At 40.5% G+C, this 143,648-nt stretch overlaps 5 protein-coding genes across 6 annotated transcripts; 3 read left to right on the top strand and 2 right to left on the bottom strand.

Annotated features, from left to right (window-relative positions):
- Window positions 1-8,366: 8,366 nt before the first annotated feature.
- On the top strand, window positions 8,367-35,990 carry TNKS2 (tankyrase 2). The gene is made up of 27 exons (XM_009897785.2): window positions 8,367-8,658; window positions 13,842-14,066; window positions 14,960-15,055; window positions 15,368-15,404; window positions 15,710-15,785; window positions 16,833-16,927; window positions 18,038-18,104; window positions 19,093-19,279; window positions 20,164-20,285; window positions 20,809-20,900; window positions 20,992-21,070; window positions 21,841-22,012; window positions 22,665-22,744; window positions 23,179-23,324; window positions 23,737-23,902; window positions 24,204-24,423; window positions 24,834-24,943; window positions 25,629-25,817; window positions 26,371-26,623; window positions 27,233-27,315; window positions 27,873-27,993; window positions 28,437-28,534; window positions 29,101-29,175; window positions 30,734-30,839; window positions 33,109-33,295; window positions 34,892-35,048; window positions 35,352-35,990. The coding sequence occupies exons 1-27, from the start codon at window positions 8,457-8,459 to the stop codon at window positions 35,412-35,414; spliced, it is 3,504 nt and encodes a 1,167-aa protein (XP_009896087.2). The 5' UTR covers window positions 8,367-8,456; the 3' UTR covers window positions 35,415-35,990.
- A 17,259-nt stretch (window positions 35,991-53,249) lies between these two features.
- Window positions 53,250-53,765, bottom strand: FGFBP3 (fibroblast growth factor binding protein 3). The gene has a single exon (XM_054163983.1). The coding sequence runs from the start codon at window positions 53,763-53,765 to the stop codon at window positions 53,250-53,252; it is 516 nt and encodes a 171-aa protein (XP_054019958.1).
- A 12,622-nt stretch (window positions 53,766-66,387) lies between these two features.
- On the bottom strand, window positions 66,388-68,271 carry LOC104297789 (D(1)-like dopamine receptor). Its single transcript, XM_009897786.2, has one exon. The coding sequence runs from the start codon at window positions 68,269-68,271 to the stop codon at window positions 66,898-66,900; it is 1,374 nt and encodes a 457-aa protein (XP_009896088.2). The 3' UTR covers window positions 66,388-66,897.
- A 13,889-nt stretch (window positions 68,272-82,160) lies between these two features.
- TBC1D12 (TBC1 domain family member 12) lies at window positions 82,161-124,055 on the top strand. Of its 2 annotated transcripts, XM_009897787.2 has the most exons (14): window positions 82,161-83,163; window positions 96,774-96,897; window positions 103,914-103,970; window positions 110,319-110,434; window positions 111,955-112,037; window positions 113,901-114,018; window positions 115,315-115,421; window positions 116,046-116,126; window positions 118,043-118,137; window positions 118,884-118,955; window positions 120,844-120,972; window positions 121,280-121,389; window positions 123,105-123,363; window positions 123,588-124,055. In XM_009897787.2, exons 1-14 carry the CDS (start codon window positions 82,337-82,339, stop codon window positions 123,654-123,656), a joined length of 2,247 nt encoding a protein of 748 aa, XP_009896089.2. In that variant the 5' UTR covers window positions 82,161-82,336; the 3' UTR covers window positions 123,657-124,055. The 2 variants fall into 2 exon arrangements, with proteins under 2 accessions (XP_009896089.2, XP_054019424.1); XM_054163449.1 differs by lacking the exon at window positions 103,914-103,970.
- Window positions 124,056-127,779: 3,724 nt separating this feature from the next.
- Window positions 127,780-143,287, top strand: NOC3L (NOC3 like DNA replication regulator). The gene is made up of 19 exons (XM_009897788.2): window positions 127,780-127,900; window positions 130,218-130,375; window positions 130,482-130,538; window positions 131,542-131,672; window positions 133,319-133,480; window positions 134,286-134,379; window positions 134,582-134,757; window positions 134,964-135,092; window positions 135,532-135,663; window positions 136,009-136,089; window positions 137,168-137,268; window positions 137,728-137,800; window positions 137,878-137,941; window positions 138,148-138,219; window positions 139,475-139,656; window positions 139,883-140,011; window positions 140,641-140,738; window positions 141,178-141,262; window positions 142,773-143,287. The coding sequence occupies exons 1-19, from the start codon at window positions 127,821-127,823 to the stop codon at window positions 142,902-142,904; spliced, it is 2,136 nt and encodes a 711-aa protein (XP_009896090.2). The 5' UTR covers window positions 127,780-127,820; the 3' UTR covers window positions 142,905-143,287.
- The last annotated feature ends 361 nt before the right edge of the window (window positions 143,288-143,648 follow it).

Here is a 143,648-nt window from a genome sequence, read left to right as displayed (position 1 = left end):
AGTTGAGGATCCATGTCTCAGATGCTTTGCTCTGCCTCTGAGCAGCATCCCAAAATGGGTACTTACATGGCATTTTGCTATGGTGTCCTACACTGTCCTCAAAGGGGAACAAGAAGAAAGCATTGCCAGTTCACATTGGTCATTTTCTCCCATCACACATATCATAATCTAAATATAACATGTGCCAAGAAAGAACTAAGCAAAAATCTTTTTATTTGGATAGGCTGACTAAATATGAAGGGAAATTTTTTATTCTTCTTAAATTTTGTATTTTCACTGCAGTTAAGTGTTTTGTAGGCACATTTGATTTCAACCAAATATCACTGCTCTGGCAGAAATTCCCACATGGTTTTTATTTTAAAATATCCTTCCAGTGTCCTTGAGCATTGCTAAGCACAAAGGTCCTAATGAAGAGGTGATGTTGGCCACTGCCCTTCATTTACTCTGTTTCCTTTGCTTTCAGCCTCAAGTGATGCAACATAAATGTTAGTAAAAAGTGACAACTAAAATGGTGTATGACATTTCCAGAGGCACATTTTCCTGCCATCCAATTCCTCCTCTTACTGCAGTTAAAGAAGATGTGCCAGTCCCAAGCTTGTCTAGCTGTTGCATGTACCAGCCTCAGGGTTAGGTTCATGCTTCCACACAACAAACTCCACAGTGTCATCATTGAACTCAGGCAAGGCAGGTTGCTGGAGGGAATGCAACAGGAGACTCCAACTGCTGTCCTTGTCTTGAGGACATGATCTCTCCTTGTCTCCTCTCAATCTGTAACTAACAGAAGACAGCCAAGAATTGATTCGGTGAGTCCTTCTAATTCATTTTAGATCATTTCAAAGAGGTTTGATGAAGCCACAGCAGGACTTCCTTGCCCTGAAAAATGACTAAGAGCAGTCATGTTCTCAGATACAGCTGAAATGCAGCTTAAAATGTTCACAGCCTGTCATCTCCAAAGTGGTGCCACACTGTAACTGTGCTATTAGACTTACCATATGCTAACATGTCAGATGTAAAAACAAGGTTTGCATGTCAGGGGGTCTGCTGCGAATGAACTCAAATTCAGCATCCCAAATGAACAACCATGAACATATCTTTTCAAGGTTTAGATAACATTCAGAAGCAGTTTAAAAATAGGAGAGTTAGTTTTGCATAGATAAATGTGGAAGAGTGATACCATAGAATCATAGAATGGTCTGGGTTGGAAGGGATCTTCAAAGGTCATCTAGTCCAACACCGTCTGTAGTAAGTAGTATTACACTCAACTAGATCAGGTTGCCCAGAGCCCTGTCAAGCCTACCCTTGAATATCTCCAGGGATGGGGCCCCAACCACCTCCCTGGGCAACCAATTACAGTGTTCCACTACCCTCATGGTAAAGAACTATTTCCTAACAACCAATCTAAATCTACTCTTGTCTAGTTTGAAGCCGTTGCCTTTCATCCTATCATTTTGTAAACAGTCTCTCTCCATCCTTCTTATAGGCCCCCTTCAGGTACTGGAAGGTCATTATTAGGTCTCCCCAGAGCCTTCTCTTTCTCCAGGCTGAACAATCCCAGCTCCCTCAGCCTCCCCTCAAAGCAGAGGTTTTCTAACCTCCATTTTCATGACCTTCCTCTGGACCTTTTCCACCAGGTCCATGTCCTTCTTGTATTGAGGGCTTCAGACCTGGACACAGTACTCCAGGCGAGGTCTCACCAGAGCAGAGCAAAGAGGCAGAATCACCTCACTTGATCTGCTGGTCATGCATCTTTTGATGCAGCCCAGGATGTGACTGGCCTTCTGGGCTGCAAGCACACACTGACTGCTCATGTCCAGCTTCTAATCCATCAGCACCCCCAAGTCCTTTTCCACAGGGCTGCTTTCTGTCACCTCATCCCCCAGTCTGTATTGATAGTGAGGATTGTTCCAGCCCAGGTGCAGAACCCTGCACTTGCTCTTGCTGAACCTCATGAGGTTCACCTGGGATCACCTCTCCAGATTGTCCAGGTCCCTCTGGATGACATCCTGTTGCTCTGGTATATTGACAGCAGCACTCAGCTTAGTGGTTAAGGCACACAGCAAAGGAAAAAAAACATGCCTTACAGGTCAGTGTGGCCTTGCTTTTAATTCCTGCTGAATTTAGCCTGCAATGTCAATGCCCATGTCAAGTTGCTGTTGGAACACAGCACAGCACAACCTGCCCAAGCTAAGCTGAAAACATAAAACCCAGTTGCTCTGTCTCTGTTACATTTTTCCTGGTTAAACACTTGATAATTTAAAGTCTCCCAATAACTGATATCAAATTTCCTAATAGAAAAATTGATCATTAATAAGCTGTTCAGAGAGCTCTGAACTGAAAAGCAGAATGTGAAATGCATACCAGCCAAGAGACCGAGAAATTGTGGAATGGCTTTCTCTTCTCTGTGATCAGCCCTTGGAAAAGGTGTTATTGTTTGCTTTTACAAACACACTTTTTCCTGTAAGAGAAGCAAAGTAATTTTTCCTATTAAGCAGCCACAAAGTGCAGATAATTGTCACATCCTGCTGAAAATATTCCCCCATTCTGAGGCCTTTATTTATATACATTCACTGGTTGGGGGAGTTTGGGATTCTTGGTTAATATCTATGCTGGTTTCCATTCATTAGTTTTAAGTGCCCCAGTGTTTTGCAAAAGATCAAGGTACAACATAGCCTATGTGCAGAGTTAAAAGGTAATTTCTTATTTGTATTTCTAAGGCAGTGGCTATCAAAACAGAAGCACTTTTTTGGCCTGAAAAATCAGGATCTTTCACTGATTTAAATTTATGGTTTGAAACTTTTTGAGAAATTATGCACATCATGTTTGTGCTGGTTTCTTTTCACTCAACTTCTTTTTCCCTGAACACTCAGCAGAAGGCAGGGTTTCCAAATGGCGCTGACTGTGTTACAAGATATATCAGCATGCTTGGCATCACATCAGAAGTAAAAATTGCAGCAGATTTTGCCAGTACTCACAATTACCACATATCTAGCTGCTTTACACAACTCCTCCCAAATATAGACACAGAAGTGCTATATCAAGCTTCTACACAATATAAGTTTAGAAGCTCTGTCCAGGGAGTATGAACTCACTTAAGCCTTCACATTTGTGCTGGGATCAGCTGGAGCAGAAGCAAGGGTTTAAAAGAGGACACTGGCACTTTGCCTAAGCAAAAATAACTGCCAGTAATCCTCTGTCTAAAGTATTTGGACAAAGCATAACTTAGAAATTAAAGAAATTGGTAACCAGTCAATTTCACAATACAAAAATTATAAGATCTCAGATTCTACGTTTCTTTGCAAAGAATAAATCTATTTCTGAAATAGTTCAGCAACTAAAAGTCACATCTGGTTCCTTAGGCTTCCCTTTCCTAAAGGATGAGTTTCAGTGCTGTCTGAGCTGACTTCTGTCCATACATACAGATCTCTATCTTGAGTAACACCATGAGCTCAGCCTGTGTGGGAGCATACCTTGGAGTTCATGTGTTTCTGATGCTCAAACCAATAAATAATAGCAAGATTATGATTAGTCCATTCTGCTGATACAACTTGCAGCACATCTGCTTTTACTTCTCTTTCATTTTTAACTCTATTACTGTATTTACAGGTGAACTACCTCCACCAAAACAAACAAACAAAAAAGACAAAATAGCTGTATATATGCTGTTTTGAAAGAGTCCACATAGCAATGCATACTCTGTGTTTTCAATCCACCTTGCTGCCTTACAAGTTCCTTGCAGCCTGCAGCCTCAGAGCTCTCAGGTGCTGAAGTCTCAGCATCATGAGGGACTGGCTCACACTGTCTTTTAGCCTGTGCTTCCAAGCTGGCATTGTTGCTCTAGAGAGTGTCCTCAGAGCAGCCACTTGGGACTTTGCTGGTTGCATCAAACTAGTTCAAATGGCACAAATAATCTTTTGCCTGCAGTTAAGGATCTTTAGTAACCTGCATGCATTCAATTCCCCGCCCCTCCCCACCCCCCAAGGAATATAATTACTCTTGGAACAAATAACCAGTGGGCAGAAGTTGGCTTCATTCATATCTGTTGCACAGGATTTCAGTTTACAAGCTAAAAGGGCCACAAATGGCTGGGTGCTATGTCCTCATGCACACTGCCAGGACTATTCTGGTGGACACTGAAAAGTTTCTGTACGTGGACAGTATCAAAAGAGACAGCAGTAGCAGTATCTCTACTGCATAAGCTGTCCAGACAACAAAGAGGATCATCAGCCAAATTGTTTCTGAAGAAAAACAGTTACTAACCTACTGGGGGGAAAAGCTATTTCACTGTTACATGCCTATGGGACATTTATTTTGTGTGCACATAAATGTGGGCAGAACATTTCAGGCATCTTTAAGATACTAAGATCTTAATCATGCCCACACTTCCATGCCAATCTTATCTTCCATTCTGCTGTTCTGTTCCCAGTTTTGGAATTGTTTGGGCTATGAGATAGATCTGGAAAGTAGAATAGTCTTTCACTGGGCATGTACTGGTAAAGCGAGGTAAGAGACTCCTTCACCTAAGTACATTGAGATCCCATTTTGAAGGCCAGATTGCCTGGTCAGATGAGGCAAAGCAGTGAAAATGAAAGGGAGAAGGATGATCATTCACTTCCCTGGAGGAACTCCAGAGTGATAGAACCTGAGATATATTTAGTTTAACCCCAAGTAACCCAGCTGTTGAAATGGCATCCTGTAAAAGTTGACCTAAATACCAATAGTTATCAGTTATGTAACTGTGTAAAGTAAAAGGAACCTAATTTGTAATTTTATAGAAATGTATTTGGTTGTCCCTAAAATGCAAAAACTTTTAAATATATTTCCCAGATATCTAAAAAGAGCCCATGACATTGGATTATCCTATACCCAAAAATTTTGCCATCTATAGAGGAATTTATCAGGTGTTAGGCACTGGATGTACTAGTAGTCAAGTACACAGCGGGTACATAGTATGCAAAATAATCACAGTCCCAGACAGAAATACAATCAGTACTATTTACTATTTTTAAGTACCTGGATAATATCACTGTGTAGCCATGATCTTGAGAGTGACCACAGGGCATCATTTCAACAATCAAGGTATGTTTGAGACAAGAAAAAAAACAGTAATCTTCCATAATAAATGGAAAAATTCTTTTCCATGGATGAAGAAAGATATAATTGCAGCCTTTCTATAACCTTACAGCATTTAAATTTTTCTCTCTCTTGCTAGAAAATATTTGATAAAGAAAAAGGTTTTCCATGTCCCTAAATTAATGGGACATTGATATTCTTCTCATAGAATCACAGAATCATAGAATGGTAGAGGTTGGAAGGAAACACTGCATATCATTCAGTCCAATCCCTCTGTCAAAGCAGGATCACCTAGGGCAAGTCACACAGGAACATGTCCAGATGGGTCTTGAAAGTCTCTAGAGAAACACTCCACAACCTCTCTGAGCACAATGTTCCAGTGTTCCATCACCCTTAAAGTAGTTCTTCATGTTGAGTTGGAACTGTGTTCCAGTTCGTTACTGTTGCTCTTTTTACAATGCTCATCTCTGACAGCAAGCAACAATACTTAATTTGCTAATACTTTTGGACAATAAATGAAGCCTACCAATACATTTACTTGTCTTTAAACTTAGAAAATGCTTTACATATGGGTTCTGTGTGCATGGTACTGTTGCCCAAGAAATTACACTTTTTAAATGTTTTAAGAGTTATTATTAGTAAGTAGTTGAAAGGCAAACAATTCACCAAACCCTAACCCTAACGGGTTAGAATTTAGGGTTAGAATTAGGCTTGGGTTTTACAGTTTAGGGTTAGGATTAAGGTTAGGGCTGGGGTTCAGATTAGGGTTTAGGGCTAGCATTAGGGTTAGTTCACTGCTTCATAGTGAAACTATAATTACCTCTTGAACCAAGTAAATGTTTTGCTTAGGCTTAAATCAAGCACATAGTTCTCTCTTTTTTTTTTTTCCTTTTCTCCTTTTTTTTTTCTTTTTTTTCCCTTCTTTTTTTTTCTTCCTTCCTTTTATTTTTAAAACATTTTTTTCCATTTTTTCTTTCATTTTTTTTTTCATTCATTTTTTTTTTTTTCCCTTCTTTTTTTTTCTTCCTTCTTTTTTTTTTTTTTTCTTTCCTTCAGTCTATGGAACTAGGTGTTCTAAGAAACCATCATTTTAATTGTTGAGAAATTGCCTCTTCAAGATCTGTCCTGAAAGAACATCTTGCTCACATATGTACAACTAGTTGTAGTAGTACAGTAATACTTTTTAGAAAAGCATTACATCTAGTTACTTTTTTGCTTCCCTTCACACAGCATATTCTGTATGGTAATTATATTATATACTATAGGCAACCAAGTTAGGTGTCTACATTGAAAATATGGCTCCTTACACAAGAGGCAAATTGCTTCACAGGGCAATTGAGAGTTCCTTAGTGAGAAACTTTATTTGGAGGACCTAGATGCTTTTGTTATCTCTCTGGAGATATTCAAAATCCACCTGGCTGCATTCCTGTGTCATGTGGTATAGGTGATCTAATACAGATGATCCTGCTCTGGCAGGGGCATTGGACTAGATGATCTTTTGAGGTTCCTTCCAGCCCCTAACATTCTGTGATTCTGTGTTAAAAGATACAATATTTTGATAACTAAACTGCATACCATCACAGCTTGTCAACAACTCAGAGTGTATCCCCATCTCTTAGAGGAACCACTTAGCTCTATCTTTGTTCCTCTCTGCAACGTTCAGTCTCAGTGTTTCACTGTTTCTAAGTCTCCAAGTCTCCTTTCATTTAATTCTTTTTAAATCCTTTATTACGCCAGGACGTTTTTTTATTTATTTCACTTTACTACCATCTGCTGGTAAAACAAGGCTAGCACATCCAATATGCCACCGATTACTAACTAGTGGCTGGCAGAGAAAAGGAGCTAGCTCCTGCTTGCTTAATATGAGTAGCCAAAGTACTTGATAGATGGGATGAGAAGAACCTTGACTTTCAACTGTAGTATGGGTTTACCCTCAGATAGCTAGTAATTTAAATAACAAAAAAACAAAACCACAAATAAAACAACAGCAAAACACAAAATCACCACCAAATCCTGGGCACAATTTAGACATTAGCATGGAGGAGGGACAGGCAATGTGAATGTAACTACTTTGCTTCAAAGACAGAGATGTTTAACAGAATGGAAGCGAGTAAACCGTGGAAATTAACAGCTTTGTCACTTTCCTAGTTCTTAGGCCATTTAATGCACAACAATAGCCTTCAAGTTCTACTGAGCTGTTCAAGTGAGGCACCTACCTTTCCTGACAATGGAACAGAAAGCTACTGACCCTACTGAACTAACTTTTCCCAAGTGTTTTATTATGTCACAAGTGGAAAAATAAATTTCAAAATTACCAAGTCAGTCCTCTAGTAAGTTCTCTCCGAGCACAAGGTTCCCCATCAAGCTTGTTAGGCTTACAAGAGAGGAAGATGCTTTCTCTTCTCCAAAACCTTGAACTGGTGAAGTCCACCAATAGTACTTTCTAGCATGTTTTCTGAGATTAAGAAAGAAAACTAATTTATATTGTATCCTTTCCATTTCATAGCTCATATGCACTTAACTCCATTTTAGCAGGATGTTTTGCTATGTAAAAATAACTACATAGCTATTTTAAATGATTAGCACCAAAACACAGTTACACGTTTACAGGGCAGGGGGTGAGGGCAGAATAATTCCTTCAACAGTTGTCATCTCCTAAGAGACATTTAATTAACGCAAGCAGCCAAGAGGGGTTTCTATTACTCTGGGACAAATTGCTATCTCGGCATTTGAATTCTTGTGCTGCAAATCTTCCCTTTAAAAGGAGCTGGCAACAGGCTAAAGGCCGAGTATGTGAGCAGTGCCTTTTACCTCACTTCCCCCCCGCCCCTCAGGTTTGAAATGTGTGCTAAAAAACTATTTCGCATTAACAGGTATCCGCTTTCAGATCTTGTCCGCAGCAGTAAAGGCCGTCGAGGGAGACGAAAGGAGAGACAGCACTTGCAAACAAGCGTGCCCTGAAGTTTAAATGGCCGGAAGACCGGGACCTTAGCGGCTCCAGCACACCTTCCACGGCAGTCGGCCGCAGCGATTAGCGCCCGCCCCGACAGTACCTCCCAGGTCGCCCAACATAGCGACCGAGCAGCGCCATGAGATTCACCAACCCTCCAACCCAGCTTAGAGCCTTCCGGAAGTCCCGACGGACCCCTAGGCCAGTAGCAGCAGACAAGCCCACCCCTAACAAGGGGCGCCTGCGTAGTGATAGACGGAGCAGGGCTGCTGCCGCGGTCGCTCCGCCCGGATCCCTTCGCCGCATGCGCCGGGCCCAGCGCCGCGTCCAGCGCTCCGCCCAGCGGTGTGTGCAGATGGCTGACGTCGCGGAGAGCCGCGGCCTGTGAGCGGGGCGGTGGGGTCTGCTCGGCCGTCTCCGGCGGGCCCGCCTCGAGATGGCGGGGCGGCGGTGTGCAGGCGGAGCGGCTGCCTTGGCTGAGATGCCTGGCTGTGGTGTGGCGGCGGAGCCCGCTCGGGAGCTCTTCGAGGCCTGCAGGAACGGTGACGTGGAGCGGGTCAAGCGGCTGGTGCGGCCCGAGAACGTGAACAGCCGCGACACGGCGGGCAGGAAGTCTAGTCCGCTGCACTTCGCCGCAGGTACCGGCCTGAGGCCGCCGTTACTGCCTCTGTGGGGAACCGGGGAGTTCAGCAGTAGCCGTGCTGGACGCCAGGCCCGCTGCTGGGCCGTGTACCTCCGCCTCTTTCTCGACGCGGGCGGGGAAGGGCTAGGCCGGGCCTCGGAGGAGCACTGGGTGCTTGGCCTCTCCGCAAACCCCCCCGCAGGGTGAGGGCTTTGGGACTGTGCGGGCGTGGGAGCGTTTCCCCGGCCCCCGTGTACATCTGGTTCCTGTCCCATGGCCGTGGCCGTGATTAGGTGCTACCCACGCGGTACTGGTAGCTGAATGGTACAGGTGGTGGTTTGTTTCTGTCTTTTGTTTGTTTGTCTGCAAAAATAAACCTCAGCTGCTATTGAGGACACCTGAACAGGGGGATTAGGCTGTTCCTGTTGTGGCATGTGAGCTTTGACAGGTGATATGTGCTCCAGGTACTGTTTCCGTTGATTTCAGCAGGCCTGTTCATTTTTAACGTTTCGCTCATGAAGAATCCTGTCAGATTACACCGTTTCTAGGCTTTCTGCATTCTTATCTTTAACAAATGGACTTTGTTAATTCGGGATTTAAATATACAAACAGCTGACATCACAGAACAACTGCTTTCGCTGGCAGCAGGCCAGAAGATTGTATCCCACCTTTTCAGACAAAGACCTGATTGTGGCTGTTGTTTTCATGTTGTTTGTTTTGATTTGATTACAGCTTTGGTTGTAAGGCCCCAAGGCTGGCAGGCTGCAGAAGACAGCAGCTTCTTTTAGCTAAACTATGCATGTTCTGTTTCTTCACTGAATTGTTTTGGAAAAGGTTTCTACTGAAGGTGCCATTTCCTCCTATTCAGTAGGCTTAATAGGTGTAAGTTCTTGAAAGTCTCTTCAGGACAGCTGCATTTCACAGATGTAAGAAACTTGATCAACAAGAGACCCTAAGAGACAACTTCAAATATCCTGTTAGAAAACAATTTTGCAACTCTTTTTATATTCAGTAGTCCTGCCTGTTCACTAATAAATTCTGAACTTCTAAGCAGATGAGCATATTTTACAGCATTTTGGAGAAGTGAGGGGTTTTCTGGTTTTTTGTGTGTGTGCTGAAAGAGTTTCTCATGTAATTGTTAGACTTCTAATGTTAAACTGATTGCTGTGTAAATAGGAGAAGCCATTGTTCTGCTTACATCTACTTCAGATTTGGTAAAGAGAAATTGCTTCTCTCACAAGATTGTGTAAGATGCCGAAAGTTTCTAGTTAAAATGTGACATAAAGTACTTGTGTCATTTCTTAACACTCTAGCACTGCTTCAAGTAGGACTCTGATTGCCAGCCTACCTGCAATAGGCTTAGTTCGAAATACAGACATAAGTAACTCCTAGATTTAGGGGTTACTGGTTTGATGGAGTTTTGTTTTGCTCTTCCTCTGTTATTCACAGTTGAGGTAATACTAGCTTCTTTTGTTTTCTGTCTTTAAAGGAATTGCATTCCAGGAAGTAAAAGCAGAAATCTGTTGTATTCCTGCTTTGTTTAGCCTGAGTGTCTAGGTGTTGGAGAGTACCTTACAAAACTACTCTGACTGGTTTCATTCAGTTTCCAGACTGTTTTGTGGAAGAGGTGGAGCTAAAAGATGAAGATTGGTTTTGTATTGCGCTTTTTTAGAGACATTCTGGGATGTGAATTTGGAGTCCGTTTTGTAAGTCTTTTCCCAGATCTTGCCTAGCAATTTACAAAATAAACCAAATTCCTCTGTTTTCCATGTGTCATTTTGTAAAGGTGGATTTTACAGGAAATTAAAATATATTTTAGAGATGCTGCAAGTTCTGCCTAGACACGTGTCATCATTGCAAGTAACATACTGGGATCTTGGTGGAAGTTGATCTTTGGATTTTGTAGCACGCAGGAGTGTGTGTGGTTCACAGTGATGAGACGGTTAATTTGCCTCATTGCAAGATAATAATCTGTGCTATCATTTAGCTGGTCTTTTGGTGAAAAGCTCAGAAGCAATGGCAAAGAGGAGCCATTACAATATCACAATATCACCAAGGTTGGAAGAGACCTCAAAGATCATTGAGTCCAACCTGTCACCACAGACCTCATGACTAGACCATGGCTCCAGGTGCCACGTCCAGTCCCCTCTTGAGCACCTCCAGGGATGGTGGCTCCACCACTTCCCTGGGCAGCAGGGTGATCCTCTTTCCACGCTCAGTGAAAAGGAGAGGAAAGAGAGAGACTGTTGTACAGTTTGGCTACCTCCTCTGTACACATACATCCTTTAGAAAAATAATGAGGAAATATTTCTCTTTCCATATATGGTACCCTCTTCTACAGATGCTTCCACGAGGAAGCGAGGAATCCCTGCTGTACGTTCAGTGCTGAAGATAAACTGCAGAAACTGGTGTGACGCAAAGGAGCCCATCTCAACATTAAAATAGCTGCAGGTAGTTTAGAGGCATTGCTATACTTAGAGTATTTTCTAAATGGATTCAGGCTTTGTTGCAAGCTGTGTTGCTTAGGAAATGTCTCGTTGAACCAGTGTACTAAATAGAAGCCAGGTGAATTCTCTATGCCTGTAATGAGGTTTACTGCAGCTGATAGTCAGTTATGCTATTGATTCCTGCTAAGGCTGGCGTTTTATATTCAAAATTGTGGCCATACAGCGAAGCTTTAAGGGGCAGAGACAAGAATAAGTGATGTTTAGATACCAGACATGTAAATTCTGGACAGAGAATTTGTTCAGAGGCTTTTTCTAATGTAACTAAAGCAGTTCTGGAAAAGTATCTTTGGAAGTACAAAGCATTTTGTCATCAAGTACCAACTTTGATGTGTTTGCAGGACTCTGACGTCAGAGTAGATTCTTGAAGAACTTAGCAAATTTTGAATACACAAATTAGAAACAGAAAAAAAAATAAGTTTTGAAGATGTAACAAGAATCTGGACACATTTAAGAAAAGCTTATCATAATTGGTTATTAAAGATACATTATGACTGCATATCATTTTCTGTATAGACAATATGACTGCATGACTATATGTTGTATAGGCACTGATCTTTTTTTGGCAGCAGAAATATTCATGCATGTTCAGTGACTATAGCTCACTGTGCTTGTGCAGATGAATTGTTACTGCTTGGGCCATACACCTGGTCTAGTTCTCATCTCAAGTCCTGAACTCTGTTAGGACAGGCAGCGTGCCTTCTGTTTTAGTTACAAGATGGATAAATACAATGTCGAGTCTCAAAAGTGAGTTTTCTATGCTATGTGGTTCTATTGAAGTCAAGGGACTGGCAAGCTAAGATTTGTATTAATAATGTAATTTGAAGAATTGAAGCACAGCACCAGTATAGTCCTGTGGCTTGGACTTGATGATCTTTGAGGTCTTTTCTAAGGTTGTTAATTCTATGATTCTAAAAACTTTCACCAACTTTTTTTTTTTTTTTTAATAATAATCAGCCTTCAGTGGGGAATGTAAGAGCCTTTGAGGGAAGAGAGAATTCAGCAATGGCTTTTCTGAATAATTTTTCTGGCCTCTTTGGCATGGACAGCTTGTACACAAGATCCCTCAGCAAGTAGGATCCAGTAATTGTTTAATAACAGCAATGTTTGGGTTTTGAGTTCCAAATAACAAAGGCAAAAGTGCTTCTTGCTCCAGGATTTCGGTTGCTGGCTGTCTGGGAAAAGGTTTTCCTAAAAGTAAAGAACATACTATGAAAAAGTTCAGTTGCAATTAAAACTGAAGAGTTCATTTGTAACTAAAATGGTGACACTTCTATGCTTTTGTGACTATGTCACTGGAATGTTCTTTATTTATCACAAACAAACGTAATTTCTAGGTTATGGTTTCAGAGACTTAAACCTCCCTACTAATTTTCCATGGATTTGTAACAAAATATACTTTGCTACAGTCTGAGCATCACTGATTTTGGCAACTGTGTGATGATTCAGTCTGAGGAAAAAGCTCAAGACTTCCTCCCTAACCAGTTTTCAATCTCTTCAGGAGAATGGTTTGCAACTCAGATATTTAAAGCAAGGAAGGCCAACTTCTGCACACAGAAATTCTTTCCCAGAAGGTAATTGGCACAAGTCTGATAGATACCAAATATGGCTTTTAACTGCTCTGAGAACCCTCTTCCAAAGAGACCTTCATGAAATGTTTGAAGGATTTCTCTATGCAGTGGCCTTTGGAACATAACCAGATGGGTAATGCTACAAGCAAAAATCATAAGTCTTTCTGGCCTCTTGTGCAGATACTGGAGAAAACATAGACGCAGTTTGACGTCCTGGTGTATTTGTTGTTACATAAATGTGCAAGGTACAGCTGGCATTAAACAACAGTAGATACAAACTTGGCATATGAGAGCAATTACCTTATTTATCATATTTTTCTAGACCCCAAATGTACGAGTGGACATATATTTATTTATTTTTACCGTGTGAGAGCATTTTTGTGCTTCAGTTATGACCAATCATTTCAAGGCGTCACTGAAAATAGACATTATTAATATCTTTCAATTATGGTTGTGCATACTGTCATAATAAATTTCCTCAACGAAGGAATTGATCTTGAATCAATTTCTTATGTCCCTGTGGGTTTTCTTACGTGATCATTGCAAAGATGGAAGCTGTGCTCACATTGATTATTCCTGAGGAAGCAAATAGCCATGTGTCTAGTTTTAACTTGACAGCGGTGCTGCTTACTTGCTCTCTTTAAAAAATGTTTCTGTAAAATACTTCTCATGCTATAGGAATATCTTTTTAAAGCTTTAGAATCTGAGTTATGCATGCATTGGCTAGTAGCCAGTCTCATCACTGCTGCTCCCAGGGCTCATCTACTGGTCCATCCACAAGCTGACTGTGGGTTGGCAGAGTGTCATACAAAATATTGTTGAGTTAAATAGCCCCATAAAAGAACTGAAAAAGAGGGGTTTGTTGTCAGTGTTTTGTTCTGCTTTGTTTTCAAGAAGCTGTTGACTCAAGGGAGGCCTATGAAGATATTAATTGTTCCAATAATCTTGGCTAATATTTTTCTGTTGATTTTAATCTAATTTTTAGGGATTTAAAATTAGCCTTCACGTGTAAATGCTCCTTACGTGTGATTTATGTACTTTAATTAAGTTTGTTGGTTTAATCTGTGGAACAGGGAATTCTCTTAAACCCAGCCTTATATCTTTTCTTCTTTTATCTTTTCCAGGTTTTGGTCGAAAGGATGTAGTTGAATATTTACTTCAAAGTGGTGCCAACGTCCACGCACGAGATGATGGAGGCCTTATTCCTCTTCACAACGCTTGCTCTTTTGGTCATGCTGAAGTAGTCAATCTCCTCTTGCGGCATGGTGCAGATCCTAATGCTCGGGATAACTGGAATTACACTCCCCTTCATGAAGCTGCCATTAAGGGCAAGACAGATGTCTGCATCGGTAATCTTCTCCCACTTTTCCTGTGACTGGTTGTTTCTTTCCACTATGAAAAATCAAGTCCTTTTAAACACTGTTTTGATTCTATGAAGCTATGGCTGGTATAAGGATTAAAGCTAAAAATCCTTCGTAGACTCATATGCCAGTTTTCTAAGAAATGAGATTTTAGATCTGCCTGGTTTTGGTAATTGCATAAGTATGAGAGCTCACATCAGTGTCATGGGGGAAAAGCTTTGGTGTGACATAGTGGAGCTCCTCTTCTCCAGCCTAAACTCTTACACTGCCTTATACTGCTACTTACAGTGCACTAGAAGGAACAAAACTGGGTTTAATAATGAATTCACTCTGTCTCTTTGCAGCAGCCATGTTAGATTAGTTAAGGATAGGAGCTAAATTTTAATTATATTGACTGCTTGTTTTGCCTACACAATTCTTAAGAGATAGGAAAAGGTAGAATGGTATGTGATATGTGGCGGAAAAAAAATTGTTGTATGTTGTCCTCATTTACTTTATTGAGGAGTACATCTGTAGAGTCTTATATAAAACATTGTCTGTTTGGCCCAATAATGCAAGATGCAATGGCCTGCTACTGCTGTGTACAGTTTAGGCCACATTCACTTGGGGATTTGAGGCAGCGTACTTTGGACTTGATGGGAAATAGCTGCTGGGTTTTGTGGTGTTCCATTTCAGTTCTGCTTTTTTCTTATAAAATACATCTAGGCACGTTTTGCTAGTTAAACAGATAACATTGAGCAATTCTGACATTAGGAACTTGAGATGGGAAGTTAGGATCAGTAACTGAATGTTTGTTTTGTTGCTTGAGGCTTACAGTAATGATAGGTCTCATAAGATCTGTCTCAGAGAATTTTCTCATGGAAAACTTTGGCATTTTGTAGTACTGCTGCAGCATGGTGCTGAACCAACCATCCGGAACACAGATGGAAGAACAGCTTTGGACTTAGCAGACCCGTCTGCAAAAGCAGTGCTGACTGGTACGTGACAATCTTTAATTTGACTGCTACCAGTCACAACATAATCTAATACAGTGTCTCAGGTTTTGTACTTCTTTATTAGTTTAACTTCTTTCTGGTTTATAATTCAAAATAGAAACACCCATGTGGCCTTCATCATCTCGATCATGGGATGTGGTCTGGATAAATAGTTTATTGTGTTAGTTCAGTAATGGATTGTCACATTTTTAGCAGTTTATGTTCTCAAAAACTTCATAAAAGGAGGAGAAGTAGCAAACTTCATATGTATAGATCTATATTTAACAACTAAAGAAACTCCCTTTTGTCTTCCAGGTGAATACAAGAAAGATGAACTCTTAGAAAGTGCCAGGTATGCATGTTTGGAAGATCTGGAATCTAGTTACAGTTTCAGGATTGTATGTAATGAATATACCTTTGAGCTGGCAATCCCATGTAGATGCTCAGCTTTGGCTGTTATCTATGAATAAAGCTACAACAATAGTTACATAAATAGATTTTCACTTCTATTGCTGACAGTAGAGAAGTGAATGTCTTACTTAAGAACAGATATGATGGCCATTATAGCAAGGAAAATGTAAAAACATAATAAGCTACTAAGAACTGGAGTAAAATATTTCAGCCTCTTTAATTTTTTTTTATTTTTTTTTTTTCCAGGAGTGGAAATGAGGAAAAGATGATGTCTCTTCTTACACCATTAAATGTTAACTGCCATGCAAGTGATGGCAGAAAGGTATTCTGGTTTAAAATGTGATTTTTAAATTAGTTCACTCTTATGTGTGTTTCAAAGGTACTCTTTGACTGGATTTTAAGAATGTTAAACATAGACTCTATTTTCCTTAATATATGTGGGAAAATGCAATAGTGTCTCTGTAGGAGCCAGCTGATTTTTTTGTTGTTGTTGTTTATTTGGTTGATTTGGGGTTTGCCCTTAAAAAAACTATGTGAGAATTTCTGTCTAGGGGCAGTAAATAAGCGCATTTTCAATTGGAACTTCTGCTTGGCCAGCCTTGTCATAGATTATTCTTGCTATCACAGGGATACATGCAGGCCCTATATTTGCCATACAGTCTAGACAAATTGCTGCTGCCTTGGAAACAAATCTGTTCATTACTGTAAGTCCTGGTAAAGAACTATGTGAAAATCTTCAAAATCTACATTCTAGAAAATCCTATTAGTCTCCTGGGTTCATCCCCCTAGCCTACCAAATGCTCAGCTTATTTGGTGTCAATTTTGAGTATTGTTCTAACTGTTCAAGGCTTTGTGGTAAGGTACTAGGATCTCCAAAATGTGTACCCATCTCCATTTTTTCCATTTCCTAGTTATGAGACTCATTCTCTGGGAACTGTTTAAACCCATTTCAGTTGATGAGTTTTGTAAATGAAGAGGGTAGCATTTCTCGTCACTAGTTTAATCTATTGTTGGGCAGTCATTGTTTCTAATGGCCTTTCACAGGGGATGTAGTTTGTCCTAATAAAGTATTTCTAGTTAAGGTAGACTAAAAGACAAAAATGGACTGCAGGACTCAAAAATACTTTAAGAGGGCCTTCGTTGTCAGAGTATATTGGTGATGGAGTAAATACAGCATTTGTGGTCATGATTGGTGACTGAGAAGAGTCAGTAAGCAATGAACATAATTCTCAAATGTCTGATTCAGTACTCTCTTTTTTAATATTAAAAGTATTTTAAGGACTTCAGTAATTAGTACTAAGTTTTTTGGGGGGGGAAATGTGAATTTTATTTTTGTGTTACTGATTGCTTCTACTTTCTGTCATTTCAGTCTACTCCTTTGCATTTAGCAGCTGGGTATAACCGTGTCAAAATAGTGCAGCTCTTACTGCAACATGGAGCAGATGTACATGCAAAGGATAAAGGGTAGGTTCATTTTTCCTTTGCACAGAATAAACACAATTTGTTAAAATTGAGGTGAAGTAAAAAATAGTAATACTGTTTTAACCATGAGGAATTTCTGATGTGAGACTGATCTGCCATCTTTACCTTGTTACTTAAAAAAAGGCAAACCATACAGGCTTAAGACATGAATCAATAGAATCAAATGTGAGCTGACCATAGAATATGATGCCTGTAGGTACCACTAGCCAAATTATCTTGTTTAATAAAACGTCTTCATACATCACTGTGAAGTCAGCAAATATTTCAATGATTGTATCTATCTTGATTGTCTTTCTGCATTCAAGTTTCTGCACTTCTTTTTGCAAAGAATGTGATGAAAATTGAAGATCTGTTTCCCAGAGTTAGACTCCGTTTTCAAGCATTTGGTTGTTATGTAAGGAAATGTTATGAAATATGGACATGCTAAGTTTATTTAGTTACATAAAATGATAAACCTGTTTTTAAAATGTGTGTATAGTACATTAAAGAGTATAGAAAGGAAACACTTATTCCTCCTTTTTCATAGGATCACTTCATAGCTACATAAGTAGCTGCCTGATGAGACAGGTTTAATTGTCCTCTCAGGATTGGAATTCACTTTTGTCATTTCTCCCTCGCTACCCCACAGTGAAATAATTCACTGGCTTTTAAACCTATGTAGGTCTGCTGTTGCTGTAGAATACAGTGTAGTTACCTAAACATTAGCCAGTACACCACCTTTAGTTTTCAAGGCAGAAGATAACCTTACAGCATTTTCTTGTGAAAAAGGAAAATACTACTATCACTCCTGAAAGGCCCCTGCAAATAGTTCTTCCTGCTTGGGGTTCTGAGTCCAAGTAGAACCATTTCATTTGCCATAAGCTGGTGCAATTCATTTCTCCTCTTACGATTATTTTAAATGTTTATTGCTGAAAAATGCCGACCGATTTCTCTGTGTTCCTGTCCAACTTAATTCTCCTTAATGTCATTTGTCTGCTATTTATTGTAAAATGTTCAAGGTGCAACATAGTACAACTTGCAGTGTTATAGATGTATTTGGAATTGAAATATGTGAACTAAGATAACCATCCTCCACCTTTCTCTTCTCTGTAGAGATTTGGTGCCACTTCACAATGCCTGTTCCTATGGCCATTATGAAGTAACAGAGCTTCTAGTCAAGGTTGGTCTTTGAAGAGATGGAAATGCATGTTGTTTAATAAGAACAGTTTATAATATACTAATGCAAACTGCATTTATTTATTTTGTACTTAGCTTTACAAAACCTAAAGAACGATGGATTCCTTTGGTTCTGTGTTAGTTAGTGATTATTAAGATGGAGCTACAGAATTTTCTGTTTGCAAGGAGTCTTTGTCCTTTTCTAATTTTTTTACTCTCTGCTTCAGAGTCAAATGTTTTTGTACCACCAAGTACTTCTTACCTCTACCTTCCCACTCAAAAAAACCCACCCCAAAACTAACCAACAAACAAAACCAAAAAACACCACCACACCACCAAGAAACAAAACAAACAAGCAGAAAAAACAAAACACCAAACAACACCAAAACTGAGCAATATTGTGAGCTTGAACAGTAGAAAAATAATTCAGAAGACAGAGTAGTGAGGCTTTTTTAAAGGATACTGGTAAATATTGTAAAAGTTTTATAATTAAAGCGTAATCAGTCTCACAAGGGAATGAACTTTACAACATCAGTTCTAGGCCTGAATTGTAGCCTTTGCTCACAAAAGAAGAAAAATGTCAGTTTTCCTAATGTAAGTGAACCCTCAGAATAGAGACAGTTGCAACTGTTCACCCTAGGCTTTTACTGCAACAGCAAGAAATGGGAGCTTGTTCAAAGGTGATTTGGATTGTATGAATTAGGCTCTTTCTCCAAGCTGTCCTGTAGCAGAGCTGCTCTTTTAGAGATGCTAAAGAAAGCCTGAAGAGACTAGACTGCTTTTGGCTTGTTTTAATGTGCCTGTAAGGCACTAGAGGATTAAAACCTGCAATATGCTGAAATGTTGTGCTGTGTTGAAAATTAATGTCTTGGATACAATTTGCATACAACTATTGATTTTTATTTTAACAGTCTACTACACTGAACTAATTACAAGTCTTCCTAATGATCTGGTTTTGATACTGCATCTTTTTTACTGCTTTCCCTTTCAAGCATGGAGCATGTGTAAATGCAATGGATCTGTGGCAATTCACCCCTCTGCATGAAGCAGCATCTAAGAACAGGGTGGAAGTATGTTCTCTTTTGTTAAGTTACGGTGCTGACCCAACACTGTTGAACTGTCACAACAAAAGCACCATTGATTTGGCTCCAACACCCCAATTAAAAGAACGATTAGCATGTGAGTATAAAGAGAGTTCACCTCTACAGTTACAGATTGTAATGTGTACTTAGGTTCTCTAGATAGTGACCTGACAGAAATCAGATTTTGAAAATACTTACACTTTCCAAGCAATTGTGCAATGCTGCACAATACATTTCATTGTTTACCATTTAAGATTGCTACATTTTCTGAATGCAAACATTTGAAATAATTGTTAGTTTTATAGTCATATGATTGTGATGGGTTTTGTATCTTTTCTTCCCTGAATACATGCTTTCCCTCACAACCTTGCCAGTATACTTTAATTTTCAATATGTGCTCCTGTTACTGCTTCAAGACTCTTTAGTCATTTTTGTTACACTGTCTTTTGTTAGAAGAAAGAAAATAGGTAACTGTTTGGACTACTAAATATGAGCGTGCCACACTCACTGAAAGATCAAAAAAATCGATGCAAGTTACTGATTTTTGTCCAGCAAACTTCAGGAGTTGAAAAAAAAAAATGCCTTAAATACTGTCCTTAAATGATCAACTAATAACTTTCTGGGATATTTATAAAAATTATCATTAAATACTTTTGGACTTCAGGTTATTATATAGGATGGTTTTCCAAAGGCAGGTCAGAAGTAGAGGTTTATATATGCTTGAATTGGTACATATGCAAAGAGTGGAACTTAAAACAGTACTGAGTGAAATAGCCAATTTGGATGTCTCTGGCTTGGGTTTAAAAACAAAATGCGTACTTAACAGTACTTGGCTAACAAGTTCTCTCCAGTGATGTAGAAGCTTAAGTCCAAGTTAGAAATGTCTGCACCATGGTCTGTTGGGGAAAAAAAAAATCTAACCAAAACAATCCTTGTGGTGTTAAGGAGTGTAACCTGGTATGTATTTCTTTCTTTTTAAAGATGAATTCAAAGGTCACTCACTGCTGCAGGCTGCAAGAGAATCGGACGTAGCTCGTATAAAGAAGCACCTTTCTTTGGAGACTGTAAACTTCAAGCATCCTCAAACACATGAGACTGCATTGGTAATATCTCAGGATTTACTGATTATTTTGCCTATATTGTGGCTGCCTAAGCATACAAAGTAATAGTTTAGAACTAAAAATTTTAGTGTCAAACAGTTTAGTTCAGACCAACTTAGAACATTCAGTGTCTAGTTAAATAGCATTGATTAATATTTTGTTCTGAAGGTTAATCTTAAAACTAAATTGCCTGCTTAATTTAGGTTGTCTAAATTGCTGTTCTTCTGTAGAATAATCTAGTTTCACATAACAGCAAGCTATGTGTATTATGTTTGTTTTGTAAAGCTTGAGGGTTTTCAGCAATTATTGGAGCAAGAGCTCTGGAAAATACCAGGGTAACTCCAAAGGCCCATGTGAAATCTCCTGAATTAATAAGCTTCTACATGTTTTTGTTTGGTGGTGTGTTTGGTTGGGTTTTTTTTCTGTTGGCCTTGCACATGACCAGCTCTTAACTGCCAGCTGATCAGCAAGTTGTAAAACCTGTATATTGCTAGCTAGTTAATGCTACAATTTTGAATCGTCTTAGCACTGTGCTGCTGCATCTCCCTATCCTAAGAGAAAACAAGTATGCGAACTGCTGCTGAGGAAAGGAGCCAACATCAATGAAAAAACAAAAGAGTGAGTGGTTACAAATGAATATGTCTAAGTGTTTAGAAGATTTTGCAAATTATTATTTTTTAACTTTTTAATATTTTTTTTTCCTTTGAAGCTTCTTGACTCCTCTGCATGTGGCATCAGAAAAGGCTCATAATGATGTTGTTGAAGTAGTTGTGAAACATGAAGCTAAGGTATGAGTTAATAATCATACTTTTTATTTGTTGTTGTTGAGGTTTCCCTACCACACAGGTTTTCACACTATGAGAATGGTCATCTGAGTAGACAGACTTTCCTAAAGTAATCCATTTTGGAAGGTTGTATATTGAAATACTTTTAAGAGGCCATCAGTCCTACAGTACAGCCCTGTATATGGAGACAACATCATAAGTTTGGTCCTATTTTATAAATGCAAATGTAGTTTTTGTAGTTTTCACTGTTAACTAAAAGTTTGTAGAGTGTCTTATTTGATGCTTCGTTGTTCAGCAGTAGAAATGAAATGCTGAAGTTAAAAAATCAGTATGGGATATATCCAAGCAACAAGAAGCTAGACCGATCTGCATAATAGATAGACTTTGTGTGTGCAGTTAAATCATATCAGTGTTGAGTTCAAATTTCTGCAAAAAAGTGGAAAGAAAATACTCTCTAATGGTTAAATTCTCCAAAACTCTCACAGAAATTTGACTGCAGCCTGACTGCTGTGAAATTTCCCAAGCAGTGATCAAAACCAGAGGAAGAGTGGGGAATTCAAGTAGGCTTTAGGTGTAGAGCATTAAATACACCTTTACTGAAACATGAAGTCCTTCGTCTGGGGGGGGGGAAACAATAACAAAACCAACCAAACAAATCCATACAATAAACCAGTGTGTTCTTTTAATTAAAGTGAATCTTGTGACGCTCTTTCAGTCAGCAGCTTTAACACTGAATTTTGATGGTGGTATTTCTTGTTTGTTGTTATTTTTAGGTTAACGCATTAGATAATCTTGGCCAGACCTCTCTTCATAGAGCAGCACATTGTGGTCATCTTCAGACATGCAGGTTGCTGTTGAGTTCTGGGTGTGATCCTTCCATTGTGTCTCTGCAGGGCTTTACAGCCTTACAGATGGGAACTGAAAACGTGCAACAGCTACTACAAGGTAAAACTGATTTATTCAAGATCCACATCTGAAGTAATGTAGTTCTTCATTTCACTTGCCTTTTCAAGTGCTATTAAAAAAAGAAATGCTTTATACCAAAGACAGTACTGGGTTGTGCAGTTCCTGTTCTACAGCCACATGCACAGCTCTAGCTGTAGGTGAGTGTCACACACTCTCTAGTATTCAGCTACACAGATTGTCAGAGATACTCAGAATGTTTCATTGTATAGCCATCTGGAATTATTTTGGGGAAATCTTGATGTAGGCGGGGAGGCATTTTGTAAGTAGAAAATTAATTTCAAACACTAAAAAATGGCTACCTGGCATCTCTGAGCACAAGGAACAGGGTTCATGGATTTTTGAGAGTAAGGTTTGGACATACACATAGGTAAGCTTCTTGATGTAGTCTAGTTCTGAAACTGAAATAAGAATGTTTACTTGTACAGTACTTCAAAATGGACAGGAAGCGTGTTGCTAAAGGCAACTTTGCAAACGCTGTTAGAGCTAGTAGCTGCAGCTGCAGATGGTAATATAAGGCAAAACTTGTCCATAGTTGGGTAACTTTTTTTAAGGGAAATCTTTGAAATAAATTGTTTCCTGCCTTAAGAAATTTCTCCAACTAACACGTCATACATGCTCATTTGTTTTGCAGAAGGTATCCCATTAGGTAATTCTGATGCAGATCGACAGTTGCTAGAAGCTGCAAAGGCTGGAGATGTGGATACTGTAAAAGTAAGCTTAAACTTCTGAAAATAAGAGGGAATTATATCCTGAACTATAATTTCTGAAAACAAGCAAACAAACACCCTTTCACTGACTGCTTTAAAGTTGTGATCCCTGTCCTAAAACCTTTGTATTGCACAAATATTACAAATGACAAAATGCAATGCTTGCTACTTCTAGAAGTTTGTCTCATATAAGAAGTTTAGATTAGAAGTCACAAGTGTGAATGTGGGAGGAAGGAGTATTTAATTATTTTTTTTCCCCTTGGAACATGATGTGTGGAAATGAAAGGGTTTATGTGAAAAATAAATGAAGAAATTAGCTTCCTTCTTAATGAAAACGGTTTTCCAAAATTAGATGGGTATAACAACATTCGATGACTGACTAAAAGGTGTGTCAATGTTATAAATTGCAATGTATGTTTTGTTTTGGGAACTTCACAGAAACTGTGCACAGTTCAAAGTGTGAACTGCAGAGACATTGAGGGACGTCAGTCTACACCACTTCATTTTGCAGCTGGATATAACAGGGTATCTGTTGTTGAGTATCTTCTTCAGCATGGAGCTGATGTGCATGCAAAAGATAAGGGGTAAATACTCAAATGTATATTCTTGGCAATTGGTGATATCTGTTGGCTCTTGAATACTGCTAGCTGATAAACATCCTTTCTTCAAACATTAATTATTTTATTTTTACTGGGGGGAGGAGAGAGTTCTGTTAGAATCAATATGTTCAGGATATCCACCACGGCATTTTGTTGTACTAGAGACTAGTGTTCCAAGAATTTCGCATCATGTATTTTTACTACTTTTCAGTGCCACTGCTGATTGCATTTTCACTCCTTGGGCAGTAGATATCCCTGCAATATTAGGCTGAAAATACAAAAATGTTTTTGCTGTGGTGTGATTGTGAAGGTGCATTGTGTTTAAAGTTTGTATCACTTTGTGGAAAAAAAGACCAAATTTTTGAAGACTTGCTTTCTTTCTTTGATTTGTTTCCAGAGGACTTGTCCCTTTACATAACGCTTGCTCTTATGGGCACTATGAAGTAGCAGAGCTTCTGGTTAAACATGGTGCAGTTGTCAATGTAGCTGACTTGTGGAAATTCACTCCCTTGCATGAGGCTGCAGCAAAAGGAAAATACGAGATCTGCAAACTCCTCTTGCAGGTATTACCTATGCTAGAGAGAGGGTCCTCTCTTTACTTTCCTAATCAGCTTGAAATACAATTCGACTTCTTTGAAAAATTGATTTCATTTTTGCAGTTTCTAAATGATCGTAGTTAAACCTATGTTTTCAGCAAAAGGGATACTATTAGCAACTGTGTAGTCTCCTCACAAAGTAATCGGAAGGCTGTCAGTGAAGCATTTGAATGTGTGTCAGAATATTTGGTCAATAAGGTGTAAGGTGCCCAAGAGCCAACATCTTTATTCTGCTTACGTATTTATCATCTGTTTTTGATGTGCACAGCATGGAGCTGACCCTACAAAGAAAAACAGAGATGGAAACACTCCACTAGACCTTGTTAAAGATGGTGATACTGATATTCAAGACCTGCTCAGAGGAGATGCCGCTCTACTAGACGCTGCAAAGAAAGGTTGTTTGGCCCGAGTGAAAAAGCTGTGTTCACCTGACAATGTCAACTGTCGGGACACTCAAGGACGGCATTCAACACCGCTACATTTAGCTGGTCAGTGGTGTAATTTGATCAGTTACTAGTTACTGTAGTTGGACATTCAATGTTAAAGCAAGTTTGAAGTACAACCTCAAGCGGATGGATTTTGTGTTTTCTTTTCTAAAGAAAAATAGTTAGTATTTTATGCATATTCATGCATTTTCCTTTTCTAAACTGTCTAGCTATAATGACTTCAATTTCCTATGCTCTTGAGCCAAAGGGGATCTTTTACAGTTTATTGCAGAGATTATTTAAACCAAATACTCTTAAATAGGTTGAAGGAGTCCTCACCAATAATTAATAAGGTGGCAATCCCAGTGGAGACAGCATAACTTTCAAGTCATTTAAGTGAATTACTACTTCTCCAGAGCCTCTTTAGCATGTTTATTAAACATTTTCTAATTTTGTCCTTTTGTAACCTTCAGCTGGTTACAACAATTTGGAGGTTGCAGAGTACCTGTTACAGCACGGAGCAGATGTGAATGCACAGGATAAGGGAGGTTTGATTCCTCTGCATAATGCAGCATCCTATGGGGTAAATATCTCAAACTTTCTGAGACTTCATTTCTTTTTAATAAACAAAGCATTATGAGCCAATTGTTAAGCTTTTGCCATGAAGTTGTAGTGTAATCCTATTTGTAAAACACACAAAAATACATTTGACCATGGTCAGCTCATTGTAAAGGTGCAGGCTCTCAAATTTGTAAAATCATAGTTGAAGACTACAAGAATTGAGTTTTCTGAACATGAACACTGAGAACACCATCAGCCTGAAAGATGTTCCATAAAATGCACTTCCTTATCTGTGCCAGTCAAATTTTATCTGTAAGATCTGATTTCACCTTATTTGGCTGTGGTTGAGACTCTAATTGTTTTTTGTGGATTTTGTGAGGTTTAGTGCTTGGATAAAGTCATTAATCAAAACAGTTGGATTAGTTCCTGTACTAGAAATTCAAATTCAGGCATTTTTCCTTCAGACTCCCCTGGGTTTGTGGTTCTGTTGCATTCTGTGCTTTTTTCTTAAGAGAAGGAATCATAACTCTTTACTATGATGTTAAGGACAAAAGAAGAAAACACCTTGTTCTAATACTTTTTTTTTAAACCATAACTAGAAAATAAATGCATTCTAAGGAAATTAGAATGAGGATGGAATTGATGTATCAGTAATACTTTAATACACTGTGATACCTTGGAACTTAACATGCATTTTTGTTTTCCAGCATGTTGATGTAGCAGCTTTACTTATAAAGTATAATGCATGCGTGAATGCTACAGATAAATGGGCTTTCACACCTCTGCATGAAGCTGCCCAGAAAGGAAGGACACAGCTTTGTGCCTTGTTGCTGGCACATGGGGCTGATCCTACTTTGAAAAACCAAGAAGGACAAACACCATTGGACCTGGTCACTGTAAGTGATGGAGCTCTTCTTGAGAAATTTGTACTTGCATACTCTGGTTTCTCTCATTTTATGTGCCTGGTAATGAAAATCAGTAGTTCTTTTATGTAAACTTTCTGTGCTCTGTCATTGTTCAAGACTTCTTATTTCAAGGTCAGGTGGGGGGAAAAAATGGAATGAATAGTTACAATTTGATGCTTTTAATTTGGTACTTAGAGTTTGATTAATGCAAAGATTGTGGCATTGAAATGTAAGCAGAGTTGTAGCAACATAAATTTAATTTACTAACTTGCCATCAAGGTTGTGGATAGGTTTTGTTTCTAAGTATTACAGAACAATTCAAAGCTACACTCAGAGTAACTTTCTGGATTTTTCTACAAAATGAGTTCTGTATAACTGTCACTGGAATCTTTAGAAATATTGAAATCTTTCCTTTTTACCATACTACAGTTTTTATTTATAAACATTTCACAGCTATGTATGCTCAACAAGTCTAAAATAATGATAATGCATCCTAGGAAAAAATGTGTAAAAGCCTTCCCCTGTCTTGTTTTCTTGTATTTAGGCAGATGATGTCAGCGCGTTATTGACAGCAGCAATGCCTCCCTCTGCCTTACCAACCTGCTACAAACCTCAGGTTATAAGCATGTCTCAGACTACAGGATCTGCAGCTGATTCCCTGTCTTCTGTTCCATCCAGTCCATCCAGTCTATCTGCTGCAAGTAGTCTTGACAACTTGTCTGGTAGTTTTTCTGAACTTCCTTCTGTTGTTGGTACAAACAGTGCAGAGGGAGCTACTGTTCTGGAGAAGAAAGAAGGTGAGGCTTCCTCAGTTAGGAAAGAGTAATGTTTTTAACTGTATGGTGAAAAGAATGACACAAGTGTGAAGTTTCTCACACATGCCCACAGTTACTATGATATTTGCAGTATCCATATCCCTTACAATGTCATTAATGAGGAACAGATATCTAAAAGTCACATAGTATAAGGTTTTAGTACTTTCCCCTTACAGCATCTTGTAAATATTCCTTTATTTTTGCCATACAGAACCAAAACGGTGATTTGTTTTTAAAAGAGAAGTCTAATGAAATTTGGCTCCATGCTAAGCAGTATTGTGCTACAAACTTCAGCTAATTTCTAAGAATTTCTTAGATCAGGTCTCTTGAAAAAGTTACTTCTATAACATTTTCATTCTCAAAATGTGTTTGAACACGTTTAGCTCATGGAAGCACAAAGTCTGCTTTTAGGAGGGGTAGAAATCTTTTAAGTACCCTGGTAGATTAAGTAGTAGTTGCCACTGACTAGTGATAACAAATGTTTATTCTTGATCTTCTAAAGATAATATTGCCACAAACAACATGAGATGTGTGCACTTAGTTTACAGTACATCTATGAATGCTCATAGTCAGGTTTTTTTCCTTACCCAGTTTCAGGTGTGGATTTTAGCATAAACCAGTTTGTGCGGAACCTTGGCCTTGAACATCTAATTGACATATTTGAAAGAGAACAAGTAAGTAGCTATGTTTATTTCCAGATACTCAGAAGACAAGGGAATAAATACTGTTAAGAATAACATAGCGAAAGAGATTTAAAATGAGTGTCGAAAGGATTGGAATGAAGGGGTCTAAATGTATTATTTATTTTTTTGTTGATACCTATATTTTTAAAAATGTCTATAAAAACCTGGGGGCAAGAGCGTCTGTATCAGTTAAAGAGTGTAGGCATGTCTCCTTTTAACAGAGTGGATGGTGGGGTAAACAAGTAGTGAGTGTTGATTAGTAGTTTCTAGATTGGTGTTGGCTTTAATACATTTAGAAAACTGTATTTCTCCACTAGAAATGTGATCCTTGCAAGCAATACGAGGTACAGGATTACAGTTTGTAACATTTAAAGAATTTTAGAGTGAACAGTTGGGTGAAATATGAGAAAATACAGTAAAGTCTCTAGTGTTCATGTTCTTTTCACACTTGCTTTTTATCTCGACTGTTATGAGGTATTTTCATTGCTGCTGGCAGCTGTCACAGTGTATTCGTGCCGTTGTACAAAAAAATGTTGCTTTCGTTATAGATAACACTGGATGTGTTGGTTGAAATGGGCCACAAAGAACTGAAGGAAATTGGAATTAATGCTTATGGCCATAGGCATAAAATCATCAAAGGAGTTGAAAGACTCATTTCTGGACAGCAAGGTACATACTTGTTTCAGATTTTAATGTACTGAGCTAAGCAGAGACAGATGGGTTAGTGTGTCTGTTTATTCTTGCTGAGAGAATGATTGATCAGTATCCACAGATTAGTGAAAATGGTTGCTCTTGATCTGCATCCCAATGCAGCTGCTGTGCTTCTTGTCATTAATAGTATATGCATGATAATGTGTGGGTAGAGGTTATACATACAGATGCTGAAAAAGATTGATTTGAGGGATTGCACTTCGACTTCTGCAAAAATACCTGGCTGATAGAAGAAAATCAAGTAGTTGGGAGTCTCTACCTTCCTTAGCAGCTAACTTTGCTGTCTTGTAAGCTGAGTTTTGGAAAAATGATCCCTTCTAAAAAGAAAAACCTTTTAATGGTTATCAATCCAAATCATCAGCCTGAAAGCAGCTTCTGAAATTGTTTTGTTACATTCACAGGACTTAACCCATACCTCACTCTAAATACTTCTGGAAGTGGAACTATTCTCATAGATCTTTCCACTGAAGATAAGGAATTTCAGTCAGTAGAAGAGGAGGTATGCCTTTCTATGTAGTAGCTCAGTATGCTTGGTATTTCTGTCAAAGAAGTAGATGAAGAACTATAGCCAGACATTTTAAGAGGGCAATAAACATCTCTAAACCTAAGTAAACCTTGCATAAGTATACTTCAGATTTCTAACTTTGACTGCCCCACTTAAAATCTGCACTCATGACATCCACGCTTAATTTCTTACTTAAGTTAATGTTGCTTGTAGTATTTTTAAACTCTCTGTAGAAAAACTTTGCTGTAACATACGCTTGTTTGTTGCACACAGATTTAAGTTACTTCCAAAGTGTCATAATCACACAGGACAAAATTCTGAAGAAACAATAGATTCTGAATAGATTAGTGGCAGTCTTGAAGACCATTCAATATATGATTTTATTTTTTTAAAGAGATCGTGTGCATCCATGAAACCTAGCATTATTTAACATAGTCATTGCCTAAAAATGTCACTTTTTTTTTTATGACAATCCATGTGATTCTTTGACTGTGTGAAGGATGTGTGTTTCGAAAGTGTTCTGGAACAAAATGATCTACCTTAAAATTCTCAACCTTCAGATGCAGAGTACTGTCCGAGAGCACAGAGATGGAGGGCATGCTGGTGGAGTCTTCAATAGATACAACATCTTAAAGGTAGCAATTTGATGGTTACACTTCTAGAGTTTTCTCTGAAAACAAAATGTACATTTGTTGTTGCAGAATAGGGCAAGATATGCTGTTCTGAGATGTGCACAGGAAAAAGATCATCTTCTAGGGAAATTCAGAGAATAAGATCATACGGAAAAATTGCTTAGGGTTTAATGGTTGTTGAAGAATTCTGTGAGAAACTGACATAGAAGAAAGTGACAGAAAATATTTGGAAAGAAAGAAGGTTTTATAGGAGACAAGAAGGTTTATGTTAAGGAAATGGCAGGGGAAAAACAAGAAGTGAAAGCAAATCTCTTGAAGCATGGAAGTAGGGGTACCTATTTTGGCTTGATTTAACACTAAAGAAGTCTTCTTAGTTTTAGTTACAGTTTCCCCAGTAGAACTGACATGCTGTATCTACATACCTAGGGCTCTGCAGAAAAGATCTGTGCTCATCTATGCACCTCTGCAGGGAGTACATAATTTACGTTCTTTCATAAGAATTCTTTAAGTTTTTATGGAATACACTTCTTAATTTACTAGATAATCTTTTCACTAGTGTTTTGGCATCAAGCTGTTTGGAGTGATACTCAAGTAGAATTGTGACTGTACCTGCTGAATTTAAACTAAGTATAGAATACATAGAATACATAGAATAAACCAGGTTGGAAGAGACCTTCAAGATCATCGCGTCCAACCCATCAACCAATCCAACACCGCCCAAGCAACTAACCCACGGCACCAAGCACCCCGTCAAGTCTTCTCCTAAAAACCTCCAGTGATGGCGACTCCACCACCTCCCCAGGCAGCCCATTCCAATGGGCAATCACTCTTTCTGTATAGAACTTTTTTCTAACATCCAGCCTGAACCTCCCCTGGCGCAGCCTGAGACTGTGTCCTCTTGTTCTGGTACTGCTTGCCTGGGAGAAGAGACCAACATCCGTCTGTCTACAACCTCCCTTCAGGTAGTTGTAGAGAGTAATAAGGTCACCCCTCAGTCTCCTCTTCTCCAGGCTAAGCAACCCCAGCTCCCTCAGCCTCTCCTCGTAGGGCTTATGTTCCAAACCCCTCACCAACTTTGTTGCTCTTCTCTGGACTCGTTCCAGCAAGTCAACATCCTTCCTAAACTGAGGGGCCCACAACTGGACACAGTACTCGAGGTGCGGCCTAACCAGTGCAGTGTACAGGGGCAGAATGACCTCCCTGCTCCTGATGGCCACACTGTTCCTGATGCAGGCCAGGATGCCATTGGCCCTCTTAGCTGCCTGGGCACACTGCAGGCTCATGTTCAGTCTACCGTCGACTAGCACCCTCAGGTCCCTCTCAGCCTGACTGCTCTCCAGCCAAGTATTGCTGCTGAGCCAAGTATTGCTCAGCAGAAGCTACAATCAACTTTTGCAGGATGGGTTAAAGAATTTGAGTTGCATTGAGTTACAAGGAAAGTATTCCTATTTAAGTGGCAGTGTAAGTGTATTCTGCTATAGCTGCTATAGATTAAACATCTGTCAAGTAAAGCAAAAGAGTTTCTGGTGTCATCACATAACTTATATTTTGACTGTTTCAGATTCAGAAAGTATGCAACAAAAAGCTATGGGAAAGATACACTCACAGAAGGAAAGAAGTGTCTGAAGAAAATCATAACCATGCTAATGAAAGGATGCTGTTTCATGGTGAGATATTTAAATGTACTTTTTGAACTCAATTCACCATCAGTAGTCTTTATTAGAGGGTTTCTACTGGCTCAAGAAAAATATATTTTCTCAGTGGGAATAAGTTCTAGATCTTACATGAGTTTCATATGCAAAGTGTTTGTCACAATAGGGCCACATAATGCATTGCATCTTTCTTCTGAAATTAGCATTTTCTTGCTTATCTCAGAAGGAGATGTCTCAGTTCTAACTGAAAATGTTTTAGCAGTTACAAGTGGAGATGAACCAGTGTGCCTCCCCTCCATGGTTAAGTAGCTAACTTTCTTTTATTACCCGTGTGACAAAAATGATTAAGGATAAAACTTTATTCTGCTATGAGTTGTTTGGGGGATTGGGTGTGGGATTTTTCTTGCTTTTATAATTTGGTTAGTTCTTATCCATCATTCCAGAAAATATAGCTTATCATTAACAAATTAAGACAAATTGAAATCTCCCTTGTACACAAATACCTAGTTTTTCCTGACAAGCAGATTAAACAAGTTCACAGTATATCCCTGCAAATGAAAGCTATATAATTCCCATACATTTCTGTTGAAAGCAGCACTAACACAATAATTAATTGCCCAAACTTTTAGATACCTAAATCTTCTCTTTTGATTGTGATCTGTACCCCTGGACAAGGAAGCTACCTCTAATGGAATGACCAGTCTTTAAAGAAGTCTTTTGAATTAGTTTATAATAACAAAATTATTCCTGGAAGAAAGCAATTAATGCCTTATGAGTATTTCTCTCATTGAGAATGTCCTTCTTTATATACAATTTGGTCATCTTCATGGTGGAAGCTAAGGCTTTGGGTTGTCTTTGCTATAATTCCCAGCGTCACTGAAATGCCATGTTCTCTTGGAGTTTTTTCTCTTAACAATACATAGAATACATAGAATAAACCAGGTTGGAAGAGACCTTCAAGATCATCGCGTCCAACCCATCAACCAATCCAACACCGCCCAAGCAACTAACCCACGGCACCAAGCACCCTGTCAAGTCTTCTCCTAAAAACCTCCAGTGATGGTGACTCCACCACCTCCCCAGGCAGCCCATTCCAATGGGCAATCACTCTTTCTGTATAGAACTTTTGTCTAACATCCAGCCTGAATCTCCCCTGGCGCAGCCTGAGACTGTGTCCTCTTGTTCTGGTACTGCTTGCCTGGGAGAAGAGACCAACATCCGTCTGTCTACAACCTCCCTTCAGGTAGTTGTAGAGAGTAATAAGGTCACCCCTCAGTCTCCTCTTCTCCAGGCTAAGCAACCCCAGCTCCCTCAGCCTCTCCTCGTAGGGCTTATGTTCCAAACCCCTCACCAACTTTGTTGCTCTTCTCTGGACTCGTTCCAGCAAGTCAACATCCTTCCTAAACTGAGGGGCCCACAACTGGACACAGTACTCGAGGTGCGGCCTAACCAGTGCAGTGTACAGGGGCAGAATGACCTCCCTGCTCCTGATGGCCACACTGTTCCTGATGCAGGCCAGGATGCCATTGGCCCTCTTAGCTGCCTGGGCACACTGCAGGCTCATGTTCAGTCTACCGTCGACCAGCACCCCCAGGTCCCTCTCAGCCTGACTGCTCTCCAGCCACTCTGACCCCAGCTTGTAGCTCTGCATGGGGTTGCTGTGGCCAATGTGCAGAACCCGGCACTTGGATGTGTTAAATCTCATGCCGTTGGACTCTGCCCATCTGCCCAGCCTGTCGAGGTCCCTCTGCAGAGAATGCTTTCATATATATTGTTCCAAAAATCCTTACTAAAATAAATGGCAGTTTTTCTGAAAATTAGTGGCTACCACTTCTCTAAAGATGAAAAATTGAACCATTCTGAACAGATTATTTCTTAGATTTTATGCCCATTGCAAGTAAGTAAATACTGGTTTATGTTTATTGCTTTTTAAATGCAGTCTACTTAGCATGAGGTGGAAGGTGGGATTTGTGTAGCAAGTCTTGGTTAAGGTGGAGCTCTGCCAAAGGTTGAGTAGACTTACAACTCTTGCTACTAGAGAAGGCTCTATTTCAGATACTGTCCTTCATAAATACTTGTTTGAAATATGCACTTACCAGCTACTGTCATTTCCATAATGCATCTAGCAAATTTGCTGTGTAAAATCCAAAGCCAGAATTTCTGGAGATTGATTTCCTTGTATGCATGGACAAACTACCATAAAAACCTGGAATGGATGATTGAATTACGACACACAGAAAAATTTGCATACTGTTTTTTCAGTAATTTTCTTCCTTCCTCTTAGGCTCCCCATTTGTGAATGCAATCATTCACAAAGGCTTTGATGAGAGACATGCCTATATAGGTGGAATGTTTGGAGCTGGGATTTATTTTGCTGAAAATTCTTCCAAAAGCAATCAGTATGTATATGGAATTGGAGGTGGCACTGGATGTCCAATTCACAAAGATAGATCTTGTTACGTTTGCCACAGGTAAGTCCTTCAAAAGAATCTGATTTTGCCTTTGTATGTTACAGACCATCAAGTTGGCAGAGTAAGAAGATTTGCTTGGTAGCCAAACCTCAGCACTCTCTATATGCTGAGCTTAACAGAGACTTTCAGAAAACTTGAATATTTAAGTCTTAAAGCACCTTTAACCATCTGTAGTGTGCTTAACCAAACCTTTTCCCTTAACTTATTGTAAAAGTCAGATTCAGATAGTGAAAAGAATAGATGCTTGTGTGAAAAATGCAGAAGTGTGAGGGATTAGTCTGTGGCCTGTTACAGAGAAAGGAGATTTCTCCTTTCTCAGCGATACTCAGATGCTTTATTTCTTTGAGGAGAGGGTGCTTTGTAACAGCCCTGTGTCACTGCTGCTTCACACACTGAAATACCAGCGTGGATTTTTGGACTCTCTGCCAAAAATTAAATCCACTGTTCTGCAGAATAGCTGTTACCTTATTGATACCATCAGCTAAGAATAAAGTTGCTCGATGAAGTTAATTGTAGTTGTTATTTCAGTCAGGAGAATATTTTGTGTCTTTGTTGTCAGAGGAATAATTTTCATTCTTCCAGTTTCCTTCCTTGAGACTTGCTGCTTTTCATATTGCTTACTCTTTCCTGGCACTCTCAAGTAAAGAGAATAATCTTCTAGAATTATAGGGGATGTCAGTCTTCTCATGCTTTTAATGTTTTGAATAGAAGTAGTTTGTGGTTTTGGTTGGGGGTTTTTGTTTGGGGTTTGGTTTGGTTGTTTTTCATTTGTCTCATTTGAGGAGTTAGAAAAGCATAAGTTTGGGGTGAGCAAAATGGTACACTGGTCTACAGAAGTGCAGAAATTCCATTGCCATTGTAAAGAAATCAGTGCCCTCGTTCAGGTAACATACTGACAAATGCTAGTATGAGGTATTTTGTGTTAACAGAGTTTGCACTTGGTATAACTGTTGATTTGCGTGCTAGATACAAATCTGTTAGAAGATGGGGGAGCTAAGTTAGATTAGGATAAACCAGGTTGGAAGAGACCTTTGAGATCATCGCATCCAACCTATCACCCAACCCACCTAATCAACTAAACCATGCAACCAAGCACCCTATCAAGTGTCCTCCTAAGCACCTCCAATGATGGTGACTCCACCGCCTCCCCAGGCAGCCCATTCCAATGGGCAATCACTCTCTCTGTGTACAATTTCTTCCGAACATCCAGCCTAAACTTCCCCTGGTGCAGCCAGAGACTGTGTCCTCTTGTTCTGGTGCTGATTGCCTGGGAGAAGAGACCAGCCCTCACCTGGCTACAACCAAAGTTACTAACCAAGTTGTTAGTATGAATAATGGGGGGCACTCTCAGAAAACTTCTTTTAAACCCCTGTGAAAAGGTCGTGACAATCTCTGAGTACATTAACTAAATGGTTTCCAGGAATTAAGATAAACATTTCTAAAGGCAGTATAACTTTTGACTTCAGGGTCAGAATTTTGTGAACTACAAAGAGTGACTAAAGTGGTTTCTCAAGTAAAAGTTTAAAATTACAAGGTAATTTTTCTGGAGCTTCACAGGCATTTTGGACTCATAGTCCTCCTTCCCTTTTAACGCAGGCAATTGCTATTTTGTCGTGTGACGCTGGGCAAGTCTTTCCTGCAGTTCAGTGCTATGAAAATGGCTCATTCTCCCCCAGGGCATCACTCAGTTACTGGGCGACCCAGTGTGAATGGGTTGGCATTGGCTGAATATGTCATTTACAGAGGGGAACAGGTAAAAAGTGCTTTTGTTTCGTTTTTCAGACTGGTTTGGGGGGGGGGGGGGGTTTGGGTTTGGGTTTTTGTTGGTGGTTTTTTTAAAGGCATGCAATGTGTTGAGGTTTATTCTTAACTTTCATGGTTCTCGGACTTGCTTTTGTCCAACTCTGTCTGCAGGTGGAAGGTTCCATATCGCTGAATACACCAGGCATTTTGCCTGTTTTTTTGTTTTGGTATAAATCCTTTTTTCCCTTCTTCAGCCAACACTCAGAATTTATCCAGCAAATTAAATCATAAAAAATGTGTGTCACTCTTTCAGGCTTATCCAGAATACTTGATTACTTACCAGATTATGAAACCTGAAGCCACCACTGAAGCTTAAGACAAATTACTTGAGAGAAGCCATCAGACTTTGAATGAGAAGATACCAGTGGCTGCCAGCGTGTTGGTTCAAATAAGTTGTTGAAAACCTTTCATCTCCAAGGTGGTGTGGTAGCAAATGTGAACAAAACCTACACTTTTGACTTGATAAAGCTTTAATAATGTACAGTATGTTTTTCTAAAGTTTCAGAAATGTCCTCTTTTTCAGCACTTTAACAGATACCATTCCAGGCATAAACTGGGGTTTGGCTGTACTAAATTATAAACAACGGCTGACTTGAGACAATGGTTTTATACGATACTGCAGTGAAATTTAGCAGAAATTGTAGTGGTCTATACAGGAACTCATTTTACTAATACTGTGTTCTTTGAAACACTGCATTTACACTGAAAACAATTTCATTTGTACAACTGTAAATAAGAGCTTTTGTACTGGCCTGGTATTTATTTACATTGCTTTGTAATATAAGTGTTTTAGAGCTGTAAGCTTGTACAAAACGTTTTTCTCCAGATGTTGGTTTGTTCATCTGCGTTTTCTCATGCACAATAGATTGGAAAAGCCAAGGTGTTGGGTGGGGTTTTTTTTTTCAGGGTTTATCACATATTTGTGAGGGAGAAAGCAAATTTTATTTGAAGAAGTTTAGAAATATCCAACTTTAGCTTGAATACACAAATTATTGTCCTGTATTTTTATTTATGAAATCTACATTCCTGAGAACAATGGGCTAGGAGTTACAATGTTCCAGCTGCATAACTAGAGTGGTTTTCCACCTACTTCATAGAGTTGCATATTTGATTTCTGTAAAATGTGTCCTGAAGGGTTTTTTTATTTAACTATAGGTGTAGTTAACCTGTATCCTCACTTCAAGGCTAGTAGGCCTTGCAATTTACCCTTTTAGTAAATTATTTTCTTTGAATGTAGTTGGAAAATTAACCTCAAGGAGGTCTTTCTGGAGTTCCTCTTGCTTACATTTAAGCTGGGAAGTTAAATAGTCTATTCCTAATATGAGGGCAAACAACTTGGCCTTTTTTTGTATGCTGTTGGTGCCCTATGGTGGAAATGTTAAAAACCATCCTGTCATCTCCTGTGTTCCCTCCATGTTAACGTTCAAGCTGTAGTTGAAGCGGATGCGTAGAAGCGTGTTTTATCTGCAGTAATTTTGGCTGAGTGGAACTGGTCAGGGTGCAAGGCTTTGCTGCCTGTGCTCAGACGGTGGGGCACAGTGTCAAGTGGGATGAGCAGCTCAGCTCCTCCATGGCAACAGCTGCCTTCAGACCTGCTAAGACTGCAGGGGTGCAGGAAGAGTACAAAAGGTACAACCCCTTGTTGGAGTCTCATTTGGGGTTACTGAATGCACCAATCGGTTCACTTAGCCTTATACTAGCTCTTCTGTGTATTCTGCTGCTCTTCCATCTGCAGTTTTTACCTACATATTTTAAAAAATATGTAAATAAAAATTATAGTTCATTTGGGGTTGAAGTGGTTAGCAGCATATTTTAATTGTTTGGGTTTTTTCTCTATTTCTACATACAGAACGATGTCCAATAAGGCAATTTGTTTGCAGAGCATGTTATCATACCATGGTTTTAAATGTAGTGACTGATCAGGATAATGAAACTGTCTTCTGATGTGGTGGTTATGTGATTATGCTCTATGTAAAAATATATTGAACCTTACCCAGTTCTGTGAGGAACCTGAATAAGATGATTGCATAACTCTTGCAGAAAGTAATATTGGCTATGAATAAAAAAAAGGCTTTGATTTTTAGATACTTTTCCCAGCATGCTGCCTGTTCCTTAGGTATAGTAATGCTGGAATTGGTGTTCATACAAAATCTGTTAGGTATGGTTTAAAATTTTTTGTTATTGCTGAAATACTTCATTCTCTATGAACGATCACTTAATGTCTTGTAAAATATTGTGGTATGATAGCATTTTAAGTGGTACCACAATGTTGGTTTTTGTCTGTTTGGGGATTTTTTTTGAGCTGGTTTGTTTTTTGGGGTTTTTTTGCATGACATACCTTGCACTCTGAAGATGGAAGCTGTAATGATTTGATAATGCTGACTATTGAGGTGAACCTTTAATCTCTTGTGCAATTAGTTCTGCTTTACTCATCTTGAAGTGTCTTTACATGTACTGTATAACATTCCATATCCATTTAACACTAAATAAATTTAATTCACTGGTTCTCTGGTAGCATGGAAGTAGTACAGACATAACATGTCCACCCGTTTGTTCTAGGTGTAAGCATGCGCGTTACTGTAACAAACTACATCATTAGAGGGGGGATTAATTGCATTAAATAGAAAAGCTTTTAATGTGACTGAAGAACTGTAAATGCTGTGGAAACTTGTAGTTTGGTATACAGCTAACAGCTTCAGCTACCAGCAAGAATGTTTTAATAATAAATCTAGAAATAATCTTCAGTTTGTGCATTTAAAACTCCATGATGTGGTCCAAAACTGAAAAAGAAGACTGTCTCATGTTGGGTTTGTAAGCTGAAAATTCTTACCTTGAAAGGTAACTGGGTAGGTAACAGTATGATACATACATGAGCAACAGCAAAAGTACTGCTTATATTATTTGTAGTATCACAATAAGTAAATAGTTTTACTTGTGTGGTGTAGGAGGTTTCCAAGCTGACTTGTGTAGGTGGTTTAAATAGATACGAGCACTAGAGGGCAGGGCAGCAAAAGTTGGGAGTCGGAGCAAGGGTAAGGAAAATCTTTTAAAGTACATAGAGAGTACAACTTCTCATAGAATTGCTTTGGAACATTCCACCAATCTGGGTTGCAAAAAAATCAAAATTTAACTTTGCACTCTGCATTTTTTTTGAAGATAATTAATATGAAAAAAACCCTGCTGCAGCTCTGCAAATTGAACATGTTCGGGGGTTTGCTAGTTCTTAGAAATTAAAAAGATATATTAGCCAGTCTCTGTCATGTAACTGAAAACCCTAAGATTGAAGAGGTACATTGGCACTAATTTTGACTGGAAATAACTGTATAAAGGGAATTGCCCTGCCTTTTCTACCCTGATTTCATTCACTAAACACCATGCCATCTGTGTATACATATGGGTGTACGCAGAGATGCATGTACTCATTCACTCTCACTTTATTCACCAAGAAGCTTGAGAGTTTTAAAAGTGGCTTTTCTCACAGACCTCTGCTGCCTAGGAGTTGGTTTCCTTTTTGTCCCTCCTCTGAATTTAAGGTAATAAACCAATTTTTTGCTGGAAACAGCAGAATCCCATGGGTGGCTTGCATTCTGACTTCCAGTGAAAAAGTGTAAAGGCTTGATTTGTACTTGGCTCATGCAACAATGCAGACAAGACTGCTCTCACCTTCAGTGAACTGGAAAAGCAGACTTGGTCTGCCCTTGTGGTTCTTGGAGTGTTGCTTTTCCTGCACCCACTGAAGCTGCTGGTGGAGGTAGAGGTAGTGTCAGCAAGGGAAGTGCCATAGTTGAAAGTGTGGGTGGAGGCATGTGCCTGTTTTTGCCGCTCTCCAGAATGCATAAGCAGTGGTACTCAAGAGTATCAAGGGGTTTCTTCCTTCTGCCTGTGGCTCACTGGATCAGAAAAAGCTGCAGGCAACCTGAGGAGAATGCAAGATAAAAAGAAAAAGCATGTAGATGACCGGTTTGAAATTAACGTGTCCTGCCTTAATAAGAGGGGAGAAGGTTGGTAACTGTGAGAAGATGCAAGGGGAGAGAGAATAAAAGAACTAAAAAAGAAAACTGTTAAGGAAGAAAGGTAAGTTCTACAAGCACTGAGAAGTCATGGTAAGAATAATTCATATCATTATTAGGAATGACCAAAAAACTGGTGTCACACCAACTTCTAAGCTTATGTCTGAGTTGAAACAGCAAACAAGTATTGATATGTAAACATTACATGAATTTCAGAGTAGCTCTTGAGAAGAGTATGTATTTAGGAGGTTGCAGCTAGTTCAAAACAATAACCTCAGACCTGGGAAATTGTGTAAGAAAAAGAAATAGCATTTGAAACCAGAAAATGAATGTCCTGTACAATAGTTCTTTAAAACATTAATTTTTGATGGATTAATTAACAGAAACAAGCTGAAAACCCATGCTAGATGGCACACCAGTAAGTGAAGGTATGTCACATAGAATTACCTACCTGTGTTCTGTCCAGTGAATAGGATATATATGGGAGGGTGGAGGGATTGGGGGTGTTTAATGCAACCAAAGTTCAAAGAAGGAAGTAGAGCTCAAAGTCATCTCTCCATCTCTAATCTTGACAAAACAGCTAATTGTATTTGGCTGCAACTCCAGTGTGTTTCAAGTTGGGTCTTAATAGGAGGCAGACAAGGGGATTGCAGTGGTTTCTTCCATGGTACAATTGCATTGTACATTGAAACCATAGCACAGTACACGTGCACCGATGCAGCTGAAGGAATGCTCACCTGCAGACTTCAGGTCAGAACCATTAAGAGTTTTCAAAAGATTAAAGCAGTATTTGCAAACCTTAGTAATTAAAATAGATGTAAATTGTTTAAGGAGCGAAAGAACCTGTGCTAGCACCTAAAAATGAATGACTGAGACTTGGTGTGATTGGGATAGCAGCCTCATATCACTTAATACTGTTTCCAGGTGTAGGTTGGTACATGTGGGAAAGGATTCATGTTGAGCAGTGAAACACACGGAACTAGGCTGGGAAACTGCCTTGAAAGTCGTCAGTTACTTGTTAGACTAGTGGTGCATGATTTTATGTTGTCTAGAAGCTCTTCAAAGAGGTAATGTTCTCTAGCAACATAATCGGGAGCTTATTTCACAATTAAAATTTTACTTAGTCTTGTGAGGCAGAATATTTTGTATTACATTGGCAAAGCAGCAGGTAAATAATCAGGTGAACAAAGCAAGTAAATAGGATTGGCATGGAAGCAGAACTGAATTTGCATTTTAAAAAATGGTGGTTTATTGGTTGGTTTGTTTCAAAAATCATTAGCACTGAATCATTTAGTGTATATAACATTCATGACTCAACTGTATGTGATAGTTTTTAATTTTAGAAGTAGTCAAAGTGGAAGCTAACAGCAGTTACATTAAATATTGTTTTAATTGATGTGGTAGAATTAATTATCAAGCAGTCCAAAAGTGTCATCTGATGACCAGTGCCTGATAGATAGTGGTTCCCTGTTCGGGAGTAATTTACTGAAGCTTTGCAAACATGCAATAGAATAAATTGGATCTGCATTGGTATTAAAGGGCTTCTTTTTTAATAAGTATTCCTTAGAGCCCCTGTTTTCATGGAGATCTAATTTGGGATTTAGAGAAAGAACTAGGAGAACTTAGCAGTTACTAAACCCCGAAGACTGATAAATAATCCAAAAGCTACATAAGTAAGGCTAGCTTCACAGGTGGCATAGTCCCAGTAAAAAAATGAGGCCCTTGAAGCGCATCGTATAGATGGTGTCATTTAATGCAAGGATTACAAAATCAGGAATCAGAAACAAAGGAAGAAATCTGACTTCAGAATAAAGGGATTAATGGTAAAGCTTGTTTTAAAAGGTGAGAAGTGTGAAAATGCACTCGAGGCTGCAAAATAGAGGTTTTTAAAAGAAAAAGTTCTGCTGAGACGATAGCTCTGTGAATGGAGAGCAGGTTGGCACGTCACTGTTACGACGGATTTCTAACCGTGCAGAACAGACACACCTTAAAGGAAAACAGGGGCTTAAGAAAGAAGGGGGAGGGGGGAGGGATGTCATTGACTGAATGTCTCTGATAATGGTGGCAGACATTACAAAATGTCTGGTCAATGGTATGCCAGAAGATTAGAAATTGCCTACACAAAATTAGAATGTAAGCTGGTTAGTGTCAATAAGGATACAAGAGGGAAGAGTGCTGCTCTTAACTGGCGAAGAATAATGAGTCTGATACATTTCTGAGCTAAACAATTTCCAAGTGACCCTTCTGTCTAATGTCCTCTTTATATACACCATATAAGCATTTTAAATATCTTTAAAAGCCTCTGAGCATTTGTATAATTACACTCAAAATGAAGGGGAGTGGCAGAATTATAAGCTGGTGCTAGCACTTTCCAAGCAATCCTCAATAGTACTGCGAAGCATACTAGTCCCAGGGGGGGAATTCTAATGGAAATAACCCATTATAGACAAGATGGGACAAAACAACATGGTGCTTCTGAAATATTGCCTCCTATTGAAAGCACCCTTAATCAACTCTAGTTTAAGAAGCACCTAACTAAAAAATAAAACCCGACAAACAATAAAAACCACCACACCCCACCACACCAGATGTTTGTAAAGTACAAGAAAGAAGTAAGAGCGTTTTCTGGCCTGGACCAATTAAAGAAATATTTCATTCTTACTGTAAATGGAAAGATTTATTCAGGGAAATAGTTTAAAACCGGTTTGGGATTTCTTTTTTAATATATACAAGCAATGTGTGTTGTAGGGAAGCAGTCTGACAGAAAGAGTGAGATCAAGATAGTAATTCTGCACATTGGCCACAACAACCCCATGCAGAGCTACAAGCTGGGGTCAGAGTGGCTGGAGAGCAGTCAGGCTGAGAGGGACCTGGGGGTGCTGGTTGATGGTAGACTGAACATGAGCCTGCAGTGTGCCCAGGCAGCTGAGAGGGCCAATGGCATCCTGGCCTGCATCAGGAACAGTGTGGCCAGCAGGAGCAGGGAGGTCATTCTGCCCCTGTACACTGCACTGGTTAGGCCGCACCTCGAGTACTGTGTCCAGTTCTGGGCCCCTCAGTTTAGGAAGGATGTTGACTTGCTGGAACGAGTCCAGAGAAGAGCAACAAAGTTGGTGAGGGGTTTGGAACATATGCCCTACGAGGAGAGGCTGAGGGAGCTGGGGTTGCTTAGCCTGCAGAAGAGACTCAGGGGTGCCCTTATTACTCTCTAAAACTACCTGAAGGGAGGTTGTAGACAGACGGATGTTGGTCTCTTCTCCCAGGCGGCCAGTACCAGAACAAGAGGACACAGTCTCAGGCTGCGCCAGGGAAGGTTCAGGCTAGATGTTAGGAAAAAGTTCTATACAGAAAGAGTGATTGCACATTGGAATGGGCTGCCTGGGGAGGTGGTGGAGTCGCCATCACTGGAGGTTTTCAGGAGGAGACTTGATGGGGTGCTTGGTGCCGTGGGTTAGTTGTTTGGGTGGTGTTGGATTGGTTGATGGGTTGGACGCGGTGATCTTGAAGGTCTCTTCCAACCTGGTTTATTCTATGTATTCTATGTATGTTTTGAAAAGGAGCAAGAGTAATGACATGATGTACAATTAATACTTTAAAGATTAATTATGTGCTGGGGTGCATTGTTGTGTGTTACAGGTGTTTCATTGCAGCACCAATAAATAACATCTTTTCCTTTAAAAGCATTTTTTACAAATAATGCTTAATATGTTTCCTTCACTAGACTGATGATACAATGCAGGCTTGGGGGTGTTTGTACATCGTTATTGTACTTGAAATGCTGTTAAAATAGTGGGGTTATAAATGCAGAGCTACTAGTTTTAGCATAATGAGATTTTCTTCTATCTGTCAAGATGATGAAATTGCCTGTATTTACCTCAGAATTCACTTATTTTCAGCTGGCTTCTCAAACTCAGACATAATTCATTCTCTCCTGCTGGATCTAATTATGGAGGTAAAAATGTACCCAGTGTTTCTCAAGCAAAGTCATGAAGTATATCCTTCATTTTTTAAAACTTACTTTATTCTGGTTTCTCCATTTTCATAGTGTTTTGTCTCTTCTGACCTACCAGAATTGCTTTATTTAACTGTAGCTACCTAGAAAAAGCCTCCCTTCATTATCAGTAGTTCTGCCTTATGCCAAGATAGAATGGGGTTGGGCCTGTGTGAAATGGTGGTGGGCAAAGGCTGTGCATGTATTTTGTCCCTAAAATTTACTTCCTTAACTAAGCTTTTGCATATTCATATCAGGAGGGGCTCACGAGTAGTTCAGGAAGGTTCAGGTAGCCAGATGGTCTGCTTCTTCCCCAAGCTATACTCAGAGGTCCCTGCCATGGTCTCCATCCTCACTGCTGTAGGTGGCTCCAGAGACCCCCCCACTGTCAGAGATGCCACTAAAGGAAAAACGTTGCAGCCTGCATTAACCCTAAAGACTCAAGCGCTCAACAGTGGCCATTTGCATGTCTTGTTACAGGCCACAGAGACTCACTCCTGTTAAGGACCTCAGTGTCTGCCCTGCTATAGACTTGTGTGCCTGATTTGAAGCATCACTACATGTCTGTTCTGTGTGTGGCTGGACCTTTGTGACCTAAAATGTTTGAGTGATGCAGATGCATGTGACAGGGATACACACATCCTAAAGAAAAAACAGTTTCCATAGGGATCTCTATACTTACAGGCAGCATACAACCCAGTATTGTTTTTACTGCTGGAAATCCCAGATTCTCTACAAATGCTTCCCTAGGGCATTCTCTGTGATTTTGCCTGGCTTCTTTTTTTCAAGGTAATTTGACCTGGAGTTCTGTGACAGTCATAACTAAGAAGCTGAATGGCCTTTCCGTTTAAAGTGAGATTTATCCACGTTGCTCTCAGATACTTCACACAAAAATATCTGCTGTGGCACTTTAATATGAACTTCCTGAAAAAAATCATAGAATCATAGGGTGATTTGGGCTGGAAGGGACCTTTAAAGGTCATCTAGTCCACCTCCCCTGCAGTAAGCAAGGACAACTTCAGCTATTGCTTAAAGCCTCATCCCACCTGAGGAATGTTTCCAGGGATAAGGCTTCTACCACCTCTCTGGGCAACCTGTTCAAGGTTCACCACTCTTCTCATTTAAAACAAAACAAAAAATAAACAAACCCACCACAACCCACCACCCCAAAACCCACAACCTAAGCAGCAACTAGTAATTGCAAACCTTGTATTTGAGAAGGATTAAAGGAGGAGGAAATTTCTCTTCTCAATGTTGAATCCTAAGAGTAAGATCACAAGGGTTGTTTGCCATTTCAAGTATTTTCAAGTAAATAAGGAGTATCTTGCCTGAGAGAAAAGGAACCATGTTTAGCTTGTATTTATAGTTTAGGATTCAAGAAATTAAGCTGAGGAACATAAGCCACTAATTGTTAAGAACAACATAGGTCAATCTGCATGTTAATGATGTAAATGTATGTGAAATCTATAGCTCCATATACAGAAAGCTGTGCAAGCCAGACCACCAGTTCTGCCAATCCGTCATTCACGTTTCCCACTGTTTTGCTCTATTGTAGCAAAATGTGAGAAGCTGCTCTCAGACCACACAAACAATGCTCTTTATTGGCCTTTACTAAGGCACGATCAGGCATCTCTGTTGAAACTGCCAGCCTCACAGAAGTGCTGCTGGATGACATCTGGTAGCCTGGCTTTGCTATAGATAGATTTATGAGCTGTGAAAGATGGCCACATTAACATCTCCTGCATGCATGATAGAATTAGGGTTTCTGGGACATGCAGTCATTTGCATATTTCCCTGACTTACCACATTAGTATTGTGTTTATGGCTCATTTTAATAGATTTTTCGGGGGGGCTTTCTCCCTATACAGCCTACCATTTTTCAGTCATTTCTGACAGTGATGCAGCTGTGGACAGACCTAAAAGAAATCATACTTCTTGCTCTGACCTTTTCCATTTACAATCTTAATGCAAATGAAGAGCATTAGCAGTGGTAATAAGGTCTTTCACTCAAAAAAAAAAAGGATGGTCTTCACTAGAGATGAGGTCTTACACATGCTAGACTTCTCCAGCCTTCTGATTACCCAATTCCAATTTCTCAGACTCACTTTTACTCTGATCTGAAAGGCCTTCTTTGTAGAGCAAATTACTTTCACTGCAGATGATGCATGAGGGAAATATTTTCATTGACCTTATTCAGGAGTTAGCTCCAAATTTCTCACAAGAGATCTACCCTGCTCTGGCACCTTATTTTACATAACTTGAAAGGATTCATCATCTCTGAAAGTCCCAGCACACAGTTAAGTTGTAGACAGAGGCACTATAGAGGCAGAAATGTACAGAGCCACCAGCGAAGAGCATGAAGGTGGCAATGAAACATCTGCACAAGCATGGTAGGTGAGGATCCATATAAAAGGCAGAGCAGGATGTGACAGGTTATATTCTGGTGGCATTACCTAGGTGCTCCTAATTTTGTGATGTTACTTCATTTCTAAGCCATATTTGCCACGTGGGCATTTTAAAGGGAAGAAGGTAACCAGTGCCAGGTGATTTGGCCTCTCTGCACTGTTCTGGTGCTATGAGAAACAGTCAGCAGGAGCCTCTTGGTGGCCTAGATGCCTGCTGCATGTGTCTGGTCCCAGCCCCAGGACTGCCTTGTCTCTCAGAAATTAAAATAGGTGCCTTTATCTCTCTTAGATCTATAATACTTTCTTGAACTAAACTGGGTTTTGTTTCCTGGTGCCATTTTCCTATGACTGCGACGCTGTAGAGTTCCTGACTCAGAGACTTCCATTGAAAGCAACTGTCACGTTGCCACTGCTATTTACCGTGGACTAACATAGCTTTAAAAAGCCCCCAGAAGCTATTAAGATGCCATTGATGTGTACGTGTGTGGCAGAGCCGGGCGCAGGAGGATGTTCATTGGCCCTGTGCTCGGTGGGATGACATCAGGCCCCACTTTCCATAGGGCCTTCGGCTTGCCCCCACCTCTGCTGAGGGCGGCAAGAGAATAGAGCTGAGGGGAAGAAAACCTTCACACTGCACCCTCTCAGCTCCAATGAGAACACAGGCAGCTTCAGCTAGGGATAAAAGAACTTTAAAAAAAAAAAGGCCCTCACGCCACAAAAAACAAAAAGAGACTGTAGTCTTGGAGCTGCTATTAACGGGAGATGAATCTCAAGAGACCATTTCAAGGCGGCGGACTTTAGAGTGCAGCATCCCCGAGAGCCATTAGCTCTCAGTGAGAGCCATGCTGAAGCCCTTTGCTGTCAGGACAGAAGCATGCATATAAATTTTAAACAATTTGTCTTTGAGCAGAGACAAAAGATCAGCTCTAAATCCTCAACATCTTGTCTCAACTAACATGAAATAATACTCTCTTGTGTGGCTGCCTTGTTGCTCTTTTCCCATCAAAAATGCTAGTGATAAATTTATTCATAATTTTGAACGGTTTTGTTCATAAAATTAGAAAAGAGCCAGCAAACACAAGACTTGAAGCTATATTTATTCCTGTTAATGCTAATCGTGCTGCTGCTGAGGATGGTGACTTTGGGAAGGGCATAGGATTTGTTGTAAATTGAAAAGAAGCTTTAAAAAGTCAGCCACTAGTTTTCCTTCTGCTTTTCACTAAACTAACTCGGAGGGTGATATGCCTCACATGTTTTCTAGTTACAAGTGCAGTCTGAAAAGAAATAAGAAATTGCTGCAGGGTTTTTTGCTCTTTTTCAACTTAGAATTCAAACTATGCACCTTTTGGAATATAAACCATTCACTTGCTTGTGAAAGAAAATCTGCTGAATCCAGTGGTCAGACTAAATAGGGACTCTGGATATAACATGCAGAGTAAAATGTTTTAAGATCTTTTTTACTAAATTAATGTGTGCTGAAGTAGATATTACATACAATTTTACATTTTAGAATTTGGGTCTCTTACTGGATCATGTTGGACTTGATCTTTGAGGTCTTTTTCAACCTTGTTGATTCTATGGTTCTATGTTTTGATCTACGTATTTCCTTTGTAAAACAGATATTTCAACTTCTCACTTCATGAACATGTAATAAGAAATCATTCAATTCTGTGTTCACCACAACACTTTCCTCAAACATTTGCTCATTTTATGGTAGTTTAAATAGAACATGTTAGGGTCTGAAACTGATTACAAGTCAATCCCAGGAAGCCTTATTTTATAAGGAGCAATTATTCCTAGGTTTCCTCTGAGACACGAAAATAAGACTTCTCCAGCTGATCCAACAGCTCTGCAATGGGTGTAACATGGGTGACAGGAATGCACAACACAAGTGCTAGTGTGGTGATGGTGCTGTGCGTCTTGGTAGTGTACTACCCAAGCAGGCAGCAGACTCCTCTGCCCAGGGCACACACCACCAGCAAGTCATCAGTAAATTTATGTACCCATCCATGGTGCAAGGGCCAGCAGCAAGGACAGAGCTTTGAAATGTATATAGGGTTTTTTTATTGTATATGTTTATTTATATATAAAAGAGTGTTTTGTTTGGGTTGGTTGGCTTGTTTTTTCGCTCAGTGAAGCATCTGTCTGTTTCCTTGTTTCACTGAGCCCTCATAGGCCAACCCTTAGTGTCTGACCCCGCCAACCAGGGCTGCGTGGGAGCCTGACTGAGTCCATGGCTGCAGGGGGGGCCTCTACTGTGGGAAGACTGGAGCTGACAGTAAAATCAGAGCACGGCAGTCAGATCGTGATGCTATTCAGCCAGCAGGAATGTGAGCTCAGCTCATGCTTCACCTTGTCCCCCTCTCACGCCCTGTTGTCCCTCAGAGAAATGTTATTAACTTTCTGAGTGCTTGAAACAAACTGGGCAAAATATTTGCCTTCCATGAAGTCAGTACAAACTGTACATGCATGACAGAGAGTGGCACATACTGAAGAAGTTTAAACCCTAAAAATGAATTATTTCTAAAGCCATAGATGTTTTATACATGCTTGCACTTAACAGATCCCTTCCATGTAAGGAAGGAGTGCAAGGACTGGGAGAGTTAATCTACACTCTGTAATACTGCACAGTTAAAAGCCTCTTTCATGTAACTGTGTTCATGAACTGAGCTTGGAATTCTTAAAAATCCAAATTATTACAAAGGAAGGGGTTTGGTGTTTGGCAAAACAACAATGCCTGCCATTCACTTGCCTCTTGTGTTGCTTGGCTTTACAGTGAGTCCCAGGATCTGTAGCACAGGGGAGAGCCTAGAACACATCAGAGACACAATAGCCACATTCCCTTTTTTTTAAAAACAAAACAAAACAATTTCTCATAAATATCTATAATAATTAGAGGACTTCTCCAGCCTAGCTGAGACATCAGTTTATCCAGCTTTTGGAGTAAGTAACATTTATGCACATGATCTCTCTAGCCGTATAGAGGTTTGAGTGCTGGTGTTCAGAGGCAGCACCAAGGGCTCCCACAGAGAGATGGGAAAGAAATAAGGGTGCTAAAACTTGGGCCTGGGAACCCAGCAGCACCACCCCTTGGCCAGGGCACTGGGGTGCTGGGTGCAGTCTGTGGACTGGCTGGGACCAAATGCATTGCAATATAAGAGTACTCAGTAAGTTTTTGCCCTGCTGCACATGTAAATAATACCTTGCTGAAGCATGTCTCTATTCCATTCTTCTGCTTTTTTCTTAGCATCAGGCATTTTCCACATGGAATTGCAGAACCTGGGAAAGGGTAAGTCCTATTGTGTGCTGGGACAAAAGACTGAATCTCTCAAAGTCTGGAGTCTGAAACTCCAGAGCCATCCTGAGAGCAGCAACCTCAGAGCTGGCAGCTGTGCCAGGGATGTCTGTGCCACCAGTCCCCATGCCATGTCTCCTGGCAACCTCCTCCAGGAGTCCCCAACTTTTGTTTCAAGTTTCATGGCCACCCATATTTCTGGACAAAACTCTCTGTGGCTTAGCCATTTCAAGACATTTTTTTAAGAAATCAGCCCCTGTAGACTGCTTCCTGCAGTCCTGTGCTGCTTGTGCTGGCGGCATCATCCTTACCTTCTCTGTGCTGAGGCAGCCCAGTGTCGCTGGATTCTTGATACTGTGTCCAAACTGCATGTCTTGAAATGGGTTGGGAAGGGGATAGCAGGGGCAAAGCTGAAAGTAATTTGCTGGGTCAGTATTGGTAGTGTAGCTGTGTGCAAGAGTACTTCTGTGCTCTGCTGCAATAGCCAATCTACTAAGGATGTACGACAGCTAGATCTTGCTAAGCCAAAACAGTAAGTATTTAATATGCCTATGACAACTCAGTAACACCATAGCACCTTAAATTGCAACAGGGATACTCCATATGGCAGGATATTGGCATGCATTGGCTTCTTTTAGTTTCAGCTTCCTGTTTTAAACCAAGAATAAATGGAAGGATGATCTTTCAGAGGACAAGAGCCAGTCCTGTTGTCCAGACAGGGCTGAGCACAGTAGCCTTTTGTGGATACTGGTCTTTCCTTCCACCTCAGACCAACATAATTTACACGTATTAGGCTGACTTATGGAGATGGAAATACTTTCAAGTAAAACAGAATCACCTCTGTCTACAGCTGCTATTAATGTCTTGCACTTACCTTATGGAGGTTTTTGTTCTTAGTTCAGCTCTGCTCAGATAATGAAGAAAGATTTATTGAATGTATTCATTTTGTGGGAAGATTGCTGCAAACAGCAAGACAGCTGACTGCCTGCTTTAACCTTGCCAGTTACAGTAACATCTTGTTTCAAAATCAGAAAGTGGTGGAAAAGAGGTTATTAATTTGCTATTTAATAAGATCAAGAGTTTCTATGCCTAAAAAGAGTAATTAAAGCCAGATGCACTTAAAACATACCCATATTCAATATCCCTGCTTTCTCGCCAAAGTAAAAGCAAGAAATTGTATTACCAGCTCATGGTCTCATGAATACATGATGAAGCGTGAATTCAGAATGGCTACCATCTCTACTGAGAAGCCAAAGGAAGGAAAATGTTGCTGTGTGTGCAGCAGGGCACAAAGTTATCTTTTTATTATTCTTGAAAGCTTCCAAAAAGTTAGAGCACTCAGAAGTAAAAGTCCAGAGCTAAAAAGTCAATCAATTCTTTTAAGGTAGCTCATGCTTTTCCTTGAAAGATAGACCTAGTGCCCTGAATACAGTTTAGCTAGCAGCATCCTTGTGATGATAACCCAGCCTGCAGCTGCATTTTGGGAAGATGACCTCTCATTAACTAAGCCCAGGACCACCTGCATCTGGGGTGGGAAAGTTTATCAGGCCTGTGGGGCAGGCAGAGCGTTTTCTTCTGTCAGGATGGCTATGCTGGCTTAACTTGCTGAGGACCTTAAGAAGCCAGGAGGAGCTGTGGAGGAAAGGATGAGTAGCCAGGAAGAGACAGCCAGTGAAAGAATCAGAGACACGGTGAAGGACTACCGCAGCTTCACAGGGAGAGTAGAGGTAAGGCTGGCTGCAGAGTGATTATGTGGGCAGATTTGGGTGGATTAAATAAATCTAGAGGGGTGACAAGTATGTGTTGTGGTAGAGCTGCTGTAAGGCTGTGAAGGAACATACTGTGCTGGAGGTGAAGCTCTTGGCTCTAAAGCTTTCCTGTGTTTGGTTGGCATAACTGGTGGTGTCAGCTGTTACCTAATCAAAGGAGAGAATTAAAATGTTGAAGTAGGAAGCAAAACACCACAGTCTTCATCCCTAAATGCACATCTGAGGACCTGGCTGTGGTTTTCCAGCCTTTGGGATCTGCAATACCCAGCATACAAAACCTGATTATTTGTTGCCATTCAGCTGTAGGCATTGGTGTAATTAATCCCAGCAGATGCAGTGAATACAGTCTCTTGGGTTGTTGTGTTTCATTACTTGGTGGTGGTACAGGAAAGACTTTGAGCTCCTTTGCAGGGTCAAAGGAATAAGGTGGTGAAACACAGGGCAAGGGATCCTCTTTCTTCCTCTAAGGTAAAATAACAGATTTGTTCAGAGTACCTAGTTGGATTTTTAAACACAGGGTGATGTTGCCATGGTGTTCCACCTTTGCATAGATGGTGTGAAATGCAAGGTCTAATGGCACTGCACAAAGCTGCTATGCCAGTGCCATGGAAGTGAAACAAAGCTGTGCAAGTTACCATGCAATGTTGTGGCCAGCAGCCTGCTGTATGCCTGTTTGTACAGCACTCACACGAAGGAAAATGAGCTGGAACTTAAAAAAGCATTATGCAGGTTACATACATTGATGCTGAAGTCTGCATAGTGCTGCTGAAGATTATCCAAGCTACCTACTGTACAGGAACGTGCCCTGGCACTAAATGCTGTATGCAAAAGTTTGGGTCCTCTTAAGAGCCACTTGGCAGATTCTTAGTGCATCTTAGTGGCCTCCTTATAGTCACTCTTAAAATCACATAGGAGTCTGTGTGTGCTCCCAGTTACAGGCAGGTAACTGGGGCTGTGTAGGACCACAGGTACTTTAGATGTGCCTGGGGAGCTGAGGAGAGATGGTTTGCAGAGGGGGGCATGCTTGTGGCTGCTCTTCTACCACCCCCCAGCTGCACTGTGACCATCCTTAGGTGTATCTGTGGCACTTGGGGTATGAACCATGTCTGAGGACTGCAAGCAGGGGGTTCAAGTCAACTACTTCTGTATCAAACACTGAGACTAATAGTGCAAAAGAATGACTAAATAACAGTTTGTGAAGACATGTATGCATTTACAGAACTACATGAGCAATGGTTCAAGCACATTATGGTGTAGGCTAGGTGCTTTTAGAGGTTGTTTGAAGGGGCCACATTTATGACTAGCAATAAGCAGCTCTTGTTCCATAACCTTTATGAACATTCTGTACTTCAGCTTTTAAAAAAAAAAAATTGCAAAACTAACGCTGCATTTGTGCTCTGTCTGCTTTATTCATGGCTTATGTGGTTGTTTCATTGTACTTGTCAGGGATTTGACATTTGATCACTGGTTCTATCTTGTGTAAGGGAACCATGATGTGTGCTCTGCTGCCGCTGAGATAACACTTCGCTGTGCTCAGTCTGCTGAGGCACCAAAGTGTTCTCGTTCAGGATAATTGTATGAGAAGCAGCCTTCTGAGTGACTGCAGGGGTAATTTTGAGGTATCTCTGTCTAACAATTATAAGCCTTAATCAAACACTTCTCTGCATACAAGTATTGTTCCAGTTTCTGCACAAGTGATTTCCCAGGAGCTCCTTTTTTATGAATGAAAGTTGCCTCAAGTGTAGCCTGTTTTCTGCATATTTGGCATTGGGGCAGAGGAGCTGTTGATACAGGCTGTTTTTGAATCTTAGAATCCGAGTGGGATGTGGCTGGAGAAATGGGGATTGAGGGAAAACTGAGTTTTCCTTACCAAAATGTACCAGAGAGATGTGCTTCAGTGAACTGATAAAACACTTAACACTTCAGCCCGCTCTTCCCCCTTGGTATTTCAGTGTTTGTCTACTTCCAACACTACGTCCCTCTAAACATGACCATTGCTTTGGTCCTTGCTCAATAGCTAGGTGAAACACCATTCATCTCCAAAATCCAGTTGCTCTACTCAGATGCTTCTGAGTGTCTTCATCTCTTCACAGCTGGTTTCTCACCCGCTCAGTCCATATTCCTATTTGAAGTCAGTTAGTGGTCATCCACTCTGTGGAAACATTACAGGGCTGGCCTGCTTAAATTGTGAAATCTTTGTAAGCAAGAAAGCCTTTTTCTAGGATTTATTATTTACTGTAGTTTCATTTGTTCCTTATTTTGGCATAAATGCCTGGTTTTCTAGTTGGGCAGTTTAAGTGTGACTTTAACCTTTAGGTTTATAGAAACGGTTTTGTGGAAGGGAACAGCTGTCTGTCAGTGTTTGTCCTTCAAAAACTGTAATTCACTCAAACACATGAACTGTCCCTGCCCTCTTTCACCTCAGTTAGCTGACGGATGTCATGGACGATACTCAGCAGGTGTAATAGTGCTGCAGGTCTACCAGGCTTTGACGAGAAAAGAGTTATGTGAGCGTTTTGTCGTAAAATAGTTACCACTTTATTGGAGAGGTAAAGGGGGAAACTGACAAAGTCGAGGGTCAGTGATGGCAGGTGGCTGCGGCCAGTCAAGGCGGACTGGCACGGCTAAGCCCTGGCCCGGGGTAGATGCGGCTGCGCTCCCTCCTGGCTTGCCGGGGCGACTCAACCCTCCCAGAAGCCGACGAAGAAGCTACAAAGAGAGTGCCACCGCTCGGCACAGTAGGTCTCTGTTGGGTCTGTCGTGGCCTCCGCGGTGGTGGCCGGCGGGGAAGACCCAGAGCCGGGACCAGGTAGCAGCCGGAGCTGCGCCTCGGGCGGGCCTCGGCCCGGGCCGCAGAGGCGGGCGCTAAGCGGGCTGCCCGGGGTGCAGGGGTGCTGCCGTCGCCGCAGCCGGCCCAGGATCTGCCGCCAGTACTGCCTGCTGCGGGCGCCGTAAGCGGGGCAGCGCTGCGGCTCCCCGCGGTAAGCGCAGCTCCGCGCCGCCCCGCCGCCCATCGGCGGCCGGCACCTCAGCCGTAACTCGCTGGCCCCCGCCGCTGAGTGCAGCTCCCAGATGCAGCGGTGCTGCTCCGACGTCGAGAACCTGCCCGACTGCACCGCCTCCTCCGCCTCCCGGCCCGCCCCACCGGCGGCGACCCCGAGAGCGGACAGGACCAGCAGAGCCAGGGGCAGGCTCATCATATCGGCGGCGCGGAAGCCTCCTTCGGTACCTCAAAGACGGAGCGTCCCGCGGCAGGTCTCGCCTGCCTGCCGCATCCTCCTCGCCCTGCGGAGACACGGACAGTGGTGGGAAGGTTCCCCCGATGGTCCCACCCGCTGCCCGCCTCGGCAGGAGCACAGTCCCCGGGGTCGCGCCGGGCTGAGCCGGGGTTTGTTTTGGCAGAGCGGCGCAAACTGTCCCGCCTGGGTCAGAACCCCCGGGGCTTTTCGTGGCTTTTAACTTGTTTCCCTCTGTCTCCGGACCACCATAGGCGGTGGGACACCGAGACCACCCTAGCCAAGAAGCGGTAAACCCGGGTCAGCGTGAACCGAGAGCCCGCACCTGCTAGCTGCGGCATCAAAGTAGCGAGAGGCCACCGCTCGGCATCCAGACCCGCCTGCAGGCAAACTGCTCCCCGAGAGCCCCGCCGTTTTGCCCCGAACCCAGTTTTCCCTACCAGCTCACCCCCGCACCCTGGTATTTTCCGCTCTATCCCGAGGGCACTCACGCTGCGCCGTGGGGTGGGTGGCGGTGCCCGGGATCAGGCGTACGCGGCGCTCTGCGCTCTTCTGCTGCTGGCAGCGGGGCCGGGCACGGGGGTTATCAATGGCCAGGGGCTGCCCCTGCCGACGCCCCTCCCCGGCCCTCCACCAGCGGGAGGCGGGCGGGGAGCGGGAGGGCGGAAGACAGCGGGGGGACAGGCTCTGCGCCCCGACGACATCGACTTGCAGGAAGTTCCATAACCCTCCCCAACCGTTTGTTCGAGGAACCCGCACGCTGGTCCGCAAAAACTTTGGGAGGCGACCGAGGGAGCGGGTTAAGGAAAGCCTCCCATCCAGAGGGATGGGAATCACTTTGTAATTGATGAAGTTAGATCACGAAAGGGATTCTCATTTCAAAAGTAAAACGCCACTGTGGATTATTCTAGGACGGTTATTTAATTATTCACGCGGAGATAGGTTTTTATATAGGGAGGATGTGTTTTAAAAAGTGCCAGAAGTTTCAAGAGAACACTGCAGAGTCAGAAATCTCTAGTCGAAATTAGCCTCTCAAAATCCACGAGTCCTCCAGTTTTCATGGGTGATTATGTACTTTTCATGTCTGTTCCAAACTACTTAGCATTCTGACCCTCTTGCTGAACTGGGAGATAGCTCCTCGCGGCGTCCGCAGTAGCGCGTCAGCAGGGCTGTGCCCCCACTCAGCGCCCCGAGCACGAGCACCAGCACCCTACCTCCCCTTTCCCAAGGCACTTGTAGGGGAGGTTCAGCCTGTCCTCTGAGCTGTCACAAGCTTTTAGAAAGATTATTATCGAGCTCTCAATGCAAGTCCCTCGAGTATATTTGTAGCCTATATTTACACTGATGTAAAGAGATGTTATTCAGACCTTCACACTGTTGGCCTTACTCAATGGTTGAACTGGAGCTAGTCTGAAGCAGGCAGAGCTGCAGGTGCAATACGGGCTGAGACCAGCCCTGCCTTTCATCCCTCGGCACACGGCAGTAGATGCAGCCTCCTTGGTACACAGGGACACTTCATAACAGTAAGGCTGAAATGTAGCTGCCTTTGCACAGCAAGATAAATGTTGCTGTAATGAGGACTGACTGGGCCAATGACATCTGCTCTAGGCTTTTGTTTTGTGTCATCCTTCTTTTACAGTGATTTACAGCAATCATCCCAGGAATGCCTCAGTTTCACATGGATATCTGGGGGCACTAGTGCCCCTCTAATCTTCATGGGGCAATTTTGGGCAAGTACTTCTCAGGGGAACTTGGTGGTGGAGATGGCTGATCATATCGGCTTATTTATCTTTCTATGCAGTAAATCCGATTAAAAAAAGGACCTCTGCTGAGATGAGATGATGATTGCTGGAGAAGAGATGGTCTGCAGAGTCCTTTCTCCCATTTTGGGGGAGTATTTTCAGATCAATCTCCCATATAGGCAACTGTGGGTTTACCTGCATCTCCGAGATTTTCCCAGCTCTTCCTAGTTGGTTGGGAGCAAAGAGAACAGGGGAGAGAAGGTCATGAGAAGAAAACAAAATGGCATAGGCAACAAACCATGGAAGAGGGTTTACAACCAAGAATCTCAAGTGGAAGATGGTACCTACTGTCCTGCAGTCACATACATAACTATCTCTGAAAGACCCTTAAGGCTTAGCTGACCATTAACTGCATGGCTTTTTTCTTGGCATGTGGCATGCTAGATTGTGTAAATTCCTTTTGTGGCTGCTGAGGGCTTCCAATGGGCTCTAGGCATCTTGGCATCTAACTTAGGGCTGTGGATAACATGAGACATCATAAAGAATTGCATTGTGACTTTTAAACCCCTCTGTGGCACCAGTGAGCATAAGGCACATCATGTGCCTTAGCTTACTCGTCCACCAAACTTCAGAGTTGCATGAGTATGCTAAGTTCTGTCCACCTAGAATTGTTATGTTGTTATACTGAGATCCTTGTCCCTTTTCTACATTCTTGATATTATTTATGCAGTGTGAAGCTGAGTAATCTAATATGTTTGAGATCACTTTTATAGTAGGTTATCCTAAGTGTATTAGATTTGAAGGGAAATACTATGTATTTTTTCATGAATGTTTTGCTGTTACGTGTTTTGGACAGTTTAAAGTCATGCAAGTTATAACTGCCCAGGAACTAAGGAAAGAAGATGAATCAGAATTAAATTTTATCCTCCTTAATCTCCTTCACCTTGTTCTCCACATACCTATATTTACACATGCATTTTCCTCCACAATTGTGACTCATCTTTTGTAGTAAAGCAGATGTTAGTCTTCAATACTCATTGCTTCTTTATTTATTTTCTTGCACATGCTGCAACTTTATCTCTTGGTTTTGATGGAGATATGATGGGGGAAAGATTATTCTAACATTGCTAAAATCACTGTATCCTTTTGTACTGCCTTTGCAATTAAAGTAATCTAGTTAGTCTGTGTTGCTGCTGTACTTGAGGGTTTGACTTCTCTTTCCCTACCCCCTGCAGAGAGCATGAAACAAATCTGAGGAGTTAATGAGCCTGTCTGTCTAAAGTAAATGAAATAAAAGGATGTGTTAGGAGTCCTGCAAGGAGAATAAATGGGGAGGAATCGGTACCGAGTTAGATTGCAATTTGGGCTTCAATACAGATTTTAATGCAAATTCAATGTTAATCTGAATGCTCCCAGGAACAGTCTAAACAATGGGATTCAGCTCAATGGACATAAGTGTAAGATACAGGTCTGAAACATCTGCACAAATTGAAGGTGATGGAAGCTATGTGATGTGTCTGCAGAAATTCATGTACAGTGAAACACAGTGAATGTGAGATATTTGTCATGCAACTGAGAAAAACACGGACACACCAAAAAAGTGTATCCACCTGTAAGATGTAAGGCATGAGTTAAAGCCAGGGTTTGACTTGGGCACTGTATCCAACTGGGCTGACCTGCAAAAGTGCAATAAGAATACTACAAACCTAAAGAACCCGATTTATGATCAAACAATGTAAGCAACGGGCTTTCTAACCTAAAGCAGAGAACTAAGAAGACAAAAGTGGCAATAGCAAAAATTCAATCACTGCTTAAAGCTGTCTGCTTCTTGCACGTCTTTCCACTTCAGAAGTTCAGACTATAGCTTTAATCATACTTTTCATTGGCCTGTGAATAAATGATCCTGGTAAACTTTAACTCTGAACCAAAAAAATCTACATTCTGCTTATAGGCTATTTTGCCCACACTGAAGATATGGTACAAGAAACTAGAATTGGGGCTTTGGCTCCAGAGCTTTGAAAATTTAGTTGAGGTAACCATTTATTTGCTATTAAAGCTCCAGTCACTGCAAAAAATAATACTTATTTCTCTTATTCTAGCCTTAGGATTGCAGAAACATTGATATTGATGGCAAGAATAGCTTTGCTTTACAAGTGGAAAGTAGCTACAGCCTCCTTCCCTATCATTATGAACTGCTTTTCAGGGAAGTGGGTAAAGAACCTTGATGATTCATAAGCCTAAATTGTTTAAATATACAACATGAGCATAACTGTATCTAACATCTTTGTTTGAGCTATCAGTCTTCTGACTTCTTGTAACTGACTCAAAACAATAAAATCATATTGAATGTGATAATAAGCATTGTCTACAGGGAGACAGGCTGACCATTTCAATTACTGGGTTTGTTCAGGGCAGGATAAGTATGAAAGTCAAAGTGATGACTGAAGAGCCACACAGAGACTGATTCCTCAGAGTGGGCATGAATTAGAATAAAACATTACCTTACACTGTGAAAGTACCCAACAGTCTAATTCACCTCTGTTGTGCATCTCAGAAATTCAGTCCCTGAAGGGTGTTGTGTATTTACTGGCTTTACTGGTCAGGGTGTCTAATGCTTCATGTCCAGTTATGCTGGACAAGTGCAGCAAGGTCCTTCACTCTGAGCTAGAGCACTGCCATGCAATGTTGTGAAACATTTTCATCATCTTTCCCTCTTCCATCACTGGCAAATAAGCATGACTACTGACAAGTTTTGTGAGATCATTTACAGGTTAATATATTATTATAACACTGGAGATCTGTAGATAGGAGTTTGTCCTGTTTCCAACAGTATAGAAGGATCAAAGCGAAACAAGAATTCCCTCACACAGATTTTCTTTTATTTTTAAGCATCTCCTAGATCATGTTTAAGAAGGACATTGAGACTTTTGAACATTTTCAGAGGCATGGTGACAGGCCTCGAGCACAAGCCCTATGAGGAGAGGCTGAGGGAGCTGGGATTGTTTAGCCCGGAGAAGAGGAGGTTCAGGGGAGACCTTATTGCTGGCTAAAACTTCCTGAAAGGAGGTTGTAGCCAGGAAGGGCTTGGTCTCTTCTCCCAGGCAATCAGCACCAGAACAAGAGGACATAGTCTCAAACTGCACCAGGGGAGGTTTAGGCTCGAGGTGAGGAGAAAGTTCTTCACTGAGAGAGTTGTTAGCCATTGGAATGGGCTGCCCAGGGAGGTGGTGGAGTCACTGTTCCTGGAAGTGTTCAAGAGGGGATTGGACGTGGCGCTTGGTGCCATGGTTTAATAGTCATGAGGTCTTGGGTGACAGGTTGGACTTGATGATCTTTGAGGTCTTTTTCAACCTTATTGATTCTATGACTTCTCTAGGGTCACACTGATGCCTTTGTCTGGATTTTTGATATGTTTGCATGTTGGTTCTTTCCTTCACTACCAATAACATTCCAATAAAATGTAATCCAACCCAACCGTTCATCCAAAAGGTGACTTTCTTCAACATGACAGAAAAATTGAAGAAACTGCATAATATTGATCAGAGATGAGCAGATTTATAAGTCAGTTTCTCATACTGCAGAATCTGTTTGCAATCACCTTTATACTCATCCTTTGGTCAACAAATCATACTGCTGCTGAATGCTCTCTTGGAAGCCAGGCCATTGAAGGGCATTTCAGAATCATCCTAGAATACAGTTTCTCCTCAATTAGTTTTCTTTAACATAAAATGTTCCCCATATGTTCTCACCATCTTTTCTGTCTCGCATTCCCTGCATTTTTTTCCCACTGGTGTGAGTCATTTATCTTGTGTTCTCCAATGTTGTGTTTTTCTGAGTGTAATTCAGGAAATCTGAGTGATTTGAGTTTTTGGTAGTTATTCCTTCTTAGGAACCATGTGTATATTCCTTTCTTTCTTTGACTTGCGTATTGTCAATCCAGATAGTTGCTCAAATGTTTGTCAAAGACTCATTGTCTCCTTCCACAGAGAACCCACATGACCACTATTTCCTACCTTCATTCTTCATTGTGTGTAATTAATGGATTGACCTCAGCATTGACAATGCCCCTTGTTGAGCTTGATATGGGAACTGTTGAAACACCCCTACCGCTCCATGCTTTTCTGTCAGCTAATCAAAATCTTAAGCCTTGTGAAAGGCTGAAGTCCATGCCTTTTCCATTCTTTAAACTTGTTCAAATTAAATCAGACTCTGTCTTCTGACAGTGAAGGAAATCACAGAAAAAATGTATTGCAGCTAGTACTAAACAGAGGACTTCTTTAGGACACCAAAAAAGACCATTTCCTTTCATGTGCCTGGTATTCCTGCAGTTGATTTAAAGAAATAGAATAGACTTCTTGTTGTAACAACATTCATACAGACCTATATCTAATTACAAAAAACCCAACATACAAATATTGTAGAATGAAAATGAGTTGTCTTTTTAAATTGATCTTGGCTGCTTCTTTTAGACATATACAGAAAGGGTGGGGGGAATCCATTTATTCTTCACGTTTCTAGAAATGTGTAGTGTTAAAATTAACAAATTCATCTTGGAACTATGTCTTTGCTGCCTTTCAGAATGTGGTGGAGAAGGCCAGCATGTTATGAAAAGCTTGTTTCATCATTTAAGTGAGAAGAGTAGATAAAGTGGGGGGAGAGGGTTGTATGGAGATAAAATGATGCAGGAGATCAGCTATTAAAATGCTACCAGAGAATGCTTGTTTCAGATGGTGTGAGAGAGTATTTTTATTCAAGAAGCAGCAGGCATGGCATGAGGATAGCAGACAGATGATAATGTGAAAACTGTTACTGCAGCATGGACCCTGTTCACCATGTGTGGGTAGAATTGTGTTGTGCAGATCACTGAGAAAATTCAGAGGAGGAGATTGGATTGCTTCTTAGTTTTATTCTCTTTGTGAAATGGGAGGACATTTCACATTCTGAAAATAGCAATGTTGAAGGTTTCATGAACAAAATGTAGCTGCTGAGCTTTTCGAAAAGGAAACAAATTATTGTCATTTGGCAACCAAGTTGTAAAAAGACTGAGTTCATTAAAAGAGATTAAATGCCTTGTGGTTTGAGTGAAAAACTTCAGTTAGTATTCCAGAAAACCTAGATGGCTGTGATGTGGCCTCTGACTGGTGTAGGCATTTGTAAGCACTCTCTGCTCTGTGTTATTTCATGCATTTATGTATTTAAACTATGTTAGAAAATTGACAGGTCTTATACCTTTAGTTTATATCTTTTTCTTTCCTGAAATCCAAATGTAAAGGTCAGAGAGACTTTTCAGACTGGCCATCAAGCAGCGAAGTCATCATCTCTGAATACATGGCAAAGATCATTACCTCTTGTCAGGCTTTTAGGATGATCTCTAACTAATTTAGGTTTATTACCAACTAGTTTGCACACCTGATCATATTATCCTATCTGTTACTATTGCCCATCACTGGTTGTTTCTCCCTCCCCCCTGCCTTCAGCCAGAAACTAGGGAAGTTTTTTTTCTTATCCTTAAAGCACATGTCTTCACCTGGTCCAATAAATCACTCTAGACATCGGTGACAGTTTGGCCTAGATGTCCATTGATTGCAATGGGAGATCAGGCAATTTGCTCATGTGTAGCCAGTCACCTTTCATGCAAAAGACAACACAAGATTTGAGCCCATGAAATAGTGTTTATAACCTGCATTCAGCCAGTTCAGCTTTAAAGATGAAAAAAGAGATGTGTTCTTACTGAGGGTAGGTGCAAAGATTAATTTGATGTTAAAAATACAATAAATGTTGAGCTGCAGAAACTCTCTGAAAATCATCTTTAAAGAAAAGGGAAACCTAGCAACGCTTTCTGCAAATTTTGCAAATGGAAATGTCTTCTCACTACCTACACTGAAATAAAACTGGCTCAGGATTAAATACTGCTCTTCTGGCTGATGAAGGCAAACCTTCATTTTCCCTAGTGTCTCCATTCATTTTATGCTACGCAGTTGTAAAGATCCTGCATGCATGTCCACAATTCGTTTATTGCCGTCAGTATTTCCACTGATAGGCAGTTTTCCTATCATGTAAGTAGTTAACTTAAGATGCATTAAATGCAGGCATAAGCCCTGGGTTTTCTAAAATTCTGGAATGATTATACAGAAGTAGGGTTTGGGAGGGGAAAACAAGCCCAGATCAGGATGATTATCAGTTCTTTCTCAAGGCAAACATGGTAGTAAAGTTAATTACTTGAACATGTTTGTGTTTTTCTTTGGGGTCAATGCAAATCAGTTCTTAAGAGAACTAGAAGTCTGAGGAATTGCCCATGCCCCGTGGGTACACCCTGCAGTATGTCCCTTTGCAGGAGGAAAGGCAGGAGGATTCAGGAAATGAGGTAAATTAACAATGGGATAAAGTTGAGAGTTATGTAGTGGTGCCTGTAACCATAGTGAGGAAACCGCTTAAGTACATTAGAGTCCAAGAGGACTGAACTGATAGTGCTTAACATCTAGAAAGGTACATCAAGCTCCCAGATGACAGAAAAACAAACAAACAATGAAAAAAACCAAAACACCAAAGAAAAACAAACAAACAAATGAAAAACCCAAACTCTCAAAACTGTTGACAAAGAATGGAGAATTTTTCCACACAAAAGAATTTTTGCTGAGAAATACTAAAGTAATTGAAATATACTTCATATGTTTACTGTAGGTTTGTCATCTGAAATCCAACACAAGAGGCATGATTTTGGCAAAAGCAAAACAGCAGATGGTTCTGACAACCAAGTTGTATAACAGATTTCTCGTCTTGATACCTGGGTCAGCTGTTTCTCACTGAAATGAAAGGTTAACTGAAATATTAAGGCATCAGCCTAGTATCAGAGAGATAAGAAAAAAAACCTATACACTTGAGGTATGAACTTGTTCTCCTTTACATTAATATTTCCACTGAATTCAGCACTCATTAAAGTTATATCCAACTATAAATTTTGGGGGGTTGGTTATGGGGTCTGTGTCTATGTTGTTTGTTTTGGTTGGTTGGGGTTTTTTAGTTTGTTTGGGGTTTTTTTGTTGGGGTGGTTTTTAGGGGTTTGGGTTTTTTTTTTTTACCTTTATTATAGAAACTACATGTAGTAGTTATTAAATCAGAACTCTATAATTTTCCATTTGGATGGAGTTGCTAAGGACACAATGTTATTTAGTCAGTATTCAATTCAATGAAGCAAATTATAACAATTTAGCATAAAATAAAGGGATGATGAGGAGAGAAGAATAATTGTTAAAAATAGGTATATTGTTTCCTCTGATGCCTTGAAAATATACTTTGCAATATACAGGGGCTAATATCCCTCTGCAGTAATCACATGTCTGTGCATTTGTGAAGGAGATAGAAGAGAGGGAAGGTGGAAGATTTTCTCTTCAATTTGGATCCATGGGTAGACTTCCAATCCAGTGATGGGGAGACTGGGAGGAAATCTAGTCTTGCTTATAAAGATTTTGCTAATGGGGAGTTTCTTCAGGAATATATTTTTCTTTTCTTATGGTTTGAATTGCAGAATTGTCCCAAGGCTTTATGTCTTCTTATGCCAAGTGCTTTTGGAGACACACTTTTCCAGTCCCTTCTCATTCCCGGAACTGATATGTGTAGACACAGTGCTGTAGCTATAACAAGCCTCTTAAAATCAATGGCAATCTCTGAAAGTTTGTGGGTAATGCAAAATAAAGCCCTACATAAATAAGATTGCAGGCAAACATAAGTATTTAAAATATATTTTTCAGGTCACTGTGACGTTAATGGTGGTGTAATGTGGAACTTCTAGACATTGAAATGAACTGCTCTCAGTCAGTAAATCACCTTACCTATATTGTGGGGAATACATTAAGAAGTATGTAGATTTAATGGTCTGAGCTATAAAAAGTGTTTGATAAATAGGCATAGTTCTCCCTAAAACAGTATCGTCACCATTCCTGTTAATTTCATCCTGCCAAACCAAGAAAGTTGTGATGCAGAAACAGAGAACAAAGTGCTGCCAGGTTTTTCATTGGAAGGTGTTCCTTTTGAGTGTCTGCAATGGTGTAAGCAGGAAAGAATTTTGCCTCAACTCCTGTGGAAGTAAACCTTTGGCTTCGTGTAATAATTATGTATCTTATCAGACTTGAACTTAAGAATGCTAATTGGATCTTGCGTACTCTAACACAGCAGCTTGCCCTGTCATGAGAAAAATGGCAATTAGAAATCATATTTAATCACTAGAAAAACAAGTCTTGGGGAAATAAGTCTTGCTCATTTACAGTTTATAGAACTGTGTGGTCTGTAGTACACATAACATTCAGGAGCCTCCCCACTCTAAGAAAACAAAAATATGTAGAACATCAGTATTTCTGCTATTCAATCAGCAGCAGAAGATACAGGCTGAAGGGCTATGTGATGTAGCTTTCACATGAAGTACCTAATACCTTCAGTAATACAACATTTAAAATGAGTATAAACCGTTTATAGCAGGAAATTTATTGCAGCCTTGAACATCACACTGCACATACTACAATGGACCTTACAGCTGTAAATTGTTGTAATGGCTACTATCTGCACATCAGTAATGACCATTATTAATTAGGTACCATTATTTCCAGCACCACTTACAATGAGCAATTTTAGACTGTCCCTTTAAAAAGCTTCAGTAAAGCTTCAGCTGCTTTTTTAGGTTTTTTTTCCCCCCTTTTTAATCTATTTTTTTTCCCTTCAGGTAAATATCCATTTATTTTTGGGTATAATCTCACCTGTTAATGAACTTTTTAAAAACAATAGCCACAAGCACTGATACAAATAGCTTTTTCCATTCTTGACACAAATATCATTTCATACCATGCATTTCTGGTTATTCTTAAAAGACAGCGTTCAAAGGTACTCCCTGCTTCATTTCTGCCACCCCCCCTGTCATACACTAAGTTTTCATCACTCTGCGTAGTAAGTCCAGACTACTTCCTGGGCAAGCAGCCGTCATAACCAGGGCAAGCCCTGTGAGAAGGAAAACATTTCCCTTCCATTAAGTAACAGTTTTTATCACTCATGATGAGACTGTATACACACATACACACACACTAAAAAAATAAAAGCTCCTGTAAAAAATAATTTTAGGTGTGGCTTTGACTCCCAGAAGACTGGCTGCCCAGAGAAGGAAGATATGTGTGGGCAGGGAGAGTTAATTCTGAGGGATGGAGCCAACTAGCATAGTGTCTTATCAGGTGCGGCAGTATATGCCCAGGGTGGGTTTTAGTGTGGAGGGGGTGAGATGAGAAGTCTCCTACAGCTCAGAGATATAATTTGGGATTTTTTTTTAATAGCTAAAAGATGCTAACACTCTTACCATACATGTTTCTGGTTTGTATAAGAAAGAAAGCATGTAGCAAGAAAAATCCTCAGGAGTTTATTGACATTTCAGCATCTGAATCCATGTATAGTTCATGTATGATCACCTAGAATATCATCAAAGTGAATCAAAACAAACACAGATCTTGTATCTCTTTTAAGGAAATACTAGATTTATTTCAGAGTTTCTTTCTGGATGATACACTAGGCATGCTGCATATGAGTTGTTAAATTCTAAGAAAAATGCGTCATCACTAAGAAAGGATACACCCCAATGGGGTCTCAAAGTTCTTATCTGTAGGGGGGGGTTGTCTTCAAGAAAATAGCTATGAATTATTGCATGCAAAGAAAAAATTAAAATCGAGCATCTTAAGCCCAGTGCTTAGTGAGTTGTGTTGTCATAGTGAAGCTGGACTAGAAACCATTACACTATGCCCCAAGACAGGATTAAAAATGCCAGTGTCATTTCTGATAAATGTTTAGCAACATCATCTTGAAGACTTTTACTGTGAGTAATCATAATCTCCTAGGCAATCTACTCCAGTGCTTAATTATTCTTATTCTTTGGAAGTTTTTCCCAAGTCTTGCCTTGGTCTTTTTTACAGTTAAGCCCATTACTGCTTGTCCTGCCAGTCTTGCTCATGAAGAACAAGTTGGAGTCACACCCAACTATCAAAGGCACATTGCTAAAAAGAGCAGGATAGTGAAAGCAATTTTCCCCAGAAGAATTAATGTATACTTTAAAGGGATTTTAGGAACTGCATACAGTTTAAATTCACAGGGAGCAGGAACAGTATCACTGGGTAGAGAGTCTGACTTTTCAGCATGGTTCACTGTTCGGGAAGATATCAGCTGTGACATCTATAAGACTTAATCTCCAAGAAAACTCTTGTAATGTAAGCATTCTTGGTGTCTCTTTCTGGACAATTGTCTCCATCTTCCCAACATCAAACAACTCAATAGTTGGTGAAGGACAGAAAAAGGGGGATGTTGGTGGCTAGTGGAGCACAGTATTACATGGTAAGAATTCCAGATAAGTGGAGGACAGTGAGGTGCCACTGTATTCCTTTACTATCCTTTTACACATACTGGGGGATCTTGATGATGTTTTTTGTATTTTCTCTTCTGCAAGCCATTCAACACCCATTTGTTCTGCCTTTTGTTGCTGTTCTTGTATACTAGTAGTGAAATGGGTTCAGAGAAGTGAAATGGGTACTTTCTATTTTGTGACCCAGCTTGCTTTCTGGAAGGATTGGCTGCCTGAACTAGTAAGAGAAAGGAAGGACTGCAGCTGCCTCAGCTGACAGCAGCTTAAATTGCTCTGGAGTTGTAGTGTTAGTTCTCAAACACCACCTGCTCTAACTTCAGCCTAATACAATAAAACATTTTCTATTATTTGAGGATGAGAAATACCCTACCTCAATATCACTAAGCCTGGATACCAAAGTTAGAGTCCTATGTTTTCCAGGGTTTTGAGCAGTCTTTTGAGTCAACATAAGATTTTAATACAGGAATTTTTATTTAAGACCATAAACACAGATTCAAATGTGTAAATCCACACATGCAGCTTTAAAATAAGCACAGGAGTAAAATCCAACAGAACTATGTACATGTATGATGTGAAACCATGAAAGGGGGGGGAAATGGGTTTTAGTGATGAAGCTAAATCTAACTTGTCAATATGAAATTATGTAATAGTCTCAAACTATGAGTTGCTTTTATTTATCTAATTCTTTCACTATTCTAAGTAAATATCACATTTGGTTGAAGAATGAGGGTGAGCTAATGCATAGAAAATGACTACTGGCTATGAAAACCAGTAAGGGGTGAAGGTGGCCATGGGAAGAGCTAACATATGGCAGCTATGTGCTTTTGGAATGGACTTCACATGCCCATCACCCCTCTGGTGTAAGAGCAGCAGGCTCTCATCCCTCTGGGGCAGGACTTTGCTGAGGAATAGGCATAGTTCACACGGAGGCAGAGTGAACTCACCCTGTGTGATGAGTTATAATCACTTATTCTTCTGGAACAGGGTGATGGGGTCCCTCATAACAACCAAGCCCTGTACAGGGGACAACAGTTTCCAAGGATAGCTCTGCCTCACAATACGATTGTAAAATAGCTGGCATCTGATGAGTCTTGGGGCTGCTGTCAGGGGCAGCCTGTGTCTGAGAAGCCACAGATGTCTTCACCATATGTATCTCCTTACTGCTGTGCTCTCTCTGAGGGTTTTTGGCATGATGTATGGGCTGCACCCAGGCAGTGACAGCAGTGGGGGCTACTGATGATGAGGCAGCTCCTTCCTTCTGGCAGGTGGTGTCATGGTGACAGGAAACAAGCTCATTGCTGAAGTTGACCCTCTCTACAGTGGATCTGGGTGTGCCACAGCAGAAGTGCCGGCAGCCCAGGAGGTTGCTGAAAGCACGCCTGAAGTCTGCATTGAAAGCGTAGATCACTGGATTCACCGAGGAGTTGGCCCAGCCAAACCACACAAAGATGTTGAATGTGGTTTGGCCAACGCAGGGTGACTGTCCTTCATGGTCTGACTTCAGCTTGGGCTGGCAGAAAGGCAGCAGACAGTTGAGTAAGAAGAAAGGCAACCAGCAGCAAACAAAGACTCCCATTATGATGGAGAGAGTCTGTAGCACCTTGGTCTCCTTGCGGAGGGAACTCTGCAAGGAGAGGGTGGGCTCCTTGCCAGGAGCTGGCCACTGCCCCCCTGCTCGCTCGAGGGTGGAGATGCGGCGGATTTGTGCCTGGGCAATTCGGTAGATCCTGGTATAGGTGATGATCATGATGGCCACAGGGATGTAGAAGCTGATCAGGGAGGAGGTGATGGCATAAGTGCGGTTCAGGCTGACATCACAGTGGGGTGTGCCGGGCCTCCAGGAACCTGGATATCTCCTGTCCTTGGCTTTGTGCCAGTGTAGCTGCACTGGGACGAAGGAGATGAGGATGGAGAGGGCCCAGGCTGTGGCTATCATGGCACAAGCGAGGCGCTGTGTCATCCTGCGCTCATAGCGAAAGGGGCTGGCGATGGCCCAGTACCTGTCCAGGCTGATGATGCAGAGGTGGAGGATGGAGGCAGTGGAGCACATGATGTCGAAGGCCACCCAGGTGTCACAAAAGCGGCTGCCAAAAAGCCAGGAGCCGCCAGCCACCTCAGTGACCGCCTTCCAGGGCATCACCAGGAGCGCCACACAGAGGTCCGAGACGGCCAGGGACAGCACGAACCAGTTGGTTACCTTGGCACGCAGGTGGCGGAAGCGCAGGACGGCCAGACACACCAGCGCATTGCCCACCAGCGTGCCCAGTACCAGTGCGCCCAGCAGACAGCCGATGAGGGCCCGCAGCGCCCGCGGACCACCGTCCGCCGCCGCGTTCCCCATCGGTGCGCTCCGCCCGCGGGGCAGCGCTGAGTGAGCTCCCTCGAAGGAAAGGCTAGCCACGCTCCCTGGAACCCCTGGCCGTTCCGGTCAGCGCGACTCTCCCCGAGGGGGCGGCGGGATCCCAGGCAGCCTGGAAGGGGGACAGCCCGCGGGGGCATGTCTGCCCGCAGCCCATGCCGCCTGCTTCAGTTTCCCCCGTGGCGGCGGGCAGCGGGCCGGGCTGCCTCTGGGCTACTCACCACGCCGACTGTCCGGGGCTGCCTGCCTGTCGCCGCCGCTGCTGCCGGGGAAGGCATCGTCCCGCTGCGGAGTGAGGACCGGGAGGCGGCAGCCCCTGGACAGTGGAGCTGCGCCGTGTTGGGACAGATCAGCGGCGTTTTGCCCGAGGCGCTGGCTCGGACGAAGGGCGACTTTCCACGGCCTCCGTGTGTCGCCCCGCGGCGCGCTACAGCTCCCCGTGCAACTGTGGCGAGCAGAAAGCCGAGCCCGCCCTCAGGTGGAGCCTCCTGCCGGGTGGGGAAGGGTGTGGGATGTCCCCGCATCAAGCGACCCTCCGAACTGAAAGGAGAGAGATTACCCCACAGCATCGCCCAGGGAAGCGCCAATCTTCGATTGGTACTTGCGTGTTCAGGGACGAGGATCTGGCGCTCTCCAAGTATCTCCTCCTTTTGGAAAGCACGAGAGAATTTCAGGTTTCTTAAAGAGCAGGATAGCACTTTGTCTCTATTTATGTTGAAAAAGCTTCTAACACCCAGATCTGATAGCAAGGTTTTCACCAAAACAGTATTTTGCTATTGTTTTTGTTTGTTTGTTTGAATCCTTTGTAAAGAAATCAAAAGCACAGAAACCCAAGACACGGAGATGTGTGGATTTGTTGCATTTTGGCAGGAGGCTGTTCATTTGTTTCCTCAGACACAAACATTCAAAACCTACTTCTTTATTTTTTCAGTCAAAGGTGTTTTCTGGTGTGTTTCAGCAGTCTTCCATTTGCTGTTCTAATGATACATGTTATGTAAATGTCTTGCATGTATTTACAGCCTACTAAAATAAGGTATCCTAATGCAAACAGGATATAATCCTTTATTTTGGAAGAATTCATGCAGTAATTCTGTCATGGGAAAAGAGATATGGGGATGTAAATTGCCAATATCAACTCATAATTCATTAATGTGACAAAGAGGAGTCTTTAAAAAAAATATATATTTCTTTTTGCCTCCTAGTTGAAACTATTTAATCTACTAGTGCTAATACACATATTTTCAAGCCAGTAGGTATCTGTACTGTTATGGTATTCTTGGTTATTAGAACAGAGAGTGGAAATGGTTTAAATAATTTTTGAACAGCAAAGGCAGCAGTTTACCCTGTAAAAACAAACAGATGTAAGATAAACTAGATGGATTGTACAAGTTCATAAGAGATTGTTAACATTTGGTCATGTGTTTTAAGATTCTAGTTGCTTTGTGCCTTGGAGATCACAGTCTTTATAATGCAGCCCACAGTGTTATTCTGAATATTGGAATATGTTTCTTGTTAATGTGTTTGTCTAAAAAACTAACTCATAATTCAAAGAATATATCTAGACTCTTCTCTGATAAAATACGTACTTTGTTGAAACAGTAGTAGCTGTTAATACAGGCTGTGAGACGAAACTCAGCCCCACACCCTGTCTTATTTGAAGCCATCTCTAATTATACATACATGGCTTTTGCCAACATCTGCAAGCCACAGCAGATGTTTGATTTTCATTCCAGTTCTAAGGACTATATCTTAGTTCATAAGAATTACCTACAGAGTTGACTCAATAAGTTTAACAACCAGTAAAATTACCCTGAAGAACAGAATATATTTGTGAAGAATTGTAGCTGGCATTAAGGCAGTACAACACCGAGAACAGCGCAATGCTTTTGCATATTCAGCAGCTAGTAGTGCTACAGGCCTCTGTAGTAGGAGGTAGCTAGCTTTATCCTTATAAAAACAACTGTTTTCAGTGTCTCTGTATCTCCAGTTCTCAGGATCTCATTATGCTCCACAAATATCTCTAGCTTCTTTTTGCCAAGGAAAGTGTATGTGAGGATGCTGTTCTGTGTGCATGCATTTATCAGAGTCCCCCACCTCAAAAATTTGAGATTGTTGGCTGAAGTCTAAACTGACTGAGAGGCCAATGCCACAAAAAATTAATTTCCTACAGTTGTAATTAAAATATGCATCTGGGTAGAAGTCAGCATCCCTATTAATATCCTCACCAATAGGAAGGCTGCAGTGTAGACTCAACCCTTATTAAGCACAAGAGATTCCACACATTATGAATGCTCTTATTTTAAAGAAAACAAACAGATATATTTATCTTCTAAGATACCAGAGGATCTAAGTGCAAGATGCAAATGATTAGGAAACTATACAGTGAGTCAGTGGCAAAGGCAGAAATAGAAACATTGCCCTGCTCTTGTTCCTTTATTTGGCACAGTGAGGTGAAGCATAAGCTTATTAGAGAGGAAGGGAAGAGAGACTGTGTGAAAATTGGTGTGTGCAGTGAGCTGAAAATGCTGTAAACTTTGATATTTAAGGGCTGTAGCTACTTCTTTAGTTAATCTTACTCAGGATATAATAATAATAGTAGTAGTAATAATAGTAATAGTAGTAATAATAGTAGTAGTAATAATAATAGTAATAATAGTAATAATAGTAATAATAGTATAATAGTATAATAATAATAATAATAATAATAATAATAATAATAATAATAATAATAATAATAATAATAATAATAATAATAATAAACAACAACCCAACCTTCAAGATCATAGTGTCCAACCCCTCAACCAATCCAACCCACCTAAACAACTAAACCATGGCACCAAGCACCCCATCAAGTCTCCTCCTGAACACCTCCAATGATGGTGACTCCACCTCCTCCCCGGGCAGCATATTCCAACGGGTAATCACTCTCTCTGTATAGAACTTATTCCTAACATCCAACCTAAACCTCCCCTGGTGCAGCCTGAGACTGTGTTCTCTTGTTCTGGTACTGGCTGCCTGGGAGAAGAGACCAACATCCGCCTCTCTACAACTTCCCTTCAGGTAGTTGTAGAGAGCAATAGGAAGGGTCTGAGCAAAATAATGTAAAAATACTCAGGGACTAGATAAAACTGTCTTTTGTGACTTCAGAAAATATCTCAGTCTTTTTCAATCCATGAGTAAATCCTTCATTGGAAATGCCTGGAAATAACACTGTGGAGTTATAATTTAAATGCAGGTATGCTATTTTGACTATTCATGTCTCACACAAAAGCTGCTTATTTTTGCTAGCCACTTGATCTCTAAGTTGTTTTGGAGCTCTTTGGGATGACACCTCGACATGATGACTCTCATGCTTTTAAAATTATAGGATTGCTCAGATTTATCTTCTGGCTTTAGAATAGAATGCTTTATTTTCATCACTAAAAATTATTAGGTCAAAGGTAGCTGTCTTCCCATAATGTTCCCTGGTTTAGAACTGAAGTAGAGAAGACAACCTTCCCCTTCCTAGGATGGCCTAATTCTTCTTTGATTATTCCCTTTAGCCTCTGGTGATAAAGGAGATGCACAGATCCGTTTAGGGCCATGTCAACCCTTTTAATTCCTCTCATATTCTCTGTCTGTTGTACCTGTTTTCTGCAGCTGGTTTTGTACCTGTTTTCTGTAGTTGGTTTTGGAGATGGTACCCAGAATTCCAAATGGATGCATGTTGGCTTAGATAGTGCTGGGCATTAATCTTTCAGCCATGTTGGGCTTTTGGTAAATGCTTTCCTTTTATTCAGACGTACACTCCTATTTGAACATCTCAGATACCCTTCCTATCTTTGGCAGGGATGAACTGCCTAGTGTGACATCTAGGTACAGTCCAAAATCCAGAAGGTAAAATCAGAAGATTTAATGCCCTGGCAGTCCTAGGACAGTACTCTTGGCTATTCTAATCTTGAACACTATTCACTGGCAGCCTTTACTGTAAGGCAAAGCATCATAGAAAGTCAACTGGAGTAATGTTTGGACTGAGTTGGCTCCTGACAGCTTATAATTGAGAAGGCAAAAAGATGGCTTTAATGCAGCCTTTACCCTCTTGCATCTGAACTGTGATTTTTGAGCAGCACAGCACAAACCATGGCACTTTACTGAACAAAGCAATGCATCCAGCTGCTCAGGTATTTGATGACAATGGATGCCTTTTTCCAGAGACATGGCATGGTACAGTTTTTAGATTCTGCTTTTTAAACATAAATACAAAACAAAACCAGCAAAGCAAAAAAAACCCCACCATCATCTCATTGCTACAGTAATCAGTACCTCTGTTATTTTACCCAATGTTTAATTTAAAGTAATCAAGATAATAATAATATGAAAGCCAGTCTACAACAAAATGTTGAGTATTTCAAAATGCACATACTTTAGGGTAAAAAATGCTTCACTGACTACCAGCACATTTATAAAACAAGCTTTAAAACTGAGATTAAAAAATGCAGTCCATCCTGTGTTTCCAATAGAGGGCACACGCAGCACTTGGCAGAATGAAAAACTGTTGAAATCCACTCTTACTAACCCATGTGGCAGAACTGTCACCAAATCATGTTCCTACAGAAATTAATAGTCTGTGCTCTACCTAAGACAAAAACTTATGTGCTAAATCAGGAATGTGTCTCTCTGGTTTGCTTCAGAATATGCAAATTTTAATCATTCACAAAATCCATGTGAGTTTTCCTTATGATTTTTTTTTCCCACATCCTTTACCACGTGTGAACAGTTTCTTGAGAAGGAGACATGTGATGTTTTCAAATGGTGAATGGCAAACTATATACAGGACACTGCTCAACACTCAGAATGCAGAAGTGCAATTTAACTTCTATTAAAAATGTAGGTTTTTTGTTGTTTTTTTTTTAAAAAGAATTCCAGGCAGCCATATCATTGCATTTTGTTTTGGATTGTGTATGTTTATTTTAGAGATTTAGTGAAACACAGCCTGTGAGCAAGCAGAAAGCTTTCTAGCAGTCAGCAGCTGTGATAGCCACCCATTTTTAGTGTTTTATAAGGACCATTTTGATCTCTCATCTTGTTCAAAGTCTGCATGCAGCCTCTGTCAGAACTGGTTAGACTACATGATTAGACAGCACAGGAATGATGTGTGATTATTTCTTTCCTGAAGAGATGATCACCAGTAAGGCCTGGTGCTTGAATAACATGTATTTGAGAAAGAACAATTTGCTAAACAGAATGTAAGCATGGCAGAAGTGATGCCAAAAGGCAGATAGAAGCCTTTTGAAGGTTACACAACCTACATTCAGTCTTGATGATCCTGCATTCCTAAAATCTATTCAACATGTATTTTAGAACAATCTTCAGATTCCTCTGAAACACTTCTTTGACAGCACGAGCTTTATATTATCTAAAATAGGTTATTAGCCCATACTGGCAAGCAATAGAAAGTCTAATTTACCTACTTACTGTAAGCTCATGGCTGGCCTAAAGCCTTTGAAGTAACCAGGCATTGATGATGAAAGACACTTAGAAACACGTGGGCACAGCAGATAAGGTCACCAAAGCCTATACTGGCTACTTTGGAAATTGATTCAGGTTCATGTTCTCTATCTTCAAGGCTTTCCCAGACTTCATGCTTGTAAAGGCCATATAGAAAGTTCTAGAAAGATCATGGTTAATAACTACTTGGGAACTGTCCCTGATCAGGAAAAAAAAACCAAAACATCCTGCAGGAGCCGTTGATTCCTGTCTTTGTCCTCGAAGTTCTATCACCACACACACCTTGTCACCTAGTGCTCCATGTTTCTTCACTAGCAAAAGCTGAGCAAATTAGTGTTCAAATACAAAATATATAAACAAAAATTCTTATCTGGAGTATGGGCTTATTTTCCTGTGGTAGAACACAACAAATATTAGTTGTACTGGCTGTATCTTGGTTGCATGATAGGTGTGTTCTACGAGTCACTGCAAACATTTAGATTTGGTACAAGTCCCTTTAAGTCTTTCCTTGGCTTTTCTTCTCTGGAAAGCATTGTATGAAGAAGTGAAAGTATGATGTATGGTTTGCTTCTAACACTGAGCCAGCATAAAATGAATTCTATCCCTGGAACTGAGGTAAGAGAAGTGTTTCACCATCCCACAACTCAGACACAGCCATTACCTAATGGTTGTGCTTGCAGACATTATATAATGCAGTGCTGGACTGGAACAGAACAGTGATGAGCATGGCATAAAAACTGTATAGAATAACTCAGCAACACAGACTTTCAGTGCTGCCTGGAAAATAGCTCAGGATATGTGTAAGATGCCATACTGTATTACTAGAAGGTGATGTTTCTGCATAGTAAATTTACCCCTTATGTTTCTCATTTTCCTCATTCCTGTCCATCCATGAGGCCAAATGTTGCATATAACTTAGAAAATATACTTAACAAATGACCTTAATAAATAGTACACTTAAGAAGTTTCTCCTCTTTTGCACTGCCTGTGGTTAGCCCCAGTCACACTGGCTATGCCTGGCTGCAGCATTTCCTAAGGGACTGTCTGCCAGTTTAATGCAGCTTAAACACAGAGCAGTAAATTGAACCTTACCTTTGTCAACCACTCCCTGTTCTATTTGCCCAGGATAAGAGAGATGTGTTATTTAAAGGATAAACTCTTGTTTACTACTATTTAGGACCTACTTCAGCATTCACAAGCAGTGCTCTGTAAAATGAGGTAGGCAACTCTTGCTTCCAGCTATTTATCCATGTGTCTGCATCACCTAACTTCATGTACTGTGAAACCAACAGATTTGATACAATTGTAAAGTAACATGGCAAAAAAATTAGGTTACTTTTCATGCATATCACTTTCTTGGTCTGGTTCATTGCATTGCCACACAAACACTGAGGTGGCATAACAGGCGGCAGGATTAGGAAGGACCAAGAGCTGGGACAGAGTAAGATCTGATCCCACTAACATTGTCACTGAAATATTATTCACCCATTTGCTCTCGTACACCTTGTGACAATCTTTTCAACTTTCTGTGAAAGGTTTGAGTGCTTCTGAGCTGGTCATACCTCAAGAAAATGATTTATAATCAAATTCAATTAAAATATTTCATCTACAGCTACTTCTACATCCAATTCAGTTCTCACTGAATTCAGGAGGAAAAAAAATGTAAAAGAAAAAAATCCCAGGAAACTTTTTTCTGGTTTTGCTTTGTCAGCTGTAGAAGTCATATTATCAGTATTAGTGACAGTGAGCAGAGCACAAGACTGAGACAGGAATTTGGGATAAGGTTGTAATCACCATGGGCGAGGACTAAGAAAATCTTCATCTACTATGTTAACTTTAGAAAAGTAAACAAAAAAAAACTAGTAAAAAACTATCATTGCATGTGACAATAAATGTTGGGAGCAAAAATGTAAAGCAGAGCCTGTACAGTGGAATGAGCTCCAACAAAAATATTTACTTCTGTAGTCTAAGGACCATGCTGATGCCTGAAAAGAAGAAAGGGTTGAGCCTGAATATAAGTGATTCAAAATGGGCCTAATTAGCAGATAAAATAAGTAGAGTAAGAACTGTTGTTGGTCCTAGAAAAACCCCAAATAAGCCCAAAAAAGGTTAGGTGGAGAATAACTAGCCAAAATATCCTGAGTGGAAGGAGAAAAGGGCTCAGATCTCTTCTTAATTAGAGTGAATTCCCCCCCCACCCCCCCATTCATTTAATCTGAAAAATGTCTCCACCAGCAACACAGTTACTGTGGAGTGAGTGAGTGGGGATCTCAGGCTGAGGAATATGAGATCCTGCATTGCCTGTTTACCCTCATCGGTTCCTTTTCTTCTGCTTCTTCTATGTCTGCTCTCTGTCAGTTTGCATCTGCTCCTTTGTTGGAACTCAAGGGTGGATTTGAACAAAAAGAAAGAGAAAACATGCAGTGTCTGTGAATACATCCTGAAGCATCTAGCAGGCAGATGGATAGAGACTGTGGATCAGGTAAGCGTCTGATTGATTAGCTGGATAGAAAGAGGAAAGTAAAAGCCTTTGGGATGATAGCAGAAGCATGGGGGTTTCATTTTTTTTTTAACCTTTTTTTTTTTTTTAAATTTCTTTTGTATTAAGAACCATTATAATTAAATTTCTGGTTTGGATGTGGCAATAAATACTTCCGGTTACTTCTATCTTAACCTGGTTTCATGTAGTAGCAATTTCTATGGGGATACTGGGATATGTTAGCAGTCTTTAGCTTTTTACTATCTTGATGGTGATTCCCAGAGGGCACAGTCATCTCTACATAGGTATGTCATCTACATAGCCCAGTTTGGGAGTGAAAAACATGAAGGTTACATGAAAGGAGTCATGCATTGACTGCCAATAACCTGGAAAGCCTTCTAGCCATATCAGAGCAATGTTAAATATAGACTACCCCAGGAAGATTCTGGCACTGTTTGAACCACAGCAAGCATAAGCATAAACATAAGCAACACAGGTTGCATTATCATAATACAGGTAATACAGCATGTTTGACCCACAAGCACTGCAATTTACTTCTAGGACTGCAGCATGACAGGCAGTGTGCTAAGCAGAAGCTTGCAGTGTGCAAGAATCTGCCAAATATCATGTCTCTGAACATCTTAATTAATTGTTAGTTATGCTCTGTGATAAGATCTTGTCCAGAGGACTCTGTATTAAGAGTGCCAACTGCAATTAGTGGGGTGCAAATATTCTTGCCAGAGCAGCATTTCCAAAGAAATGAAAGCTGCTGGAGTGAACTGCCAAAGAGTACAATTATATTGTAAATGAAGAACATTTGAGGGTTTGGGAGCTCTAGGGTACAGTTCTTCCTATATATTGATTTGAGAAAACCATTCTATATTTTAATTACAGAAATAACGAAACAGCACTGGGGAACCATCAGCTGCATATTGGTTGTGTGTGTAGCCACTGAACATGTATTCGAATTATCAGCATTGGTTGGCACAAGAGGTAAACTAGTGTCTAAGTCCTTGCTGTGGTGTTCTGTTGAAAAGAAGAATCTAGCAATGGGGATGGGGTTATTTTTGTCCAGTTTGTTGAGATGCAGAATGCAGTGCCCCTGACACCAGATGTCAGTTTGGTGAGGAAATCACGGCACTACATTCTGCATTTCAGGAACAGGTTCTTGTTCCTGAATGAATGTCTTCCATATTACCAGCAGCACTGTGTGAGTCCAATTCTGCAAGGACCACACACCAAACTATGCGGAGTTTCCAACCATGCATTTTGAGCACTGCCTTCTCTTAAGTGTCTGCAAGATTAGATCCTTTGCCTGCATTCACAGCCTCCTTGAAAACAATTGCTTGTCTTATGTTATTACAGGATATTCATTATGCTTTAATCTCAGGAGTTATAAACAGTCTGTATCTCTGAAGTCCACAACTGGATGGGGCAACACAGATCAGAGTGGGAACTAGAACTGAAACTACTGATCTGTAACTGTGCCAATTATATGAGAGGTGTGCGACATTAGTAAGTGTTCAGACTTTTGAAAGGGTGCAGTTATTGACAGGGGCTTTTCCTAATGAGGGACAGGATTGAAAGGTCAGCTGTCAAAAATGGTCAGGGATGCAGACAGGCCCAGTTTTCTGTTGCTGTTGTATCTAACAGCCAAGAAGGCTGTCTCTCAGGCATCAAGTCTGAGTCACTGTAGGACATTACAAATCTCTCAAACAAGAGGCAGAATTGCAATTCATGCAAACTTTAAATAAGGAATATTGAAAAGTCTGACTTGTTCCTTACATTATATTTTAAATGTAAATTCATGGGATCAGTCTCTACATGTGTTACTTATTTGTACACTGTCTCAGTGAGGACTTGTTTAGATGCAAACTGTACGTGCTACATGTAGTACAAAATCTTCCTTTCTCTTTCAGTGACTACCAGCTTAGTCAGACACCACTCACTTAGCTCCTGTTTTGTATGCATTCCCTTGCCACCACCCCAAAACTGGCATAGCACTCAAAGCTGACAGCCTCCTATGGTAGAAAATATATCGATCTCTTCTTTCTGACAGATATTGATCTTTTCCTTCTGACATCCAAAATGCTTGGAGTATGTTTTCCATGGCTATTTTATAAATTGAGCTAGAGGGTTTGTTACTGCAGGAAAGTTCTCAGCAAAAGAACTCAGCCCCACATTTATGAAACATGACTCACTTTTTCTCCAAAGAATCTTATTTAATCAAGTTACCTCCTTCATAAGGGTCATCCTAGAGAGATGGGAGCACAAAGATTTTTAGTACATGCAAATTGCTCGTATCAGTTTGAGGACAACACAGAATTGCTGTGTAAGAAGTTATTTGCAATATTCAACTAAACAGCTATTTTCACCAAAAAAAGAAAAAAAATTGCTGTTTCTCATGTGAATATGTCTAAAACACTGGATAGTAAGAATCCCATACCAGAGCAGACCTATAGTATAAACGACATCATTTTTAACAGTATCAGGCAACAGCACAGATGGTGTGGTTAGGGTAGAATCCTGTGTTGAAATTTCTTCAAGTGTCAGGGTGAAAATAAGAGCTTCCCACTCTGGACAGTTATTCCCAACCTCAGACATAGCTTCATTCTTTTCCACTTGTGATGACGAATTGTGTGTGGGGCCTTGACCTAAAATGTATCAGTGAAATTTTGTAGGATTTTGATTTTCTGAACCGGATGATGTTGAGATCTGCTGTAATAATTGTAATATGGAACTGCACTCTTGCAAGGCTTAAAGTGTTTCTTCACTTCTAGTTCTTTCAGCAACCCTGCTCTTAAAATTTCATGATTTTATAACCACCTACCTGCTCTTTAGTTCCTACTTCTTCTCTGTGAATTGTTGACAACCCTCTACAGACTCCAAACTGCCTGCTCATCTTTGCTTATCCAAATCAGAATGACCTTCTAACTAGCTGCCTAGGGCAGCATGTACTTTTCTGTGGATTATTGCCTTGACTTTCAGATACTTGCCTCAAAGCTGTTTCATTATCAGCTATGTGCAAACTGTATAACACACGTTCCCTGCTAATAAACCTTTTTTTTTTTTTTTTCCACTTAGGTGTTCCTCAGGATTGACCACTTCTGGAAAATAAAATAGAGTTTCAAAATCCTCATTTAGCTCTAAACTCCATCTTAGAGGAGTGATTTAAAATCCAAAATACTATTTGGAAATATGTTTTAGAAAAAATCATATAAGATTAATTTGCCCGTCTAGCAAGTTCTAGACGTGGAAATAAATGCAAGAACTGTGAACCAAGTGGTTTTATTTTGTGCAAAACAATCTGCTATGCTTTGCAGTCCCTGGCACAATTACCAACTATCCCAACTGCATTGGCTGAACCAAGTTCACCACAAGCCATTCCTGTGTTACAGTTCTAGTGCCAGTCTTTATTTTGCTTAGCTTCTTTAACATCTGCTATTGTTTTGCAGCTTCTCTAATAATTAAATCACAGGAATCTATTCAAGAGTGAAACTGCCATACAGCATCCCAGGTAAACAGTGAATGCTTAGTTGAAAATAAACATGCTCTAAGGATTTATGAGTGTTTCCTTAAAAAAAAAAAAATCTTCACCAGTAAAGGCAGAGCAAGCCTCTATAGTACCCAGGATGTACGTTCACTCAGCAGGCACGGTGATCAGACTCCATGTGCCTGAGATGACCTAGAACACAGTGGAAAAGAGAAAACTTACCATCTCAGTTAGGACAAAAAGCTTAATTGAATGCTTTAGTTAATGAAAAACCTTAATCAGTCTATCTTTGCTAATGGCATATTTTGACCAAAATAGCTTTCAAAGTGTACTTCAGTTGGCATCTCCAAAGGATAGGTAAACCTGGCTACCTTCACTGGGCATTTTTGCAAGCAGCTCTGGCCAGTGGTCCTTGATCCAGCACAGCTGTAGCTGGATGAGGCTGCTTGCCTGCTATCAAGACAGGAAAGGCAAAACAAAACATAATCAGATTCGTTTCTTCTCCAGCTTCTGAGTTTCCAAGTATTTGTCAGCTACTCAAATGTGGGAGGTGAGATCGCACTTGCTTGTTACACCGTGTCGCACAGCCCACTGCAGAAATACAGTTACAAGATGACAAGAAGGAGGGAAAAACCCTATCACAAAGGTATTTGTATTGCAAAGTCCTAACAAGAAGTCATAACACTTAAATGCATAAACGTTTTATTTAGGTGAAGATTCACATTTTAAACCTTTATTTCTGAAATGCTCACAGAAAGAAAATGAAAACCAACATGGATGGCTGTTCCTTCCCCATTTCCATTTGGTGCTTAAGGCTGCTTTCTCTGGTCATGTCCCACTTGCCTGCCTTTAAAAGCAAGGACTGCCACCCCACTGCATGACCTTTGCAGGTGGGGTTAAGACATGGAGGACTTCTCTGTCAAATGGTTCCAAAGAGAATGGCACTTTCCCTGTTATCATCTGTATTTATGTAGGCATACAAAAGCAATTGCTTGGGTTGAAGTGCTACCATCGGTGCTTGCCTAGGATGACTGGTAGCCTACTTGACCTTGTATGGAGTCTATGTTATTACTGCTTCTCTGGGGACTTGAAATCCCATTGCCTTTTCTTGTGACAGTGACTTCTGGCCTTGCTTCCTCATTGGGCAGAGGCGACTGAAATAAATTGCTTTTTCCTGTGAGAGATGTGGTAGGAAACACAAATGCGGGGACTTCCCTTCTTATATGCCTTCCATCCACCTCCCCAGCGTTAACCTGAAGAGTTTTCGTCACTGTTCCCATGATTTCGAAATGGCTATGCCATTCTCATCCCTCCTTCTCTCGTTCCCGCCAAAAGCTCAAGTACATCCTATCTCATCAGAAAAAGAAGTACAGATAGGTCCAGACCCTACCCTGCCCACCCCCATCCGCGATGGAGGGCTTGCACTTGCAATGTCCCCAGCTCTTCTTCGTTTCCTCCCCAGGCCGATGCGCGGCTGCCCCGTGTTCTGCCTTCCTGCCCCGGCTCTTAGCTCGCCTCTGCTCTCCTCCCCAGCTAGACAATGGTGCGGTTCCAGGGTGAGTAACTTCACCGAGCTTCATCCCCCGTTCCGCCGCGGGTGAAAAGGTAGCTCGCTGCCGTCTGCCTCACGAGGGAACCGACACCAGGTCTCCGTGAGTCCTCCACTGTTCTCCTGGAGCCCGCTTCGCCCTGTGCACTCGCCAGCCTCAACGCAGCCCTGTCTGCGTGACAACTTCGCCTTCTCCGTCCTGCCTCTGCGTCCGCAAGAACACCTCAAAGGCGCAATACCATCGCAACGCCATCGCTGCTGTTAAAAGTTATTATTATTTCTAAAAAAAAAAAAAAAAAAAAAGTGAGACCACTGAACGTTCTGCGCGTGCCCCCGGTAAGCTCTGGCCACCACTGCTACGCCTGCTGTCCCGGTCTGGACGCTGGGATGGTTCGTAGGTGCGCGGGACCACAGTGAGCCCCTGCACAGTGCGTCTGTCGGGCGCGAGTGGAAGCGGCGTGCCCGAAACCTGCAGGGGTCAGAATAGGCTTTGTGTAACCCCAGCCCGAGAGGGCAGAGACCCGACGCGGTAGCCCAGGCAATGCGTGGTAGCTCGGCTCTGGGGGAAGGAAGGAAGCTGCCAAGCCCCGAATTGGGCGTTTTCCTTGCGGAGGGTCGCAGCACTGTGGCGGAATGCAGTAATGCTGCGCGCAGCGAGCCTTTAGCTGGAATACGGTAGTGGGGGAGGCGGAGCTCCGCGTCCCCTCTGGCTGGGAGAATCTTGCCTAGTTGGCATCTCTATGGTCCCGGATGTGGTTGCGCCGAGGAGGGCGGGCGCGGTCTTCCTGCCCTGCCTCTCTATGGTGGCTTTCCGGGGGGAAGGGCCGGCGCCGGCGCCGTGCGCCTGCGTGAGCCGGGCCCGCCGCCCCCCCGCCGAGGCCGCGGTCCGACGCGGTGAGCGGCGCCGGCTGCCAGCGCTTGCGGCGCCGCCGGTGCGGAGGAACGCGCGCGCCCCGCCCCCCTGGGCCCCCGCCGCGCCGGGGGGGCCGTGCCCCCGCCCCGCTGCGCCGCTGGCATCCCCGGGGCTCCGTGGCGGCAAATGGTGGGGCCGGACGATGCCGGGGCTCCGGGTAGCGCAGCCGTGCTTCCCGCGGGCCGGCAAGAGGTGGCGGCGGAGGAGGCGGAGGAGGAGGAGGATGGAGAGCGGGATGGGAGCCGGGGCTTGAGCCGGAGGAGCGGCGGGCCAGGGCAGGAACGGCTGCTGCAGCGGTACTTGGCGGCGCTCGGCCCTGCCGCGGCGCCGGGTGGAAAGCACTGCCCGGAGAAGCCCGCCAACGGGGCCGCCTACGCTGTGGGCCCCTGTGGGAGGATGACCAACGGGGACGTTGGCTTCCTGCTGCTGCCGCCGCCGCCAGAGGAGCCATCGCTGCCTTCTCGGGCAGGACGGGCCGAGCCCGGGCGGGATGAGCCGGAGGAAGAGGAAGCAAAACTACAGAACGGGGGCTTCCTCCCTTGCCCGCCCAGCCCGGGGGGTGGTGGCGACTTCCCCACGGGAACGGCCTTAGAAGAGCCTCTGAGGAGCTGCCGGCTGCGGAATGAGGCGGAGCGGTGCGGTGATACAGCGGCGGCCGGCAGCTCCCCGCTGCCCCTCGGCTCAGAGGACGATGCTGGTAGCCGGGTTCAGGCCGCCCCCGGCGTGCGGACCTCTCGGGGCCGGGGAGAGCCCGCTCCCCTGCCCTCGGCGCCCCTCGGCTTCACGGACGTGAGCCTGAACTCCCGTAACACCTACGAGGTGAGCCGTCGCCGCAGCGCCCCGGAGCACCTGCCCACTGGAGGGACGGCTCCCGCGGCGCCGCCGCAGGAGTCGGCGGAGAGGGCCCAGCGGGCGGGCATCGCCGGCAGCAGCTTTGCCGAGTTCTTCACCAGGTAAAGAATCAGGCGGCGGGGCCAGTACCGGCGCCCCCAGCCTTGAGTCGGGGGAGAGAGGGTGCTTGCGAGGCCCGGGCGGGCTGGGTGCGCTGGAGCCGCGGTTAAAGTCTGCCGGGCCGGTTCGCCGGGGGGTGGGGTTGTCTGAGGGACTGTATCTCCTGTCAGTAGTGCCTTCCTGCTGGTCAGATGATGAGCGATTCCAACGGTGGCGGGTTCTTCTGCCAAGTAAACGCTGCTACAGCAAGAGCTTGCCTTTGCTTTGGACTTGGGGGTAATATGATAACGATATTCTTGCTGCTGTGAACTTCATGGATGTGAAACTGGAATCTGCTTCCTGTGACAGAGCTTTTTTTACTGTCTGAACCAGCACGCTTCTACCGATTAAACTGCTTGGGGAATGTGGTGAAAATAGTTGGTGTTGGAAGCTGCTTTCAGGTGATTCTAGGAATCATCATGAAAGTTGCAGAGGCTTGTAAAGCTTTTTCTATTTGCTGACAGTGCAGGTACAGTTCACTTACTTATTCTGACCAATTTACTTATTCTGAAGTGTGATATAAAAAGCTTCAGGGACTGGGCTTTGTGCTGTGATTTATTTGGCTTCTGTTAGGTTCTAGCACAAACCCAGAAACTTAAGGGCACCAGCCTCATTGGCAGTGGAGTCTAGCATCACTCTCTCTTTTAACATACTACACAAGAGATGCATCTTGATTATAATAGTTCACAGCATACTCTATATTACTTTTGTTTAAAGATGGGAGTTTAATTTCCAAATTTCTGGTTTTATTCTCCAACCCCCTGGGTTTATACTTAGTGACTGTTTCAGGAAAACTGAATAAGGTTAAACCTATTAACTAAAGAACTGATACAGAAGAGCAGAAGTTTCATCTCAGGGCAGGATCCTAAATTGAGAAATAGGCTCCTTCTCTCAACCCTCAGGAAGAGGAGTAAGGGATTCCTGCCTGAGGATATCCTTAGTGGCACTATCCTTAGTGGCAGTTGCAGGGTAAGTTTGATGCCTTCACCCCTTGTTCCAAGGATGGGTTGAGAGATGTATCTCTATTCTTGCTATTTCCTGTTAATGCTCTTTAGCCCACACCTTTTTTTTTCCCCCTCTTCTTTCTCTTGTGGTACATGGACTGCAGGATATTTACCTTCCCTTCACTGTGTTACTTGAACATTTTGACCAGTAACATTGATACTTGTTGCTTTTCACCCCAGAGTAATAATAGCTCAATGAAATTCTGGAGAATTTTCCTCACAGGGAAGAGTGAAGTTGGCATTCAGTAGAAGTTACTGTCAATTATACACCAATGATTGCTGTTTTCAGTGGAAGCTTGGGTAATAAGTGATAAATTAATTGCTTCTAACCTTACAAAAGCTATAGTGCTGACACCTCAATGCAGAAAGGGGGTTTCCAGAGAGCCAGTTTCATAGCCCCTGGCTGGCACTGCTGGCTGTGCCTCTTGTGCATTTGGCCTGCTGTGTGATACTGTGTTCAGGGGCTTCAGCTTCATCACTGTCAATACATTCATAAAAATGCCTTAGTTATAGCTGATTGTATCTTAGTAGCCAATACAAGATCTACTAGTAGACCCTACTTTCACTCATATTTTTTTTTAAACAAAACAAAAACACCCCCTCCAGCAAACAACCCCAGACATTTTTACCTTGATAGATGCAGTAATGCTAGAGTTCATAGTCTGCTTAGAAAAGTGATAATAAAGCTTTCATAATTTTGAGTGGTTTGTTAATGTCTTCTGAACTATTTCTGATACTTTAAGAGCTTACACATCTCACTTCTTTTTTTAAACTGCTCAGATTCAGTCAAAACTGACAGTTGCCATTGTAAGTAGGTTTTCTCTAGTTTTTAGATTCAAATAGTATAAAAATTGTCTTGTGATTGAGTGTTGGTGGCAACTGTCCCTCCTTGTCAAACTTCTCAGCAAACGGTTGCTTTTATTTTTGAGTTAGCAGGGAGCCATAAATGATGTTGTTCCCCAAAGGTTAAGTTGTACCAGGTGGCTGTGTTGTATCAGAAGTACTTGCTAAGAGAGACCATCTTGCTCGTGTTGTGTCAGAGTATGTACGTGCTCCCACAGTGTAGGAGAAAAGGTACTGGATGTGTTAAGCACAGGCCATTCAGCAGCTTGACGCATCTTGTATAGGATGTTTTGCACTCGGAATGCTCTTTATCTAGTTTATAAACTGTCAAGAACTTGGTAGCTCCCATTGTTTTTTTTCTAATAGTGGCATGGAAATACTTTGTTGCTGCTATTTAAAAAATGATAAAAGGCAAGGGGGAAGTCCCGCTGCCTTCAGTGTGAAAACTTCATTGTTGTAACTGCCTGGTCAGACAAACTGTTTGATCGTGGCAGATCTGGGTTAGGAGGCTGCTGTTTCCAGCTGCTTGCTCCAAGCTCTTCAGTTTTCAGTTACCAGGGGAGCCTTCTTTGCAGTTCTTTCAAGTCGTTAGTGATAATTTTCTGTCTTCATTTCACTGAACCGAATAAGAAACTGATGAGGGTGAGGTAGGGGCAAAATTGAGCAGCTGTCAACAGCAGCGTCTTGCCCAAGCTCTGTTACAGGAAGAGTGACTTTGCCCTTGAGATTCGGTAATAATTACTTTAAGCTCATGAAGAAGTTTACTCAATGATTAATTTCCCCCCCTGCTCCAGATAAGTATTAGGTGTAGTATTTGACCATGGGGTTTTAAATTGTGTTTGTGCCAAATTACTAAGCCTGTCAAATCAATGATGACAACTTTTAACTGAAAAATAATTGGTTTTGATCTTTTTGTTCTACCTCTTTGTTTCTCTCAGCATGTGAAGTGGGATGCTTCAAGTAAATCAGAGGTATGTGGAGCGGAGTGCTGTGGCAAGGAAAATTGCATGACTATGGTCACTTGTCTCCACTGTGCTACTGTTATGGTCAGAGCATTAAGTGGCATCTTGAAAGTCACCTGTCACTGCTTTGTACTCCTGTGTATGATTCGTAATATAGCAATATATAGACACCGTTCTTATGGTTTGTGGTAGTATGTAGCAACTTACTGTTTTGGGGTTATTGGATCATTTTTGGGTAGCCTCGGTGGATTGTTACTGGGTACAGAATGCTTGTGTGAGCAGGTGCATTGTGTGGACAGTACAATTAAAGCCACGATGATTACCTTTATTGCTCTATGCTTTATCCCCCAAAGCAGCATACACAGAGCAGAACAGTAAGCAGTCAGAATGAGTATTCCAGGCCTGAGATGAATCCGCAGTGATTTTGAATCTTTTTAATTCTACATGTATATACCAGGCATCTTCTCAACTTGTATAGATACTGTTCCTTTCTTAATTGTGTATTTACTAGATAAATTTAGCTACCTGGTGTTTTGTGAAGTTTCTTATTCCTGATTCAGAGCCTACTGTTGACAGCAGCAGTGATACTTTGTAGTAAAGCAACATTTTCCAAATAACTTGTTTTCCATAATACATCTGACAAGGTTTCCTAATAAGATAGTGAAGCCCTTAATTTTTAACATCCACATCTCACAGATCTTTACAATGTGCTGTGTACACATTGGTGTAAGGGATTACAAGCATGTATATCCTTAGAAAAAACGTCTTTAGTCTTATCCTTCCTCACCCAGAGCAGTTGTGCTTGTTATCCAGAAGTATTGAGAAATCTTCACTTAGGGAGATGATGGAAAGTTGAAGGGAGTCAGTACTTGTAGAAACAAAGACCTGAGACATCACTGTAGCCCGTATCTTTTTCTCCCTCTTTGTAAACACAGTTCTGTGGTTAAGTAGGTAGGTAGTTCTTAAAAAGCTGCTAATCATCTTGCTCCTACAAATGTCCTTGACTGAGCCTGTGGAGGACTGCAGAGATTCACTCCCCTGAGTATTGTTACTTGTGTACATAGTAGTGTCTTCAGATCTTGATACTTCAATTTATTACTAGGCAGCACTTGTAGATTTTTGAGCTGTATAAGCGTATACTTAATCTACAGTTGCATCTTGTAAATGTTTAATACTGGAATCAATGTTTCTTTATGTATACAGAGTTTTTCTGTTTTATATATCAGCATGAAACTTCAGAGGATGTACAGTACATCTATGGGGAAGAGATATCTTTTGTGGAGTTTTCGTCAATAACTAAAGTCAAGTGGGGAATGAGCTGTCCCCAGTTGCAACGGATCTCCTAAGCCTTCTGTTTGTGTAAGGATAAAAGAATACATTGATGGAGGCACTTCACAATGCTTAATTTATATTCCTGTATTGCCTGTTCCTATGTCTTGGTCAGTTCTTGCTGACATTCTGGAAACAGTTGCACATGTTTTTATTTTTGAGGTTGTTTTTTGCCCTGTCCAGAAAAAAACCCCAACCAAACAAAAAAATAACAGGTACTGAGTGCTTCTAGAAGGTCAAGGAAATACACTGTCAATATACTGTAAAGGTAATGAGAGAAGAGCTAAGGCAATAGAGCAATGCTTCCCCCCAAAAATGAGAGCACCCTTCTGTCTTTGTCAGACATAGGCTTTTGCTGTCACTAAGCAATCTTGTAATTTGAGTGAACAAGTGGATATTATAGTTGTAGGCAAGGGCACCTAGACCCAGATCTGTAACTAACCTCAAATAGTATCCTTTTTTCCAGAATTAGAGACATAATTGATAAAAGTAGGAAAAAGTACTGTCAAAATAAGAAGCTTCTCTGAAAATTCGTCATTTGCTGTTTGCAAATAGTGATTTATTTTATGAAGTTATGTTGACTTGTTGGCCAGTTTCTGGCTTCAGTCATGAATAACAAGTGTGATGACAACTTAAGTACACGTAATCTCCAGTGTAACACAAACAGTATGAAACTTTGAAGACTAATGCTTAGCATTAATTTCTTTTTGTCTACCCAATTTTAAATGACTCTGTACTTTGAAAATTTTATTGAAATGATATAAGCTTTTTATTCATAAAAAGATCAAGGAAATGTCTCTGTGCACCTAAAGTTCCGGTGACAAATGTGGATCCCATAGTAGCGAATTAAATCCGTGTGACTTGGCAGGCTTGGGTTTATTAGCGACCCAGTTCCAAGCAGCTTATGAAAATGAGCAAGTCCTCAAGGTCTATGGGTTGAAAATGCCTGTGTGATGAAGTTTCACTCCCAGGCCTTAGGATGAATGTGCAGGTTTTGAAGAGTTTTGTGTTTCTGAAGAACATTGGCAATGGGTGTTTCACCACAACTGAAGGGATGCTGTGCACCCGGGTTATCATTTGGTGGGGATGTTTGCTGAGTGGCAAACCAAAGTTACATTTCAGATATGCAAATGGAAGTATTGTATGCTGATTTAACTCTGGGTAGGTATGAGGTTCCTGTATTGCTCCAACTTCCATCTGCAGCCTTTTTTGTGTGTGTCTGTATTGCTTTGGTTGCCTAATGTGTCCATTAATGTAGGATCTTGCCTGTCTTGCTGGTGGACAGCAGTGAAACTGTTTGTATGCTGGATGCCAAAATGCTTCAAGAAAAACAAGCAAACCATGAGCTACCAAAGGTATTCGGGAGGTTTGTGGCTGTGAAATGGCAAACAGTGCAGATTCCAGAGTACAAAGTATCTCTAGCTTTTTGTCGTTGTAAATTTCAGATGTTTTGCGAGTTGCTTACCTTTCCTCATTCTGTAGGCAGCTGCTGAGTGGCAGACTGCAGAATTTCTTCCTTGCTTTGTAAAACTCAAAGCTATCATGCAAAAGTGAAAAGCATCAGGCTAGTGTGTATTAACGTCAGCTGTCTAACAGATCCTCGTGTTTTGTAGTATTTCTTTAGCTTATCACTGAAACAGTGACAAAATACATTGTGAAGTGCTAACTGCCACAGAAACCTGACACACTGATGGCTGCAAAAGTGTAGCACTGCAGTGCTACATTACACAATTAACTAGTTGATGAGTACTCTTTCTGTGACTAGAGGGGAAGAATATTAACTGAAGCTTAACCAGCCAAGTTTGAGTAGTAAGCATCACCAGGTCTTGTGACTGTCTTCAAAATAAAACTCTGCCCCTTATCTGAACTTACAGTTCACAGACTCATAGGCTGTGTCAAAGACTGGAAATCTTTCTCACTTTGTCTTGAAAATGTATCTCATATAGGAACATTTGGGCTATAGCTATGGTGACTGCCCTGATAAAGCTCGTGACTTTTGTCTTAACTGAAAGTGAGTCACTACTAGAACAGTTTTAGGTAGTTTGCTTCATTGTATTGTACTTTTGTGAGGTATCTTGGTGAGCTGATTGAAGATTTTGCTTTTGTGAGGAAACAATTTCTCTTCCCTGCTTCTGGTATTGATTCTCTGTGACCTGATGTAGCTCATTAAACTGAAGAGTGAAGAAAATTTGGGTGGTTTTCTGTGGGATTGGTGAGTTGAATTGACTTGCAGGGTATACACAGTCTCAAAATCTATGCAGCAAAGGGAGTGTAGGACATCACTGGTTCAAGGAAGAGAAATGGGCTTCCCCATAGTGGAGCTGAAACGGTATTATTCACCAAGCACTGTTAGACAGCAACATGCTGTAAGCAAACCAGCTGTGACTTCACTGGAGTAGATACTCCTGGCCATGCAAAAAATAGAATAGAATAGAATTAACCAGGTTGGAAGAGACCTTCGAGATCATCATGTCCAACCTATCATCCAACACTACCCAATCAACTAAACCATACAACCAAGCATCCTGTCAAGCCTCGCCCTGAACACCCCCAGCAACGGCGACCCCACCACCTCCTCAGGCAGCCCATTCCAGCAGGACATCTGTAGTCAGCTGGTAGAAATTCTCCACTTCTTGCAGCTGTGATGTAGGATTTTGGTTTAAGATTTGTATGGCAAGTGACACTTAGTTGTTTTTACAATAGATTGACCATAGTGCTTGGTGTAGTGCAAAAATAGCTGCTGAACTGCCTGATAAAGTACAAAGATGACAGAATAGATCAGCATAGAGCATTTTGTTAGTTCACTCTGAAAAGTAAAGATGAGACCACACTGATTACCTTCCTTTATTCTTTGCACTTGTGCATTCTGAAATTTAACCATACACATGTCCACTTGTTTATATATGGTTTTGAATGTTTGAGCCTGTTTGTGAAGCTGACCTCTGGAACAAGTCTTTAAGACATTAACATATTTGTAAAGAGGGGGGTATTTGCCTTTGTCACTTTTCCAGCCATAACTGATAACGTGAGAAAACACTTCTGAGCATGTGGAAATGAGCAAATGGCTCCTGGACAATGTAATATAATTAAAATCTGAAACAGTAGGGACATCCTATCCATTGGTCTAAGAAATAATTACTGTGTGCCCTCTGAACATACATTGCAACTTTTGGGAGGCTTTTAAAAATAAATTTCTACAAATGATGTACTGTATACAAACAGTTTAAAATGGAGATCTGGACTCCTACTTTTGTTGCTCTGCAAGCTTTGTAACTGGCTAACCAAAAAGGTTTTGTTTTCTCTTAATGATTCATTATTTATGCTTGGAGTTGAGTTACATTTGTTTCTGTATGTAAATTGTTGAAAAGTCTTCTTTAAAGCAGAGGAGCTAATTGTCTGTAATCAAGCAGTGTTTTTCTGCTGTTATTTCCAAATTACTGCACATATGACTTTACCTTAACAGAATGGTTGATATTGGAATGTGAAGAAAAACTCTGTTGCCTTCTTAAGCAGTTTTTGCATTTTACACATGGTAAGAACATGCCAGTGTGAAGGTAATCATTCTTGTGTACTCACGGTCATCCAAGGAATAGGCAACTGCAGGGGTGTAGGGGGTCTTTAGAATTTGTGAAGACTCTTCTGAAAGTATAGTTTTAAGTAGAAATGATTAATTTTAATGCTATACCAGTTAAAAAGCATCAATAACAATTCTTGGGGCATACATTTACCTCCTTACTCATACTGCTCTCTGGAAAAGGAATATTAGGTCTATAGTTTCCTTATCGGTTTGTCTTTTGGCTAATTCAAATTTCAACAAAATTCAAAGACAAACTTATATGCCAGGGATGGAACAAGAGCAGACAGTATGTTCAAACAGAATTCAGTTCTTAATGGAGATGTAAAATCAATTACATTGTGAAACATAAATAGTTTTTAATTAATTTTGTTACTTCATAACATTTTACAGATTCTGAGGTTTTATTAGTGCCGGTGGATTTTATTTAATGTAATTTAGTTACTGAGAAGTGCAACTTTTTTTGATTTTTAATGGCATTTTTGTAATTAGATTTCAAACAAACATAAAAGCCAAACTTCCCACCCCCCCAACTTGGTCCTCATTTGTAGCATTAATTCCATGCTGTATTCCTCCCCTAAGCCTTTGTGATCCTGGGAGGAAAAGTTACGGGGGATGGTGAGAAGGCTCTCGTTGTGAGGCTGTTTCCTCCTTGTGTGTGTCTTGCTTCCCTGGATTTAACATGAGGCAGTTGTCTTATGCAGTGTCTAATAATGTAATATATGCTTAATAAAAAGGAAAGTTTAATCAGCCCTCACTTCCTTTGTCAGTTCATGTGGCTTTCAAACTTGTATTCTCAGCTCTTCCTCATTATAGGTGGATACAAGGAGGAGAAATAATTGATTGAAAATGACAGTAAATAAGATTGTGTGTAAAGTTAAAGTCAGAAAAGTGTTTTAACACTAAGGGATTTTTGTTTGCTTTCTAAAAATAGCACTATTTTTAGTACACCAATATAACTTAAGAGGCCATTTGTTAGAACTGTTTTATCTGTAGATAAGTAAGAAACCTTGTAACCACTTTGAACAAGGTCAAAGTTACCTTGCAAGGTGAATAAATGAGAGAATAATAGTGTAGCTTTCAGCATCAAGATTTAAACACATTATTCACTTATTTCTAATGTAACTCTGAATTCTGAATTTTTCATTTGGAAAAACCTGTTTCTTTGGTGCTGTGCTTCAAGGCTTCAGATTTCGCAGGCGTTGCTTTCCAGGGATGCCCACAGTTGTTGGTTGCATGTGCTGGGGTTTTTTTGTACGTGGATTTTTTTGTGTATGTGGTTGGTTGGTTTTTCTTGTTGTTGTACTGGGTGGAGGCAGCCCCCTCTCTCCCCACCACGGGCAGGAATAAAACACTCAGACAAACGGATTGCAAAAGTGATGAAAGTTTAAATAGAAAGCAGTGAATGTTACAGAAAACCCAAAGCGCAGTGACAAAGAAAGATCCCAAAGCAAACCCAGAGGCATCCCATTCCCACCTGAGGGTACACCCGAGACCCTCAGGGCTCCTTCTTCCCCCTCCCTCTGCTGGGCTAGTCTCAGCTGGCCAGGCCTGAGACTGCCCATCCCCCTGTGGCCTTGGGCCTAGCCAGGCCCAAAGCCAGGAGACATCTCCCCCAGTTACCGGCTGGAGGAGGAGGAAGAAAAGAGAGCGTGCTAGACTCCGCACTGGATCTTATAGTGCTGCAAAGAATTATGGTAGGAAATACACACAATTTCCTGTGTCCATCCCTCTGGGCTGGACTTCTGGACACAGGAAGTGAACACACCAGGGGGGCACCCAGCTCAAACTGCACCAGTTGTCTAACGGGGAGCAGCATTTAAAACTAGATTTATTTGTGCATTAGTAAACCACAGAGGGGCACGCTGCGTTGCTCAGGTGTGACAGTAGTGATGAACACGTGTTTTATACTCTCTTCCAAGACCATATTCTTGTCTCGGTAGGTGATACCACTTGAATTTTGCTATTTTTCATGGAGAAACATTTCAATGTTTTGTAGTGGTAGTCATCTGGAATGGCTCAAGTGTAAGATCTAATCATCCTCTACACTGGAATTTTTTTACATAAATAACTAAAAGCAGCAGAACAGGTGAAGCTTGAGTCTGAAGGTGAAGATCTAATGATTTGATGTTCAAACACCTAATAAGAAGTAGAATGATGTTGCAGCCTTTCCTTCAATGCGGAGGAGGCAAATCCCTATTGGGACACCTGTCTGCTTTGACTGACTGATTGTCTTTGAGATTGCTATGCTTTTTAAAAATATGATGAAGAAGAAATTCTTTCCAGTGAGGGTGGTGAGACTCTGGAACAGGTTGCCCAGGGAGGTTGTGGATGCCCTTTCCACTGGAGGTGTTCAAGGCCAGGCTGGATGAGGCTTTGAGCAACCTGGTCTAGTGGGAGGTGCCCTTATTCATGGCAGTGGGGTTTGGAACTAGATGATCCTTAAGGTCCCTTCCAACCCAAACCATTCTGTGACTCTATGACTGAAACTGCATCACTAGATTCACTGGCTAAACAAGGCAGTTTTCTAGGCAATCACTTTAGAAGTATTTTAACAATGCAGAGTAAGCAACTTTTGCACTGGGCTTTTGTAAATTAAAGCTTAAGTTGATTAACTAGTTTATAATTCTCTCCCATAGGCCCTTTAACAGAAAACACTTTTCAGTTCTAAAGTTTAGGCCTTTTATAAAAGGGAATTTTGAAGTTTTTGAATAGACTTTGAGATTCTGTACCAAAATGCTATTGACTTTTCAGTCCATCTCAATGGATGACTTTTCCTGGGATCAGTGAGACTCATGAATATTGTAAGCAGCAGCAAATATATCAAATCTAGTACATTTCCTGCAGTTCAGTGAGTGCAACTTCTAAGCATTCACAGATCCTGTTCCTTAACAGGGCTTTTGTAATGCTTTACTATTGTCAACAACACATCAGATGTGATGCTGTTAGCTGCCAGAACAATGTATTAGAAGTGTCCTTCCATCTTCAGCAAAGCTTCTTTGTAAACCTTCCATTCCTTTCTCTTGGATTAGAATTCCTGTGTGAGGTTTATTCTGACATGGTATCAAGTCTGACCGACTTTTTGCCTTCCCAAGAAACAGACTCGAATAAATCTTATTTAATAAAAGTGAAGTTATCTAATTTCACTTGTACATTCATAGAAAGTTAAATAAGTCTTTGCTTCATTCAGTACACCAAAGAATATAAAAAAAAACCCCACCCCCTCAAGATTCATTGTGGTGGTTTAATGTTACTTTAAAAAAGTCTCATTAGAGCCATGGTGATTATGCTTCAATCTTTTGTACACAAATATTAATAAAAATCTTCTGTGTTTACATGTTTTTCCTTTTTAGATCTGCCAGCCTCCTGGTTAATCATTGAACAGCTTTGCTACAGTGACACATTGATATCTATGTTAAAGACATATATCTTTTTAGCTTCTCTAAGTGCCAGAAACCATGGAGCTGAACTGCTTGGTAATCCTGGTGGTATTCCATAGCATATGCAGAAACTCTAATAGCTATGGCTATCCATGAAGGCAGAATGCATGAGCTGGTTGCTGTTCTAGGAATGGTACTCCAGAATATATTTTCCTGCATTTTGGACAGAAAAATCTGCTCTAATAAAGTTCAAATACAGTCATATTTGAATATACTATCATAGCAGTTGCAGATTTAAGGCTGTATTACAGCATTTAATGATACACTGGTCTTTAAAATACTTTGTGTTTTCTTGATGGTTCTTTGACACTGCTCCTTCCCCCCTGTAAAGCACTGTGAAAAATTATTCTGTGCTTGTGAAATAAGCCTTTATCATTTACATAAACACACTTTTTACAGTTTTTGTTTGTTTGTTCAATTTATTTTTTCTTTTGTGGCTGGACCTGTTTATTTCAGTAATGATATGCATTCCTGGGGTTGACCATGGACAGAATCTCTTGAAGATGTTAGTAGCATGGCTTGGTTTCCTCAGCCCTTTCTTGCAGGTCACCAGTTTGGTGTTCCAGGTGCTTACTTTGTTTCCATGGGTATGGACCAAGATATTGCAGGTTTCCCTGTTGGGGTGACAGAGTTGCAGGGTGCATAGGTCACCACCAGTACTTACTAGAACACTTTGTGTATTAATGAAGCTATTATTAATAACAACAGCTTGGATCCAGTAATGGTAGGTAAAGATTCATACTGTGCAAGTGGTTATTCCCAAGCATTCTTACCAAGCTTACTGGGTTGGAACAACAGCCTGGGAGACCTGTACAGAAGTAGAAGAGTGTACTGATGTACCCACAGCTTTCCTGAATGCAGTCATTTCCTTTTATTTTGTGTGTGTGTGTTTTGTTTTCCAAGTTATTCAAAGCAGTGTGTCCTGATGGCTTCATATAGATCATGTAGTCTTGGTGTTCTGAGTTTCTTGGTTCTCCTGGATTCCACAGGAACAGTAGTGTTGAGTTTACTGGTTCTTGGGAGATTTTCACACTTTATCAGCATCTGATTCTGCTTCTCTCCATCTCCCTGTTTTCTGGTGGCTAGATCTTCAGCTGAATACAAGTATCTGTAGAGTCCATTCAGGCAAACTTGCACAGAAGGGATTTTTGTGACAGACATTTGCTTGTTTCCCAAATAACAAAAAGCATTCTGGGAACTGAAAAGATAGTTTGTATTTGAAAGCCATGCAATGTCTTACTAACAGTTACTAATTGTAAAACTATTCTGCATGGTCAGAAACTCTGACAGTGCTGGAATTTAAGAGAGGCTATGTTCTTTTCAGGCAGATTGTAGTTGTTGAAGCACGCTACTCTTATCTGGGCAAAGCCAAGATAAAGACTTGTTTTCTGTGCACAAATGTGAATGCATTCCATTTGTGGAGGAAATGCATTTTAAAATAAAGTAAATGCTTTAAATAATGAATAAATATGGGGATCTCTTTCCTGAGGAAGAGTATGAAACTACAAAAGTAGCTAGCTAGCACCGCACAAAGATGTCTTCCAGTAAGAGCGCTCTGTATTCTGTTTGTTCAGAGGTGAACTTGTAAGTATCTTGAGAAGTAACATTGCAGACTATTTAACTTTAAACTTTTAGTCATGAGTTTCTGGAAAGTAACTTTTCAATATCAGAATAATGTACTTACATTTTCAAAGTACATACTTACATACAAAGTACATATGTACTTGTACATAGCACAGCCTGTGGGAGATTGTGATCAGAGACAAGCAATATATTTGTACATCTAGACAATGGTTGCCTACATCTTGTGATGCTTTGCTTTCTGAGAAGTGACAGAGCAATGGAGTCGTCTGCCTGTTGGAGCTTTAGGTACTGGCAAAGGTTATCTGTTAAACTGAAGCTGTGTGTATGTTCCCAGGTTTTCTAGTCCATGTTATGAGAGTTGAAGGTGTGAAGAGTGCAGAAAATCATAGCAGATGTAATAGGTTACCATTTCTTTTTTAAATCTGTAAGTTACATGGTAATTTCACAGCTGTTTTCAGTCTCCAAATAGCTCCTTAAGATATACTGAAACAAACCCCAAACAAAAATTTGAGAGCTAGTGCATGCTGTTAACTTACACTTAAGAAATTGTGGTATTACTAAAAGAGTTCTGATACTGCAAAAATGGCTTAGAATTCAGAGGTAAAACTGAATGTTAAGTACAAATATATTAGTATCAAATCACCTGTAGTAAAAGGTGATCCACTTCAAGGTCATTATTGTAAAGTATAAGAGAAAGTTAAGGTAGCACACCTTCCACTTGCTGAGCAGTATAACTCTCCAGTGGTGAACCTGATTTAAAGAAACTCTAAATCAACACAAATATAATTTGTTTATATGGTTGTATTAAACAAAAAGAAAACTTTCCTCTCTTTTCAGAAACTTTTTCACTAAAAGGACAAAGGAACTCAAACCTGCTGTCCAAAGCGCTCCTGGTTGGAAGTTGTTTGGAAAAGTCCCACCCAGAGAAAACCTTCCAAAAGATTCAAAAATAATTCAGCAGGTGAGTAAACTCTAAAAAAAACCAAACCAAAAAACCCCCAACTTTTAAAGATTGGTGCATAGATACTGCAGCTCCCTGCTGTTATCTCCACTTTGTTACTATGCAACCATGGGATGACCTGGGAAGATGCTTTTGAGGCTTCATAGTTACTGCGGGAGTGTGAGTTCTATGATTATCCAGTACAGTCTTCAGTACATCGTGGTGCTTGTGAAAAGGAGCTGTATCTTCAGAAAGTATATAAGCTGTTTATATCAAACCATCAGAACTTGTATTAATTTCCTGCAAAATTTTGATTTACTCAACATGCTACAATTTTTCTTCATGGCAAATTGATTAGGAAGTACTCTAGTTTGCCTTTATGAAGTTCAGTTCTGAATTACTTTAGTCTGTTTCGTGCAATAAACACACGGTCATACTTGTATAGTCAGCTTTTCTTCAAACTAGGTATGTCTAGTAATTCTTGGGTATCCTAGTGTTACAAAACTAGGTTGGTTTTGTTTGTTTGGGTTTGTTTTTTTTTTTTGCTTATTGGTTGGTTTTGTGCTTTTGGTTTGTTTTTTTGTTGTTTTGTTGGGTTTTTGGTTTGTTGTGTAGGTTTTGGGTTGGTTGGTTTGTTTGTTTTCTTTTCATCTGGCCAGTCGTTCTTGCATGGAATACTTCCTATCTGAACAAATTGCAACAAAGTCCTTAGAACTCTGAAACATGTAACTGTTTCATTTATAACTGGAGTGAGAATAAAAGGCCTTTGGTTTCAAAATAGTACTATATGCTGAACTAGTTTTGAAGTAACCAGAGATTACAGAAAGGTAATTCTGATTTCCTTCCCCTGATAGCAGGTTGCACTTCCATATATTTGTTTGTGTGGAGTCTGTCCTGACTTTGATAAAACAATAATAATACTAAAATGGCATGGTCTTTAAAGATGAGTGATTGGTAGTGTATAATAAACTTTGTGTTAACTTGCAATCCTGAACTTGAAAGATTTCTTGACATAAATATGAGTGTCCCTTGTGTTGGTGAAAACAGTAACTTGAATCACTTGGGAGCTGCTTTCTTTTTGTCTCCCTAAATTCCATATAAACTGATGTGTTTGGCAGGTGCAACTGCCTATGAATGAGACAGTGTTCAGCCATCTTCTAGAAAGAGCTTTGTGGTGAAGATGGCCTTTTGGGAGCAACTAAAGTGCAAAATGAGAGGTTCTTTTTGAAGGGCTTTTAAAGGGACTGGCCACACAATGAAATGTAGGGAAATTACGGGATTACAGCAAATGCTATTTATTCCAAACTAAAATGGATGCTTTTAAAAAGTTGTCAAATACCATTTTCCTTATTTAAATGGTTTGCATGCAAGTTTTGTTTAGCTTACTTGCAGATGAATGTTGTTGGCTGTGTTCTGTGAAATGACTGTGGTAAAAATCCAGATGTCTCTGCCATCCTAAAAAACAGAGAATGCGCACAATGCTACCAGTCATCTGCTTCGAGTTTTCTAGTAATGAAGATGTTTGTTCTGGACACAAAGTCATAATCTGCAGAAATAGTCTTGTTTTATTATCCTGTTGTCTCTCAGTGAGTGAGTGTTTTAAAGTGTAGTGTTTCAATTTATTGTAACTTCTCCAAAGTGGCAGGGCAGCAAATACATTAAACCTATGTATTGTCTTTAAACATGATTGAGCTGGTTCTAGCCACTAAGTCATGTGGTTTGTGTTATAATTGTTGATAGATTAGGGTCACTATTGGATTTATATAATCTTGAGTAATGTGATAGTAATAGCTAATATTTTTAGCTTTAAATTTAGCTAAGGCATCATGAGTTAAGATATCAAAGGGGGATCCAGATTGATGGTCTAGTCTGCACAGAGTTAGATCTACTTTACCTGAGAAAATTTGATTCTTAAATTCAGAGGTGACCCTAATGTCTCCATATTTAATATGTCAAATGTCTTGCCTATATGTTTAAAATTAACAGTATAGGTCCTTGTCCTTCAAAGAAAAGCCAATGATTTATTTTTTTCAAAAATGTTCAAATTTGCTAGGATGGCCATGGACCAGAATGAATAAAGACATACTTGGTTATTGAAGATCACTGGAAAGCAGTATCTTCACTTTGAATGGCTGACTGACATCCCTAGGCTAAACTGCTCACTATGCAGGAGATGAGTGAAAAGAATATAGGCAAGAATGCCGTTATGAGGACTTGAAGAAATTGATAGAGCTTAGTATGTTCTCTTCACAAGTAATTCTGTGAACCTGGAAGAATACATCATATCCTATGTGGAATGTCTCTACAAACCTCCACATAGATTTTCTATATTGAAGTTAAGGTATCAAGTGTGATCTGAAACACTAATCTCCCATTTTCCCCTATTTTTTTTTTTTAGCCATCTGTGGCCAGAGCAATGGCCACTCACTGTTCATGAGCTGTTGTAAAACTGGCTTCTAGGTGTAAGACTGCAGGTAGAACAGGCTTAAGCTGTAGGCAAGCTGCCTGTGAGGGAGTTTATGGCACTTTCCTCAGCAGCTATGGACGTTCTGCATGGTTGAATACAAAATTCTGTGACTTTACTGATGCCATTGGTGAGGGATGATGCAAATAAACCCTGGGTTAAGGAAAATCTCAGTACTGAATCGTCATTCTTCAGATAAAAAATGAGATCTTAGGAAGCCCTTTTGCAGGAAATACTAACTCATAACAGAAAAACCTTTGTCATGAATGGGGTAAAGGTAATACTTATGTCAAAGGTTATGGCAATATTGTAAAGCTTAAAGGACTTCCCTGTTAGTAATACAAGAAAACTGTTTGCATCATTGTAGATTTATAGTCAGAGACAGTAGAGCTCACATGCCCTATTTCCATCCTGGTGATGGAAGCTTCCTTTATTGTCTTTCTTTTGCTAAGGATGATGGAGTAAATAGATAATTACATTTAAATGAATGCATGTGTCTTCCAAGCACTGTCTATTAACTAGACATTGCTGTATATGCCTCTGCAGAGAAGTCAGGTGGTGATCCTAATATCTTGAATAACTTCCAAGAAGATCTGGAAACTTAATTTGGGATACTGTTTCAGACATTTTTCAGGCAACAGTGCTAGCTAGCTCTGCCATCAGAGACCATCTCCTGAATATTACTGTAAATAATTTCTTTGCAAGTTTCTTAGCATAGGTAGAAGATGATAAATATTTTAATTGAAAACCAGCCTGTGGGGCTTGCATGGCTGGGGAGATGGCAGAGTCCCCTGCAGCTGTGCTGCCATCAGCATGCTCTGGGCGAGATGCTCTAGCTCAAACTGGGTCAGAGGTTGAAAGTTCTTGGCAGCTGCATCTCTGCTCACAGCTGCTGGCATGCTTGACTCTCCTTGGGTTTAGAGCTGCCTAAGCAGGATGTGATTGAGGCCAACTCTTTTGCTGGACATCTCCCTCCTCTGGGCTTCCTTCCTTTGCTGTTTTTTAAAAAGAGAAAATAGTAACTCCTTAGGACTGCAAATGTCAAATGTATTTGATGGTTTTAGGAAGTGTGCCTTTCTTTTTTTCATGAACTACAGCTAATAAAACTGGCTATTATAAGAAGTATGTGGTCATTAATAATTGGTTTGGTGAATTCTTTTCATTCTATACAGAAATCTGCTTTAAATTAGACTGCTGAAATACTTTAATACAGAAGCATTTAAGGCAGAAACTGCCTTGTGGGCTGATGTGCAATGTTTTGGTGTGTTGACTAAAGTGCAAGTTCTGTTCAAAAATACAAGCTCAATGTAATTTTTTTGTGCTTATGGTTAAAGAAAAGAGCTTTTAATCTGTGATCAAAATGGTTCTGAGTACCAACCCACTTAAGTTTAGCTCTTGCTTTTTATTAAAGTGGTATTGAATACTTTATTCATTTTGTTTAAAGCAGCATGGTGATTTATTTTTTCTAATATGCCCAAATTAAAGTAAACCCAAAATATGTAAAAACATGTCACAATATAAAGAAAAGTAATACATACACAAATTCTCTTTGTTAGCAGCTTTTACAAAGTATCATCCGTGACAGACTTAAGAGAATGAGGAAAAAAAAAGAAGTTCTTCTCTGTTTAAGCCTGACATCCCATGAAAAGCTTGCAGTGATTTGGAAATGATTCAGAAGTGAACTAGAGCCATCTTTTCCAAAAGCTGTCACCTTGAGTACAAAATGGAAGGTGTTTAGTTTAGGTAGTCCATTAAATACTAACTGCTTTTGATGACTGGGTCGCTGTCCTACGACTAACCTCTGAAAGTATTATTTTTGGGTGGCTCTGAAATCTTAAAAGCAAACAAACAAAAAAAGCCAAATTCTCTACTTGAGTACTAAACCCTAGTGTCTTAACTTGCATATTTTTCTGATGTTGTTATCTCCAGTCTGAAAGTCTAATGGAGAAATTGCATTCACTGACTCAACAGTGGTCTCCCAGGGCAAGAGTTGTTGGAGGTTTTTCTTTGGAGGAACAGATGCATTTTTAATCTCTTTTTATATGACTCAGGCCTTCTAACTTGCAATATTAACTCTTCCCTCCAATTTTTGTTGTTTAGTTTAACAATGCATAAAGCTCCTAATTCTTAAGAATTATGTATGCCATATTTGTCAGCAAATCTGAAGGATCCGAATATCTGAAAGAAGTAGTGCTAGATGTTTTTTCAGAGGATTATATTTTAAGCAGATAATTACCTAGATAGAGATTGTATTTACTCTTCTTGCCTTACTACTGGACAGAAGAGAAAGGCAAGATTTCTCCCTGTTTAGCAGACAGGTAGAAGTATATCGGTAACAAACAGCCTGGAAATCAGGACAAGCAATGGGAGTTGGTTTTGCAAAGAACATGTTACACCTGAATCCCAATTTATCTGCTAGCAGCAGTGAGAAGGCAGTGATGGCTTGCTTTGTAGACACTATAGTGGTTAGATTTTCAAGAAATGTCCACCATCTATCCAGAGTCACACATGTAGTCAATAAGATGCCATGCTAGAGGTTAAACAAAGATATTCCCCAGTGTTTTAAATTTTTATAGTGATATAATGGTGTTGAAATTGGTAGGACCTCACTGAGACCAGTGCCAGTACTAGGTTTACCCATCTGCTTTGACATGGAAAACTTGTCAAGGGGAACTCTGTAGTGCTATGTTGTGGCACAAATGCCTTGAAAACAAGGGAGTCCTCTACTGTGAGCATGAGCTTAAGGTTTTGAAAATACTGCGGAGATGTTGACTCTGCTAAAATGAGTCCTTCTGATTTGCTATTTAAAAACCAAAGTCTTTGAGGTCATCTATGAAGAGTACTGAGGCAAACTTTCTCTTCCCAGAGCTTGAAAAAGAAAGCAGGAGTGTTCTATGTATTTTCATTTTATCTCTGCAAGTTGCTGAGTTTTGGGAAAGCGAAGGGTATAAAAACAATTTTCGGTAATAAAAATGATAGAACTTATTTTACTTTGTTGGCATCATAATAATAACAATTAGTAATGTCTTCTGGATCCTCCTTTTGATGGGATGCCTCTCTGTCTATTGGCCCTTTTGAATTTCTTTAGCAAAAGATGATACAGATAAAAATAGTTGGTTTCTTGTTTATAATGCTCTTAAAAAGTGAGCTTTGCACGTTAAGCAGGTTTGTGCTGCCACGTTTGAGATGCTGTGATAAAATCATTATCTGGGCAGTCTGTATCAAATTCTAAAAGGATAGGGTTTAGGAAAAAGATTTACATGTTAAAGGTTCTGTCTTTCATGGACCTTTTTAGCATTGGGCTTTTTCATGTAAGCCATATCCTTCTGAGGCTAGGTACTTCAGTACTGAAAAGGAGAAAATAGTATGGCAAGGGAGAAGGAAGACTTCAACATTATTTTAATTAGACTGAGTTATGCGTGGTACAAGAGCGCTGCAAATATATTCAGAAATAATGTTGAAAGCATAAGAAGCTTATTTTCCCTCTTCCAGGTGCTACAGCATGCTTGAAAGCATGTGTCTTCCCCCTGCCGTATGCTGTCTTTAAGCTTGGCTTTTCCATTAGAAAACTAGCTTTGTATTTTGAATGGAAACCTGCAGAGCTGCAGTTGCACAGGGTATCCTGGGTAGCTGGGCATGGCTCTCCCTGACTGCCTTGCTGCAGTTGTTTCAGATTGCTGTTTTGAGTCTTTCTTTTAAGTGACTGTTTTTCAAAGCCTTGATGTATCTTAGTTCTCATCAGCTCCCCAGGGAGGTTGAGATGTAGCCCACTTCTAAGCTTTCAGTTTAGACATACTAATTATAATGTGGCAGACAAGAAGGTGGGGGACTTAAAGGCCCACTCTAAGTCACTGTACTATTTAATGACGTATTCTACCCTCTCACATTGACTAGAAAAACTCAAAATTTGAACGTGAAGGTTCTGTTTAGAAGTTACTCTAGTATTTAATTTCTTGTCAAATGCTTATCCAAGTCCAGTTACGCTTGTTTTCCCTTTCTCCACACCAAATACTGTTCTTGAACATTCATTTTAAGCTTTAAAGCTAACTAGCTTATAGGTAAAGATGTCATTGGGTGTGAGATGCAACCTAAGACAAACTTATAAACAGGGCAAATAGTGTCAGTTTTCTTGCATCAGCTAATAAACAGTTTTTTGTTCTTTTCTTTATAGCAGTATGTCTTCCAAGACTGGTGGTTAAGTGTTACTCCTGTGGGTGATGTGGACTAGGGAGGGACAGTGTATCAGAGAATGTTTGGGTATTTTTGTCACGCACCTGATAAGTGCTGTGAAAAAAGATTCTCCCTTTGGGAGATTGCAGAAAATATAAAACCTCAATTAAACCAGAAAAGTAGTCCAGTAGATGCTTATACACATCATGCCACAAGTGGAAGTCTTGGTGTGTGTTTTTGTGTTTTGAAGGCTGGATAAGAAGGAGGAACAGACACATCTATGTTTCTTCAAACAGAGACTATAAATACATGTGAATTTAAATTTTGGCTTGCATGCTTCTTTATTGTAATGGTCTTTTCCTTCATTTATTCACTAAGGTTTTGCTTCTGTTTTTCTCATTAGGATGACAGTTCTGGCAGTCTTGCATCAATATCTGCTCTCAGTCTATTAAACACAGGGGTATGAAATTTAATATATATATATGTATTTTTTAGTTGTATTCAATACTATGCATGGGACTATGTAGCACTCATCAAAATAGAACGAACATCACATTTTCACAGCAGCATGAATATTTAATGGCACTAACCATCAACTCATTAGATACCATTAGTAAAATAAACAAACTTAACACGCGAGTCTCACTAACAACTTAAAATGATAGAGTATTATTATTGCTTATATTGCATGTTCTTAAATAAGAAATAGGTATTGCTAGACCTTGAGAGTACTTTACAATTACATGTTTGCTGTGCCTCCTTGCTTAATGGTAAAAGTTCTTAAAAGGTTTAATTAATAACATTTTTTTTAACATCTTGTACATTCTTATCCTAGAATCTTTATTTCCCTGCCACTAAGTCACACAAGCTTCTTATAGTGACACTTCAGAACTCCAGATGCTTTTCATAACTATTTCCAATTTGGAATTGGAAACCTAGAAACATGTAGCTGTTGAAACTTTTGTTATGCCTTCTGTTTGCTGTGATCGCTATCCTTCTGAAATTGGTCCAATGCACTTGCCTGTTACTTTGAAAGTTTTTTATGTAATACCACACTTTGTGTTAAAAAGGATTGGTGTAAGTTGGCTTTTTAGTTCTGTGGATCTGTTACTCTGGTTTTTTGAAACAGAACAGTACTATAACTGCTAGTGGGTATGTGATACCTATGGCTCATGTGTTTCCAGCCACTCTCTGTTCTTCTTTTTTGGGCACAAAGGCCATGGCTTGATGTTCTTCAGTAAACAACAAAAATGAAACTTGATGCCATGTGTTAAAAATCTGGCTGAGGGGAAAAATAACGTAAATGAACCACTGAAGATGCATGGCATTACTTTGGAAGGTTGATCTAGAAACTATTCAGTGTCTGTTTGGTTGTTTTTTCATACAATATGAAGAGTGCTACCTTTCCCTACTTTGATATAGGTTCTTCCTATGTTGCCTCCAGGTTAGGAAAAAATTTACTGTTCTGTCTGTCCTAATAGCATCTGGCATTCTTAGTTCTGGGAAAGTGTCTAGCTTATGACTCACAGAATTTTTCAGTGACATCTACTCTTGCAGTAAGCACTTCTTTGCTTACAATCACCTTCTAACCGTTGCCAGCTCAGCAATTTTAATATTCAACCTGAGGACACGTGCGCACGATGACATCGGAGAGAATCCTTTTGCATTACCAGAAATTCTTCATATATAAATTTTCTAATAGTTTTATTAAAGTATAGTAAATGGACACCTTCCTAAGCTATTCTGTTAATGCTTCAATTCTGGGGGATCAGCCCATCTTGAAATGAAGGGAAATAATTTTGTTCTGTATTTTTAGTGAGCTAGAAAATAATCGTATGGATGGTTTTAGAGGCCATCTGCTCCAGAGTTGCACGTCTGTGTAGACGGAAGAGAGGTTTAAAACCACTTGCAGAATATATGACAATCCTAATTTCTGCTTTAACAGATGTCATGACTGATTGAATAAAACCTTTTTCAGTATCAGGATTAGAATATTGGGAGACTAAAGCATATTAAGAGAAAGTGTTCGTACGCAGAGTGCATGCTTTGTTTAGTTGGGAGTATTAATATGCCTTGACAGCTACATTAAACAGAGACAATCTTTAAGACAATGAAAGTTAATTCAGTGTTGCTTATGAGGACACACTCTCCTCCAGCACATCTAAAACATAATAGCATCTGTGGTACTTAATCTGTATAATTGGCACATTCAGGAGTGTGAGGACTTTCATAGCAGTCCAAAACATTTGTTGCTTATTTTCAATTTTGTTGTTGGATCTTGTATAGATCCAAACTTAGCCTGGAAAGATGCACGTTAAATTTCACAGTCAATATTTATTCCTTTAAAGCTCTGTAGTTTGGGCAATGTAGATGCCAGTTTATATTTGAAAACTGAATCATCATGTGCATGCCTAGTAAAATAATTTGTCCACACAAGCATACCCTGCTTAATGTCAGCTAACGCTTTTGGAATGCTGCAGCGCAGCTGGCTTTCCTTTCTGTAAGGTAGTTTGCTTGGATGCTGGAAGGAGCAGATATGGGCAGTAATGGCTATGACACACAGTGCAGTTCAGTAGTGTTGAGAGATACCTAAAATAGTTCTGAATGGTCTAGCTGTCCTCTATGGTTCTTCTGAGGAAGGATGAAAGAAACTCCAGTTCTGTATGTTCTCCATGTAGATATCAAAAGAGTATGGGCAATAAAGACCTCTGCAGGTTTGTTGCTTTCTTTTGTTTTAAACAGGAGTGGTAGTGGGGAGTTTTGGGGTTTTTTTTAAGCTACAGTTTGAGGTATCTTTATCTTCTTAAGCACAAAAGCAGTTAATAAATAAAAAGACTTTATTTGCAGCCCCATTTATGTGTCACCTGTCTGTACATTAATAGGCTTATCTTTACTCCTGTAGGTCTAAATACCAGAAATACAAGTCCCTCCATGTACTGAAGTGCTCTTAAATATATTGTCACAGTGGTTTTAAGGAAAAAAACCATATTTTTGGCCTGTTAACAGGCTAATTATTTGCAATAGATGAGAGGATGCAGTTCCAGCCTTAATAAGGAGAAAACTGTTCTTATTTTCTATTAAAGCTGAGATTTGTTTTTCTTCATTTTGGGGTTATGAAAGGTTCTATAACTTACAATAAACACCAGATATGGTGCAATAAAGCTAGTGAAACATGTGACACCTCCAAAAGTGGTTTGTTTTTGTTTTTATAATCAGGCCTTACTTGGTCTTGAATCTTGGGTAGCAGCTGTTCTATTCTCTGGCATATGCCCTGCATGTTAAACATTGAACAAGACATTTGAATTTAAATTATGTTTTTCCTTTGTTATGGAAGAGTATTAGCTCACATCTTTTGAAGTGAAATTCTGTCAGGTCAAGCTTTTATCCCATGCCAAAAATTCTAGATTCTGCATCAAATATGTGGTTAAGGTATTTGACTCTTTACATCTACAAAGTATTCCAGCAGGGAGGAAAAAAAGGATATATTGATTGGACAAACTACTGAGTTCCATGCATGTCTGATGGTTCTGGGATCTAATCTTCAAATAAATTTCCTAGAGCACAGGCTTCTTGAGGAAGAAGCATCTTCCATTGGGATGTTCTGTTACTTTGGAATGTGTTTTATCTTGGAGAATATGCAGCCATTGACCATGTGTGCCTGGAGCTATTTTGCTCTCTGATTTGACTCCTCCTAGTAATGCTTACAGATTTCTCTCTCTGCTCATGTATACTTTTCTTGCAAAACCCAGTTGTCCATAAAGTGTGCTTACTTTCAGAAGCCCAGTTAGATGATGTCCTTTGCAGAAATCGCTGTTGAAGGGTATTTGTTTGCATTTTTTTTTTTACTTTCCCTGTCACTTTAGAAATAGTTTATCAGTTCTTAGCTTGTGTAATACCCAGAAGCTCCAGAACCGTTCACATGTATTAGTTCTAATAAAAAGGTGAGAGTGGCTTAATTTCTAATGTTCATAGTGCAGTGCTTTTAAAGAAGTTGCTAAAAAATTGGCTATGTAGGATTATTGAAAAGGTTGGTGATGTGTAAGTTTCCTCATCTCTGATGCCAAAATGAACTTGATTTTGTGGCTCCTGTTACAGAGTACTGGAAAATGTGAAAGTAAATCAGAATTTGTACCAAGAATGAGAGATGGTTTTGCTGCTGCTGTACTGCAGCCTGGATGCTGACCTCTGGATGCTATTTTAGGATACATTCTGAACTTAAGAATGTACTGGGATATCCTGAGGTATAAAGCATGAGTGCATATAATGTCTCTGGGTTTAGATGAAATAATTTTAGGCTTAAGAACGTGTATATTCGTTCATACAGTGAATGTTGGTTTTCTGATTCTTCTTGTGCTTGTGTGAATTACAGCAGAATTTGATCTATCCTATGTGTCCATTTATTCAAGATACTTGTTTGAATGTGCCCAGTTATGTTGGATTCTTACTATTTTCAATCAAAAATAATCTTGGGATTTACCCTTCAGGAGACAAATAAGTTCTCATAAATTTGCATAACCAAAGGCTTAGCCAGAGACTTAGAAATATTTAGGACCAAGTTGTATTTAAGAATGGTTGGCTAGTAACTTTTACATTTACAAAGATTTTCAAAGAATTAGGTTTTTAGTGTGTATGTATGTAAAAAGCATGACAGCAAATAGTTCCTCACTCTTTTTCTTTACAAGGTGCATGCTGAGGCTTTTTTTGAAGACAGAAAAGCAACAGAGCTTCTTTTCTGACTGAAACAGTAAACTGGTTGCTACAGATTCCTGTTTGTCTTTCCAGGACACTAACAAAATGAATTATTTGGTACACTGCCATGGGCCAGAGTATGATACAGTGGTTAAAAGGTGGATAGGTGAAGATTTGGCAGGGGGGAAACCACTTCAAAAGATACTAAGAATGTTTCAAACAGATTCTTTGGTTTGTTTTGTGGAGGTGCAATCCTCAGGATCTGAAAGTGTATAGTGGCATGTAATGCATGTGGCCTTACCAGTACAGACACAGCTGATTTCCTCTGATCTCTGAAGCTGGTTAGTACTTTGATGAGAAACCACTGGCAATACTCTGCCTGGTAAGAGTGAAGTCTTCATCCTTGGTGAAATTAAAAATCTGGCTGAACCTGTGCAACCTGTTGTAGTTGGCCTTGCTTCGAGCAGGGAAGCTGATCTCCAGAGGTCCTTTCCAACCTTAGTTACTCTGTGATACCTTTCTCTTGAGATGAGATCCATGTGACATCACTGAGGTTATACTTTCCAGATCATTTAATGTATTATGCCTGATGTGGACAACAGAAATCTTGTGAGCAACTATTAAAATGGGTAGGGTAAAGAGACTGAGCTGAAAGCTTTAAGACACTTAAGTGTTGAGCGGACACTTTGTACCCTTTCTGGAAATCTGAGGCTGCGTTGTCACATTTGTAACAGGTCTCTTCCCATTTTAACTTCAACTGTGTACTGAACTGTATATAATAGCTTTAAAGTTGTCAGCTCTGTTTCTATAAAGCTGTCAATGAACACTAAACACATAAAGCCCTCTTTGTCCCTGGGAGAACCAATGTGTACCAGAAGCTGTGTATTAGGTCTGAGATTCATTTGCGAGCACTTCCTTGAGAAGACTTCTATTTGATTGGGAGGGTATATGACCTAATCAGTAATTGATCTTTTTTTATTTTTTTAATTTTTGGTGACTTAAGATATTTTATTTAGTCTGAGACTGAATTTACCTGCTTACTAAAGCAACAGATGTACAAGAACAAACTAGATTAAAAAAGAAAACATGCTTGGACAAGTTAGAGCTCATTTGGCTGTGTTATTATTAGACCTCAGTAGAGCTGTGTGGTCTGTGAAAGTACATTAGTAGGGTACCTTCACTGTCTTCTCTTGAAGATTATATTTCAGCTCTTATTGTTCTATGTAAGAATTCCAGCATGTGGGAGGCTTGCAGTGAAACATGCCTTAAGGAGAGCATGAATCCACAAGCTAACCTGGTTTGTGAACAAGTTGAATGTTTTCTCACAGATAACCTTTTCAGATCTGCTGGACCATGAGAATGGATCTCCCAGTAATTTGGCAGTAGAGTGTTATTTACAGAGGCTAAAAGTGAGGCAGCGTGAAATTTGAGGTTTTCAGTTGGCCCTGCATAGCCTTTTTCCTCTTGTGGAAAAAGAAATAGGATTCTTTCTTCCTTATAGTCATCTGTGTATTAAAGGCTGTTAAATCTTTCTCTCTGAGAAAGAAATTATGTGAAATAAGCTTGTAATGATCAATATTGTTCTATTGTCACTGAGTATAGTGTAGGTGGTTTTGGATAGCATGGGTTTGATGGTTTTGCTGAAGGCTTCAGGAACTTGAGGAGCACTAGTTCTTAGGATGGCTACAACAAAATAGAAAGAAAGGGGAAGAGACACACGTTCTTGATTAGTGGTTTGCAGTGGGTTGTTTTTGCTTGGTGGATTTTTTGGTCAACTTCATGTATTATTCAAATATCCTTGCGCACTAGTTAGCGTGGGAAGGTTATGCAGGTTTCCTAACTGATCCTAGGATGCTTGGTAGTAATATCGAACTAGAATACATTGAAGATCAAGTTGATACAAGAAACTGCTTTCTTATTCATCTCTAGTTAGCAGCTCTGGAAAGCTGCTGCTTTGCTATAAACAATTTTGGCCTGCACTGGTAGCTCCTTGCTGTCTTAAATAATTTAATATTATGTATTTTAACATTATTTAGCAAGTGTAAAACAAGTAATATACTTACTGGTTAGAAACGAGGCAGAAAGTTTAACTGTCATTTTTATCAATAATATTGTTTAGGAATATGAAGCACGGACAGGAAGAATGTATAAACCTCCACCCCCATCAACAAGACGTAAAAATATTGAGTTTGAACCACTTTCAACTACAGCTTTGATTCTGGAGGATCGACCAGCGTAAGTATGATTCTGCTGTGGAGCTGATGATGGCTGAATTGGTTAGATTTACTTCTGATTGAGGTAAACTTCACGAGTCTTACATGAAAATATCATTGGATTATTCCATCCTTCATAATACCCTAACAAATTCCTCCAGAAGAACCTTTAAGTGTATTATACTCTACGTGAGGCATTTTCTCTCACTGTACTTGGGCTACTGGTTTGTTATCTACTGTGTATCACAGCTGCCTGTGACAGTGTTGTGGGCATCCTTAATCAGGAAAAGAAGACTTCTTACCATGTCAGTGCATATTCCCTTCTCCTTCCCCCATTCTGGAAACTTCATTTCCTAGACCAGTTGGGAAAACTGAACAGGGGCAGTTGCCATTTCAGCAAACCTGCACTTGGCTTTCCAGAAGATTTTTTTAAAACAGAATTTAAAAAAATATTAGCTAGGTAATATCAAGAGGAGGAAGAATTGCCTTTGAAACACAAGAAGTACCTTCCTGTCACAAATGCTGAAAGCTGCAGTTAAATGTTTTGTTGGTACCTAGATGATAGTGTTCACTGAAACTGTTCCACGCTCCTGTTTCAATTATGGTTTTGTGGCTTTTTAAAAGTACAGCTGAAGGCAAGGAAACAACAGATGAAGATGCAACAAAAAAGATCTATACTAGTGAATAAGATATGCAATAAGTGGTTTGCTGATGCTTTCTTGTACTTCCAAAATGTCACAATTCACAAACTAACACACTTATGTTTTTACACTTCTACTTGTTTTGGAGTGCCTAATGTGTTGCTATAATCTCATCCCCTGAAGACAGATTCTGATCTCACTTTCAATGGCAATATTAATAAAGTGATTTTTTTTTTCCTGCTTGTATAAGAGGAGGTGGAAATTGTTTATTTTGAACCAAAGTAGTCTAGACTAAACATGTTCTGATTTGTTTTGGAATGAGTCTACTTGGTCAAAAGGAAGTGTGTTTGGCAATCACAGGATCACTATGCAGTCAAAAAAAATCTAAACACATTTTAAGGTGGTGAACCTCTAGCACTGCAGCAAGGCTATTTAGCTTTAGCTCTTAGGTAGAGTAGATCTAGCCTTTCTTCCTTTTGATAAACCTATGTTCTCTTGTGGGAGTTTTAAAGGGCTAATAGTGATGACTTAACCCCCCGTGCCTTTTATTGAAAATACATCATAGATTTCAAATGAAGATATTGATACGCAGGTTTATTAATGATTAAAATGGACTAAATAGACAGAATATCAGTATTTCCCTTTTTCATTTCGTGCAAACTTCATTTTAATATCATTCCAGATGTTCAATAAGTCTAATGAATCTGCTTTGGGGAAAGCTATAGGAGAACTATTAAATAGAAGCGGTAAACACCTGGTAGTTCTCTACTGCTGTGACTGAAACCCTGGGAGTGTGACAACCCCAAGTGTTAACCTTAGCGAGAAGCCAAGTTAGAACCTGGTTTGAAATTGTTTGGAATGTCATTTATGTGTATTGAATTCAGGAACAACTTGTTTTCAGAAATCTTCCTGCCAAATCAGTGGAGGAGGCTTTACGTCACCGACAAGAATATGATGAAATGGTGGCAGAGGCAAAAAAACGAGGTATGTCAGGTGTCAGTAATCACTGTAATTATTTTTAGCTGTGCAGTAGAACTAAAATAATTTCAGGTTTGTAGGCTAGTAGGTACAGTAGAGGCCAATCTCATTTAATATCTAGGTTATTCTCTGACATGTGCACATAGTTTAAAAGAGGGCTCGATTAGACTGGATGTTAGGAGCAGGTTCTTTACTATGAGGGTGGTGGAACACTGGAACAGCTTGCCCAGGGTGGTGGTTGGAGCCCTATCCTTGGAGATATTCAAAGTGAGGCTTGACAGGGCTCTGGGCAGCCTGGTCTAGTTGAGGATACCCCTGCTTACTGCAGAGGTGGATGGACTAGATGACCTTTGGAGGTTTCTTCCAGCCCAGACCATTCTATGATCAAATCATTTTCTTATTCCACCACAGTGAACATAACTAGGTTCAGTAGTCAGTTTAATTTTTAAGTAGAAACTTGATGATTTTTTTTAAGCTACTTGTGATTTGATCTGTTATAAACTTTTTGAGTATTCAAATTCTTTTTCAATCTGTTTTGCTGCAGTTACCACTGAGACACAAAGTACAATAAAGCTAACTGATTAAAGAGCTGCTTTTTTGTGAATTTGAGATCTATTTCAATATGAAGACAAGTGAAAACTTGAGTGGGTGTTTTTGTGTTTTGGTTGTTTGGTTTTTGGTTGGTTTTTTATTCTCCTAACAAGCTGCTATCTGTGTGATCCTTCCTAGTCCCACTAGATCTGTTTTTTTAATTTAAACATATATCTGTAGCATCTGGTATTGTCAGTCTATGAATAGCTGTTGAGAGGACTTCTGTGGTCTCGTGTCTAGTATGCAGGGAATAAGCTATTTTAAGAATCTCTGCTGCATGTTTTCCTTGGGCTGTTGAAAGATACAAACTTCTGAACTGATTTGAACCTCTATGGATCTGTGGCAACTTACTCTGAAAAAATGTAATAAAAACTCCGAGGCATTTGACAACTCATTTCACTCTTGTATTTTGCATCTTTAAAAGTGTCATCTGTGGTCTGTGTTCTCTGGCTGTGTCTGTGGAGGATTAGCCACATGCAGTATTTTCAGTATGTGCACCCTAGTGTCCATTAAATTAACTGTTGCCATGCACACAAAGCTTTAGTAAAAACTTAATGAAGCTGGTCAGCCATATCCATTTACAAGAGGTGACATATTTACTCCTTTGATGTGTCTAATGCATGCATAAATAGAAAGTTTCATTTTCACAGTGGTTCTTACTGATGTCAAGATAGCACTGCTCTGCCCTTCTATTAGCCTGTTTTGTTAGAGGGATCTACAAATGATCCTATTGTAGGAGAAGGCAGAATCCTCATCTGTTGACCCAGTACTGCAGCTTTGTCTCACATCTTCACTTCATCTTTCTAGGAAAAAAAAATCCAACATAATCCTTTTTGATGGAAGTTTCAGTAAAATTTTAATAATTTTGAAATTAACTTAGGAAAAAAATATTAATAATCTAATCTATAATTATTGGTGATTCTTCTAAGTCATAAGTAAAGTTTAGGTAGTGAGGGTGTGAAATTCATGACAGAAAAAACAGCGCTGATGTGCCTGCCTTTTAGTCACTCTGTATGCTGCAGAAAAGAGTGCAGTGAGGTTTCTGGACAGATTTTTGCTTGTTTAAATCACTATTTATTTAAATAACTTAGCTTAAATTAAAAAAATTACCTGAGAAATACATCTCCAATAAACAGAAATAAGTACTAGCTAGCTCGTGTGCAACTGTAATTTACCCGTGTCTTTTTCAGACATCTATGTAATTAGATAATAGCTGAATTATTTACCTAATAATTTACCTAAATTAATACATAGTTATTAACATCTTATGCCTAACAGAAATTAAAGAAGCACATAAAAGGAAGAAAATAATGAGGGAACGTTTCAAGCAAGAGGAGAATATTGCTAGTGCTATGGTGATTTGGGTCAACGAAATCCTACCTAACTGGGAAGGCATGTAAGTATGAAGTTCTGTTGTGATGCAAGGCCAGCTTGTTTCTCCTCTGGAAACAGAGAACACACATACCTTGCTTTCCTTTCTGATTTGTCAAGAAGTCATTTTATGTTACTATGATAAAGCAGTCATTACAGAGCAGCATGAAATGTGGCTTTCCATGAGCTTGTTTTATTGTGGTTTTGTGTGTGTTTGGTTGGGGTTTTTTGGTTGCCTTTTTTTTAATGGGGCTTTAGCATAAGCAGAGATCCTTGGATCCTTGGGTGGCATCCCTCAGGGATCAGTACCGGGACCGGTGCTGTGTAACATCCTTGTTGGCAATATGGACAGTGGAATTAGCTGTACCCTTAGCAAGTTTGTGGATGATACCAAGCTGTGTGGGCTGATTGACATGCTGGAGGGATGGAATGCCATCCAGAGGGACCTGGACTGTCTTGAGAGGTGGGCCCATGCCACCCTCGTGAAATTTGGCAAGGCCAAGTGCAAGGTCCTGCACCCGGGTCAGGGCAATCCCAAGCACAAGCTGGGTGAAGAATGGCTTGAGAGCAGTCTCAAGGAGAAGGACTTGCAGGTGTTGTTTAATGATAAATCTCAGCGTGAGCCGGCAACGTGCGCTTGCAGCTCAGAAGACCAACCATATCCTGGGCTGCATCAAAGAAAAGTGGTGAGCAGATCAAGGGAGGTGATTCTTTCCCTCTGCTCTTGTGAGAACCCAACTGGAGTGATGCATCCAGTTCTGGCCCCTGCAACATAAGAAGGGCATGAAGCTATTGGAGTGGGTCCAGAGGAGGGCCATGAAGATGATCAGTATGAGGACAGGCTGCAACAGTTGGGGCTGTTCAGCCTGGAGGAAACAAGACTCCAGGGAGAACTTATAGCAGCCTTCCAGTACCTGAAAGGGGCCTACAATAAGACTGGAGGGGGACTGTTTACAAGGGCTTGTAGTGGTAGAACTAGGGATGATGGCTTTAGGCTGGAAAAGGGTAGATTTAGACTAGATATTAAGAAGAAATTCTTTACAGTGAGGGTGGTGAGATACTGAAATAGGTTGCTCCAGGAGATTGTGGATGCCCTGACCTGGAAGTACCAGGTTGGGCAGGGCCTTCATCAATTTGGTCTAGTGAAAGGTGTCCCATGGCAGGGATGATCTTTAAGGTCCCTTCCAACTCAAACAATTCTAGGATCTATGAATGCTGATTTGGGAAATAGTATGTGGTTTTGCATCTAAATTGCCCAATGATTTTAGAAATCCAGTATGTGGCTTTTCTCCTGTTTTGTTTTGTTTTTCACCTTGCCTAGGCGTGCTACCCGAAGGGTTCGAGAGCTGTGGTGGCAGGGATTACCCCCAAGTGTACGTGGGAAAGTTTGGAGTCTAGCTGTGGGAAATGAATTAAATATCACTCCTGGTAGGTCTTACACAGATCACATTTAAATGCAAAGTTAAGTTGGTAATTTTTTTCAAAGAGAAATACAGACTTTTGATAAAATAATTATCAGACTGTATTTGTGTTTTTAGAAGAACACATTTTGCCCCCTTAGGAACAGGTATTTTACAATTAGAGAGCGTATCCTGGTACATTAGGGAAACTTCAAAACCTTCTTACAAGAACCCCCCCTACATTTTAGTGTTTTAAGAGTTAAGGGGTTGCTTCCTTCTCCCTGTGACCTGTCCCAGCATTTTTGTGCTGAAAGTCAAGAATCTGTAAGTTTGCAGTGGAAGGAGGAATTTGTTTATTTCCTAACTAATGATTTTAATGAGCTAGAAGAGTTATAACCTATTTAAAAAAAAATATTTAAGCCATTATTTCCCTCTTGTAATTTACATGTTCACCACAGAGAGAGAATAATGCAGTGCGCATTATAAAAGCAGTAACCATTGAACAGATTCCTCACCTTGCCCCCAGTAGTTAAGATGGAACAAAGAAACAAAACCAAAGCCAAGAACAGTTAGTGTGCTTTTGGTTTGGATTGGTGTTTTCCTTACTTATCTCTTCCTCTTTTATTGTTGGGTTTGTTTTGCTTCCATGCAGAACTATATGAAATCTTCTTGTCGAGAGCTAAGGAACGATGGAAAAGCTTCAGCGAGACAGGTTCTGAGAATGATGTGGAAGGTGAGATCTCTTGAATGCTAGACAGCCTCCTAACTGTTTATAAGAAATTATGTATGTGATTGTAAATATGCTTATCTTTGAAATATGCTTATCTTTGAGGCATATGCAATGCCTCTTGGGTTGGGAGTTTGTTTGTTCTCTATTTTCCTGGAAGTGTGGACTGAGTGGGGTGAAAAGCTTAGGTAATTTGTTTATTTTGGAAATGTAGTTCCTCTGGATGGAAATGAAAGGGAACAGGGTCCATTCTGATTGTGCCAGATGTTCTGGGAAAGGTAGTAATAAGGGAAAACTTATGAGTAATAGGATTCTCATCTCTGGTTGAAAAGCAAGACAACCCATTGTGCTCGTTACTAATCTTTAGTAGCAAAGCCTGGAAGATCAGTTATTTTAGCCTCATTTGACATTAGTAGCTCTGAGGGGTTTTCCTGTTCAAGTACCTTTAATACTTTAATTTGGCAGTTAAAGATTAAAGCACAAGAAATACCTTTTTGTGTCTTGAAGACAAGATATTAATCAAAATGTGTTATATGGAATCAAAGAACCATAGAATGGTTTGAGTTGGAAGGGACCTTTAAGATCATCTAGTTCCAACCCCCCTGCCATGGGCAGGGACACCTTCCACTAGACCAGGTTTCTCAAGGTCTCATCCAGCCTGGTCTTAAAACACTTCCCAGGATGAGGCATTCACAACTTCTCTGGGCAACCAGATCTGTTCAAAAGATCCTCAGCAACTCTTCTGGAGTTCCATGTTATCTGTATGTCAAGATTCTCATCTTCCTTGGGAATCACTCTAAATGGATACTGTTCCAAGTGAAATTATCACAAGCTGTCCAATATAATGCCTTTTCCTCTTGAAAGAGGACAGATTAAGCAGCAATTCTTGAACTTTTTATTTTAGGTTGTGTAAGCACTTTATCTGTAATAATGTTAGCCATCTTTCACCCATATTCTCCTAACACACCTTGCAGCAGCTTCACTCACTTCTGAATGCATCTTATAGTTTTAGGAGGACTGGAAAGAAGTGTTGGTTTCCAGGCTTCAGTGGAGCATCTTCTGTTTAGCCTATTCCTCAAATTCTGTGATGTTCTGTTACCCAGATGGTTCTTGACTGGTTTATGCCCTCCGAAGGAACTTTTTCCCCAAGTGCTGCATGGTTTTCTACTTGCTATCACTAGTATTTGCATCAGTGAATGCTGCCTTCTTTCCTGCTATTTGAAGAATGCCAGTCCTAAGGATGCAAAAAAAAATAATAAGTCATAGTTAAATGAGAACTACAGAAGCTCAGAATTATTGTAACTTGTACAGATGGTAACTATGTGTCAGTTCTGGAAACTTCAGTGAAGTTTCTTTGTATATTGTATTTTAGTTACCTTCAGTAAAAACGAGACATGAGAAATACCTGACTTTGAAATAGTGTGCTGACTTTGCAGGTGAAGAAGTACTGGGTTTTTGTGATCTAATTTTTTTCCCCTCTAGTGTACATATTATATTCCAGCAAATATGTTGATTAGGAATGAAAAACTTGAGATCTCATTTAATGACATTTAGATCAAGAGCAGTGCTCTTACTCTGTGCTCTTGCACAGGCTCAGTAACTGGAGTCACAGTAGAATATAAAAAAGAAAACAGGGTTTTGAGAACTGGGCTAGGCAAAGTTTGAATTCTAGTGAACCCAGGGCCAGCCTGAGCCTGGATAGAATGTTGTACAGAACACTAAAAGGAGTAGACAGGTAGTATTTATTGACCCTTTCCTTCACTTGTTGGAGTTGCTGGGACATCCCAGATGTCAGCAGACCATTTTAGAACTAAGTACATTTTTTTCCTTAGATCATGAAAGTCTTTATCTGTTTGTGGCAGTTTTGTTCTGAAGTCTAGAATTTATCTATCAGTTTTAATAAGCGTCGGTTTTGCTTGCAGATGCAGGTGCCTCTGTTGCTGATCGTGAGGCCAGTCTGGAGCTGATTAAGTTGGATATATCACGCACATTTCCATCCCTGTATATTTTCCAGAAGGTGAGATTTCTGTAAATTTAGTTAGGACAAGTTTAAACTTCTGAATAGTTAAACAAGACAAGAAACCTAGCTGGCTAAATGTGGAGTAGTTTTTAGAAGTTGTATGAAACAACAGAAGTAAAATTGGTTCTTTACTGTGTGCAACAGCAAGTAGTCATCCTTTTTTAATGAGAGTAGAGTAGGGGCTATGAAACTTCTTCTCCTGGAAAAATTTCATGTGGTTCCTGTTGATATTTATGAACTTACATGCAAAAAGGAGAATATTCCCACTGCTGCTGCAGAAATCTTTATGGGTTGTAGTACACATTTTCAGTCTTTGACTTGTTTTTTTAATATAGATATATAAGTAGATACAGATCTATGAACACATACGCAAATAAACTAACATGCTCTGTTGTTATATATCAACTTGTGGTACTAGAAATTAAGCCACCCACTATCTTGGAAAAGGAAAAAGCCAACCCTGGATGTGTATCCCCCTTTTTTTTTTTTTCATTATGTGTTGATTTCCACTTAATTATTTCATAGAATTATTGGTCTGTTACTTCCCCTTTAACATCTCAAAAGCATATATGGCAATACTTAAGGTAAAAGCTAGCATTATTCAAGATGTGAGCAAAACAATAGTTCACTGGCTCATTTGCATCTTAAAATACTGGCTAGTTACCTTCCTATATTTATAAAGCAATTTTGAAAAAAAAACTTTTATTTGTTTGTTTCCCCCTTCCTACCTCCCTTCGAATTAGGGTGGTCCTTATCATGATCTCCTGCACAGTGTTTTAGGAGCATACACATGTTACAGACCGGATGTGGGATATGTGAGTATTCAGTGTCAAATGTTTATAACATAACAAATAAGCTTAAGCTGTTGTATATTAGAGTGTGTTAAATAAGCAGTTTATCTAAACTTCATGCTACTGGCACTGAGATGATTCAGTGTTGGCACTTAGTAATTTCATAGCAGCCACAATGAAATGTGCTCAGTGTCAAGGATGAGCATGCTTTCTGGCTTGCATGGAAAATTTTAACTAGAAGTGTTCACAAGGTGTTACAGATTGGACAGATCCAGAATATCTACAGAAGCAAATAAACAAAACACATTAGAGGACTTCCAGTGAGCACTTGGTCTGTTCTGTCTTAGTGTTGCTCCCACTGCAGCCAATTCCATAGCAATGCTCTTTGAATCACTACTGCATATCCTAAAATCCAGAAACTCTTTATTTTGGTGTCATCTTGTCAAAGATTGACCACTCCACCTGAGTTCAGTGAAGGCAAAATTGTTTGCAGCAAACATTACTGTGGTTTTAAAAACAGTAAAACTGAACAGACCACAGAACCAAAAAACCTCACAACAAAAAACTTCCAAAACCGTGGCAAGCAACCTAACTAAACTGAACATCTCGCTAAATTAAGTCATTTTACAGAAGAAGTTAAGTAACAAAAAGATTCTTTCCCCCTTCTTTTTCTGTCTGTGTTCCTGGGTGTAGCTGGAAACACCTTTCACAGTATCACTAAGGTTGGAAGAGACCTCAAAGATCGAGTCCAACCTGTCACCACAGACCTCATGACTAGACCATCACAAGCCCTAATCTCTTCTGGGTTAAAAAGAACTTGAGAAGTTTTAAGTCTGATCCATGCGACAAAGGATTATTTAGCACAGGGTGTGTTTTCTCTAGATCAGACATGCCTGGGACTCTGCAACAGTGTCCATTTGGTTTTTCATGTTAAAATGTTTTTTATCCCTGAATTCTGTCATCTGTGACCTCATTTGTGGCAACCTTCCCATACTCTTAAGTGAGATTACAAACGCTGCAGATTGAGATTACTTGTTCTCTGGGTGGAGTTTTAAAAGGCAAATAACTAATTTTTCATGGCTAGGTCTTTTTTTTCATTAAGGACACAGCTATCCTAGATGTTTCTGATCAGAAATTTTTTGGGTTTAGTGTAATATGGCAGTAAATTTAGTCTCTCATAGAGAAATGGAAAGCTGCTTTACTGTTTTTGATACATAACCAAACTCTTCTCCCCAGCTGGTTGAAATACTGAGTACATTTTTTCAAATGAGAGGCAGGCATCATAAATGCCTGCAAAGAGTGGAATAATCATCATCAAAATGGTAAAATTAGTATAATGAATATATAGATCTCAAGTCAATAACTAGAAAAGTAATGTTCTTAATTTTTATTGCAGGCTAAAGGGTTTTTTTTTTTGAGAGAGTAATCATGGAAAAATTGAAAACTTGCATTGTAGCTAACCACTTAAAATGAATTTTATGTGTGTGAAAAAGTACTATTTGGCAAGTGGAAAGAGACGTATTGACCGTTCTGAAGCAGCATTTTGTCTCAATTCCAACATATCTATCTGGGTCTAAACTGTCCCATATGTGATGTTTTTCTCCATGTCAGGCCAAGTTTTGTCTCTCATGAACTCTCTTGAGCCTGTGTGGTTTTAACTTTCTTGCATTCCAAGTCCTGAGGACTTGAGATCATGAGACCTCACAGAATTTCATCAAGCACCTAAAACCAGCATCTGAAGAAGCGCTCTTACTTGTTGCTGAAATCATATTGACTGCATGCATAAAAATGATTTGTCTGTGTTGTTTCTGGACAAGTTATACAATGGTATTTGATATATTTGCATTTCCAGAGATATAAAATGTCCTGAACCTACTCACCTCTATTTACCCAATGCTTTTCCCACTTGAAGGTACAAGGGATGTCCTTCATTGCTGCTGTGCTCATTCTCAATCTGGAAGAGGCAGATGCTTTCATTGCCTTTGCTAACCTTCTAAACAAGCCATGCCAGCTGGCCTTTTTCCGTGTGGATCACAGCATGGTATGCACACAACTTTCTGGTTTCGAACCATAGTATTCTTTTGACTTGAGGCATAGTGGATTTATTTATGTCTTCCTTTTGAATAATGGAAAGCATTAACCTGTGGTTACAAAATTGAGAGTATCAGATACTAATCCATAGAATGCATTCTACTGTACTGATTTTTCCTCTAGAAACACTTAATTGTATTTCCTAAAAAGTCATGGTGTGCTGTGCTGACATCTTCAGTTCTGGGTGGGCATTAAGCTGTTTTACAACCACACGTTATTTTGATGACTGCTTATGAAGTACTTTGTTGTCTCTACAGATGCTGAAATACTTTGCAGCCTTTGAAGTATTCTTTGAAGAAAATCTTCCCAAATTGTTTCTTCATTTCAAATCATACAGTCTTACCCCAGACATATATTTGATAGACTGGTGAGTTCAGAGAACATAGCAAACCTAACCTTAGAACTGTTGGAACACTTTCCATTTAGATTTTTTAGCAATAGAAATGCAGCATTATAGGAAAAAGCATTCAGGAAGTGTTGTCTTAAGTCTTGTGAAATCATGATGAACTGTTGTGTGCAACCACAGTTCCTCTGGCAGGATTCAAACTTTATGGACCAGCATTAGGAGTAACATCTACTCGGACAGGAAACAAGACACACAGTACTCCTGTGGGTCTCATTTTCTTGTTTTCCCAAGTAAGAGCCAGCTATGTGTAACATAAATAGGTGAGAGAAGGCTACTACACTATAGTTGTCTTATGACTGATTGTAAGTGACTTGATGAAATTAGTGTAATCAGCTGCTGAAGACAATATGAATATAGGAATAAAGATTTCAAAGTGGAAGGAGCATGAGATGTAGGATCTGGTTTGGGAAGGGATGAACTTGGAAACAGACTGAACATTTTGTAGTAATGAATATTCAAACTACATTACATGCCTGCAATGGAAGGCAGTAATGCCAGCATCCTTGAAGTGTGTGTAGTGCTGCCAAATACAGAATGTCTATTCATACATGTGTGTGGATAAGGATGTGCTTCACGTAGGATGGGGTTAGAAGTTTCTAACAGAGTAAATTGAATTGGGTAGAATTAAATAATATAAACATGTAATGACATCTGAGTACTTGGGAATGAGGAGCTTCAGCTATAAGATTGGCTTAACTGTAATCAGTAAGGCTTTGAAGGATCAGGTTATGCAATAGCCACATTGTGCTGGGAGTGTGCTACAGTCCTGAGAGTTTAGACAGATCAGTATAGGTATAGATATATGTATGGTGTGGAAATAGAGCTGCTGTACAACATACTAGACTATTCTGCTTTCTGTTAGCTGTGAAAAATAAAGATTCTTATTCCTGCACATGTTCCAAAGATGGCCTTGATATAGAGAGAACTCCTTTATGAAAGGAGAATAGTAGAAGTTATGCTAGTCTACTGTAAGGAGTGTTCTGAGGTTCCCAAATCACTTCTCAATGTATTTTTTGGGGAAATGGAGAACACTGTGCTCTGTATCAAAGGAGCCCCTACAAATTTATGGGAGTGGTTCTACAATGTAGGACATACTGCAGACTGAACTCTCCACTCATGCATAATGAATACTTTTTAAAAATAAACTTTGTAATAAGAAATGCAATTGGACTGTTCCCAGTAAGAATAGAACATGGGCTGTCTTTAGATTTCAGTGATGTTAAGGTGAAGAGAAATTCAAAATGTGTCATGACTCTGTAGTTACTGAATTCTCATTTAGTCCATTAGTGGGATGTAGCCTTCTCTTGAGACGATTTGTGGCATCAGATTTAGTTAGGACACAAATTAACAGAGCTGTTAAACTGTGTGTCTTAAAAGTGGCTAGAGCTAAGTTACACAGTTGCAAACTTCATCGATGAAGTTCTTATTTGTACACCTGAGTGTAAAGTTATTTGCAACTTCTCTAATGGAGGATTTCGTGTAGCAGAAAAAGAGAGAATTCAGAGTAGGAGCCCTGACTTCACAAAGTAGAGACTTACAGATCTTTGAAATACAGAAAAAATAAGAACATACAAAATAACTTGTACTTACCTTTGTGTCACTCAAAAAAAAGGTTGTCTTTTCATCTTTCTGAAATAGGTTAAAATTGTAATTCTTCTTTTTCTTCTCAATTGCAGGATTTTTACCCTCTATAGCAAGTCGTTACCACTTGATCTGGCCTGTCGTGTCTGGGATGTTTTCTGTAGAGATGGAGAAGAATTTTTGTTTAGGACAGGGTTGGGAATCCTTCGGTTATATGAAGATATTCTCCTACAGATGGACTTTATTCATATAGCACAGTTTCTAACAAAACTACCAGAAGACATTACATCAGAAAAACTTTTTAGTTGTATTGCAGCTATTCAGATGCAGAATAGTAACAAAAAGTGGGCACAGGTGAGTTTCTTGGAGATAAATATGTATAAAAACAGACATGTCAGCACAGAAGTATATGAGTCATTTAATGACTACTTTATTCTGTATGTCTGACTTCTGAGCAGTGGGCACTTCCTTTCCAGTGTCTTGTTCTAGAAATGGCCATGCTAATAATGTGGTGATTAATATTGGTCTTTTTCATAAGGCTGGGGTTTTTATATTCATTAAATAATTTACTTTTCCAGGTGTTTGCCTCACTGATGAAGGACAACAAAGAAGGGGACAAGAACCACAGCCCAGCACTGAAAAGCTAATTGTTGTGATGTTGAGGTCAATTGAAAATGGAAAACCACTTGATGACAAAGGAGGTTTCACATCACTTCTATGTGGAAAAGCACTACAGAAAATGTGAAAATGAGATGGAAAAATAACACAGCTGGAAAAATAATGGTGGAAAAATAACACAATGAAGTAATGAACTGATGAAATCTTCACCCTTTTGCCAGTATTAGCTTTTGTTGTGGGAAGATTTGTTTTCACACAGAATACTAAAAGTTATGAAACTGAGAAGCAGGGGAATTCATTTTTAATACTTCAAAGGAATCAGCTCAATGCAATAAACATTTGTAATAACTTCTGTTGGTACTTTAAAAATAAATAAATTGAGGCATAACTTTTTTTACAAATACCACAATGGCACTTTTTGTGGGGGGGGGGGGATGAAGGAAATGCTAAATCTTAAGGCCCTAAGAATGCTATCCGAACCAAATGCTGTGGTACGAATATTACCTCCAAATCTAACCATTTGAAAGTATTGAGGACCAAATAAGGTTGTTTGGTATGCTTATGTGCAAGACAGTTCAAAATTTGGGAAGGGATATTGTCTTACTTACTTGTGGTTTTTTTGTTTTGTTTTGTTTTTTAAGTTGCAGTTTCCTTCTTCAGTCTGGGCAAATGTAATTAACTCAGGAACTGTGGAAGTATTGTGTCTAAACCCATTAGAGCAAAAAATCATCTCAATTTTAAACAGTGGTGAGACCACCAGGGCTTTTATTTTCAGTGTACAGCTTTCAAAGTGAGTGGTGTTAAGCGTTTGTTTTGGTGTATTGGTTGTGGAGCTTATTAAAAATGGAGTGAGTATTCTGTGAAAGTTTTGCCACCAGAAGCTTTGTTTTGTTGAGCCATGTCCAACTAAGAAATCCTTGTATGTAATGGTGAACACTAGAAACTGACAAAGTGATCTGCAGACTTTATGTTGTCAAAGGAGCAGCCACTTTTACCACTTCAGAATAATGCAAACAATTGTTTTTGAAACTATCTTTTATTAGTGTGCAATACTGAAATCTAAAAACCATCTGGTTTAGTGACACTTAATCCTTTAACTTCTTTTAACAATGAGATATAAAGTCATATTATACACTGATGTATTCAAACACTTCCTGTTCTCAGAGATGCAGTACAACAGCTTGTGATTGTAGGGGATGGAAATTTAAAGTGGATAGCACTGCAGGTGAGGAACACTTGCACACTCTTGGTCCAGTTTTGCTAATTTAATGTAAATAAATTCCTTACATGTGGGTTTTTTGTAACTAGTCCCTCTGTGGAAATCAAGTCAAAATTACCATGCTGTATTTTTAAATACAGGAGGCCTCCAGTTGTCTGGTGTTTAAAAGCAGAGTCTACATAATTGGGGTAAAGATTTTGTGTGGTGTAACTTACATTGCTATCTGGTTTAAAAGCTACGTATATGCTACTTATAACATTACAATTTGAAATGTAAATGTCAGATTTTTCTTAACTTATGTATTCACTACTTTAATTGGATCCAATTTGTCTTATATTTTTGTGTTATCTTGTACAGTTTTCTTACTTTTCAACTATAAATCTGTATATAATTGTAAATAGAAGGATCAAGCCTTCCTTTAAGACCACTAGTAACACTTCCTGTGTAAATAAAACTTATAGCAGGTATGTGCTGTGGTTCTCTTTGATTCCTCCATAACTTGGTCCTAAGCAGAGTAGGAGGGTGTCTCAAAGGTGATGTTGGACCGGTGAGAAGGAGCTGGTTCCTGCCCTGAGCAGCTGCTGTTACCTGCATTTCTTGTCTGCCGCGGGAGCTGAGGTGAAGGGCAGTGTAGTATGCTTTGAAGTTAGCTTTGCTCTTTTTAAGGCCTGAGGGTGAACCCCGAGGCGGGCACCGTGTTGCCGCAGGGAGTGTTCGGGCAGAGGGTGAGGCATTAAAATAAAAGATTCTGTTCGTTTATGCAGGGGCAGCAACCTCACTTTCCTGTCTTTCGGCAGCGCCCCGGTACCTGCAGCCGGCAGACCTCCGCCGCCAGGGGTCGCTGTGGCGGCGGGGTGCGGGAGGGCTCAGCGGCGCTCCGCCCACGCCCGTCGTTTCCGCTGCAGCACAGCACGCATCGGGGCCGCCGCCATGAAGTCGGTAGGGCACCGTGGGGCTATGGGGTGTCCGCGGGGCTGCGCGGGCGGCGCAGGGGTTCTTGGGCCTCCCTTTGTCCCGTGTGGTGCCGCGGGACTGACACGATGGTAGCGTGGCGGCCCAGCCCATCGGGCGGTGTGGGGGAGCGGCCCTCGGGCCTCGGCCGTGGGCTCCGCGGTGTGTGACTCCTGTGCTGGCCTCGCCTTCCCTCGGGCCGGGCGGGTTTGTCCGGTGCTGCCTCGGCCGTGGGGCTGTAGGAAACGACAGAAAGTCCGTAGGTCCGGGGGCGGGTGGTGAAATGCCTAGAGCGGACAGCAGCTGTCCTCCTCAGTGGTGGGTTCACGGCAAAATGTAGGTTCATCTCTCGCCCTTCGAAGGTGCTTTTGCTAAAACTAAGGCACGGAAGAAGAAATGAATCACTGTTGATCGTTATACTGAGGAGCGTGGTGTCAGAGCTTCGGTGGAGAGCAGGGCAGTCTGCAGTGTGCCCTGCTCGAACGCGCTGGGGCTGTGTGGTGGCATCAGGAGAGGACAGGCAGAGCCTGGGAGGCACTGCTGTCTGTAGCTGGTCTAGCTCAGTGTTGTATGTACGGCGGCATAGGGACAGTGTTACTTCTGTCTCCTCAGAGCTTTCCCAATAGTAAAACTAAAAAGGGAATCTGAAGTTTAACTGGCAAAAATTCAGATTCGAGGAGCCCCAGACTGGCTCATTCACTTGTCCGCTTACTAAGGGGACACATCTCCCCCTACCAAGACTGCAATACAATGGTCCGTGTTCTCTGTTCAGCTCTTGGCTTCCTATGCCCCTCACCACATAGGTTGTGGTGCATCAGTTTCCATTTGAACGCTCATAGAAGTGTTTTGCGGTTTCCCTGAGCCCTCTTCTGACTCCTTGAGCTTTGACACCTCTTCTAAGTACAGAGCTTTGTCATGGCGGGCAGCCTTGTGTCATCCATGCAGCTACCAGTCAGAGAATTTTAGAGCAGAAGAGAGCCAAACCTCAGCACAGCGCAGTGCGCAGCAGGACATTTGTCAGAGCTTGTGGCCTTGTGTCAGTACCCTAAGGTACCTTACGCCTTCCCCTGTGCTGAGGAAGAATGGTATCCTGAGCACACAGGACAAAGAACTGTGGCCTAACAATCTGTTCAGCATACTTTTGAGTGTTCGTGTGCATAAAAGTGATGGCCATAGGGTTTAATAAAAAAGTTGTCAAATGTTTCTGTAAAAACAGTTGTTGTAGATCTCTCTTCTCAAAAATATTACGTGGTCAGGTGAATTTGGAGCTAATTGCTGGTACTGTTTGGAAGAAACACGTTTCGTTCTGATAGAAATAGGAGCTTAATGAGATCTGAAACGGAAACAAACTTCACAAAGGTTGTGAACACATCAGTCATTCGCAGTTTTCTGTTTGCTTCCTAGAAAAAGAACACGAAGCGGATCCCAAGCTTTCGCAAGTTGCTGAGAACTAGTAAAATAAAACTTGACAACAAGTTAAAGAACAGACAGTACAAGCAGCAGAGTGCTGTTAAGAAGTACCGCAAAGAGCAGAAGAAGCTAAGGGAGGCTGTCAGAGATGCTATCGCTAGTAAACCTTTTCCCTTGGAAGAAACCAAGAAAAAGAAAGTTGGTAAGTATTTGTGCAGTTGTTTTTGTAAGGGGAAACGTTTGAGGGCTACTAAATGCCCTGCTGCTTCGTGTGGTAAAATTGCCAATAATTGCTCGTCTTGTTTTGAAGGAAAGAGCTATGGAAAATGGAAAAATGTAGCCATTCTGGCAACAAGATCTGACGGTTGAACATAGTAGAAATGTGTTCGCTGTGATTGTTATTGGATGTCACAATGAAGGAGCAGTTTTCAGGGATAATACAAAACCCCCGCCTGATGAGCTGCAGGTTGAAGTACAGTGTAAAATGGTCTCACACACGTAGGCAGGGTTAGGTATTCAAGTTTGGATGCATGTATAGGATCTTAATTTGTGCGCATCATCTCCCAAAACAGATGCGAAACATGAGGAAGAGGAAGATGCTCTTCCACTGGACATGATGGATGAAGATGACTTAAAATTAATGGAGGATTTGGCTCAAAAAGCATCCTTTTTAACCAGAGATCTGTCTTCTAAGTGAGTGTTGTTGTGATGTCTGCTTTGCATACTAATTCAGCTTTGTGTGGTTAATATATAATTAATATGTAACTCATGTATCATGAGGTCACTTTCAGTCCTGTGCTTCTTTGCTGATTCCCTATGGAGTTTCCTTAGTCTGTCAGTACATTCAGTATTAATGTACTGATGTGTATCAGTACATTGATCTGCTCTGCTTCACCTTCAGGATACTGTTCCTGCACAGTGTTCTTCACCTGAGGTCCCTGGCAGTCAGATGAGTAGCATTTCTCAAACTGCAGGAAATGCTTTAATCTGTACACAGCCTTTTTTCTATATAGAGCATTCAAGATATTCTCTGGACTTCACTGTACTTGCTATATTGCATTGCAAATTGGGGTTAAAAAGTAGTCTGGAGGCTATTTCTGTAAATACATGCAACATGAAAATATTCATACAGAAATGAGTCACCAGTTTTCTGGAGCAAGGTGTTAGGTAGAGTTAACACTGAAATACATAAAAGGTTAGTGCTTCTAGTTGTAGAATTGTGTCTTTACAAATGCACTTCTACAGAATGGGATGCTCACATCATTGTTTGAAAATCTTAACTTGCATTTTTTGTGAATGTGAAAGATTGTATGCCTAGCTGCTGTAGGGTAGTTTCACTTTTCTCTGTAAACTTCACTTTTCTTTAGTTCTGGAGCACTTATTTCAGACTAAATGTTGAAATGAGCAAAAAGCATTTTTTAATGTTTTCAAGAATCATCGAATACCAGATTGGAGGAGACCTCAAGGATCATCTGGTCCAGCCTTCCTTGACAAAAGCACAGTCTAGACAATATGGCTCAGTACCCTCTCCAGATGAATCTTAAAAGTGTCCAAAGTTGGGGACTTCATCACTTTCCAGGGGAGGTTATTCCAAAGGCTGTTCTCTTCTCTTTACAAGAACAAAAGTAGTGTTCCTGTTATAAGACAGACGATGTGGCTTCAACAGTGTGATTCTTCATCCACAGCTTTTAGTTTTTGACAAGATAAACAGCCAATACCCTTCATAGTGTGCCTGTACTATAGATGATTACACCATTTATTTTTTTTCTATAAATCCAAAATCAGTGCTAGCATTTTGCGAGCATGTGTTATCACAGTATCACTAAGGTTGGAAGAGACCTCAGAGATCAAGTTGAACCTGTCACCACAGACCTCATGACTAGACCATGGCACCAAGTGCCATGTCCAGTCCCCTTTTGAACACTTCCAGGGATGGTGACTCCACCACCTCCCTGGGCAGCCCATTCCAATGACGAATGACTCTCTCTGTGAAGAACTTTCTCCTCACCTCGAGCCTCAACTTCCATTGGTGCAGCTTGAGACTGTGTCCCCTTGTTCTGGTACTGTTATATGTTTACACTTAGATGCTAACATTTCAAAATGCATGAAGTTGGCTGAATTGCCAGATTAACTAAGTATCATGTTGTCTGTGCTCATTTCACAGTTAGTTTCTTATAAAAAGGAGTTTGGATATATTGTCCTGAAATTGAAGATCCTACACTGACACATGTGAACATGTTTGAGTGATAACTGGTACTGTGAATGGTGAACACATTCAACCATCCCACTTAATAAGATCAGCTATGTGGTAGGTTAGAGAGAGGGCCTAGCTCTCCCTCCCCCACAGAGAAAAAGACCACAGCTAACTCAGTGGGAGTAGCAAAGCTATATTTACAAGCATATATATATGGAATGCAGGTTATATATAACACAATTTATACAGTATTTACAAAATATACACAGAAATATACAGCAAAGAAAAATAACAAAATTCCCTCCTCCAGGAGGGTTTCCCTCCCTGTAACCCCCTCTCTCCCCCACTACCTCCCTTTTTTACCCAAAAAGGGGTTAGAGAGAGAAGGAAAGGCAGTTATTAAGGAAAAGAGATGTTACTAGGCTTCAAAAGCACATGCAGGAATTAGTTTTGCTTATCTCAAGGTCAGCTCCATCTAGTTTGCTGAGAAGCAGACAGGCAGAGAAGCAGAACTGGCTGGAATGGCAGAACAGGCTGAAACTGCAAAAAATTCCAACTGCCCTACAACTTAAAGTTGCATTCTGCCCATCTACCAATGAAATTCGTTTAGAATATCTGAGTGTTTTCATTCTGGTACCAAAACATTCAGCCAGAGTGTTCCCAACACTGTCTCTCTCTTAAAGGCACAGCCTCAAACGGTCACAAGCTATTAATTATTTTTCTAAGTGTGAATGCTTAATCCAGCTAGTATACTATCATACATGGTTCTTGTCTAATTGGATGGGTAACTCATTTAGTTTGCCTGGTGTTTTTCAGTGAGCCTGTTCATGTCAAAAAAAGAAAACATGAAAGTGTGATTGAGAAATACGAGAAGGTGCCGAGACACATGCAGACTGAGCCAGAAAAAGAACTCATCCATCTGCTCCCTATCAAAGACAAGAGTGGCATTATTCCTCAGACTATGGAAAAGCCAGGTGAGACACAGATTCTGAAATCAGTATAGCAGCCAAGATACGTATAGGTGTTTTGAATTTCTCGGTGTTTATTACATGCCTGATACTAGACACTCTGGTTTTGCAGCTCTCAGCACTGCACAGGATGAAGATGAGGATACAGAGGAAATGGAGCAAGCAGAAGGTAATAAAACATCATGTTTGCTTTTGGTTGTTTTCTGATTGTTCATTTGTTTTCCAAATCACTGTCATATCTGAAGAGTAATTGGCTAAGGAAGTTTCTAATTTAGATGTGTTTTGTTTAGGGTGTTGGGTTTTTTAAATAAGCCTCTTATAATGTTGCCCCCAAAGCATAACAGTGATTTCTTACCTGTTAGCTTGCTTTCTTAACTGTTAGGATCCCAGCACCCGAGGAAGAGCTCGCTTCAGAATCTCTCCTCAAAATTATTTTGCTTTTCACATGATGTTTGCATGAAGTTTCTCATAGCAGTTGTTCTGTCTTTGCTAGTGAGAAGGGATATCTTGGTCTTAATGTATGCTGTGATTCTAGTTTGATTACTCTGAGATCATTTTGCAGTGCACTTCAGGACAGACTTGAGCAGGCTTTGGAGGTCTTTGAATTTTTTTCCTGAAGACACCAGAATATCGGGAAATTCACATTTTGATTTGCACCTTGGTGTCCAGTTAAGAGTAACAGTTGCAGTTGTGACTCTGCCATTTCTGGATCATATTCTCTAAATATAATCTGAAGTTGAGGAAAGATACACTTGTAGAAGAATGATACTCAGAAACCACAAGGTTTTTTTTTGAGAAGGCAGGTTTTGAATAATATGCTGCAAGTTGCAGAGCATTGCAATTTCTTGGTACAGTTGAGGTCATATATTGAGTTTGTATATTCCCAGTGTGCTTAGGGAGTACCATTTGCAGATACAAAAACATTTGGTCCATTTATTTTTGCAAGCATGAGATTTTAGAGTGGATCAAGAATTAATCCCTGAGTTGATACAAGCTCTAACAGGGTTATTCTTAAAGCTGCTTTTACTGTGGAATTACATGGCTAACTCTTGGGTGAAGTTATCATGGTACCCATCTGAACTGCTGTGTCTAGAGCTATGCTTTGTAAAGGTATTTAAGTGACCCTCTTTTCCTAAGTGACCCTCTTTTCTAACTGTCATGCCTTGTGCTAGATTTTAATGAAGAACCTCTGCCTGTTCTCACTCCTGAGGAAATGGCTGCTCAAAGGAGACAAAAGTTGCAGGAAAGGAAGCTGCACATTGCTGCCTTAGCATCTGCCATTCTCTCTGAGCCAGACAACAATGTAGGTACCTACTTAACATGCATGTACATGTGCCTGTGTTGTGTAGGAAGTTAATAAATAAAGGTCTGAAATGACCAAACAATAGCAAAAGCAGAAAAATACATGGGTAGAACAAGGAAAAAGGTCAGTGTTGTATGCTTTGCAGGGGGTGGCAAATGGTGAAACTTCTGCCATAGCTTTGTGCAAAGGCGTTGAATCAGGTGAAGATCTAGTTGACTGAGTTTGTTCTGTAAGGAGTAATGTGTTCCTCCGAATACTTGTGGGTTTAGGAATAATACTGTCTCTGGTATTACCTGTCTGAATGACCCTGTCCTTAAGCATGACCCTTACTTCAGCTCTGATCTGGGTGCTCTATCTGATAGTTCCCAATATTTGTCACAGTATTGTTCTCACAGTCCAACGGCATGAGATTTAACACATCTAAGTGCCGGGTCCTACACATTGGCCACAACAACCCCATGCAGTGCTAGAGGTCAGAGTGGCTGGAGAGTGGCCAGGCAGAGAGGGACCTGGGGGTACTGGTTGACTGTAGGCTGAACATGAGCCAGCAGTGTGCCCAGGTGGCCAAGAAGGTCAATGGAATGCTGGCCTGCACCAGGAAAAGTGTGGCCATCAGGAGCAGGGAAGTCATTGTGCCCCTGTACACTGCGCTGGTTAGGCCACACCTTGAGTACTGTGTCCAGTTCTGGGCCCCTCAGTTTAGGAAAGATGTTGACTTGCTGGAACATGTCCAGAGAAGGGCAACAAAGCTGGTGAGAGGTCTGGAGCACAAGCCCTGTGAGGAGAGGCTGAGGGAGCTGGGGTTGCTTAGCCTGGAGAAGAGGAGGCTCAGAGGAGACCTTATTGCTGTCTACAACTACCTGAAGGGAAGTTGTAGCCATGTGGGGGTTGGTCTCTTCTCCCAGGCAACCAGCACCAGAACAAGACACAGTCTCAAGCTGCACCAGGGGAGGTTTAGGCTGGATGTTAGGAAGAAGTTCTTCACAGAAAGAGTGATTTGCCATTGGAGTGTGCTGCCCAGGGAGGTGGTGGAGTCACCATCACTGGAGCTGTTTAGGAAGAGACTTGATGGGGCGCTTGGTGCCATGGTTTAGTAGGTTAGATAGCGTTGGTTGATGGGTTGGACTAGATGGTCTCAAAGGTCTTTTCCAACCTGGTTAATTCTGTATTTGAGTCCAAAATCTTTGCATCATATCCAAAATCATTAGATTTATATTGTATCCATAGAAATGGATAATTTCATAATTACCAAATAGAATCAACCAGGTTGGAAAAGACCTCAGAGATCATCAAGTCTATTCTATTCTATTCTATTCTATTCTATTCTATTCTATTCTATTCTATTCTATTCTATTCTATTCTATTCTATTTCAGGATATGTTAGTAATTCTAGAATTCTGTGCAAGTTTGTGACAGCAAGATAGTTTGAGCATTCCCAAGATAAAAGTTTTGTTGTGATAGCTAGCATTTCTTGGCTCTTCATGCAGTGCTAATTAGAGTTTGAGTAACTGATGAGTCTCTTTCTAGTATTTAAAAAGGAGGCACGTTTTTGTGGGAAACTTTTGCTGAAATGTACATTGTGCTTGCACATTGGTTTGTGGGGTTTTTTTGGCCAGCTGATTTTGTTTGCTGCTTTCATTAATCAGATCAAAAAGTTGAAGGAGCTACGTGCCATGCTGATGGAACAGGATCCTAATGTGGCCGTGATCGTTCGGAAGCTGGTGATGGTTTCTCTGATGGAGGTATTCAAAGATATCGTGCCTTCTTACAAAATCCGGCCTCTGACTGAAGCTGAAAAGGCTACCAAGGTGAAGTACTGAACATCCTGATGCAGTACTGTGAGGAGTTCAGATTTCAGATGTTTTTAAGTTATGCTAAATACTGTTACTGATTGGTTGAATGCTAATTTGTAGGTTTGACAAATACAGAAGTACTTGTGGAAGTTCTGAAACTGTGACACATTCAGGGGCAGACATCTTTGTTTTGAACCTTTAATCCTTTTGTACTTCCTTCTGTAAATAGGTGACATGCTGGTGGTTAATGGGGGGGGGGAAGTAGTAGTTGAAAGTAGTATATCAAACCTGGATGACTTGATGGGTTGGACTTGATGATCTTTGAGGTCTCTTCCAACCTTGGTGATTCTGTGTGATAAGCCTTGGAATAAGGTGGTGTTTTCTGTTATGCTGAAGGGAACTACAGTAAATTGTGTAATGTTGTCACCTCACTGGCAGAGATTTCAGGTGTCCAATCATTTGCTGAATAAATGCAGGGTAACTTGTTTTCTGGAGCTTATTTTTAAGCAGTTCTTTAGAAAGTTTCTTGAATAGAGGTAGTGCAGTTTAGAGTTGTGGTTTTAAAGTATCATCCAGTTGAAACTTTCACTTCAATCTTTGTAAGTGAACTAGGCCTAGTTGGAAAAGGCCCTTGGAGCACAAGAACATGTCTAGAAAGACATATAAATATTTTCTACAATATTTTTCTAGAAATACCTGATTAGCAGGAAAAAACCCTACTTAGATACCTGATATTTGTTTTAAAACTTTTTTCCCCCACTTTTGACTAATTTCATTGTTTAGCTCTCCAAATAAAATTTCTTTTGTATTTTGTTTACAGGTTAAAAAAGAAACTCAGAAACTGAGAGAATTTGAAGAAGGCCTTGTGAGTCAGTATAAATTTTACTTGGAAAACCTGGAACAAACAATTAAAGGTACATTCCCATTTTTTTATAGCAAATGCAAAATCATGTCTGGCATCACATTTTACCTGCTCTGATTGAGTGCCACCTGCTGTCTTTGAAACGGTGCTTGCATGAAGCATGCAGGAGAATGCTTGCAACAACTAATAATCTAAATGTTCAGAAGCTCCTCTAAATTCTGAGCAGTAATCACTGAAAATGATATTTTGTGCAGATTGGAAACAAAGGAAGCTGAAGAAAAGCAATGTCATCTCATTAAAAGCATATAAAGGTCTTGCAGAGATAGCAGTGAAGTGTTTGTGTGAGCTGCTTGTGACCCTACCCCACTTTAACTTCCACAATAACATTATTGTTCTCATCGTTCCACTCATGAATGATGCATCAAAAAAGGTAAGTGATTGTCTGATTAGGGAGGGGGTTTTGTGCAGGAAAAATAATACATTTCTGAGCATTATTCCACAATCTTGTGGCTGTATCTTTTTTGTTATTTTACAGGCTATGTCCACTTTGTAATTAGGTAAAAATGTTATTATTACCATTTAGCTGTTGCTGTGGACTTGGCTGTACAGAAGAATTTGTTTGAATTCACCTTTCAGATTTCTGAACTGTGCTGTGAGGCAGTTAAGAAGCTCTTTAAACAAGACAAGTTGGGCTATGCTTCGCTTGGTGTAGTTAAGGTCATTTCTGGCCTTGTGAGAGGTAGAAATTACGATGTCAGACCTGAGGTAAGAGCCTTTCTGTTGTACTACACTGTTTCTTTCTGTTGGTGGTTTATAGGAAATCTGAAAGTTAAAGTTAGTGCAGCTGCAGGCTATGGACAAGCAGAATTTCCTCACTCTATCAGAACACAGGCAGCTTAAGAGTGAGCTGAGCCAAAATGTTAAGAGGTAAGGGGACTGGGAGGAGATCAGATCCCGACAGAGACATTGGTTAAGTAAGGCAGGGAGACATTTAAGTGAGAGAGGCAAATAGAAGAATGGATAGATATGAACAGTGTTGGGTAAGGAACTGAGAGCAGAGATGAGAGGTATGGGTGTTGAGGAAGAGGAGGGGAGCAGACAGAAGAACCGCTAGCTCGCTAGCTGGAATGAAGTTCATAATTTCTTACCATCCATTCCTCTGTTGCAGATCACCTTTCATTATATTAATTTTATTTTACAATAGGTGTTGAAAGTATTTCTTCACTTAAGAATTAAGGAAGTAGAATTGCAAAAAGATTCTGAAGACATTGCACCAAAGAAAAAGTTCATGACTTACAAAGAGAAAAGAAAAAATCTTTCAAGAATGCAAAGAAAGGTAAGAGTGTGCTTTCTCATGCTCTGCTTCAATGTCTTTGTGTAGCAATTTGTTCTATCAGTGATAGCACTTCTGTTGCCCTCGTTAATGCTCAGCATTAGTGACTAGTGTTTGTATTGTAGTTGAACATTTATGAGGTTCTACAGGTAATTTATTTGCCTTCTCATTTTTTCTCCTTCTGGTGTTGATAATGCCTCTTATCGGTTGTTTCAGATAGGAAAGAATTTATCTGTTACCCTGTAGCATCACAGGGTGATTTGTTCTCTGAATATCTTTGGAACCTGGATATCCAGGATGGTTGAAAACACTCAATCTGCTGTCTTAAAATCAACTTTATATTTTCAGTGGAAGAAAGCAGAAGAGAAGCTGGAACGAGAACTCTTAGAAGCAGAAGCATCAGAAAGTAAAGAAAAAAAACTGAAGTTGGTAAGTAAGCTGTGTCCAGTTCTGGGCCCTCAGTTCAAGAGAGGTGTTGAGGTACTGGAATGTGTCCAGAGAAGGGCGACAAAACTGGTGAGGGGCCTGTAACACAAGCCCTATGAGGAGAGGCTGAGGGAGCTGGGGTTGTTTAGCCTGGAGAAGAGGAGGCTCAGGGGAGACCTCATTGATGTCTACAACTACCTGAAGGGAGGTTGTAGCCAGGTGGGGGTCAGTCTGTTCTCCCAGGCAACCAGCAACAGAATGAGGGGACACAGTCTCAAGTTGTGCCAGGGGAGGTTCAGGCTGGATATTAGGAAGAAGTTCATCACAGAGAGTGATTTGCCATTGGAATGGGCTGCCCAATGAGGTGGTGGAGTCACCATCCTTGGAGATCTTCAACAAAAGACTGGGTGAGGCACTTAATGCCATGGTCTAGTTGATTGGGCAGGGCTGGGTGGTAGGTTGGACTGGATGATCTTGGAGGTCTCTTCCAATCTGGTTGATTCTATGGTTCTATAAGTAATTTAGAAATTATTGTCCTAGTTTTATAACCATTTTGTAACCAAGTTCTCCTCTCCATCCCAACCTGCCAGCATTCTACACTTCTGCCTATTGTTGGCAGCTTACAAACATTTCGCTAGTGCCAGAGGTCAAGGTTTTAGTAAACCCAGGAAAAGGTTTACCAATAAAAGCCAACTCGGCCATTCCTATTTCCTTCTGTTCTCGGCACAAAAAGATATGTTAATCCATTGACATATGTCCTGTTCCATCTGACACTGTGTAATGTCCTGTTCCATATGACATGGTGTAATTGCTGTGACCAGCCTATCAAAATGGCCTCTAGGCAAGGGTGGACTGGGCCTAGCATGGCCCAAGGGGAGAAGAGGCTGTTTAACGAGGTGAGTGTGAGGGGATAGAGTAGAGGGCAGGAGAGAAGACTTAAGCTTTTCAGCATAAGAACGTACATGCTAGGAGTGGTTTGGAAGGCCTGAGTGCAGGCATGGGCAGGGAGAAGCATTTTCAATTGAGTTTAGGTATAATTGTCTGTTTTCTGTGCTTCAGTATTTTATTTTTCTTTCCTCAGCACACAGAGACCTTGAATATTGTATTTGTGACTTACTTCAGAATCTTGAAGAAAGCTCAGAAATCTCCACTTCTGCCAGCTGTGCTTGAGGGTCTTGCAAAGTAAGAACTGAGTCCACTTTCTTTTGTGTGTGCTAGAAAAGAAATAAACCATTACAGGGAATTTTTACTTTGAAAGGGATTTACAAGCTGTGAGAGGGGACTGTCCCTGACAAATTTGTTGAAATTCTTCTATTTATCTTCTAAAGTTTTCACCTACATCTGAGAACATTTCAATGGGATATGAAATTTCCCGTGATAGAATTGATGTGATGCACGCCCAGCAGGATCTGATTGTCTCCATTATTTGGTCTCATTACCTCCTGAAGACCACGAGCATGTCTCTAGCGCTGTAGGGGAACTGATTAGCAGTTGGGTGGTGAATCATCCATAGACACAAAGATGGTAGACATTGTGCATTTGATTTAGCTCTGCTTTTAGGATGTGGGGTTTGGCAATTCAAAATACTTTCAGCTGAGCTTGCAGGTAACGCCTGTATCTTAAAAATCTGTCTGATTCAAGGTTTGCTCATCTCATCAATGTGGAATTTTTTGATGACCTGTTGATTGTCCTTCACTCTCTTATTGCCTCTGGGGTAAGCTGAGTTTACTTTTATTACAGTTTTCTTAAAATTGTGTTCCTTTGGGTACTTGATGATGTTTGTATTCTTAGGGTTTAAGCTATCGTGAGAGTCTTCATTGCGTCCTCAGTGCTTTTCACATACTCTCTGGTCAAGGTAAGAGATCTTTAAACACAAACTTTTATGTTGTCTGATAAATTAATGAAGTAAACATTCTCATTTGGGGTTTATGTTAATAGGTGATGTTCTTAACATTCTCATTTGGGGTTTATGTTAATAGGTGATGTTCTTAACATTCTCATTTGGGGTTCATGTTAATAGGTGATGTTCTTAACATTCTCATTTGGGGTTTATGTTAATAGGTGATGTTCTTAACATTGACCCAATGAAATTCTACACACATCTCTACAGGACACTGTTCAGCCTACATGCAGGTAACTCCAGATTGATGTTTTCAGTGTTTACCTAGATAATGCTTATTCTGCTTCCTTGGTGTCATAGTCTTAACATAGTGTTAATAAAGTACAATTGTTTTAAGATACCTGACTTCTGAAAAAATCATAGTCTGTTTTAATCTCCTTTTTCCTCAAGTTGCACATTGCACTGCTGCAGTGCAAATACCAGAAGTACCTGGTAACGGGTTCTAACCGTGACATTTCATTAGGGAATGTCAAGTATGTGATCTTGGATAAGCATTTATCCTGCCTCAGTTGAAGTTTTCTGACTTCCTTATAATTGTTTCTTTCAACAGCAATGTAGAAATTAACTGGTTTTCCCTAATGGAGAACAATCTCTATTTCTTCCTGATACAGTTTTAAAACTTATGTCAATTTAAATTCTGTTTTCTACAGCCTAGTTTACAGTTCTGATTTTTTTAATAATTCTGGCATTCTAATTTTCTAATCTGAATGCCCCAATGATTCTGAGAAGGTGAACAGTTACTAAAAAAAATACAAACTTTGCAATTAACATAATTTTAATTAACTTCATAAATGTTTGCTCACTAGGGAGGAGAGATTGATTAAAAATATTCCACAGTTCTGGATGGGTAACAGACTCAAATCTTTGCATCACTTCACAAATTATAAGAAAACATATGATGCTCTCTACAACTACCTGAAGGGGGGTTGTAGTGGGGCGGAGGTTGGTCTCTTCTCCCAGGCAACCAGTACCAGAACAAGAAGACACAGTCTCAGGCTGCGTCAGGGGAGGTTTAGGCTGGAGGTTAGGAGGAAGTTTTACACAGAGAGAGTGATTGCCCACTGGAATGGGCTGCCTGAGGAGGTGGTGGGGTCGCCGTCGCTGGGGGTGTTCAGGGCGAGGCTTGACAGGATGCTTGGTTGTATGGTTTAGTTGATTAGGTGGTGTCGGATGATAGGTTGGACATGATGATCTCGAAGGTCTCTTCCAACCTGGTTAATTCTGTTGTATTCTATTCTATGAATTCACTTAGTATTAAAACTCTTAATTGCTTCTAATGTTGTGACATTTTTTGATAGAAATAGTATTTTCCTAGAAAGCACCATATGATCTGAAATTTTTTCTGGTCTGTTTTTACCAGAAAGGGATGAATGCTTGTGTCTGTATCACATCGGTGCTGTGCTTCCAGTGTAGAGTCAATAGCAGAGTACGTGGCTGTACGTTCATCACTGTGGCTATTTACTCTTTGTATGAAATTCTGCTTTTGAGGTCGTACCAATGATGATATTGGGATTGTGCTCCAGTGCCTGGATGTCATGTTTGCCAAGAGGAGAAAGCAAGTTTCCCAGCAACGATCTCTTGCTTTCCTAAAGCGCCTTTCCACGCTTGCTCTTCATGTACTTCCAAACTCCAGTGTTGGGATCCTGGCAACGAACAGAGTATTAATGCAAGTAAGTTTTACTTGTTGGAATTGTAGCTTACTGGTTAAAGGTTATTGGCTTTTTTGAGAAATTGATTTTGTGCAAAATATTTTGAGGCATCTGAAGCAGGAACAATGAAAACAGAGTATCCTTAAGTGCTGCTGAGATGGATAACATGGAATGAATCCTGAACTTAACTATGTTATAATGAGATGTGTAATATAATCAACTCGGTACTTTTCTCTGTGTGTTGTAGACATTCCCAAGGATGGATCTCTTACTAGACAACGAATCTCAAGGCAGTGGAGTTTATCTCCCGGAACTAGATGAACCAGAGCATTGCAATGCTCAGAACACAGCTTTGTGGGAGTTGCATTTACTGCAGGTTAGTGAGGAGCGGACTAATTTGGGTAATAAAAGTCAGCAGTAAATAGCTGCTAAAGGTTCATGTGCTTTACAAATAGAGAACAAAGGTCTTCAGGCTTATCAATCAAATCTGGCCTATGTGAGCTCATTACATACAAAGAGGAAGAGCAGCACAGTGGTATAGGGAAGGAATGAGCTTCACAGTGGATGTTACACATCCTTTGTTAGAGTACCACACTGGTTCTTACTGCAGGTTGCTCCTTTTGAGGCTTTTTCAGTCTGTTAATTTCTCTGGCAGTCCAGCCCTCCTCTGAGGAGCAACAGACACCCAGATCTGGTTGCAGACAGGGTTCATAATTTGGGGTTTGGCAAGGTCTTTGCTTTTGTTCCTGCCATCTGGGAGTTAGATTGTGGAGTTATGCTTACAGCATGGCAATACTAGTGTTACTCACTAGTATCTGTGACTGGCTGTTCTCATTCGCTTAACCCCAGGAACAGAGTGATTTTGAGGTCCTCAGTTTCTCTGTCTCAAACAAAACCAGAACTTTCCATCATCCTGGAATGGAAATAAATGAGAGAATCCATAGGAAAATACATTATCACTTATTCCTCAGTCGACTAACTGCTGCCTTTCTTCCTTTCTTTCAGAGACACTATCATCCAATAGTGCAGAAGTTTGCAGCCCACCTCATTGTTGGAGCTCCGACTGAAGGCTCAGGAGCTCTTTCACTGGATTTGAGCCAAAGGTGAGTTAGTTATCAGAGTTCTGGTTTTGAAAATAGTGCCCTAAAATATTAGTGCCCATACTTTATTAAAGGAGTCCCTAAAAATAACTATCCATAAAATTAAAAAATGGTGTTCTCCAATCTCACTTTGTGCCTCTGCCAGCACAGACTGTTGGCTACCTCTGGTTTTTGGTTTTTTCCCCCGCTTGAGGCTTGTTGCCAGACTGTGACAAGGGTAAAAATCTCAAAGTGCAGTGTGCTTTCTTCCCACGGAGCAAAATATCTGCAGCCCTGGTCTGAGTATGTACGAAGGTCACTGAACCACGGCGAGGAGTTCTCTCAAAGCATGGTGGAGGGTGTGAATGGCCTGTATGTGTGAGAAGCTGCTCATAGCTTGGTGATGTATTATTTGAAGTGTGGGTCTAATGCCGTTTTTCTTTCACTGTGGTTTTTGCTATAGGCCTGCTACAGAACTTTTTGAAGAATACAATATGAGGGAAATGACCTTTAATCCTCCTGTTGCACCAGTAACACCTAGAAGAAAGGTACATCTCATTTCTCTGTGTCTTTGTTTAACCATGTGATACAGCAGTATAACCTGTGTCTGCTGGCCCACTATCCATTAGTGCACTTGCTTTGGCTTTCTGGTTTCTGTATTTTCTGTGTCAAGTAGGTTGGACTGGATGATCTTTGAGGTCTCTTCCAACCTTGCTGATTCTGTCATTTCTGTGAAGTATGTTTTTTAACTGACAGAAGATAGCACTGACTATAAAGAAGGAAGCAATGGTGCATGAGGAGTTCCACCGCCCATAGCATCACTTAATATAGCAAGATGAATGTGATAGCTGTTACTTTACTTACCTTTTACACTTTGCTGTGGTTCAGTGCAGATTTCTTTTCCCTTCTTTGAAATGATGAACTAATGTTTGTTCAAAAAGGAGTAATAAAAAGCCAGCTCTCTTTCCCCAGTGTGGATAGTTGGCAAGACAGCTGAATTTGCAGAGCCTTTGATTCACTGTGTAGGAGGATACTCATTCTCATTAGTGTCACTTTATAGCTTTAAAGTATCAATTTGAAGGGAACCAACATGTAATACAAAAAGAGGAATGATTGAATACTTTTAGATCTTTGGCACTTGATGTATTGTAGATGTCAAACCCCATTAAATGTCCAGTGAGTGGTGTGTCCTTTAGAAATTGATCAGTTTTCTTTCTTCTAATGAAAACATTATAACCTGTCCATGTTGTTAGTGCTTCTGATTTGTAACTCAGTAATAAGCATAACTTTGTTCCCCATTTCAGAGAAGCAGCTTCTGAAAATGCATTTGTATTGCTTTATTCTGTCCTTTTACAATGGCTTCTTGATGTGCCTGTCCTGTTAGGCTGTTAGACAGGCAGCTGATAGAACAAGGCTGGAAACAGCAGGTAGGAGAAGCATTTGTGTAGTGTTTATTAAATAAAGAAATGCACAAGCTCTTTAAGGTAGCCAAGATAAAGAAAGAAGAAGATAAAAGAGCAAACTGTCAGTAAGTGCTTATAATGGACACAACTGAGTGCACAATATATACTTGACTCTGAGAGTGTTAAGATATTAAGAGATGGGTGTAAGTCATGTGCATGACCTTCCTTATCTGAGCACCAGGAAAGAGTGGAGGACTCCAGACCTGCCTACAGACAGAAGGGATCTCCTGAGGCAGGCTCAGGGCACAACCTTTACCATTAGCATTATTGCTTTTGCTGGCCTTTTGATCAGAGATACTTTGTTTATTTTAATAAGGAGTGTTGAACAGGACGCAGTGTGTAGGCACCATTACAGCTGGAAGCTGTGGTTATGTGTGGTAGGTAATCTAAAGCTGTTTTTACAACAAAACAAAAAACCATGAGCCTGACACATCACTTTGTTGGCAACCAAGTGAAACTTGCTGGCAAACCAGATACCAGGTGAGCTACCAGGTCCATGGGTGTAGTGTCTATGATGATGACTGCTAATCTGAGCTATGTATGGAAACCACATACTGGGCTTATTAGTAATCCACTACTATTTTGTAATTTTCAGGATACATTCTCACAAATGGATTCATTTGTAGATGAAGAGCTAAACAAACAGCTTCAACAACACATTGGCGAGACTCTTGTTCACAAACCCTTGGATTTTGCTAAACACTTGAAGGAAGCATCCCTGTCGTAAGTGTATCTATCAGTCATGTTCAGTTGGCCTCTCAAATACGGACAAAGATTGGCTGAAAGAAGTTTCCACTCATCATTAAAGGAATTCAAGTAGGCTTTTGTCTGAATGTAGAAACACACACAAAAACCTAACAGCAGCTTCTCAGACAGTTACAGTGCTTCGCCACTTAACCATCCAGTCCAGGTTCTCAGAGCTCAGGAACCACAAGGAACAGTCACACCGGTAACTGTAGAAGATACAAACCAAAGTAATTTTAAAACTGGCTGCAACCATGTATTATAGTACTTCTGTTTATATGCTTTCTGATTTTTGTAACAGAACATAGATATGAACTCAGTTGTGTTCATAAAATAATAAATATTTTGGAGATGTTACCATAATGCTGACTTCTGTGATGTTTTTAAGTTGCACAGAGATTTTGGAGTATGTGTAGCATTTTTATTGGTTTCTCCCTGACATTTCCTCACCATTTAATTCATCTTGAAATGATTTTGCATTTGGTGTTTCTTGGTTTTCTTTTTTTCTCCCCTTCTGATCAATCTTGGTAAATTGAAATTACTGAATTGCAGTTCTGAACTGTCATCAAGATTGAATTCTCTACTACATTGTCTTCAATAAGCCATCACTGTAAAGCATACTGGACCAATTCAGGGTAAGAATGTTGTTTTGCTTTGGTTTTTAGCTTGGAAGTAATTTTCTCCCCATTCCTCAAACATTAGCTATTACCTGCTTGGTTTGGAATCC

This window comes from Dryobates pubescens, chromosome 8, assembly GCF_014839835.1.
Source record: "Dryobates pubescens isolate bDryPub1 chromosome 8, bDryPub1.pri, whole genome shotgun sequence".
Classification (NCBI taxonomy): Eukaryota; Metazoa; Chordata; class Aves; order Piciformes; family Picidae; genus Dryobates; species Dryobates pubescens.
Note: the sequence above shows the minus strand (reverse complement) of the source record. Positions and strands in the feature narration are given on the sequence as shown.

Coding starts and splice junctions, on each gene's coding strand:
- NOC3L (XM_009897788.2), top strand. CDS start 127,821: ATGATGGATGAAGATGACTTAAAATTAATGGAGGATTTGGCTCAAAAA. Junction 131,673..133,318: donor TCTCTGAGCCAGACAACAAT/GTAGGTACCTAC, acceptor TTCATTAATCAG/ATCAAAAAGTTGAAGGAGCT. Junction 134,380..134,581: donor CCTGGAACAAACAATTAAAG/GTACATTCCCAT, acceptor TATTTTGTGCAG/ATTGGAAACAAAGGAAGCTG.
- TNKS2 (XM_009897785.2), top strand. CDS start 8,457: ATGGCGGGGCGGCGGTGTGCAGGCGGAGCGGCTGCCTTGGCTGAGATG. Junction 8,659..13,841: donor TCCGCTGCACTTCGCCGCAG/GTACCGGCCTGA, acceptor TATCTTTTCCAG/GTTTTGGTCGAAAGGATGTA. Junction 24,424..24,833: donor AACACCGCTACATTTAGCTG/GTCAGTGGTGTA, acceptor TGTAACCTTCAG/CTGGTTACAACAATTTGGAG.
- FGFBP3 (XM_054163983.1), bottom strand. CDS start 53,765: ATGAGCCTGCCCCTGGCTCTGCTGGTCCTGTCCGCTCTCGGGGTCGCC.
- TBC1D12 (XM_009897787.2), top strand. CDS start 82,337: ATGGTGGGGCCGGACGATGCCGGGGCTCCGGGTAGCGCAGCCGTGCTT. Junction 103,971..110,318: donor TCAGTCTATTAAACACAGGG/GTATGAAATTTA, acceptor AATATTGTTTAG/GAATATGAAGCACGGACAGG. Junction 110,435..111,954: donor ATTCTGGAGGATCGACCAGC/GTAAGTATGATT, acceptor ACTTGTTTTCAG/AAATCTTCCTGCCAAATCAG.
- LOC104297789 (XM_009897786.2), bottom strand. CDS start 68,271: ATGGGGAACGCGGCGGCGGACGGTGGTCCGCGGGCGCTGCGGGCCCTC.